The following is a 114,652-nucleotide window of genomic DNA, read 5'->3' on the forward strand; positions in this document are numbered from 1 at the left end:
GTGTTTATTTGTTTGATCCATTTGAGCGCTTCTAGAATGGCCCAGGATTCAGCTGTGTAGACAGAGCAGTTGTCAGAGATACGGGCTCCAATAACAATATTAGTTACAGGTATGACTACTGCCGCTGCTGTTTTGCTATTTTTGTTGTTGTTGTTGTTGTTGTTGTTTTGGAGCCATCTGTGTATATTTTTGTATATCCTGAGTAAAGGTCTTCTAACAATGCTAGTATCTTAGTTTGACTGTTGTGCTCTTGTTCTCGTTTAGGGCCATAAGTTATGGCTGTTACATTGATTCTGGGACTCTCGTCCAGGGTGTCGGATCAGCGTAGTTGTATTGCCCTGCTTGAATCGTTTCTAAGAGCAAATCTTTAGTTAAGGTCATGTATTATTTTTGCATCTTGTGGATATGGTACACGCCTACGACTGAATGGGGAGCTGCATTTAATAATTAGTTTTCTGGTGGGGTGGTTTACTCAGTGTGTAGACACCCGTGCGGAGTGTCTGTGTATAAATTCATTTCTTCTAAGTTGTAATGGTAGTTCTCATCTTATTACGCTAATGATGTTGAGTTTATTGCTTCAGTGCATATTATCAGGGCTTTATATTGAATGCTGTCCAGGTTTTTTAATACAGTTTTACTTGCGGAAGCATATATTTGACATGCGTATTCCATTTTAGATCTGATGAATGATTTGTATAGCGTTAATAGGGTTTCTTGATTAGCTCCCCAGGTCGTACCTTTAAGATTCCTCAATAAGTTTAAGTCAGCTGTGCATCTCCCTGTTAATTCTTTGATGTGGTATGTCCAAGATAGGTTTTCTTTAAAGTACATTCCCGAGAATTTAGTTACTTTGACTAAATGTATTAATTTATCTTGGATGTATAGCTTAGGGTATTCAGGGGCCATCCTAGGGTGCGGTGAAAACATAATGGCTTCAGTTTTATTGGAAGATATTTTAAAACCCCATTTATCGGCCCACCATCTGATTAAGATTATTCTGTAATTGCTCCTTGACTTTTTTGCAAGCAGGATTTCCTGATTTCCATACCCGCTATCGTCAGCGAATTGGGATAAGTCTACTGTATCTTTGTTGATCGCATTATCTAGATCGTTGATCATAATGTTGAATAACGTGGGGCTAAGTACGTTACCTTGAGATGATCCATTTTGAAGGTGGTACGTGTCTGAATATTGGTCCCCTATTTTAGTTATTATTTTGCTGACAGTTAAAAAATCTGATATCCAGTTATGAATGCGGCCAGTAGTCCCATATAGATTTAATTTCGCAATTAGGCCCCTTGACCAGACTAGATCGAATACTTTCTCAAGATCAAAGAATACTGCTGTGCGATGTCTATTGCGTTTAAGTTTTTCGTTAAATGCTAGATTGATGCTTGCTTCTAATCTAAATAGTTGGTCGATGGTGGACGTTTTGTTACGAATGCCGCTTTGGTTTTCTGATATGTGGTGGTTTCCTCCAAGATGGTATTTGATCCTAGTGTTAATCATGGATTCCATTATTTTGCATATATTGTCGGTTAGTGAGATAGACCTGTATGAATTGATTTCAGCTGGATCTTTATTTGGCTCAGGAATAGGTATGATAATTGCTTTTTTCCAAGTTTTTGGTAAGTGACCTTTCCGCCGGATATTGTTGAGTAAGTCAAGTACTATAGCGACAAAGTAATCCGGGATGTGTTAATATATTTCATATCCAATTTGTGTCAATTTGGGGGTAGCAATGGTGAGGTCGATAGCTGACAGTGTGCCATTATTTGGGTTCATTCCTGTGCCAGCTCCATTGTTAAGTATAATTAGGTTAAAATCGGCTGCACATTTTTCGATTAATTGACCTCTTTGATTGTTTACTAGACCTCCCCATTGTGTGTTATGGGCATTAAAGTCACGCATATAATAAGGTTGTCAGTTTGTTTTGGGATCAGTTTCCTATACGTTTCGACAAAAGCGTGGTTTATTTTTGTAGTCCTCTAACTTGTAGTGTGTTCCTTGGGGTCCAAGTCTTACTAGAGGTTTAGGTGGGGTATTAAATTCCAGGACGGCAACTATTGTTTCTAGTTTTCGAGAATTCTTGAGTTTGTACACCCTGTTGATGTCAGATCCATAAGATCTGAATTCCTTTTCTAGTCGGTTGTTAGTTTTGTGTTGTTGGTTTGTGGGTAGTTTAAGAATTGTTTTGTACACCGTTACTGCAATGTTGGTGTTTGTTATGTTCGATTTGTTAGTGGTCATTTGTTTGATTTCTTCACTTTTGGTAGTCATGGTGATAGTGAAGGACTTTGGTTTCCTATTCCCTATGTTGCTTTTTTATGCAATGTGCCTTGACACCGTGACCTTGGCCGTGGCTATTTGTTCCAATTCCATGTATCTTGCATCTTGTTGGATGGTGTTGCACCGGATGATAATGTAATTTGTGTTGGATCGAATAATTGTTAATCCCACCCCCCATGTGCTTGGGTGAGGTTTCTAGCAATGCTCCTTTGGCTGAGGTTGAGAAATTTAGAACTGTTACTTTTAGTTAAGATTGAGAGGTCAACTGGGTGGACGTTTGAGTTATGTAGTGGGTTTTGGGGATTTTTGGTTTCAGACTTTCTGGTTGGTGTGACACCCTGTGGGGCAGAGTGCACATTTTGTGTTTGCTTTGTTTGGTTTGCGTGGTTTGCGTGTTCGGTCTGTTTATTTGAGTCATGGTCAGTGTTACAATTTGGAGTTGTGGTGGTTGGTTTTTGCTTACTTGCTGGTTATTGTTATTTTCATGGGTTGCTTCCCTTTTTCGTGGTTGGAGGGTTCTTCCCCTTGGTCAGTGTATTTGTTTTGAGTTTGGTTCCATAATGGGTAGTCCCTACTGTCCTTGAGCTCTGCTATAGTTAGTTCATCAAGTTCTGATGCTTAATGTCTTTAGAGGGGCATGGAGTTTGGCTATTGTGTAAGGTTTCTTTTCTAGCCTTCTTTGATTTGTGCCTTGAGCTTTTAGGTTCAATTTGGTTTCTTTTGGTTTGCTCAGATTTGTAAGTTTCCTTTGCAAGTTGAATATGTCCATATTGTATGTTTGCTTGTTGGTTTTGAATGACTTTTGTGTTTTGATTGTTCATAGGTCCTGAGTTGGTCTTCGAGGTGGGGGTCTGAGAGTACTTGGTTCATTCGATCGATCCTTGACTAGTTATTTTAAATGGGATTGTGTTTTGCTTAGGTTGATTTTTGTTTTCCTTAGTAGGTGTTAATCCAAGCGAATTTCGAATTTCCTCTTTGATTGTAAAGGTTGTGCTCTTAGCTGTACTTGACATTGTCTATTCATTAGGCATTATGGGGATTGTGTCAAGTGAAGGGAGAAGGAGATGGGTGAGAGAGTTTCCGTTTGTGCATTGATTGATGGCTCTATCCTCTTTTCAGTTATGTTTGTTTTGGGTGTTGAAATGGGTGGGGAGAAAATTGGGGATGGCAGTGTTACATGCAATAGGGAGCGTGGAGAGCTCGCAATGGGAGGGGTTGTGGGTAATATTGCTTGAAAGTTTAGCTGTTTTTCAATGATTACTGTATCTCTTAGGCTTGGATTTGTGTCAAAGTGACCAATTGCTGTTTTCATTTGGGTACTGGGAGAGTTTGCTTGGTTGTTGCCTATGGTGCTGTTGAGGGTCCTATTTGGAGTTTTGATAAGGTTATTGGTTCTCCTTCTTTTGTATCGCATAGCCTGCATTGGATTTTTTTCATAATCTGTCTAGTGACATTTCTTGGGATTTGGTAATCTTGTTTTGGTTAGTTTGAATTGAAATTTATTTGAATTAATAATTTATGTATAGTTGTTTTGATGACAATTGGATGTTGCAGCTGGCTTAGTGACACAATAACAATGAAGAAAAATCATACAGAGGTCAACAAAAAGCTTAATTGACGTGAAGGGATTCCTCCCAGGATAGTGCTAGTGTGATTCCTAGCGCCTGAAGTGCCTTTTAGTGTCAACTATTCCCACTGCTTAATTCAATCGACTAATCTTACAATTGGATGTTAGTTCGATAGCCTGGATTTTATGAATAAAGAAAGAGTGCCGATTGGAGTGTATTAATTTAATTAGTTTTTCCTCAGGTAGTAATAATCCGTAAAATTAAATGAAGAGCAACCGAATATAACCCGCTCAGAATCACTGACGCAAAAATGGCGCGAATGGTGTTAGTTAGTTAGTTAATTGGATTTTTGTGGTTTTCGTACTGTTGTACATGTACCACGGGTTTATGGCTGCACAGCAGCCTGATAATTAATCCTGGGGGAAGGAATTAGAGCCGCATCCTCCAGGCATTTGTGTGCATAAAGTGCACTGTTAATTAGCCTCAGCCGTGATTCCAAATTGGACCCTAACGGTCTGAATGGAGGGCTTACATGAGTGGGCCTGGACCGACACAATCATGTTTGTAAAGAAATTCTAGTTTACTAATCAGTGGAGTGTCAACCAATGTAGTATGTAACGCCAGTCGCGATTGGTCGGCGACCGACTATGACGTCACATCGGGACACCTATTTGTTAGCGGGTGAAAATCGTTTCACATTTCCGCTCTTGTGTACGAATGTCCGGTATTGGAAGGGAGGAAAGTGGTCCGGCAAGAAGGCTATCCGCAAGAACATCTCTGTAAACCATCCCGTACTTAATAAAATTTTAGTCCAGTTATTTTCTCTTTATGGACCCTAACATAACCAATAATGTGTAAGCCACCTGTGCAATTGAGTCAAATCCAGACAAGTCTTGTAATTTTCCTATCTCCTAACAATTCCAATAATAGCAGTATAAAGTGTACATAATAATTGCCCTAACAATTTCGATTGCTAAATGTCTAAGCGACATATAAAAAGTTGAGTCAATATTAGGTAAAAAGGTTTAAATTTTGAAGCAGGCGATGGAAAGGATCAAGTCAGTACATTGGTTTTGTCGAATTGGGAGACCAAGCCAAAATGATTCCCTTAAATAAGAGCCAATTTTGGTAGCCCTTAGAACGGCTGTTATTTTCCAGCAGGTTTAAATGTTTGCCGGCTGGTTTCCTCATCGCATAACTTTTCAGCCGTCCGGTGTTCCTTATACCGCCGAATTGGGGGTGCCTCTATCCCGTGATGTTGAGCAAGAAACTCTGCGGTGTCTAGCAGGGCCGACATCGGGTGTTGTGTGTAAGCCTAGTTGTAGTGGTGGTAGAGAGTACGCCTACGGTGGTGCCGATTTTGTGGTCGGGGTTTCCTAATTCTGAGAGATCTCCACACCACGGTTGAGACAGCCTATATAAATCCTTCTGCTTGATGTTGGTCTAAAGCGGCTTCGTGCAAACCCAGTGTATGTAGTCTTATGATGACAGGATCACTATCTTCCTCAAACTGGGTTGTTTTCCCTTTTGTTCCCCTAGTTTTTCTTCAACGGTTTCCTTTGCTGGTGTTTCTGCTTCTGAATTACGTGATGTTTGCGTTGTATTTAATGGCAACTGAATATCACTAAATGCTTGTTCAGTGCTGACCTACCGGAACCTTATGGGTGTAGTATGAGTAGATGCTGAGATCTCGGAGGAGTCCTACGTTTTGGAGGGCTAGCAACAACGCTGGCGAAGGTTGCGTTTTGTTGCTGCTGTTGTTGTTGTGTTGTTTCCGGATCGTGGTCTGGTCTCACCTAGGCAGTCGTAATCTTGAGTCAGGCCCCTGTTGTAGATGTAGATGTATCTACAGCTGTTATCACTGGCTCAAACGGCTGCTCTTATTTGGTCACTTTATGGGTCGTGTTGGATGTCCGATGAGACTGCGTCGGCATGTTATCCTTCCCTTGTTTCCTCGTATTTCCTCCTTGACTCCTGGGCCTGTTTTGTATTACTTCTTCTTTTTCCTCCCATATTAAGAGCAAAGTACTCTTTTTTTCCTGAGTTCTTAAGCTCCAGCCGGTTGCGACTGAGAAGCCGAGACCTTTCAGTGCATTTAACGCCTGGGTGGGTATTATATCCGTCGCTAGCTCCATAATGCGTCTATCTTGCTACTATGCTCGTTGCGGACTTGGAGCGAATGATGAAAGCTCGACATTATACGTGTCAAGCACGGACGTGAATGAAAACATTCCTTACACTAACTACACATATTATCTACTATCCACACAGAAGGGAAGAAAAAAAAACCTATTATATAATATCACTAATCCCAAAATATACTATTCACATTGGGGAAGGAGAAAAAATAAACCACAAATATACTATCCACATACGGGAAGAGGAAACAACAAACCCCAAGTCTATTATCCACACAGGGGCAGGAGAAAGAACAAACCCCAAATCTACTATCCACACAGGAGAAGGAGAAAAAACCCAGATATACTATCCACACACGGGAAGAGAGAAGAAACACATATACTATCCAATCCACACATGGGAAGAGGAAACATCAAACCCCAAATATACTATTCACACACGGGAAGAGGAAAAAACAAACGCAAAATATACTATCCACACAACGTACGCGCACTCGTACAAACACACATACACACAAACGTACGCGAACTCATACAAACACACAAACACACACATATATCAGAAAAGGAGTGAGTGTTTATAATCATACTACTCCACATACACACGAACTGGCAACTTGAATAGTCTCTTTTCTAGAGATCTGGTTAGCCCTGAAAAGGGCTGTTTTTATTTTCAACTTCAGATGCACCAGCTTAACGCTGGCACCTCCCAGGTCGAGCAACACAGATACATCTTCTAATCCAGTCTTGCTCCCACTTTAGTCTTGCTCTTGGGAGTGTGGGGGGGGGGGGGTTGAGTTGCTTCAGGACCCTAATCTTCCGTTTCTGGGACTGTGAAGACTTCCCTTCGTATCATATGCCACACCCATGGATGATGAGGTTGTGATGCACGTAGTGGTTATGGTGCTGGTCAATTCTCGTGCTGGTTGTGGAGGTGCCCTCACCTCAGGCTTGACCTAACACAGAGGTCTCAGTATGAGGTGAGGCAGGATCCTCTTTTGTTTTCCTCCTCTTCTTTCTTTTTCTTGTCCTCCCTTCCTTCAATTCTAGCTTATTCGGATATGGCATCCATGGCCAGTTTGTGAGGTAGGAGCCTGGCATACTCCATGCTCATCTGAAGTTCCAAATAGCAATTCTGTTACCCATTCTTTGTAGTTTACGAATCAACGACGGTTACCCAGACTGACGAACGCTTTCGCATTACAAGTGTGAAACACGGACGTGAAGTAAAACATCCCCTGTCACCAAAACCTACAAGAGCCACATTACTATCCAGCACATGGAACGTGCGGACCTAAAAGAAACACTCACTTTTTACCTAGAACAACTAACTACAAACAAAAAAAAAAACAGACTATTTGACAAGTTACGGAAACTAAGAGCACATATACACACTTCTATTTTTTGGACATAAAACAAAGAAACGAAGTAATTATAGACATACTTCTATTATTTTAACGTACAGGCAAACAGAAATACACAAATTTTGGTAATTGGACTAGTATATCTTTTCTAGAGTATTGGGGTAGCCCTGAAAATGGCTGTTTTTGTGGACGCGGAGTTACGTGTCTACATGGCAGTCTACAAAACCTCTGTCTGGTTCCTGCTGTTGTTGCTGCTGCTCTCTCGGCTCTCTTTGCTTCTGAAGTCTGTACTTCTCCGTCCAGTCTTCTTTCTCCTTCTTGATTTCCTCTCTGAAGACCTATTCTCTCAGGTCTTCGGCCGCTTTCAGCATCTTAACATTCTCTATCATTTCTGGCTCGGGTATCAGGCTTTGCCTGACACGATGCAAATGCACGTAGGCTTCGTTTAGTTTAGCTACATTAGAAGGCATCTTCATAGGTTGAGAAGTCAACAATGGATCGTCAGACTGGAGACTTCTTCGCTTTATATGGTTCAAGGCGGACGCGATAGAACACATCCCTATGATAGTCGGAATACTATAGAGTTTATCTTAGGGTGAGGGATAGAGAGAAGTCAAAAAGCATGTTTTGTCACAAATGTTTTGAAAACAAACGACATACACTGTAACAAGATAACCGGGTGGGATATCTCGGATTAACAACAGAACACGTTTTGACGACTCAGATATATGGTTTAATGTGGCGATTTATATGAGTAGTGGATTATGAAGATGTGTGCGTATTTATAATCCAAATATTGGATCTATTTAACAAAAAACGCACAGTTTCAAAGATGGAAAAAATATACAAATAAATTTAGTTCAGTAACCCTAAAATACAAGATAAATGATTTCACAAATGATTCAATAATGGAAAGATGAATATAGTTCACTCAAATAGTAAACGATGCAAGTCTTTACACATAGTAAAAAAAAATGTATTCGCTCAGGTAGCGAAATTATGTCACTAACAAGAACGGATATACAATCTATCCTTCCAGTCCTGAATAATACACTGGGTCTTACTAACCCAAAATTAGCATACAGCTAAAAATACATGTGTGGAGATGCACTCCGTCACCCGTGCACCTTATCCGCTCCACAGCTCCTCCGAATCAATTTCACAACCAATATAGACTCCGGACCCTCGGAATACTATGATCACTTGAAATATTAGACCCTCCGGACACTTGAAATATTAGACCCTCCGGACCCCCTGGTCCTTTGACGGCTCTACAGCTGGGTCACCTTAGTAACTCTTGACATTCCGGACGCTAGACATTAGACACTCCGGCACCTTAAACGCTCCGGACACACGGACGTTTCTACACTCTGACAACACCGGACACCCCGGATATTCCTACCATCAAAAACTCAGCCCTACAGCTGGAGTTGTGCGAATCCTTTTAGCAGGCCGCTTGCTGACAAAACCATTAGTATTGTAAAGGTCCTTTACATGTAGTAACGTATTTATACATTTAGAATTTTTCGTTATTCCTTATCGAAGGCACCTTGCACGTGTGGCATAGGACGAATCGTACTCACGATTTCGAAATACAATAGACCCTGATATAATCACCCTCGGGCATCGCTGTACAGCGAAAAGAAACGAAACCCGAGTACATGTATTTAATTAACAACCTTTACACCATTCCGTGACATACACATTTTTTATTCAAACAACTAACAACCAACAATTAACAATAAAACAAACTATTTTTGACAAGGTTGACAACGTTGTCAAGTGAAGTTAGTTTTCCACTGATGGAAGTCATTGGGATACTGATGTAAACTACGTTTCCTAGCTCAAGACAGAATATATCCATAATGGTCACAAACCATCGATCTACTTTGTCATCGTTTCTAAAGAGTTACGATCAAAATAAGTCATTAAATGTTCTAAAGAATATCCAATACTGCGTTGATGAAGAAAATACACACAATATTGCCCACACATCATAGAATATGTGCATTGTAATTTCACATTATTGAATCGTGTCGTCAGGGCATTTCTTCTCATAAAGTCGATGATATTATCTTATAAAGGTGGTAATCCATACGAATCAAAATACTCCACACAACCGTCTTTAGGGAAGTAGACGGCTACCCAGTGTGTTCTTGGGAGATGACTGTCGTCCGTGTTGATCACATAAGCTTGATGGTCGTGAGGTTTGCGATAAGGCAGTTTATCCTTAGCAAGCACACACGACATGATTCCATGAAGCAGTGTACGAACTGATGTTCAAAAGGTAATAACGTTCCCAGGTATCCATTTTTGGGGTTTATTATTTTTTTCTTGTTTTTTCACAGGTAATGATAAGTCATCAATTTAATCCTGATTTTTTGTTTGAAAATTTCTGACAAGTAACCGTTTCTTGGCTTCGTCTCCCCACTTTGAGCCAAGAGAGTTTCGATGTGATGGATCTCTAGAGCAAACAATGTAGGAGAAGAATTGTCACGCAAGTCTTTATACTACTGATACAACACTGCTTCTTTCGAGATGAGACCACAAGCGTCCTCCAGATACTCGTCCAATTTTTCTTCTTGACTCATCATCAGACATTTATCATGTTGAATTTGACTAAGATGATTGTTTTGACATCCATGGCAATCTTGTTTGATCAATTCCGTATTTTTTTGGTTCTGCCAGGTGTCTGGCAAAACAGGAGACTAAATGTTGTTTTTGTTCTGGCCATCTATACCTCATCACTATGTCCCCCACGGCTCCTTTGTCTTCCACGACTTTCACGATATCCTCCCACTCCATTTTCAAAGAGTCTCCTTCATTCAAAGAAGGATACGTGTCTTCCATATCTTCTAATAGTCTATAATGACTTCTCTTAGACTGTTGATTTCTATCGTATTGTCGAATTTGGCATACAAGATGACGTTCACCGTATGGGGTAGAACTTCTGCAAACTGAAGTTCCACACGCAGTTGGCCAGATTTTATAGGGTGAAAATGTCCCTCGTCGCTGTCTTGGTCTGGATTTAAATCAAAGGCCCAAAAAGTGTAACCTCCTGCATAATCTTTGTGCGAAATGCCGTGACTGGTGTTGGTCCCTAACTGTCTCGTGGCTTCGTACAGGGGCAAGTACCTCAAGTAATTCTTCATGGCAAAGATAGGTTCGAAAGGTCTGGTACACAAGGTCTTGCCATCGCGACTGACTTCGATTTTGGATACTCTATAGTCCTTAAACTGGAAAGAATTTTGAACTTGGGTTCCGTTGTGGGCTGCATTGCTAACGATGCCAACGATTAAACGTTTGGGTAACTGTCCTAGGAACAGATGATCTTCGATCTTGAATCGGAGTCCAGAGACAACGCTGAAAGTTTTCACATCCAAAGCTTCTTTGGGATTTTGTTTGTCGATGATGACATTTTGGAGAAATTCTTTGCCTTGCGTCAACGCGGCATCTTTCAAAGCGTGCAATCCTCGTGTCACCATCAGTTTCAACATGGGGGCCACCGAGCGAAAGGCCGATTTCAACATATCTCCTAAACCATGTCCTCGGTGCAGAGCGACTTCTTGGTACAAAGGATACATGGCTTATGAGTCGTTAGAGAATCGTTTTCTAAAATGGAGTTTTGTCCCAGATCTCCTTTTATAGCAATATTGACAGTGTCAAAATACGACTTACTGACGGGAAAATAATGAGGATGTACAAATTCGCGGTGAACACGATAGGTGTTTCCACCTTCCTCGTCAGTGGTCGTGCTCGAATCCACTTTGAAAGCAATGACACGCAGTAACGGTACGTAGGTGTGTCCCACCACGTTTTACTCCACCATATCAGAGTACACAAAAATCAAACTGAGTCCTTGTTTCAGTTCTAAAGGCGATCTAAAATACTTTTCAAAATCCAAGTTGTTGGTCATGAATGGTATGGGGTTATCTGGTTTAATCATCTAGACATTCCCACCCAAAATGTCAAATAATTCGGGACAAAACTGAATGGTCAACGTTTTGTTATCCGGAAATTTCATCAGTAGGCCACGAGCTACTTCATGGTACTCCAGGGTGACACTTTTTTGTTTTCCTCTCCATGGCTTTGCCAAACAGTAAATTGAATCTGTCAGCAATCGTGTCCACCAAATGTTCGCCACTAAAATAATAGCCTGCCGAAATTTTCACAGTATAGATGTACCGTGGAGTAGTGGGGCTACTTGTCGTTTCTTAGAGTCCTCTACAGTTGGGTTTTTATCCAAGTACTCTTGCACTTGGGCGTCTAGAACTTTGACATCAAAAGTATTTTGCTTTTCAGTGATGTTTTGGGTTTGTGTAGGGTGAATTATTTCCACCAAAGCCACTTCCCAATGGGCTTCGTGATCTAATTGGATGGCCTGAGGTAATTTGGCCGTGAAACAGCACAAGGTATTGTGGGAAAACACCTCCATGGAACTGTCACTGGGTAACGTTAAGAAAATTGGTTATTGTTGTTCATAATTCCAGAGTTCTGCTGTCCGAGGGGTCACTCGAAGTGAGAGGAGTGTCTAAAAGAGGATTGCTATTGTTGGAGTGGTGACTGCTGGAGAAATGTCTGGCGTTGGACGCAATGCTTCCGTTGTTCTCGTTAGAAGAGTATTTCAGGGAAGGATTGGGAAGAAGGTAATCGATGCAACTGCTCAGTAAAATGGTCTACAATTGCTTGTCTCATTGTTGCAAACTCAAATTGGCAATGGCATCACCGATGACAATACACCACAAAGATTTTGCAGAAAAAGACGATTTGTATTTTAGGCACATGTTCTCCACAACACATCCACAAAGATTGCTTTTTTAGATCTTGCAGAGAAAAACTGGGTGAAGGAGTGGTCACGGCTGTAGTGGCAGCTGAGGCTGTGTTGAATGGCATGATGGTCACTTCTTTTTATAGTCTATGACTTACGAAGCGTCTATTCAAGAATCAAAACTGGGAGGATATCTTTTTTAACGTATTTTGACTTCTTTGACACGACCTTTTCCCACTTTTCGGGTTCTTCGTTCGAGAATGCTTTCGATATTTTACTCTTCGTTTTTTTAGTCACGCGTTGTAACATGGGTAAGTGAAACATTCCTTTTAACACTTCCCCTTTCATGTCTTCCAATTTATAGACGGCAGGATGAGGCCACGCACTCGTCCAGTGACACGAAACAATTAAGTGGTCCAGTTGGTTAAGTAACCTTTGTCGAAAGTGCGTTTGGTTTTGGCAATGCGCACTCAATCTCCTGATGCCAACACTCCACCTTTCTTGGGGACAGCCACCTTCGGTGATGTACCAAACAGGTACTCAAAAACAGTTACTTCGTTGTCGGTAGTCACTTCTTGAGGGGCACATCCGATGATTCGCTAGTAAGATTGGTTATACGCTTGGACCAGGTGCGGTAAGATGTCGATGTACTTGAGAGTGTGTTGATGCGTAAAATATTTCCACATGCGTTTTTCCGAATTGTGTTAAAAACTTTCCACGCTGCTGGCTTTGGTTTCGGGATTCTCGGTGGTGAAAAAATGAATGTCAGGTTTCTTCAATTCTTTTAGAAATGCTTGGATCAGATATTCGGTGCCTTTGTCTGTTTGCCATCGAAAAGGGTGACGACTTTATTTCAACACCAGTTTGAGGGCTCACACTAACTCACAGCTCGATTTGGATGTCAATGCACGACCCAGGCAAACTTAGAAAAGACGTCGATGACACAAAACAATTGGCTAAGCATTTTTTTTTATGTGGAGACAAAAGTATCGTGCCTTCCAAGACATTCAGACAACATTCGCTCACGGTATCAATCAGGCCTTTGGAGGCTGCTTGAATGTGTCTTTTTCGCAAGGGTGGAGAATCTTTCGACAGGACGGACAACATGTCCCCATGTTTGACTAAACGAGGAGGAAGTCCTTTCCTTTTCTTTCCTTTGTGGAGTGAAGAAGGATGTTTTCTGGGGGGAAACATCTTTGTTTGTTGGATCCGGGGCACACAACAAAAATACACTGACGTCGATGACTTGGGACAGGCCCTTTTATCATTTTTTGGACTATTACTTCGTCAAAAAGATGACGATGGTTTTTTTTCCAAAATCGCCAAAGAATCCTCCCTTTTGGTTGCTCCTCTTTTTCTTTATAAGACTTTGTATTGTCTGGGGGTGACGTCGATGCTTGGCTAAGCGGATTGTTTGGATGACAAGACTGTCCTTTTCTTTTTCCTTTTCTTTTTTGGACAGGAGAACGACGATGGTGACGGTGTGCAGTTCTTTGAGGGGACATCTTTGGGCATTCAGTAGCACAAAAACACTGATTCTCATTATTTTCCTCATGTCATTTTTATACTGGAATGCGTCGCCACTGATTGTCTTTACGTCGTATCAACTTGATGACAGGCATCACAAGTCGTGAAGGGGTTCGGAAAGGACTAAATCGGGACAATTCTTGCTTGGAAAAATCCAATACTTTCTGTAACATCCCCGATCTCTCTTGGACTTTGATTTTGGGGGCAGGTACTTTGTGAACAGCTTCCACTGCAGGTAAAGACGAAGCTGGTGTCACCGCTGGAGGAGAAGTTCTTGTAGATGCTGGTTTCCATTGTTTCATCAAATGAAGAAGAACGACTGTTAAATTGGGTTTGGCAGGCATCATCAGCAACGTAGACGTGGAAGAACCTGAGGATATTGGAGACGCGGTTACCGTCGCTGCAGGTCGTAGTTTACGAATGTAAGGTTGCTTCCTGGCCAAAGTGCCTCTCTTGCGGGTCGAAGCTGTTTTTTGTTTTGTCTGTATTTTTCTGTTTCTGAGGCTGTGACCTGGTCTTGATACCGTCGCTCTTTTTCTTTTTCTGGGTACGTCGTGAGGTGGGATTTTTTTCCTTGGGGAGGACTTTTGGGGCATCCGGATCTCTCTTCACAACATGTTTTTGGTAACAAAGGGTGTCCTGGGGACAGTGTGTAATGTTCTTACAGTCTCTCCATTGGGTACAGTCACATAGGTGTCCTCCCGGAACAGCCTTTCCGAGAATGTCCATGACAGTCCTGTCCTGAAGGGAGTGGTTTTCTCCGGTGATGGGTTCTTCTTCTGCCAATGCAGTTAACACAGGTTTAAAAGTTACTTTTTTCACTGGACGTTTGAATTTATGATCACAACTCATGGGCATAATTGACCACTTCTTTGGTCCAAGCCTCGAAACCCCAACTTTTCCAGTCGCGTACATATGTCCATTGAGGGTGTAAGTCACAAGCTACACGCACATCGTCGTACACATCTTCAGTACCTAAAATCTGACGAATCTTTTTTCCCGTGGAGGTCGAGAAGTATCCAGATGAAAGCGCAAGGCTTTAACAGAATGAGTCTTTCGTGGATATTTAAAGGTACCACTTTCTTGTTGTTGTTTTTTTTGGCGGTACCTCACTGTACAGATCGTACAAAACCCACAAGGATTCGGCTGGTAAACGAGATCCCAGAAAGCAAGTCACTAAGACACCCACTACACGACGACCCAAATTCATGGGATACAGTGATCGTAATAAGTATTGGCAATCCTCCACTGCCTGAATATTGTCATTGATTTCCTTCCACAGCTATCGTTGTATCACGATTGATAAAGGCCGTGGCATGGTAGTCCGTTTTCATACCTCTTTAGGTCGGAGGTAATAAGTGTACTTTTTGCACAAAACTGATCGTGCTCCGTCGTCGTATCCAAATCGTTTAGTCACTAGTTCACGCGTCAAACACCTCACCGAGTTTTCCTCTACAGACAAAATTTAATAGCGTAAAAGATTTTGGTAATCCTTTAATTCTTCCTTTGGAATTCGATGTAGTATGGCCACCATGTAAGTAGTAGGATGAGTATCCACCAAAGTCTTCTGGTCCTCGTCCAGTTCAACAATGTCTGACCGATGGAAAGTTTTCAAATGAATCATTTCTCTTATACCATTCAGGTACCAGTGATTCCAACATTGGTGACGTAACGGATGCAATTGTTCTTTGTGTTGAACTTGTATTTTGACCAACTCTGGGTAAATACGTTCTCTCAAATCCACAGGTAAACCAGGAATGTTCTCTTGTAAAGTATCCATGACAATGTCAGCCAGTTTTTATACCCACGTTGATGGTCACTTCTGAATGCCCCTTAGTTTTATTCAGGTTTCCTTTTCTTTACTGGATGGATTTGACAAACAAGGGGGTATAGTTTCTTCTGAGGCACTTTCACACTATAGTCTATCCTTACACAAACAGTATTTGTTGATACATCTAACATACGTTCACAAAAGGTTTCTCGTAAATGTGTGATGTCCACTGGTTGATCCCACACATACCATGGTAAATTTAAACAGTCTTTGTAATTTTGTTTCAGACCTTTGTCGTCTGGAATTTCACAATTTATTTGAATCTTGAAATACGTTTATCGATATCCATTAGGTAGTTGTTAAAGGTCCGACAATTTTAACATTTTCAAATGAATTAAATCTCTTATGGCATTCAGATACCATGGATAAGTTAATGATTGTTAGGATTCAATTGTTTCTTACGTTTCACGTGCATCTTGACCAACTCTCGGTAAATTCCTTCTTTCACCTCTACAGGCAAACCACGAATATTCTCCTTTAAAGTATCCATCCAGAGATTACTAAGGTCGTGCAACTGAATGTAGGAAATGACAATCCGGAGACCATCGAGCATGTTCATAGCAAACCGAAATTTTCTGCTCCCACTCGTGAAGTAACACATCGCAACTGAAACACTTGACTTCGTCCTCTTCGCCCAAGTAAATGAATACGGCTCGGGCTAATTCTTCGGTGGAAGGCCCTCCCAGAAATTTGGGCCATTTTCCTCGGAACGTTTGGAATCGACTTTCAAAGTTGCAGTATTCAGGCAAACGCACAGGGAACGAATATTCGTCTTTCACAGGCTCATTTCGATGAGGGTAAAGTGAAATCAGCAGGAATTTACTTGGGGGTTGGGGTTGGATGACATCCGTAGGGTGGTAGCTGCATGGTTTCACGTGGAGGTTGACATCCACCATGAAAATCAGTAAAGAGTCCACGATAACGAGTGGCATCGCTTTCGAATCCGTCAGGTTTTGGCACGCTCAGCATCACTTTCCATGGTAGATATGGTAGTAGTAGTCATAGCAAAGTTCCCATGATGTCCTGCTAAAGTAGTCATAGAAAAGTTCCCATGATGTACTGAATCACTGAGGTCACAGCGTACGGCATCCCTGCAATCGCAAGGCACAGCGTCGCACTCGAGTTTTCTCTCGCTTGATACCTGCTGTTTAAAAGGATTCGTCTTTCTCGCTTGGCAATGGTATATACAATGAACTATCGGTCTGAACATTTTCCCTTTTTATATGCTGACCAATATCGGCATGTCCGTACGGCAAAGTGAAGTGATTGGGAAGCCACACTCGCTTGTGGTATACGATTTGATACACTTTTTCCAAAGGTCGAGTGACTATTTGGTGTGCGGCTAAACGTACAATCTTGTGAGGTTGGTAGGTGGTGACTTTAAAATCATGATCATCTCCACGTTGCAAGGCTTCTTTCAACACCCCAAAGATCACCACTTGACTGGTGCGTTAATTGAGAGTCAACCCTTTGAATGTTCACTCCGTGTGCACGTCTCCTTGGGGTTACGGTATTCATAGCCGTAATTTTTGGAACCGCCATATCAAAAGTAAGAATCTTGTCGTTGGGGTGCTCATCCGTCCAGGCTCCTAAACGGTCTCCTTCGATGAGAGGGTGACGTTGACCTAGGCGATCGATGTAGATGCTACTGTCCGTGTCAAAATACATCACACGATCTCCTAATTGGTGCAACACTTCGTACTGTTTAAAATGAGCATGGGCTGTCACTCAGGCCGCAATGATGACATTCATAAATTCGTCAGCTTCTACAAAGTCCAGTTCTTCTTCGTAATTGACTAAGATCAAATCATCACGAAGGACGTCCACGAGTTTCATGTATTCGTTTTCGTTGTGAATCATCTGAAAGTAATAGAAAGGTCCTGTCAAATGCTCCGTCTCTGGTAAACACGGTCGTTGTGCCATTTTTCCCCCACAAGCAATTTAATATCACTTCGGCAAACGATCGCCTTCCTTCATATTTCTCCACGTGGTCTAAAGTGATGCCTTCCTATTCCCAGTATTTCGCTTTGAACTTATTTTGGTCTTCGGGAGTGTGGCACCAGGAAGGATAACCGCTGGCTTCTTGTTTCAGTTTCAAAAAGGCATCCACGTAGTCTGGAAAATGCCTTTGTGAGTCTCGTCACCCTTGTGGTATTGTTCTGTTTTGGGAAAGTGGTAAATTTCGTACACTTCTAACAATTGGTATTCCAGGTCCAGAGCCTAAAATAATTCGACACTGACACACGTTCCCGTCAAGGAGCGTTCTTTCTGGGTGTGTTGACAAGGAGGGTCTTGGTTACACGTTTCGGTACAAGTACGGCACAAAGGAAACATCAGTTTGCCTTGGCAATGGTGAGGTAAAACGGGATGGTATAAGTCCGTGGGAGGCAAGACTTTACATTTAATCGATCCTTCATATTGTCGAATGTTGTTCAGATCGATGTGTTTCGTCAGCAATTGTGGGTGCCCTGTGGGAAAGTGACAATATTTGCACACGTAATAATACAGCGAACACACGAACAAGTATTTTATTTCTTCTCCTTTCTCCTCGTCCGCTTGGTACAGCAAACAGGTGGCATTCGTCCGTCCTCCGTACAACTGTGCCGCGGGTTCAATGGGTACACCAACTTGTAACTTTCCACGATGCGTTTAAACTCGGAATCGGTTTTCAAACGGTGATCGTACTCGTTCTCCCATATTTCCATCACTTGGTATCCTTGTTGTTCTAACTTCAAGCGTTGCTGACAAGTGGCCTGGTACAAGTCTTCCATGATACGTTGTAGAAACTGATTTTTAGTGCCACGTTGAGCGTAACAGATGTGACATCCATGACGATCTTGGGGTTTTCTAAGTCTCAGCCATCTACCGAATATGTTCCGATGTTCTTTAACATTAACCCCAACCGGTCGCTAAACCGTCCCCATCCACTACTAGCAGATACAAGGAGATATTTCAGGAGTACAGTGGAAACATTTTATGTTATCACTCGTGACTTCGCTTGTAAAGTCTTTCCTTTATATATATATAAAGGGCAACACACAAAAAATCGGTTTTGATTGATTTACTTCTCCGCTGTGTCAATGCGATTAATGGCTCCATTTTTCTACATCGATCAAAAGAAGTTCCGAAATTTTACAATATTTTAGGACAGCAACTTTTCACAAACTTGTTTTTTTCCATATAATGCTCATAATTGTGTCTTTTGTCAAATTAATTAATATTTGCATTCGAAAATGAAGTGATTTTAAATTTGTTTACTCATTTATTGAGCGGGTTGGTGCACAGGTACTCGACGTGAGTTTGATGTTCCAACAAAAAAAAAAAAAAAACACACACACACAAGTAAATGTGAAGGGAAAAAAAATCATAACGAGTAACCCACATGACCCGTTCTGACGCAGGACCCTGTATAGCACCCCTCTCCCACATACACAAACTAAATGGTCGGTCATTTTTTAACAAAATGGATGACTTAAATGATACAAGATTTCATATATTCAGCTTGATTTATTAGAATATAAAAAAATACATCTATCTGGCTAATTGATAGTCTGTTCTCTGAGTAAATATATAGCTCGACTTTGATAATAAATAAAGTGACTTTTATTCATTCTGTGCGTATCATAATTCACACATGGTTTAGCGTTGACCAGACATGTAAGGTTGGTAGAGTTGACTTGTTTTTGTGGAGGCTTTTTTAACATAGTAAATGGATATTTATGAGTCATATAAAAACAGCATAGCCTCGCTATTATAATTGCCTTAACAGAAATAACTCATTGTATTTGGCTGTTGCTTATTATTATTATTATTATTATTATTAAAATTCGATTCGTGTATTCTTAACAATATAAAAACATGAGATAACCGTTTCCGTGTCTCTGTTATCGATTCTGTCTTTCGTTTTCATTGCCTCTCCTGATTTCCTGTACGCCATATTGATAGTGAGTTTACGAGGCGTTTAAAAACTTTGATTATAAAGAAAATAAAAAGAAACAAAGAAAATGCCTGCAATCGAAGTTACCCAGGCGAATATAGCGGAAGAACCAATACCAGAGGAGTCATTAAATTCAAAGCCAGTTATTGGTATTATCTACCCACCCCCTGAAGTAAGAAGTATCCTTTGACATGATTTTAAGTTCCGATAGTCCTACAATGAAATACATAGCACATGTTGTTTTTGTTTTAGTGCTATGTCTTACTATCCAGATAACGGCCTGGTATAGCGTATTTTGATGTAGTTCACATCGGAATGAGTAATCAAAGGTTCAAGAACATCTCACATACTTGGCAGCCTATATTGACACTCTTCCACTAATTTATGTGTAATTAATATATTTACTGTGCTGTCTTTATCCTGGCAGAATGAAAATATGATACTAGCAAATGGACGTGTTTTAATGTTCCGTTGACATACATTTGAATTTGTTGCAATGTGGCAGTAGTCGAGGTATGCCGAAGTAAGTTCAAGTAGGTACATGTTGGGAATATGTTTCTTGAATGAAACGAACTGTTGCTTACAGTTCCAATAGGCATAATATATTTTTATTCATTTCGTTAAAGAATAATATTTCAGCTTAACGCGATTTCTGCATTCCCGGCTTTCATCGCTTTCCATCCAACTGAAATGTAGGCCAATGAAACTTGAAAACAGGTCCATTTCTTTTGTGAGAATTTGAATTTATTAGAGAAAATACATCAGGGTCAGTAAATCTGACTAAAACATTATGACTTTACCGTGTAGAAAAGCGTTATTTTAGTTGTCAGTTGTGTGAAATGTTTCTGAAAATTTGACGTTCGTAACAATATTAGTTGACATCAAAACATGTTTCACAAATTAAGTTATGTTTTCAAGTTCTGTTGACTTACATTTTGGTGGGTTGGAATTCAGTGGAAGCCAGGAATGCTTTGGTTAAAAGGGCAATAAGTATATTGAACAAAATGAAGTTATCTAAACACTTTCTTCAGTATTAGTATGTTTTTATTTATTTTGTCCAATTCGAACAAACTGAAATGTATGTTGTCAGAACATGAAAATGCATCTATTTTTGCTAGTGTCACAAATTTTCCTTCAAGATAAATGCAGCAAGTAAGTATATCAATTAGACTTAAATTTTTGGAAAAGTGTTAATATGGGCTTCCAGATGTTTCTGAAAATTTGACCTTGTTTTATTGTCAGCCATCTTGGGAACATGCTACGCAAGGCCATTATTTAGGCAGTAAGACATTGATCACTAACAACATCTGGTTAATAATGTCATTAGTTGGATGTGATCCTTATGCTTGGGTCAGCACAGATTTATGATTACATTAAATCCTGGCTGAGTTGTACCAAAGTCATAAAAATAGTACTAACAGCTGCCATGCTAGGGCCTCAGCTCAGCATTAAGAGGTTAGTTGCAGGATTGGTCAGCCTGGTGTCAGGATAATGTGACTAGGTGGGACATCATGCTATATATCGATGTCATGATGCACCAGTGCTAGATGTCATTCAAAATGCCACACTACAGACATCATGGCAATATGACTGAAAAATTGTTGAAGGTATGTTAACAAACCCAAATTGCACACATACACACAATCACACACACAAACCTTTATTAATACTAGGGTATTATTGATAATCAAAGAATGATACAGAATATGTTGAGACAAAATGGTCAATATTTACAATTAAATTTTGATATCTACCAGTATTTCAGTCACTTGAACATGGGAAAATAAGTCATGGTACTACTTTGTAGATCAAAAGATTGGTTGCTGTTTTCTCAAGTGTTTTTTTGTTACATTCTTGTTCCAGTTGTAGATTTCATCAATTTTGAATAAATTCAAACCTTGCCAATAACTTTTGTCATTATTCTTGAATACATTTCCTGAACATGACTAAAGACATTGTTGATAAGACAGCCAGTTTTGTTGCCAGAAATGGACCTGAATTTGAGACCCGTATTCGCCAGAATGAGTTGAACAATCCCAAATTCAACTTTCTGAACCCATCAGATCCCTATCATGCCTACTATCAACACAAAGTCAAGGAGTTCAAAGAGGGGAAAGGTAAATTTCTTGGAATATATCTCTCAGTTGCACACATTACCTCTTTATCTTTTAAGTTTACTTTTCATATTTCATGCACTCTGGATAAATGCTGTAATTAAAGTGTTCAGGCTTGTTCTACACATTGCATTTAGATATTATTTCTCTACAGTTCAATTCTTGTCTGACAAAAGGTCTACATCATTTGCCTCCTGGAAATGGTTACTGCACATTTTTTAATTGTTCTAAATTCTATGCATCATGCTCTTTTTGCTCGATGCAGATACAAATTTTACCATGTATTGTGTCAATGTTTCCCTCTGCTAATAGAAAATGAAAACTGCACATAACCAGAAATAAGTAATGATTCTTTGGTAATTGATTCCATGTGGTAACTGATGCAGAACAACTGTACACTAGACCTTGTTTAAGCTTATTTCACAAGTTTACTCATCAAACTAGAAGATTGAATCAGTACATATTAAAATGTTTACAGTGGTACCTGTCTTATATGCCCACTCCTTCAGCACAGAGAAAGTGAATGTATAAGATGGGTAGCCTTTTCCAGAGGGGGACTATTTATGTATGTACACCTTTCCCTTGATAACTCATGCACAGTGGGGTCCACAGACATAGATTGGAATTAAAAATGAATCATCCTTGAGGATTTCTCTGAAACTCGCTTGTCCACAATGGTCCGTATCTGTGAAATTAAGCTCTTTATTTTATGAAGTATTCATTTTGTTTGGCTGCTTTGTTATGTTTGATCACAGTTATGAAAGAGTCAGTTAATTTAAGGTAGTTTATGTTACATACACAATAACATTTATAAGTGTTCGATTGATCAAATGAAGTGAGTTCACCCGACATACAACTGGTGCAGCTAGATTTTAAGTTAGTTGGATTTTCATGCCTTTTAACTTTTCTTGTATTCCACCTTCTTTATTTGATTCAAAAGACATAATCAACATGATAATACAAAGTAGGCCAGCTTTTAATTCAGTGCAACAATACAACAAATACTTCTGAAGTCAGTTATCAAAACGCAGTCAGCACTTAATTGGGTTCTCAGAGAAACACTTGCGGACATAGCTGTTACGGTAGATTGGCACGTTTTACATATAAGTACAAGAGGACACATTGTATTTATGAGGATTACACTTAAAAGGAACTAAAAGATAGAACTTGAACACAAATTTCAATTGATAATTTTTTTTATTTAATCTGTATTTATTTATTAAAGTACTGCCTCCACTCGGCTTGACATTCTCATTGATTGAAATTTCCTTATTGCAGTGTACTAGAAATGTCGTTTGGAAAGAAAATGTAAAAAATTGTATGACCTGTTTTTAAATTTGATATTTCATTGCGTTGATTAAAATTTCCAAGTTTTCGACGAGCGATACATCAAAGTTTCTTTTACCAATTTTGATCACAATATTCTTCAAATTCAACAAATAGGGATACATTTTTCAGGTATTTTCTGGTTTAAAAATGGGATCCATGCTGGACCCTGCGTTATTAGCGGTTTCGTGAGTTATCGAGGGAGTGGTTTAGTAAGAAACCTACATGTAACTCAAAATCATTTATTATCTTCATTTGGTGTCTTTGGAAATCTCATTAATTATGTACATTTTGGGTTTACATCTCTAACACACGCATGCAAGATTCCTCCTACTATTTATTCAGCTTGTTTTAGAAATATTAAAACTTGGCAATGCAGATATTGGATGCATATGACACTTTTTTTAATACAGAAATAGACTATTCTCGAAAACAGAAATGGGCAGAAAGCAGTCTGGTTCTTTTCATCTGGAGCTTTCATTTGCTTTGAAATGCCAATAATTTGACAATGTTAGGGACCTTGGTGATAATCAGGTTAGAAACTAAATCAGTGAATGAAATTTTGTATTGTGCTTTTTCTATTTTTTATGCATTTCATTTTTTAAAATGGGGGGACAAACAAACAGGAGGGGATTCAAATACAATAGTTGGGTCATAACGTGAATACTTCTTGAGTATATTTCACTTTTAAAAAATTGTGGATGAATTTGGCTATGAGCAAGAGACAACATTTTAATTATATGCCTTTATCTTTGAAAATTGGTTTTAACAGACTGTATATTACAATAGGTAAAATGAACATATAAAGTTTGGAAGATAGTTTATATAGGATTAGTTCTTATATTACATAGGATTGCTTAGTGAAGTGTTCTACTGTTACATTATAAAGGCCAGGTAAGCAATATCATGTCCACAATGGCCTCTTGATCTACATTATATGTACTTTTTATTTTATAATCTATCAAGAAAAACATAATTGTAAACAAAGTTGCAAGTATTTTCTCTCTTTTTTTCAGGGCAGGAACCTGTGGCTCCAAAGGTAACAAATTTTATTGTTTAATATAATAGTAATTGTTTATTTTTGTAGTTTGTGGTCATATTTTAGCTGCACTGGTAGCCATATGTGGTGCTACTTCGGTTTTGGGATCTTTAGCTGAGAAAGTGCAGTCTGCTCATTCTGAGTTACATCCAGATTATTTTAAGTTCATGGTCATATGTTTAATATTATTTGTATGCAGTATTATATTTATTATTATGCTTATGTTTGTGTCTTGTGTCATTTCTCTTACATTCATATTTTCACAAAGTCCTTGTATATCTGAAATTTTGTATACACACCACTTTGTTTGTAACAACATTGGATAGGAAGTGTTACCTTTTCATCAGTGGGTGGAAAGTCACCATGATTGATGTATTAGTTGTTCAGATTTTCATGGACAGTTAATTATTTTGCAAGCTGCAGAATTGGCCTTTGTGTGATGCAATCCCCTGAAAACTCCTGCATATGCCAGACATATTGATGGTAACAGTGTTTTGACTGTAAAATAGTCCTGTTGTGCTTGTGTTTTTACAAATTAAAATCTTATTTTTTCATATGTTTAACTTCACAACTGTACAATAAATCATTTTCAGTATTGAAAACCCTGCATGGCATGGAAGATCTTAGTATGATAGACACAAGATTGCCTTGAGTATTGGTCATTATTGTTCTCAAAGCTCGACTATGCATGTCCACTATGAGATCGTATTAAGGCATTGTCATGTTGTTCTTGCTGAATATTATCCAAATTTTTCTAAGTGGATGATCAGGAGTAAATGCATTGTCACATATTCCATTTATACGGTTAGACCACATACAAATTTCTCGTTTCCAGTGTGCAGATAGTGATTTTCAGATGGACACTAAAAAATTTAAAGATAAAGCTGTTATGTGAAATGATACCAAATTATCATGCTGTTGTTGGTTTGGGGTTTAATGCCATTTCTCAGCATAAGATAGATTGTACATGGTGGCCAGTATAATTGGTGGAGGAAAAACCTAGGAAAACCCAAGTAAGAATCACTGACCCATGGGAAGCTACTGGTGGCTTTCTCCCACATTAGGCAAGCCCAAGGCTCAAACTCATGCTGGAGACACATGATGGCAATGATTGGTAAAGACAAACACTTTAGACCTAACAGCCACCCAGGCCCCCCCCCCCACTTAATTGCCATATTTTTTCTTTGTTTTTGATTGTTTGATGCATTTTTCTTTGGCTAACAGTGTAAGTGTCGGAAAGTTTTTGTTTTAATCATTTATTACAAGGGTGATGTTGGGTTCAGGTTTATGTGCTTTTCAATAATATCATGTATTTACTATATATATTCTGTGTTAATGATGGCTTTAGTTATAATCTTGACTCTTTTGTCCCTCCCATTTGCATTTACTGCCCTGAATTTGCAGAGGTGAAAGTATTTTTGCAGTTTTGGACAACTGGTGGGGTGGGGGGGGGGGTGTGACAGGGCTACACTGTACTCTAACTTCCAAAACCTGGAAGGTAGAATTTGTTTTTCTTGCTTCACCTCCTAAGTTGTCCAGAATCAAGTGATTTACCACAATTCTATTAGGGACCAACAATTTGATGTTCTGGGACAGGGACCTAACACTTTTTTTTATATTTCTGTCAGTCACTGAAAACCATGTTCTGAGATAAAACATCTTTGCTCAGAAGAAAATAAAAATGTAATGATTATTACCTTATAGTACATAATTTCCTATGTGTATGTTAATTGTTGTATATCTTATAATAAAAATAAAAACATAATTAGAGTGGGATGATTAAGCTTACACTATAGCTGATCCCCTGTGAAATAAACTTTGCTGCCATTGTTCAGAAGAACAGAAATCAAGACACTGAAGCTGACAAGTTACAGGCTATGCCATTGATGTAATAGGTAGAGAAACTTTGAGGGGTGCCAACACCTGGGCAAGATATTTATCAGAGGGCCAGTAAACTTAAAACACACCTACTAAACAAATGAGAAAATATTTAGTGGACTTCAGAATTTACATAAAATTCAAATAGAAAACAACCGCACTGTGATTCACGGTCTTACAAAGGAATACATATACTTAACACATTAACATATGCTAGCAAATAACTAAAACTATGGCTTTTTTAATCTGAAATTTTTCGGCTGGATATCTTTCACAACATTCCACTTAGTCCCCATGTTAATATATGTGACGTGAAGCATGTGATTAAAGGCTCATAAATATAATTTGAACGTCCGCCTCGGATGCGGGAGGTTGTGGGTTCAAACCCCGGCTAAGTCATACCAAAGACTTATAAAAATGGTACTAACAGGTGCCTTGCTTGGCACTCAGCATTAAGAAGTTGGCGTTAGGATTGGTCGGCCTGGTGTCAGGATAATGTGACTGGGTGGGACATCATGCTAGATATCTGAGGCATGATGCCCCAGTACTAGACATCACTATAAACTGTCACACTGCAGACATCGTAGTGATATGACTGAATTTTTGTTAAAGCTACGTTAAAAATCTAAATCACACACACACAATTATAATTATAATTGTAGTTTTCACATTTCATTGTGACAAATTGAACTGTTTTGTTTAAAAAAAAATTAAATTATTTTGTCATGAAAAATGAAAACTTTCAGTTAATATTAAATTTGTGACAAGATTACTTGGAATTTCCATACATTAATTTCTGATGGAAGTGAAATTGTACCATGGTACATACCACCCAAAAAAATACTGTGGCAGACTACCAGGTTTTATTGACCTGACAGCAAAATCACCAACCATGAGATAGTAGATTAGCATTCATTTTGAGCCCTGTCCTACTTCCTCAAGCATTTGTGCCCTTGGGTCATACCTGTTGTCGTGGCTGGGGTTAGGGGTATGCCCTTTGATGTATAGACAGCTCATCTTGGGGCACATCATGTTGTATGTTTTTTTAAATTGAAACACTACATAACACAAGAAAAAGCAAATGTTTGTTATTTAGTGTGTGCATAGCTTGCATGAATCAAATTTGGCAGGTTTATCTGGTTTTTCTCAAGAGATAGTGCAATTATTCAATATTCCACTGATCATTTACGTTTTGAAGGAGACTTCACATATATAGGTAGAAAGATTTGACATTCTAGCCTGGCACTGACAATGAGGGGAAAATGGACTAAAACTTCAAATCTATTGAAATTTTCTTTATGACAAATAGAGTAACATGCACAAAATTTTACTTTCCTAATAGGCTATTTAGGTTAGGGAATTATCATCCCCTGAATATTTTAGTTTGTAAGATAACTGTTTAGAAATTTCATATCATATGATATGGGGATTTGCCATGGCAAGACAATGACTTTAAAATAGCTCTAGTTTATACTGTATTTAATTGAATTCAAATAATTTCACTGTACATTTATGTCTTTGGAAGATCTTTTAGAGAGAAATCTGTTTTTTATGCTAAATTTCTAATATGAAAACCAAAGATCTGTTAATTGTTCAGGTTGATAGCATTTTCTCCAAAAATAAATAAAACTTTAAGAAATATATGTAGGCATGAATATATTTGTACATGCTATTATAGTCATTTAATTTTTGATTTAAAAATGTGAATTTCCTATTTGCTTCTTTGTAGCTAACCCAGTTAGGGTACAGTAAACCATCAGAACAGCAAGCAAAGATTGTGCAGGAGCCAGTTGTTCCCAAGGAACCACCTCCAGAGTTTGAATTTGTAGCTGATCCACCCTCTATCTCTGCATTTGATCTGTAAGTCAACAAGACACAGCAGAAATGTCCATTTGCTATCACAATAAAATATGTATGGGCAGAGATTAAATCTTGTATACACGTGATTATCATCTTTTCTTGCCTCTTAGTTTCACAATGCCCCTGGCATACATAGCTAGCTCAAACTGTTCTGAAGAAGCACTGTCTTGTGGATGAAGAATTTGTGCCTATAGCAGTCTGAAACAGACCAGTGAGAGAGTTCATTGCACATTACTGCCTGTAGCAATTTAAAGCAGACCAATGAGAGAGCTCATCACACATTACTGCCTGTAGCAATCTAAAACAGACCAATAAGAGAGCTCATCACACATTACTGCCTGAAGCAGTCTAAAGCAGACCAATGAGAGAGCTCATCACACATTTAGGGTTTTCAGTAGGATAATTCATGATGTCCACATGCCATGGCTAAAAGACAAATGTATGTACATATGGTTAATGTAACAATCTTTTAGTCTTATGTCCTCATTTCCTAGTAAAGTCACACAAATTCACGTTCCCTCATGAGGTGTTGTGATGGAGAGAAGAACAAAAATTTCCTCAAGTAACCGAAGGTTGTTACACTGTGGAAGCTTGTCATGCTTGAGGTATGTTTTGAAATACATTAAACATTTCATATCTTGATATTACTATATTTAGTTACCTTGATGCATACTCTGTTAAATATTACTGTATCTCTTTCATGTATTTTACTTATTTTGACTTAGTTTTCTTTTGGTCAAGTGCTAGGCTGGGACGAAGCTTTTTTTTTCTCTATGAAAATATTGACCTTTTGTGGATCAAGAAAACATTACATTGAGCAAGTTCATCATACATTTAGGGTATTCACCAGGATAATTCATGACATACACATGCCATGGCTAAAAGAAAAATGCACATACATATAGTTAACATATCTGGTGGTGTACGCCAAGGGTCTTTAATAAGGTTGATCTGAGTGGAATGACAATTCTTGGCTGGTAGTATATGTTAAGGAACTTTGGTAAAAAACCTATTGGATACTACATTCATTGGTGTGAATGACTATTATGTCAGATCACATGGTTGCTGTTTAAGATTTGGTCGTAATCTGCCATTTAAAGTAATGGGGTCGAATTCTCCACTCTCCAAAATGGAGGCCACATATTTCATTCGTTACTTGAGTTTTCACGATTAGAATCACAATAAAAAATAATTATGAAACTATAATGATCTGATTGTACTCTTAAATCTTTCTATACATAATAGATGTGTTTACAAATTGATGTTAACCATAACATATACTTCACTGCTATAACAGTCAACATTCAGGCCTATGTGTATGGAATCAAATTGGTAAGAGGTGTTCTATTTATAGTGCACTGCACTATGTAATTTTAGTACATGTATATCAACTGTCTAGAAAACCCATACACTCTATGAAGTAAAGGATTAACTCATTTTCTGCTAGAGATTTGTTTCTTTTTTTCTAAAATGGGTGTTGGAAACTCACTTGTTGCATCTAAACATCTGTTTCCAGGAGATTTTTGTTTTTCTGGATACTTAGGTGCATAAAAGTGAAACTTAATGCATATTATGGTCACCTTCAAAAGACATCCATGCTGGCAAATCATTATACACACTACATTATACACACTATTTTCTGTTTTCAGAAGGGATGTGTGCTTTTTAGCTCTGCTGGCCATAAACCAGAAGAGCTTATCAGGGTTCATGAAAATATTTTTTACAAGCTCTCATCCTAGGGATGAGAGTGTTGCAATAGTTGCTTATCCCTGTCCTTATTAAACTCCACAGTCTCCACTACAGTGCCAATGCTTGTATTAATTAATGATCCATAGGTACAGGATGCTTGCTGAATACTCTATGGGTCAAAACCATGAAAACTCTATTATGCTCCTAATTCATGGCCCCTTATATAAATATGTAGTCAGTGACAATGTAACTTGAGAAGTTGCAGTTGCACACATGTCCCTTGATTTCTTAGTGGTATTTGGATTAACAGTGATACATTTCAGTAATCTAAAAGACATTTTAATGTTTCGTAAATGTATCTTTAAGCAGGCTACCAAGTAGACATGGGAGAAGTGAGGAAACAAAAAGTGTCAGTGCAGATATTGTGGTTCCTTCAGATCACCAGTGTTTTAAGGATTGTACAGATTCTTTAGCACATTGTCTCAGCAAAAAAAGCAAAGATGCTAGGATATAATTAATTACGCAAAAAAATGTAACTTGCATTTGAAAGAATTCCAACCATCTCCAATTTCATTGACATTCATACTAAATTATCCATGTTGATCAAACATACATTCTAGAGAGCTACTTATCGGTGCCATTAAAGGGAAGATTGCTATTCAGCCAGATGAATTTGAACATTTTTAAGTCATGACCCATTAAAATTTCTACTACTCAGCTGTTTTGATGTGCATTATAAATATATTACAAAATTATGTATCATGTAAAAGTTGGTGGGAAGATACATCTGATGTGTTTACAAGTTGCTGGAAAAAATGCTACTGATGTAAGCTGGCATCATTTTTCCTGTGTAAAGTAATTACATACTTATAAAATAAACTATATGCTGGCATCTTCACTTTGGCAGTTTCAAAGTTTCAGTCTTGAAAATACTGGTGACCTAGGCAAGGGTAAAATTTCCTGATCAGATAAAAACATGACATTTTTACATTTTCTCTCTCATATGTTCTTAGATGTCTGATTGATAAAGATGTATGATAGATCATTAAAAGGGGAGCTTTCTAAACATCAAAATGCAGTCTATATTGCTGAAAATGGGAATACCAGTAAGAAATCATGGGTATGGGGTGATACTGCAACATATTTTCATGACATTTACCCAGTTGCATAACAAACTTACACTGGATACCGGTGTAAAAACAAAGTTAGCTTTCATTGCAACAATTTCTAGACTGACATCTAGTAGGCAAATTAGGCAAATGTTATTAATAATTATGCACACTAAATGTTTAGTGATGTTGAACTTTTGTGCCTGTTAAGTGCAAAATAATTCAGATTTATTCTCATTATGCGAATCTGCATCTACACAGCCCAGCCAATTTTTACCAGGTCCTGGCAAGAGGATGAGTAGTTTTGCTAAGCCCAGGCTTATGGGATGATTTATTGTCCCAGGCTTATGGGATGATTTATTGTCCACCATCTGATGTCTATCTGTCCATTAGCACAAGTTTGTTATCGCTTCTTCACTTAGACCACTTGTAGGATAGACATGAAAATTTACATACATTCATCCTATAGTCTAGCTGGCCCTAGATGAAAATTTACACACATTCATCCTATGATCTAGCTGGCCCTAGATGAAAGTGGCGCTGCTTGCATGTCCATTATGGGCATCAGAACAGTCAGCCTTGAAAATCTTATAACTACTCTTCTGGATAGAATCATCATAAGAACTTGGGGCAAAAGATATCTTATGATGTCTAGTTGGTCGGAAATGAAAATGGTACTGATCTTATATATCCAGTATGGCTGCCACAGGGCCTGATTTTAAACTCTTATCATTTAGGATTATCAAAGACAGTTTCATTTCAGCATTCATCAATTAAAAAGAAAAAATTATAGTCTTGTCTTTAATTCCTGGAAAAATTTTTCGGAGAGGAGACTCTCATGCCTTATTATAGATTCATCTCCATCATGAAATAGGGGTTGATTGCATGAAGGGCAGTGGTATTAAGAAGTGAACAAAATAGCTCATCATTTGTTTAGTTTATATTTTATCTTTCTTTTTTACAGGGATGTTGTGAAACTAACAGCCCAGTTTGTTGCCAGGAATGGCCGTCAGTTCTTGACAAACTTGATGAATCGAGAGCAGAAAAACTACCAATTTGACTTCCTCAGACCTCAACACAGTCTTTTCAACTACTTCACAAAACTGGTGGAACAGTACACAAAGGTAATTAACAATACAGCCATGGACAATGCTGGACTGAAAAAATTTAGGAAATTTTCTTCTTTTCTGGACCTAAGATCTTTAGAACATTGAACAAAAGAATCCTATTTTTCTTTATACATTATATTACTGTATATACTTGCGTATAAGCCAAATAATTTAGGAAAAAATAAAGCCCCGGCAGAAGGGGGGGTGGCTTATCTGCAGACCCATGCCTAAACTTGACAGTTATTAAGTCTTTTTGTTGACTACTGTAATGGCTGTAAATCTTGAAACACGAAAAAATAATTTTTTTCTGTGTCCTAAAGCATATTCATGTAGAAAAAAAATCATTTTCGGTGTCCCGACACTTATTTAACTTTTATAAAGTGTTATGATTGATTTTGTTATTATTTTGCATGTGCGTGTTTTCTGATTTCTCTACCGTGATATTAAAGGTAAATGTAGACTTCATTTGCAGGCCAGTTGAGTTTACTTGGGAGACCAGGCTGAACTATAATCTACAGTACTTGCACTGATTTTGTTATATTCATTGTTTTGAACAAATCACATTCTTCCAGAACACATTTCAGCTAGTCCGTAACAGCTGTTTCATTTACGTTGAATCACATGCTCACACGTTACTCATTTTCAGTGATATGAACGATCCTACAAACTGAGGTAATATTTATGAAACGGTATGCACATTTAATTGTACAAGGCACATAGCCAGCATAACTTACATGTTCACGAAGAGTGGTAATAATAAGGGCTAAAATTCTCATTATAATCAACTAAGATCATTATCAATCTACTTTAGTTTTGTGTTTTGGCTGAACAACATCATAGCTTTCCACATAATGGAAAACTTGATGTTTTGGCATCGCCATTGTTGATAGTTGGGCTGATTTGTCTTTCGTTTTCCGACAGCAATACAGGCCAGTTAATCATTAGAACCCTGAAACTGGCTTGTGTTAAGAGGGAATTTTGACCAGCAACTATACCAGTACATTAATGTGTAATTGCCATTCATTCCATAATATTAGCATGATTACCGTAGTTTTGTAAAACGGTATGTAAGGCATACCTCTAAACATTTCAAAATTTAAGTTAGAATTTTGAAAGCCTTGGTTTCACTAAATATTGACAGATCTTCCGGTTCAAATCCCTTATTCTCCCCCAGGGCATGCCCTATTTTCATATTCTGGTTAGCTGTGGCCAAACTGCATAATAGCTAAAGGTTAGTCTTAAATAAACAAGCAAGAACACCAGCGTGACTAATTAGAAGTTAATCTTTATCCATGCAACTATTTTGTGAAAATGACTGGCCCTTCATCATAACTCAAAGAAACCATGTTCCACACTGCTGTGTGTTATGCAAGCACAAGCAATTGATTGGCAAATAAAAGATTCCCAATTTTGTTGAACTAAAGGTACCTAAATAGGTAGCCTTACAGTACCATACATGTGGCAACTGTGTTCCTCTCGTATATCTAACCTTATTTCCTTATTGTCATCTTGTAAGGCATTTAGTACTGTTTACTATAAAACATATGCATTCTGAATTAGATTTTTGAGGACACATGCTGTGTGTTATGTATTTTCATTCATTCCTTTTAATTTATCCATGGTAATTAACGTTTGTGTATATATACAGTATAAAAATGTCAGGTGTTCACTCATGAAAATTTCTTTGGTGGGAATGGCATTATAGCATATGGAGTTTCAGCATTCATAGTGATCTTCATAGTGATCATTCTTGGGGTTGAAATTAATTGTCAACAATTTTATTGTTGTGGTTTATTTTTTGTTCTGGATTTTTTTTTGTATTCTTGTAGAGGTAAAAAATATAATTAACATTTGATTTATTGAAGAAGCAGATTCTTTCAAGGAATGCAATTATTTTGTCACCATAATATTTACAGGTGATACAAGAGAAAATGGCTTCCATGGATTTCATACAATATATCTATTTATATAGGACTTTTCTTTTTAAGGATAAATGAAATTCAAAGACATATAGTAATAATCAGGAGTTTTATGCAAAAATTGGTAGATATTATGAAATCGGGTGGTTGGCGTGAAACAGCCCTAAGAATCAGGATTTTTTTTTCCCTCCCTGTTTGAAAGTTGACAGGTATGGTGTGAGGTCGCTTACATCAAAGCAAAGAACAGCACAGCTTTTATGGCATTAGCATAATTTTTTAAGCATTATTTCTGAAAATTCGTTATTGTATTTTGGAGATAACATTCAAGTTTAGTGCAGTGGTGCCCATGATTTGACTCCAATGGATGTACTTCATTTATATTAAATGTACTTCATTCAGCATGTTTAAAACTACAATGTACATGCGGTGGCACCATTATATAAATACATTCATTAGCCTAATTGGGATGACATTTCAATGAGTTAGGTATTTACAATTTCAAGTGGGAAAAAAATTAATTACTGGTGCACTGATATAAAATGTCCAAGGCAATAATGCATGAACAAACAATAATTGAGTCAAAAGGGAGAGGTAGCGTTACAGCAACTCGCTAATGCTCAATTCTTGTCATTGTTTGATCAAGTTATACACAAATCTAAATTAGACAGAAACAATAAGAAAACAGAAAATTAAATAAATTACTTTTCAAACAAGTTTATACCATTTTTAATAAAATAATCATAGGTACCAACCCGAGAGAAGTATACGTGTAATTTATGTTAATATAAGTTTGCCTAATAAGTGCATTTAGAACTTACATCATGCCCGAAGTTGTGGTTTGGTTTATACACGGGGCGTACACTTTTTAGTGTTTATACTTACTCAGTTTGGGGGAACGGCTTATATGCGAATGGTCTTATACGTGAGTATATATGGTACATGAAAGTTATTTGTTGATCTCCGTGTTTACTGTCACTACATCAGTCTTGAGTCATACTTATGGACTTTTTCATTGTATGTTTTCCAGCTTGACAATAGCAGTAAAATTATATTTTGTTACAGCTTACTGAAAACTGGTAAAACTTAACGGGGAAAATTTTTTTACAGCCTTGCTGAGGTCTTGTTAAGGTTGGCAGGTCTTCCTTTTCTTAAAATGTTCTCACACTACTATTAGTTAGCACTTCAATCTTGCAATAATAACTTGATTAAATGAAAACTACATTACAGAGTAATAGCCATGTATTCTGTATGATAAAATGTGAGGGAAACAACATCTGCATATCAGACTTTGTTAAATTTAAATGTATGTAAAAAAGTATAATTCTGTATTCTTATTTTGTCTTGATTATTGTTTACAATCTTACAGAACAGCTGGGTTGTTTTTGTTTAAACATGTATATATTGATGTATAGGATTGTCTGATGTCCATCCATTAGTTCAAGTTTGTCCTATATAACTGGGAGGATTGTCAGGAAACTTTCAGTCTTACCATGGTTTACTTGGTGCTAATTGAAAATAGCGCCACTTGAACATCCAATATGGCCACCAGTTTCATTCTTGAAAGTCATATCAACCGAGTGTTTTCACTAGAAAACTTTTTATGATATTTAGTTGGCCCTAATGAAAATAATGCCAATTTTGACCCCAATGAGGTCGTCATCTATGAAATCTTACTGCTACTCCTTCTGAACAGATTGTCACAACAACAATGTGTTTTCACCAGAATTCTTATGGTGTCTAGTTGGACTTAACTGAAACTCATGCCAGCCTTATTATCACTTCTATCTCTGAATGGGGGCCCCGAGTGGTCTAAAGCACTCTTCGTCACGTATCACTGCCATCTCACCTCTGTCTGTGTGGCTTCAAGTCTCGGATTCGGCCAATGTGGGTATGTGAGAAAGCTTGCCAGTAGCTTCTTGAGAGTCGGTGGTTCTTTCCGGGGATTTCTTGGGTTCTTCCTCCACTATTAATACTGGCCGCCATGTATAGCCTATCGTGTGGTGAAAAATGGCGTTAAACCCTACAACAACAACAACAACAACAGCAACAACTATCTCTGAATGAATGGTCAAATTGCCATTGGGGTTCTCAACAAAGACTTTTGATGTCTAGTTAGTCCTCATTGAAGATGGTGCCAGTCTTATATTCAATATTCACCACTGTGGTCATCTTGAAAGTCTTGTTAATGACACTCCTTCAGAATGGATGGTCATATCAACATGTTGTTTTCACAGTAGGACTTGTTATGATGTCTGGTTGGTTCAGAATGAAAATGGTTCAGATCTTACAATGAAATATGGCTTCTATAGTGGCCATCTTGAAAATGTTGTTATCACTACTCCTTAATTGTTTGGTTTGGTTTTGTGGGGTTACTGTCATTTTTTCAGTATATGATAGTTACACATGATGGCCAGTATGTTTGGTGTAAGAAGAATCATTAAAAATCTTGGGAAGAACCAACTCATGAGAAGTTACTGGCAAGCTTTCTCACATCCACTTTGGCTAATTTGAGACTTGGACCCACATAGACAGAGGTGAGATGTCAGTGATCTTGAATTATTGTACTGCATTGGGGGTTATGCTGACCTTCGGATCAAGTCAGAGGTCATTGCTTGCATTTGTGTGCTTCATTTAGCTTATGTGATGTGTCTGGCTGGCTGGCTGTGTCTCTGTCCACACACATATATGTGAAATTTAACCAGACTTTGTATTTAGTTGCATTCCATGATTAAGTTGATAGTCGGCACTCTGAAATTGATTTTAAGGTCAAAGGTCTTTAGTTTTATTGGTATTTGAGCATGATAACAAACCAGTATGAATGGATTTTTACCAAATCAGTTTGTGAATATACAGCTCCTTCATTTAAGAACTGTTGAAGTCTTTTGTCTATTAAATAAAGATATTTATAGATTGAACCAAACTTAGCACTTCAGTTATATTGACTTTGACTGAGACTGGTTGAATAATTTTCTGTTCAGGTTGAAGGTCAATAACCATGACAAAGATTTTTGTCCTGAACTTTGTAGGTATCTTGTGAACATGTTTCCTGAGGCATATGATAAAATCTTTTGCTACCAAACTTGGTATGTTGGAGTTTCTCAAGAATACGGAGATGGTTTCAGTACTCAGCTGCTTTAAAGATGAAATGTAGCTAGTTAGTCAACATACATGTTTAGAATGATAGCAGAAGGATATTTCTAAATTATTTAGTTAATTGCATTGAACCAGCAACCATTGTTTCTAAAGTACTGAAAATGAATGTTTTTACCTTGCATCTTTGTTGTGCCTTTGTTATTTAAGTAACCACTTTTGTTTGCCTGATTTCAGCAGCTCAGGTGATTAAAAAAAGTTATAATTGAGTTAAGTAGCTAAGACAGAACACAAAATAAATTATATCACTAATTAAAAATTGTAAGAAATGAGCTTTATAACAAAGCCTTTGCAATATATAGTAACTAGGAATTATGATAGGGACATTGAAATTAAATGTTTTAACAGAGAAAATGTTGTATCGAAGAACACAATAAACAATGTTTACCACAGACACACACACACACACACATATATAGAGAGAGAGAGAGGTTCCATAAATCTCCTGCACAGATGCCATTGCCTTGGTAGGTAGCACTATGTTAGTTGTACAGTTAAAAAGTTAGGTTCAAAACCCAGTCCTTAATTAGGCTGTTATTGTAACAGTAATTCAAGCTAAACTTACTTAACATGAGCTGATTATTACCAGCCTTAATATGAAGCTCTTGTTTGTATCTAAGTGGTTTGTAGTAGAGCCTAATTCTTGTACAAACAACATCATGAGACATGACATAATGGCTCTTATTTGTGTCTAAGTGGCTTGTAGTAGAGCCTAATTCTTGTACAAAAAACCTCATGAGACATGACATAATGGCACAATGTGAAGTTTTTTTTGTAAAATGAAGGAAAATATGCAAGAAAATTGCAATTTCACACTATATTACTGAAGATGGTGTGAAAGGTTTGAAAATCATGTATATGGAAAGTATTATTTGTAAGCAAGACGAGTTGTTCTGCACATACTTCATTTTTTTTACAGCGTCTGACTTAATCAGTCAATCCTTATCCGGTCTTGTTACCTGCTATTAATGTATTGCTATATCTTTTCTGGGTACTAGTACCTAGTCCAAATAGATTATACCCTCCACTTAGTAATAGGAGGTCCGGAATATAAACAACATAACCCCAATCTGACAACTTAGTCAACATTTGACAAACTGAATATGATCCATTTCTTCCTTGGACTTTGTGCAATTCAACATGTGTCTTTTGGGCATTCAGCTTTCGTCATATCAGCGGTCCTTTTCATACTGCAACCTTTTTTATTTGTGTTTGTTGTTTTTCCTTGTCTTTTCTTAACTTTTATGTATTTGTATCCCTTTTCATTGAATTTGTGGGTTTTGTGTATTTTTTCTTTTTATCCCTTTAATTGTCACCAGTGTATTAGCTACCCAATTCTTGTTTGTGTTCATTGTTTGTTTATTGTATTTCTTTTCAGCATTCAGTATGCCTCATTGTTAGCAAATATATTCATAAAAGTCATATGTGGGATACACTCCAACTTGTTTACTTGCATGTATGGACAGTTGTCCTGTTAATTTGTCATTGGCATGATGAAGTATGGCCATACAGTTTTGGTGCCTATAAGGTCTCTAGGCACTGAGCATCAATCACAGGTCACCGGTAATGTCCTGTGTGACAGTCACTGAGTGTAAACTGGATCATGAGCATTGGGTCACTGGACACTGGGTGCCAGTCACCTGTGTTTGATCTGATTGTTGGTCACCAAGCAACACCAATTGAACACTGGTGTTCAGATTGGATACCATCTTTTGACCACTGGTATAGGGAAAGGGATATGTTTGATTGGTGATTCCCCATTTGTAATGTTTCCAATCAGTCCCTATGGGAACAGGCTGAATTTTGATGACACATCTAGGGAAAGGATTGGAAGAAGAAAACCCCTGCTTTCTCAGTGTTCCAATTCAGCCTGTATAGAGATTTGGAACTCCCACCATTGTGATGAGTCAGCCATGTCTACTTTTCTGCCATGACACAGTGGATGATTTTACCATGGCTCCATTGATTGGCAAAATTGAGCATGTCATAGGTCATCTCAGTCTCCTATGGACACATTATTGAGAGGTGAGGGGGCTGCCCCTCACCCCACCTGTGTCAAGAGGAACTCTTTCAATCATCAAGTTGTCTTTTCCATGGAGGGAGATCAGATGGAAAAGTCTTCTAGCTGCCTCACTTAGTGGTTATGAAGGAGCCAGCTCAGAAGTTGTATTGAGGCCAACAGGTGGCTAGACATTAGAAGGGTTGGATCGTCCACTTTGACACTGGTTTCAGCCTCCAGCTGCAGGGTCCATTCCTGTGCTTGGGCCCTTATGCCTCCTTCTTGGACTTGGGTGCTTCCAGGGAAATTCCTGAAGTTTTTTGTTGGAAGGAGATTTTCTTGTTTGGGCTTTTTCTTTCAGTCTAGCTTTTGCTCCAAGAGCCTTCACCAGGGGTAATGGATATAAAAGTGGGTCATTTAGATTCTTTAGGGGTAACTATCATCCATTAAGGAGATAACTGGTTGATGTAGAACATACCTAAACTACCCTTCTGCAGAAACTCTTAATGGGTCATCTTATAGGCCAATCAGAAGCATCTTTGCTAGCCATGGTTCTGATACGTTAATCCTATCTACACCTTAGCAGATTGAACATATTTCTGTGCTTTGGGTCTGTAAACTTCATTTGGATTGCAGTTGCAAGCCACTGCATCCAATCAGAATTAAGTTGTTCAGATTTGAACACTGTTCCCTCATGATCAAGACAAAGAGAGCACACAACTTGAATGAATTTATAAAAAGCAATTTTCCACTGCCGGTACATGTTTGTACAAAAATACCTTTCACTAAAATAAACACATAAAGGTTTATCGCTGTTATGTAGTCATACTTGTGATGTTAAACTTACAAAGTATCTTTGTGAAGTCAATTGGCTGATGTACAGTACACCGTTGTTACATGCTATTGGTTAGTTGACATTACACACAAAGGGAGGCTACTCATGAAATCCAAAAGTTGTCGCTAGGACAAAGTACTAAAATATCTGTTTGATCCACCAAGGTGTAGATAGGGTTAACATATTGGAACCTTGGCTAGTGAAGATGAATCAGGAGAAGCTGGATCTGATCCCTGCAAAGAATTTTATTTATGTGTTTATCAACCAGTCTATCCCAACAGTATCTCATACATACTTGCTATTATGGCAAGACTGGATGAGAAGACTTCATTGTCTGCTTGCTTCTACCTCACTCTCCAGTGGTCACTGAATGAGACAGTGGACTTGGTTCCCATAGGAACACTTCATATGTGGGCTCTTCGTTCTTACTTCTTTCAAACTGGACACCTCACAATGACTCCTGTCTGCTTGACAGAACATCACTCCTTTATTTATATCAGTGCCTCAGATTCACGCTGAAGTCTTAGGATGTATCTTCACTTTCACATCAACAATCTAAAAAATGTGGGCTGTTTTTCTATCACTGAAAGGGTGCATCATACCTACAAGATGTTTCATCATTGTCACTATGGACAATATGTCAGTCATAGCATACCTCAGATGTCAAGGGAACATTCATGTCCCTTCACTCTGGTTAGAAGTTCTGATTCCTCTCATTTTGACAGCTTCAAAGATCACTGTCAGAATCTTCCAACAATCCATGCAAGAGAAATATGCTGGTGCAGGCAATTGGCAGCCTTTTAGAACTGCTGTGCCAGGTCTGCTCAGTTTTAGAGTGCTGCATTCCAAATCAGATTTGTCCATTGAATTTAATTATCATTTTTAGTACATACAATACAAAATTGCAACTCATACTGCATGAGTATCCAAAGAGTCCAGTGTGCCACCATTAGCACACGTGTCATATGTTGCTAACACCTGTTATGGTGGATAATGGTCTCTGCACCAGTCCATCACAGACACTTTTTCGTCCATGGGGAAACTCAGTTTTAAAATGTTCATAAAGAGACTGAGCAGCAAACGTCCTCTTTGTATCTCTACAGAGCCAGTTCAGATGATGTGGGTGGTGTATGCCTGCAGTCTGAAGTGGGATTGACTGTATACCCTCAGAACTTCATAATAATCCTTACAGTTTTTCACTAGATCAGGACTTCCAGGTCATGGCTTATCCAGAGAGCTCCCTAGTGGCACCAGCGATCCTAGTTTAGTGATGTTGACCTCTTGGTCAAACACCCCTGAAACTGCCACTGAAGTGGGATCTGCTGTCAAGGTGAAGCAGTGCACTCATGCTAAACACTCCTAAAATTCTCCACTTTCTTATGTCACGTGTTTAGGCTCGAATAAACAGTGACGCAAGAAAGAGTGAAAATAACAAGCTTTGAAAAAAATACAATAATTTATTTCCCTGGAAAAATTCTGTAAAAAATGAAAAAATATATGAACTTACGGGTTTATAGAATCAAATCCAAAATAATCCAAGAATAAAATTTTAGTAGTCCTAATAACAAATTGTTCTGCTGATTTCAAGTTTGAATCCCGACGAAGAATCCTAGATGGAAGACAATGATGTATGCTGCAATCTGTAATGTTGAAGTCTGCAATTCCTTGTAGAAGCAAGAATTATCACTCCGGTCTTGGAAATCAAATTAAATTTCATATAAGAACTGTCTTTGATTAAGAATCTCACATGAGCACATGTATTTTCCAGAAAAATAACAGAATTTATCCTTTAGAATCCAAGTAATTTGAAATAACTCCAAACAGCACAACATACAACTTCCAGTTTAACAGCCCAGCTTCTACTGAGAATAATTTTCCAAAATATAGGTTATATCGTATCCTAAAACATAAACAATCAGTCACATGATCATCTTCTCGAAGGTTATAGAAACTAGGTACTTGTTAAAGATCACATCTACCCAGTGTGGGCCTGACGAAAACCAATCATTTTAAAATAAAGATAAAACTTGTTTACGTGCTTGCTACAAATTTTGAAAGAAGGTCAAGATTTAGATCAACACCTGGTGTTTATAAGACAAACAGTCAGGGTCAAACTATTTTCTGAAAAAAAAGTATCATCTCTTAGAGAATAAATTTACCTTACAATATCATGTAATGAAATTGTTTTTTAAAACTGACAAACAATTAAGTTGAAATAAATATATATTAAATCAGATATAATTAAATCAAATATACATAACAACTTTCATGCCTGGTTCTTATCAAATGTTTGATCTGGCAGGCCAGTTTTGTTACTAGATGCATTGCTAAGGCTAGAAGATAGTCTGCTTCCAAGATATATGACACTAAGTAGATAATTTAATAATTCACACATTAGGAAATGCATTGTTCCTATCTGCCCCCCCCCCCCCCTCCAAATTTACTGCAGTTGCCCATTTTCGTGTCCACCATTATGGGCCATAGAGCAGCTTTATCCAGTACTCCTATGGTTTTCACTGTAGGGTTGGACCTACGTCTTTAAAAACTGATAAGGTACACGGAGCTGCAGAGGCTAAGGTGGAGCCTCATATGTGTTTGGTTATTATCTGAACCTCTTATGAAAGTTTGACTGGAGCTTCCCTTCCCCTTAAAAGTCTTTAATCTCTCCCTAGCATGGGCAAGGAGGTGTGAGATTCGTTACTTGTCGGTAGAAAAAGGGTTGTTTATAGTTTAATGGTAACTATGATTTGGTCTCTCTTTTCCAGCCTGGGTTCCTGGTCAAGAATCAGCTACCTTTCTTTCTCACATTGAGGGAGTTCTTTCTTTCATGAAAATTGAAGTCTATGAGGTCCAAGCGATTACAACATCTTTGCCCTTTTTGAATAATTTTTTTGGGATTATGCCATCAAAGCTGCTTTCAGGCAGTCTCACTCCATTTCTTATCAGTTGACCTTCGATTAGTGTCACACCAGAACGAAGACATTATGCATTAGGCCCAATCTGATTTAGCCCAACAAGTGTCAGACCGTTCTCTGTTCTGCAATAGAGCACTCTGCTGATATCATTGTTAAGTTCACTTCGACGGTTTTATGTTGGGCCATCAGCCTCCCTCCATCCTGGAATATATTCAGCAATGCAACAATAACAGGTAATGTAATAATGCTACTAAATGTGGGTTTTGTTTGGTTGGTTTCTTTTAGAGTGGGAAGGGGTGGAAATACGTAATATTTACCTGTTATTATTAAATACCCTCCTCTTTGGTCTGATTTCCTTTCCATCCTGGTCCAAGTCAGAAAGAAATGATATTCCAGTTGGCAGAAGTTGACTAAAGTATCTGTTATTTTGTTTTTCAGGATCTCCAAATATTAATTGAAGGTGGAAATAATATGATTTGATTGGGAACTAGCATCATTAAAAGATAGAATGAAATAATATTAATTATTTCATGTGATTTAAGTACTTTGGTTTAATTGTGTTTAAATGTCATTCTTATTTTTTTCTTTTCTTCCAGATTCTCATTCCACCCAAAGATCTCCTTGGAAGGCTGAGAAAAGAATGTGAGAATTACAGTGTTGTAAGTTGAATTTGTCTAATACGTATTTCTCATTATAATACTGTACAAAAAACAAAAAGTGACCCTGAGTGGCAGAGTGGTCTAAGGCACTCACCATTACAGCTCACTGACACCTCACCTCTGTCCATGTAGATAAGAGTCTCAGGCTCAGCAAACATGGGTATGTGAGAAAGCTTGTCATTAGCTTTCCAGGGGTCAGTGGTTATTTTGGGGGATTTCATGTGTTCTTCCTCCACCAGATATACTGTCTGCCATGTATTGTCTATTGTGTGCTGAAAAATGGTGTTGATCCTGCAACAACAACAAAACCAAGAAATAATAACACAACAACAAGAAAAGGAAGAAAATTTGACCCATTATCTCCCCTTAACATTACTGAGTGACTACTGATAAACCATTTGTGTACCAGTTTAAGTTATCACTTTGGTAAGATGATAATCTTATAAGAACATCTTTCATCAGCATATCCATCATAATTTTAAAATATCATGTACTATGGTTTCTGCAGAGGTCTGATAGCTAATTTTGTGGATAGTTTGCAATATTTTTCAAATTCTGTGGACTTCATTTATCAAACCTGGTAAGCCTTGAACAGTATCATACTTACATACAGGCTGTAATTCTGTACTGTCAACATATGTTGAATTTTCTCATTTGTGTTACTGCAGGTTCTGTTTTATTGCAATACAGTGTATCCATTGCTGCAACACCAGCATCATCATCAGTCAGGACCATGTATCACTGGGGTGTTATGCCCCTTATCCTGGAATACCGTCCTGATGGCAGGGCAGCAGTGTTGGTGGTAAGCAGCCAGCTCATCTTCATGCTTTGACCATAAGGAGCTGGACAGCCTTTCAGCAGTTGAGCCCAGTGGTTGAACTGCCACTTTGCAGTTTTTCCAGGTTATCCATTGAGCACTGAACATCTTCCAGACTGATTGAGCAGGACACCTCTACTTCCCACCTATGCTGCAAACAGTCAGATACTCTATCCTCTGCTCATACTTGTCTCACTTAGGTTGGCATACTCAACTTTCTTTCTTTCATGAGCCTCATCACACCTCACCTCCCAACTCTATAGCCACCAGCTTCTACATAGCTTTTGACCAAATTATTTACATCTGAATGTAAATGCATCCAAACAATTTCTGGGAAAATCAATTTCTTCCAAAGATTTGCATGCATGTCCCAAGTCCTGATTCATTGGTGATTCCCTTTCTCTTTGTTGTAGTGTTATTGGTTTCTCACTCTTAGACTATATTGATAAATTTTTACTTGGTCTTTTCTTCTTTCACCTCCTGTCCAAGACCTCTGCTAGCTTTCGGAGGACCTAGTCATGCATCTACCTGTAGTGGTGTTGTATTGGTGCAGTCTGTCTGTCATGCTGACTGAATGTGCTCTTGGCTGCCACTTTTACCACAGAGAGGACATAGATTCTCAATGAAGACCCACATATGCAAGTTTGTGAGAGTTGGTAGAAGATGATACACTGATCTCTTCAGAATTTACAACCTGGAGAGGCTTGTAAGTCCTGATATTGGGTCTTGTTAGTTTCTTGTGAAGTTGAGACCACCTAGTCCATACTCCTTGCTTTTCCAGGACAATCACTGATTGTCAACTCTGCTCCACTTCAATAGCTTGTCCTGGATTATTTGCCATTCTTGTAACTGGGTCAGCTTCCTTCTAGTTCTGGGTGTGACCTATTTCCAAGTCTTGTCTTCCTGAGTAGGTTGTTCAGACTATGTCTTTGTTCAGGAGACCACTGGATCAATGGCATGGAAAATGACCACTTTCTACTACTCCTGACTTACATGCCTGCATCAGGAATCATCTTGTCCAGTGAGTGTTTGTGTGTCATAAGTACCCTTAATTTGACCACCTTGAACTCTTTCACCACTGATATGAATGGTAGCTGGAGCATTCCAAAACCTGGTGTAGAGCCGAGTTCCTGCGAACGATAGTGGGACTCCAAGTAATCTGAGCAGGTACTTGCCAATTGTTCTTTATAAGCTTTCTACAGTTGTCATACAGCATCAATTGCCAGACACTCTAATCAGTAGTCTATCGATGCCTTAAATTTCCCAGGAAGTCACAACATGTCAGTCTTCAAGGTCTGTTCTACCAGGTTCTTTTGCTGTTTGATGCTGTTTGAATATTTCAGCATTGCATCAGACCACTTGTCATGGCACTTGGAAGGATTAACCAGATTTGATGGGATCTCCTCATCATGGAACATAATCACAAATTGGGAGGTGACCTGAACATGTCTTGTCACCTAGCTCCTGTACTTTCTTGACTTAAACTTCATGTAAGCCCATGATACAGTCTCTTCCAGTGCCCATTAATTGTCACCATGTATTAGCTACCCAATTCTTGTTTGTGTTAATTGTTTGTTTATTGTATTTCTTTCAGCATTCAGTGTTAGCAAATGCATTCGTGCTGTGAACTCCCATCTTGGCCTGGGTCAGTGGTTATCATTAGGTCCTCCATGAATACCTGTTGGATAGAAAGCATATCCCTGATAATGTTTTGGCCTTGTTGTCTCCAGTTCTTTTGCTTTGATTATGAGGCCATTATAAATAGTATAAAATATAGTATAGCCTGTGATAATCCCTTTTTCCAGTACAGTCCATGAAGTGGTGAACTCTGCCACAAATCAAAGGTGTAATACCTCCTATTAACTGTTGTACATCCTCAGGCATATGGTAATGATCAAGACTCAATTCAGTCAGCTTCTGTGGTTTTTAACAATATGCACTGGCAAGATCAAAACATGCTATTGTCATATTGCCATCTTGAATCCTGGCTTCTGTAATGAGTTGACATATGGAACTTGTGTGTTCAATATACCCAAAATATCCTGGGACTCCACCTATCTGCACTGATATATTGATATACCAGTTGCTGATTATGTAGTTGGTTATTTTTTTTGCAAACAGAGAAGAATATCTTTCCTTATTTGCTTAAAAGCAATATTGTCTGGAACTGACATATCTTTGGAATCCTTCTCCTTTGGTACATCAAGCTGGGATCACCCCTTTCCTTTCTTCTATATGATCCCCTTCAGTTCCCACAGACATAAGTAACTTTTGGCACATCTTGCACAACTTCTAGCGGTAGATGGAGTTTGCAAACTGAATTTGTATGGGTTTGATTGAAGGTGTTTGCTGATGCCAAGAGCCAGCAGGAAACAAAGACAATGAGCTCAGTTGATACTTGTCAGCAATTTAGTGCCTTTTAAGCCTTCCATCAGGAGCGACAATTTTGTGATCACTTTTGATGCATACTGACATGTCCATATCCATCCAACTTTGTGCAAGTTTTCTCTGATTTGCCTTCCAAGAAAGAATTTACCAATTTCATACTGTGGCTTAAATAAGTCTATGGGCATTTACAAATGCAGTCAACTGTCATCACTTTGTTTAGGACCTCAGCATCAGTAAGTGTGGCATATCAGGTCAACATCTTTTAAAAACACGTAAGAGTTCTGTTTCACTGCAGGAAATGAAAAGCCTTATCTCAGTTTTCATCAACCTGGGATTTCTTGTAAACTGGCAGAAGTCTGATCTTATTCCTTCTCAATACTTATGCATCTGTGAATGGAATGTCGGACCCATCACATCGCTTGCAAGTGCAATTTGCACAGCTCTCCAACAGAGTGTTCCCATAACTCATAAGTTTACTAAATGCAGCAGTGGATTTGAATTCCTGTCTTCAGTTTTATGCACCCTCTACAGATAGCATTGCTGGCACAGCGGCACACCTTTACCAGTTTCATAGATGGTTGCATTATGATCTTGACCAAGATGAAAGAGTTCCTGTATCAATACAATCAATGGTTTATAAGAGGGATTCCTGTGGAGAAGCCCAAACCGGACATTATGATTTGTAGGGGTGCTATCTCATTTGGTTGGGGATCCCATCTGTTGTCTCATTTCAACAAGGTAAGTGACAACTGGAGTTCAGAGGAAAAAGCATTAAATATAAACTATAAACCTTCTTGAATTGATGGCTGTAGTGATTACCTTCAATTGTTCAAAGTATCATCATGTTGGGAAATTGACCCTGTTAATGTTGGATAATTCTGTGGTGGTCACATACCTCAAGTAGTGGTACCAGATCACCTGACATATGCGTCCTGGGCTGAGGGTTTTCTGCACTTGTGCCCGCACTGCAAGATTTATGAGCCAGATCAGACACAATTCCAGCAGACTCAGTGTTCTGGCTGATGGTCTTTTGAGAATTGGTCAGTCTTTACACACCAATTTTCCTCTTTACCCATCAATCTTTCAGCAAATGTGTGCACTTTGGTAATGTCCAATAATAGATCTCATTGGGATGAGGAGGAAACTCCGGCTTCTTACTGTCCAGAGTCAAGGGCTTAGGCAGTGATTGCTTGGACAGTTTGTTGTGACGGACTGTGGAGTTATGCCTTCTCTCCAAATGTTCTAATCCTGAGAGTTATTTTTAAAAGAGGGCTTGACTTTGAAAGTGGTTCTGGTCCGATGTGACAAGTCTTAGGTAAACAATCTGCTCATCCTAGTGATAGGCATCTCCAGGGAAAGCTCAGCAAAGTTTACTCTGTTGAATGAACCATAAGCATGTTTCATTCCAGCCTGGACAGGTTTCTCCTTCATGTCTGGCTCTTCTCACAAAAAGTGAAGACCCTCCAGTTTGAAGATTTTTGTGGGGAATTAGCAGGTTTTCAGAAAGTGGGACAGAGACAACATAGTCCCTTTGACTGCCTTAATCTCTCTGGTGGCTAACTTTTTTCTTTGACTTAAATTGGAAAAGGTTAACCCCTATGACTGTCAGGGGATACCTTTTCTGACAATAATCAAGCAGCTTTGTACACTGAATAATAGGCTTTAACCAGGGCCTATCAGGCTTGCTGTCCAACTTTTGACTTGTATGGGACTATATCACGCCTGTTTTCCATCTGGAATTTTTCAGATTTTTACACAGAACATCGATGAAGCTATTTTTACAGACATACTTTGTGATAGCATTAGCTTCAGCCTGCAGTATAAGTGATCTGCCTGCCCTTTCAATGGATCCTAATTATCCCCAGTTCAGATCAGATGATTATGTGGTCCTAGTGATAGGTGTCATAACTTAAAACCAGTTACCATCAGCATGCAAGCAGAATATGGGCATCTGCTCTTTCTCCTCCATTAGCATGTTGAGAGTGGCAGCAATGCAAGACCCATTTTATGCTTTCAAGATCATGGGAAATACATGGAGAAGAGTCATGGGGCCCATCTTTTTATTCCATTTTGGGCCAAAAAAGGGGATATAACTCTCAGACCCTTGTGGTAATGGCTGTAGTGGTTAATATGCTTGGGATAACTTGAAACATAAAATGATTAGATATGCCTAATGAAGATTTCAGCTTAATAGATTTGAGCTATGTTGGTGAGCATCTCACGTTTAAATTCAGTGCTTGATCCAGGATACAACAATTGCTATGACTGTCATGTTCATAACTGTAAAGGATGATATCTAGTGGGTTTATTGGATGTGGCCCTTTTGATGTCAGCACAATCTCATATCATCATAAGTTTATTTCTTTTGTTGGAGTTACCTCGAATATTTGCTTGGTTAAAAAAAAGGTCACTGTTTTGTATATCATGATATGTGACTCAATTGTGCTAGCTTCATGTTATGAAAGTGGTATTTCCTTCTTATAGAATTCTTCCATTCTTCCCTTGACGAGTGCTTATAGTTGAGGTTGGATGCTTGAGCATTTCCAACTATTCTTGTGATGTTAATTTGATTCGTCAATATATTTGACAGAGAAAGTAAATTTTATAGTGAATTGCATTTCTCTCAGAATAGTTACCCAATCACATGGTTATTAAACTCGCTCACTCTTCCCTGGGTACATGTTCATATATCACTCAGTTTAAATTGATAAAGAGCTGGTTGATGGGTAGTCACGTAGTGGTGGCAGGGATGTAATTAGAAAGAGTTTCTTCCCCTGGTATGATATATAGAGGGAGCTTTTGTCTTTCTGGGACCACTGGATTCAGTAGGCTGTTGCTTTTTTTTTAGGATTAATATAAGCGGTAACATGGACAGTTATAATTTCCAACAAAATTTGCTTTATCTTAAGACTTTGCCATTTCACCAGAGTATCATATTGTCAGTTTTATTTTGATAGCATTATGTATGTTTGATGTGCCCTGAAGTAGCAGTAAAGTTTATAGACCTTGACAAGCTGCTGCCTAATAATATTCGGATGTATTTCCCAAATATTTCATGTCAGACACTATACCTTACCTTTGAAGCCTTGTGCAATCTTAAATAGATTACCAAAGATAAATATTTTCAGGGATTCGAAATCTTGCTCATATACAATAAAATGTTGCTAGTAACAACATTGTTGACTTGAGAAAAGTGTTCTTATTAATAGGGTGATCTTAATAATATTCCATTATTACTGATTGAAAGATTTGGTTCTTCGAACTTGAGTTTTAGCAGGATAGTCTTAAAACTTGGATGCTGGAATGGCAGGGTTTTGCTTTATAATGGGATCATACAATGTTGACTAAGTTCAAACATTTATTGGAGCACAAGGAACTTAAGCCTCTTGCTTCAGAGTGCTGCAGCAAATGTGTTAACTTCATGAGCTCCAAATAATTATCACTGTCATATGATCTGTTGCAATGTAAATGTTGTGAGAATTACAGGCCTCTTTAGTCATCCTAGTATTTGCATAACTTCCAATAAAATCCCTATCTTTTTACCCCAGTATTTTGCCTTTGATTGTGAATACGTTTATTTTCATGCTTGTAAGTTTTTGTAGTTTTGTAGAAAATGATATATTCTTCTGTACTTTAATTTGTGATTTGTGGAAGGAGTCCTATTATATTGTAGGGTCTTTTAATTTATAGTTTGAATGAGAAAGAAAAAAAATTCATCAGTAAAAAGGACCTTACAGTAATTGATCTGTAATCTCTATGATATATTTTGGGATAAGCATATGCCAGATTCTAGCTGGAACACTGAATTGGAAAATGTAATTCATACATTTCATTTTGGCAAGCATCCCAAAATTACACGCATCAAATCATCTGAACTAGCTTATTCGGTCAGAATAAATCATAGTTCTTGGAGGTAACTGTGTTAAGCCAACCATGCCAGGTTACTAATAAACATTTTCCTTAAATTTGAACCCTACTCCATTGAACATTTTCTTCATATTCTTCTAACTTGGAGGCAAGGCAAAATAAATGCCTGCCATCTTCATGACAGTAATGATGTCATTGGTGACATAGCACCATACAGAGTTTTTTTCCTAATCCTAGTGACCCTGTATTTTAATTTCCATGGTGTTTTGTTCAAGGTAAAATGTAATCGAGCAAGTTTGAGATATACATCTACTAGTTAAAACCCCATGGAACAAGTTGATCCTTATTGAATGGAAATCCTTGAGATAAAATGTAATTGAGCAGGTTTGAGATATACATCCACTAGTTAAAGCCCCATGGAACAAGTTGATCCTTATTGAATGGAAATCCTTGAGATAAAATGTAATTGAGCAGGTTTGAGATACACATCTGCTAGTTAAAGCCCCATGGAACAAGTTGATTCTTATTGAATGGAAATCCTTGAGATAAAATGTAATTGAGCAGGTTTGAGATACACATCCGCTAGTTAAAGCCCCATGGAACAAGTTGATCCTTATTGAATGGAAATCCTTGAGATAAACATTAATGACCTGAGGCAATGTATACATGTACTATTAAAATTGAAATGACTCTAAATATAGCCACATATGGTTGGCACTGAAAACGCTTAGAACGGCCTTGTTTGGTCAGATACATTTGCTTTTGAAAGGATTTCTCTAATTAAAATACACGGTTTATTTGTGTTTTAACAAATGAATGTTAAATAAATTTTCTGAAGTCTGTTAAAGTTGAGGTATTACATTAGAACTGTGTTCTTGACAACCAAGCTAAGCCTCCAATCATTCCTAGGTGCTGGATCAGGTGAAGTACCGGGTGGACTGGGCCAGGTATCAGGAATCACTCAAAAGAAAGGAGGAAGAAGCAGTTGAGAGGGAAAGAGGTAAGTCTCTGATCAGTTAATGTCTCAGGCTGATCTTGTTTTTACTGTACCCAGCCACTAAGGTAACGGGGACATAAAATGGCCTCATTCAATCCACCTGTCCACCTTGTAAATGCTCTACCATTCACATTTCTTATAGATTTGAATCATATTTGTTGTGATGCTGCATCTCAGTAGCAACTTGGATGAGTTCAATGATTAAAACATTTTGCAGTTTTCATTGAGTTTTGACTTTTGATCATCTTGGCATGGTGTTGCTATACACAACATTGTGAAAATGGTAATTTATTATTAGATTTGAGTTACAAATAATCATAAGTTTCATTGGAAAAAGAGCTTGGGTTCCATCATGAAGACTTACTGATCCTATATCTTTGTTATGGCCCTTTGTTATGACTCCTGTATCTTTGTTATGGCCCTTTGTTTTGGTTCCTATATCTTTGTTATGGCCCTTGATTGTCATAGCATATGTATTGGTATTGCAAAACATTGTGAACACTAGCTTCAACATTTGTAACAAGATTTTTAAAAACAGAATGTTTCAACATTTTTTTTTATTCATTAGTTAATTTTATTTGATTAAGACATTGGAGCCATTTTATTCTAATATACTGGAAAAAATTAGTATAACAAATTTGTAATTTTAGAATTTAGTAAATTGGCTTGAGAATAAATGAAACAAAATGAAAAAGAATTACTTAAATATTGTTGTCACTGCTACTGATGAATGGATGATCATTATTACATGGGGTTTCACCAAGTCCTAAATGAAATGGTGCCATTCGTACATCCATTATGGCTGCCATGACAGTTGTTTCAAAAATCTGAATGGATGATCATTATGATGTGGTTTTATCAAAAGAATTCTAATGATATCTAATTTTTCCTAAATGAAAATGGTGCCATGCTGACATTTAGTATGTGTACTACAGCAGCTAATTTGAAAATCTTGTTATCACTTAAGAATATCAGAGATAGCTACAACACTCACCAGTTAAACGGTCTTATCCTGAATCTCTGGATTTTTTTTTAGTAGTCCATTAAAGAATCAGTCCATTAAAGGGACTCTCTTTTTCCACTTTTCATTGATAAACAGTGTAACATTGGGATAAGGTCAACCTTCAGAATGTGAAACCACTTGATTACCCTAATCATCAGGTGGATTAACTGCATTGATAATGTAACATTGGGAGAAGGTCAACCATCAGAATGTGAAACCACGTGATTACCCTAATTATAAAGTGGATTAACTGCATTGATAAACAATGTAACATTGGGAGAAAGTCAGCCATCAGAATGTGAAACCACTTGATTACCCTAATCATCAGGTGGATTAACTGCATTGATAATGTAACATTGGGAGAAGGTCAACCATCAGAATGTGAAACCACTTGATTACCCTAATCATCAGGTGGATTAACTGCATTGATAATGTAACATTGGGAGAAGGTCAACCATCAGAATGTGAAACCACTTGATTACCCTAATCATCAGGTGGATTAACTGCATTGATAAACAGTGTAACATTGGGTGAAAGTCAACCATCAGAATGTGAAACCACTTGATCACCCTAATCATCAGGTGGATTAACTAAACAAAGTGAGTTGTGACCATGTTAAATATAATAATAAAAAGAAAAATTACCGGTCCACTTGTTAAGGGATAGAGACTGGTGATAGAGTGTATTATTTACTGAAATCACATGAGTTTCCTGACAATACAGCTCAGTCACATGTACATTAAGGCAGTATTTGTTTCATGATAGTAAAGCAGTACTAGTTAGTTTCAACAACAATCTGCAATGGGATTCATGTTGATGATTTGCATTTATCAGGTAGGTTTGATTTGGTTGGTTTATTTAAGATGGACAATTTAAAATTTAGATAGCTCTGAGCCCCCAGTCAGCAACGCTGACAGTCTAGGTGTATAAAAGACTCAAGGTGGAAGGTATAACAATTTAATAAATATCAACATATTCAATTATTTCATCTACAGTTTCTCAAATAATGCTTTCGACAAATACAAACAGTGGCCTATTCCATTGCCAATTACTATCCTCATATGAAATTTCAGTCTCAAGAGAGGGTGCTTCCCTTCGGTGTTGATTCTGTTACTCATCTGTCCGCCTCTCGTTTTTATTCTCTGGTACTTCCCATACCATCAATTCCGTGCTCTCCTTGCACATCCAGAACTCTCAACTGCGCTTCCTTCAAGTACTACGCCTCTCTGGTACTTCCAGTACCCTCGACTTTATGCTCTCCTTGCACTTCTGGAATTCTCATACATGCTTCCTTCCAGTACTACACCTCCAACAACTGCTTACATTACAATAAACCTTTGCCCTAAGTTTGAATATCTCGGTTCCAGTTGGCTATGGCCAGTCTCCTTGACTCCGTGCTCTGAACTTTCAGTCAGCAATGCCGAAGGTCTAGGTGTATAAAAGACTCAAGGTGGAAGGTACAATTTAATAAATATCAACAAATTCAACATTTCATCTACAGTTTCTCAAATAATGCTTTTGACAAATACAAACAGTGACCTATTGCATTGCCAATTACTATCCTCATATGAAATTTCAGTCTCAAGACAGGTTGCTTCCCTTCGGTGTTGATTCTGTTACTCATCTGTCCACCTCTTGGTTTTCTTCTCTGGTACTTTTGGTACCATCAATTCTGTGCTCTCCTTGCACTTCCAGAACTCTCAACTGCACTTCCTTTCGGTACTTTGCCTCTCTGGTACTTCCAGTACCCTCGACTCTATGCTCTCCTTGCACTTCTGGAATTCTCTTACATGCTTCCTTCCAGTACTACACCTCCAACAACTGCTTACATTACAATAGACCTCTGCCCTCAGTTTGAATATCTCGGTTCCAATTAGCTATGGCCTGGTCTCTTTGAAAATTGCCCTAGGTTAATTTCTCACTTACCTGTCACTCTGAATTCCCAGTTAGGACGTTCCTGACTGAGTGCAAAGCAAACAAAGGCATCCCGAGTCAGACATAGAATTCCTTTTGACTTTAGTTGTGAACAGGCTATTGCATAACATTTACACATACAACAGGCAGTTTCTTTGTCCAGAATCGGGTCTATAGTCAAAACCTTACATAATACATATTAACATATCCAGGTGCTCTCACTTCAAAGTAACTGTAAGAAAATATATTTACATATGAACCTGAACATCAGCAAATTTTCCCCACAATGTGACATCATGCCAAGGAAATTGGAGCTAAGGGCATTTCCCAGGGACACACAGAAGCAACCAGCCCATGCTGGCATGGGTGGGTATTGAACCTGGATTATATGTCCTGTGTTCCACCAGCTGAGCTATCACAGTTCTTTGTTAGGTTGGTGATTTAATCCATCTGCCATTATGGGAAAATATTTTTTTTTAAAAACCAACCTAAAAATAGTGTCTTTACTGGTTTCAGATACAAGGAAATTGGCCACGATTTCTCATCTTTGAATGTGGTGATGAGATTCAGAAGCTAAGAGAGACTCCTGTTTTACATGTACATGGGGGAAAATTAAATTCAAGCGTTTCACTTGCAATACACACATCAAGCTTTCCCCAGCTCCTTTATTATGATGTATATTAAATTGTTTTATGATGGCTTCCATTTTTACTGTTTTCACTCTCTCCCTTTAAAAATAAAAGCAACACATTTCTGAATGTGTACTCGTGACAAAACTAAAGAAATGTAGATAAAGTTTTGTCACGTGTATTTTGCTTCCTTTAAGATTCAGAGTCTTTGAGTAGAAGTGTGTGAACCAGATGTCATGATATGTGTGCCAACCACATGTGTTGATGTATAAAATTTGGGAGGGGCCATTTTCAGAATCGTGTTCAATTAAATGCTTTTTGTATTTCAGTTGCATATGCACAGATCGACTGGCATGATTTTGTAGTTGTGGAGACAGTTGACTTCCAGCCAAATGAACAAGGTATGTACAAAAACATTAACAGGACATTTACCAGATCAATCAGGATTGTTTCAAATTACTCTGAATATGGACAAAACTTGATGTGAATAGCATGTCATGATGACTTTATTGGTGTTTTTATATCAGTTACAAAATCAAATGCAAAGGTAGATCACTCCATTGTCCAGGACCAATCGATTGAATTCGTTTTAGCTCACCTGTATGATATTCAGGAAAGTGTTTGTTATGGTTCTGGGGTTGTCATTTTCAATAGATGCAAGCAGTATGGATGTAGTTCATCTTCCTGGAAGAAAATGGTTCTACACATTAAATGGAGTTCTCCACCATCTATAGTTACAATCTTTGTGATGGCTTGCACTTGTTGTAAGGAAGAACTGTCAGTTAGGGTTTAAAAAAATGACATGAATTACAGTAATTATTCATGGAACATTCAAAAAGGCCAAGATAATTGGTTTGTTTGTTTGGGCTTAATGCCTTTCTTTCAGTACATAGTAGGCTATACATGGCAGCCAGTATAATTGGTGGAGGAAGAACCTGGGAAAATGCAGGGAAGAATAGTTGACGTAAAGGAAGCTAATGGCAAGCTTTCTCACATACCTACATTGGCCAAGCCTGAGACTCAAACCCACATGGACAGAGGTGAGATTGCAGTTTTGGTAAAGGCAAGTGCTTTAGACCACTCAGACTCCAAGGCCCCCACCCCTCAAGTGGTTTGTGACAACTGGACAAGTAAATTAAAAAAAATTGTCATCTCCTAAATCCACTATAGGCCAGAAATGTGAATTTGAATTTGAGTATCATAACTTGAGTAGCTCAGGAAATCTTCATATTAAATTTCTTTACTGATTTTGTGGGTCTTTTTTTTTTTTACATGTATCAAGTGGTAAAATGAATAGTCACTTAACTTTCTTGGATGAAAGCCTTTATGTACAACAATTATACAGAAAACAAAATTCTCACCTGGACATAACTTACTTATTAAAAGACCTGATTGCAACTTTTATACTGTACTTGTATACAGGAGGTTTGAACAACAATTCCTTTTTAAATCTCTGTAACATGATAGTAATTGAATTTAAGAGCACATCAGTAATTGCTTATTTAATACACCTCTTGTGAAGGTTTCAATTCATAAACATACTTTGGGATCATTTATTTCACATCTGTATTAAATGGCTTAATTTGACTGATTACTTAACCATTACACTAAAATTAACATGTCAGTTATCCAGATTAATAGGCTGACAATGCTCGTTGCATGTGATTTTGACAGATATAAGGATAAACATGTCTGGTCTTTGGAGGTAGGTTTACATTAAATTTGCAAGAATGGTTGAGAATATCTTCAGTATCCATAGTTCGGAGGTTCCGGTTTGCAGAGCTTTGACTAAAAAGAAGTTACTGAAAAAAATGTTTCAGATGAAAAAGGTCAGTATATAGAGAATGCCAAATTGGAGAAAACCTAGTTTTTAGGATTTTCACTGTAGGTCTTATAAGGTTGTGTTCTTAAAGTAGTATATAGGCCTGTAAATAAGGGTCAGCTATTAAGATATAAAAGATAGGTGAGAAATACCTTTCTATTTGGGCTTTTTTCATAAAGTCTTGTGTCATATTTTAATTTTAAAAAATGTGCTACTTTTTTTAATGCAGGTAACTTCCCTCCTCCTACAACCCCTGAAGAGGTAGGGGCACGAATTTTGGCCCAGGAAAGATTTGACAAACATGGGGTAAGTATCTGTCAAGAATGGCAGTTTATATACAGACACTAAAATGGGTAATTTTACAAGTGAATGAAAATGGAATACAGAATGAACACAAATAATGATGACTGATATTTAATTAAAACAGAATACAAGTGCAACACACAGAATGATGAGTGATATATGAAAATGAAATCAAATAAATCAGTTGTCAGTTAAGTAGCTAGATCTTTACCCTGTCATTAGCCTCTACAGAAAGTTTGCTTTAGAAACATGAAACTTCCATTGGCATGTGCCATTTTTAAGGATTTCCTACCTTTATCTTTAAACTGCTCCAGTGGCCTAGTGGTTAGAGCGTCTGCCTTTGATGCGGGAGGTCATGGGTTTGTTCCCCGACCGAGTCGTACCAAAGACTTATAAAAATGATACTAACAGCTGCCTCGTTTGGAGCTCAGCATTAAGAGGTTAGTGTTAGGACTGGTCGGCCTGGTGTAAGGATAATATGACTGGGTGGGACATCATAGCATTGATATCTTTGATCATATGCTCTACATGGAGGCCATAGCCTTGATAGCTTTCCTGGTCAATGGCTTCACATGTAGACCATAACATTCATATCTTTGATCATAGGCTGTACATGGAGGCCATAGCCTTGATAGCTTTGATCAGTGGCTTCACATGTAGGCCATAGCATTCATATATTTGATAATAGGCTGTACATTTAGGCCGTAGCCTTGACAGCTTTGATCAGTGGCTTCACATATAGGCCATAGCATTGATATCTTTGATCATAGGCTCTACATTTAGGCCATAGCCTTGATATCTTTGATCAGTGGCTTCACATGTAGGCCATAGCATTCATATCTTTGATAATAGGCTTTACATTTAGGCCATAGCCTTGATAGCTTTGATCAGTGGCTTCACGTGTAGGCCATAGCATTGATATCTTTGATAATAGGCTCTACATTTAGGCCGTAGCCTTGACAGCTTTGATCAGTGGCTTCACATATAGGCCATATCATTGATATCTTTGATCATAGGCTCTACATTTAGGCCATAGCCTTGATATCTTTGATCAGTGGCTTCACATGTAGGCCATAGCATTCATATCTTTGATAATAGGCTTTACATTTAGGCCATAGCCTTGATAGCTTTGATCAGTGGCTTCACGTGTAGGCCATAGCATTGATATCTTTGATAATAGGCTCTACATTTAGGCCGTAGCCTTGATAGCTTTGATCATTGGCTTCACATGTAGGCCATAGCATTGATATCTTTGATCATAGGCTCTACATGGAGGCCATAGCCTTGATAGCTTTCCTGGTCAATGGCTTCACATATAGGCCATAGCGTTGATATCTTTGATAATAGGCTCTACATTTAGGCCATAGCCTTGATAGCTTTGATCAGTGGCTTTACATGGAGGCCATATCCTTGATAGCTGTCCTGGTCATATTGCCAAGTGAGTTTATTTTATGGCATTGTGCATCAATCTACAGTTTCTATTTTAAATTTCTTCTTTTAAAAAAAAAGTTTGTGTAAATTTGGCAAAGAGCATCCTGGTATGAAGGGCTCTCAGAATTTATACAAATGATGATAATCTGTCCACAGATATTGTCACCATTACTAAAAATAGAATACATATAAATGTCTTGTTTTCATAAACTGCTGTACAGAATTTGGGTCAAATTTGACAACAAGCATAATGGAATGAGAATGCTTAAATTTTAATCCGATGATCCTGACTCATCTTCAAACACCGCTACAATTACTGAAAATAGTAATTAATATTTTCAACAGTTTCTTAAAACACACTAGACCAAATTCAGCCAAACTTGTCACAGCACATTCTGGCATAAAGGCCTGTCAGAATTGTGCATATAATGCTGATTCATCGTTATGTATTGACATGACTAGGTATATAAAACAAATTTCAACAACTTCATTTCTAAAAACACTGAGTAGAGTTTGATGATATTTGACAATATCTTTACATTAATACCATTCAGATTAATACAAATGTTGCTGTACTATGCCCAAAATAAAACACCAGAATTAGAGACTTAAAACAACTTCTCCAAAACCACTGAATAGAACTTGATCAGCCTTCACAAAAGCAGACAAGCATGAAGACCTTTTGGGTTCATATAAATCCTGTTGATCCACCATCAGATTTGGCCACCAGTAGCAAATTTAGATAAATCTAATAAATACCTTCTTCTCCAAAACCATCTTCACATTGATGACTTTCAGATTTGTACATTTGATGCTGATCCACCGTCAGTTACGGCTGCTTAAAATCAAAACTGGAAAACCTTGAAACAGCTGTCTTCAAAAATCTGGATTCGATACAGAATAATGAATCAGTAGATCCCCACTTTCTTTGTCTATGTTTGTTTGCAGTAGAAGATACATAATTTTTACCTGAAATGACTGTACAATCAATACATCTCTACATTTACTGGTCAGTTTGTTCCAAAATGACATTACACATAACATTAAAGCAAGGGGCCCCGAGTGGCCGAGTGGTCTAAAGTGTTCTTCGTTACGGATCACTGCCATCTCACCTCTGTCTGCATGGGTTCGAGTCTAGGATTCGGCCAATGTGGGTATGTGAGAAAGCTTGCCAGTAGCTTCTCGTGGGTCGGTGGTTCTACCCGGGGTTTTCCCGGGTTCCTCCTCCACCATTAATACTGGCTGCCATGCATAGCCTATCATGTGCTGAAAAATGGCTTTAAACCCCACAACAACAACAACAACAACATTAAAACAAGCCTTAGTCAAGGGAGGCAATACAATAAGCAATTTTGGGCACTAACAAGTCATAAATTTTAATAGCATATTTTGGGAATTCTCTCAGAGTTAATTTTATCATAGAAATGAATTCTTAATCTATTCATAATGTTCCACAAAAAGAGCATACAAAATTAGTTCAGGAATAGCAACTGCAACATTCTGAAGATGGCATCCATAATGGATGTCCGAGAATCCTGACTTGGTGTAGCCATATGATTTGTATGTCCTGGCCAGTTACATGTCCACTTGAAATGTCCAACTTCCTGCCTAGTACAGACCTCTGCTGTTACCTCAGGCTGACTGTTTAGGTCATATGTCACAATTGTGACACCATGTCAGTGAACACAGCTTTTGGCAGATATACACTTTTATCATCTTTATATTTTTCTACTTTTATACAACATTTAGTAACGTAACTTGTATTTTCTGAAGCAACATGTAACTGTGACTTTCCCTAAAATCCACTGTGTGATATACCTAAAAGATAAAGTGGGCTTAACCAGATTGTTTCTTGTTTTTTTAGAAGTATGTATTATTGATTTAACCAAACTTGGCATGTAGGTATACTTGACATGGTCTGATGCAACTTCACTGGTCTTGTATCTGTGATATCAGTTCCATGGTCAAGGGTCATGACAACTAATTTTGTACAGTTATCTTGGGACACAAAAGAAAATAATTTTGTTGCCAAGTTTGGTATGTTGAGTTTCTTAAGAATATCGGAGATACTTTAGGATTCAGCAGATTACAAAGAATTTAAAGACAGAAGAGACAGACTTACCTGGATTTCTGTCAATTTCTTAATGGTCAGGGTTCTCTTTTTTCATTTTTTCATGCTTGACTACTACTGTTTATTCTACTTGTTGTTTTGATGCTGACATCTTTGGCCATTTTGAGGACTTCATGTTTATTGTTATAGCATGCATGAGATAAATTGCATCCAAATAAAATGGTACAAAATAGACATTCAGGTAAGAACACACAATCATCTACAACTGCTGTAGTCAAAGCAAATCCATTTTTCGCAATGGTTGAATAGGGCAATTACAAGTCCTGTCAGAAACATTATGTGTCAGAAATGTTGGATTTTATATTACAAAGATATTGGGTATAAGTTGCTGTAACAATATGAGACAAGGCAGGAGATTTCTTGCTTATGTTGTCCTAGTTGTAACTATATGTTTTGCCAGCTTATGTTATTTTGTATTTGTACTTTCTCAGAAGGATGACCTTGATGAGATGGAGGTAGAGTCTGGTGATTCAGATGAAGAGGAAGAGGAGGTGGAAGAGGAGCCAAAAAAAGAAGCCCCACCATCTGCTCCATTGACCAGACCATCAGACAACATTACTGTTCAGGTATTATATAAGTTTATTTTATACTGTCATCATAGATCATTATGAATGTTTCATTTGTTATGTCTTTAATCTGCTGAAAGACAAGATAAAACTATGGCATTGATGAAATCTGACCTGGTACTTGTGATTTGCATTGCTAGTCGCATCAGTACACAAATCTCACAACCCACATTTTCAAATGTTTAAGAGAAAAATATTAAAAGAATAACAAACGAAAGCCGTATACTGGTTGTAATAAAAATACAAACATGAAAGAACACAAATTCTCCATAATTATTCAGAGAACAACTTCTGGAGTTTTGTTGTGACTACCAATTTGACATGTACTATAAGCTTGATGATTCATACTGGCCAGATTGCTGTGCCAGCGACAAGCTTCTTGTCATTGTTCTCAAAATAAATATGTTGATAATTATGTTCTTTCTGGTGTTTACAAAAGGTATCTGACTTTCATTTAATATAATTGAATTTCAGTAGAACAACATTACATAGGAGTTTTTTGTTGATATCACGTGACTGTTGGACTAACAATGTCGTTGTTTGAGATTTATGCAGTCATGTGACTAGTAATGTGAATGGTCTGTACCAGGTCAGGTTTTATCTATTCCGTAGTTTTGTCTAGTCTGTAAGCAGATTAAAGACAAAACGATTATAATACTTGCCATATCTGAGAAAATAAATCATTTTCCCATCGATTTCATGCAGGTATGAGCCAATATAACATAAGTTTAAATTTGCTAGGCCCACTGGTAAGAGACTACCATATGCCTCTACCACATGGTGGTGGCAAATTCAAAGTTTTCGATATGCAATGACCCCACACCCCAACCTAAATGTCCAAATGTGAAACATGGGGTGGGAATATTCAGAGGAAACCCAGATTAGAAAATGGACTGCTATCCATTTTAAGCCAAATTTGTTGTCCAAATCGTTCAGTCTCAGAGCTAAAATGAGAAATTGTCACCCCTTGTATTATATATTGAAAAACGATATGAGCCCTTGCATCCATACAGGTTTGGGGACTGGTTTAACGAATTACAAGAGGACAAGTTGATTTGACAGAAAATTCAGTCCTTGTTTATACAACAGTATATAATTTGGAAGATCTTTTGTCAAAATTTAAATCATTCCATTGGAAAATGTTTTTTAAATTATGGATTTTTAGAGAATTGTCTTGAGGAGATTAGGTTGTTTGAAAAATCTTGTTTGTGATTTTATTGGCGCAGATAAATTCAGGGTTAAACTCTTTGTTACAAAACAAGGTTCTAATTATATGCATTTATCATTTTTTTTATATACTATATCAGGAAATGTGGACTTGTTATAAGATGCATATATATATATATATATATATATATATATATATATATATATATATATATATATATATATATATATATATATATATTGCTGTAGAATTCTAAAGAATTGAAGGTTTGAAAGGAAAATAATTTATGTGCATTATGTTGTTCCCACTTAGCATCATAATGCAGGTCAGCTAAATAAAGTTAGAATTTTTATTCTGTACAATGAAATGACTTTACATGCCAGTTTGTAGGAATATAATCAAACTTGTTTCATGTGATACATTTTGTGGTCATCTTTTCTTAGATGTTTTGGATAGTCTTGAAAGACAAACATCTTTAGATTTAGAAAATGCATGTTTCATAATCTAAAATGTTCATTGATTCCATTCAGTAATTGTCATATGTGAACCTTGAAAAAATTAATTTCATCCTGAAAAAAACCCTGGAAATGACCTGGAAATATATCTTTAGAAAAGCATGGGAATGAATGCTTAGAGTTCTCTTTCATTACATTCTGCCCATGCTTCCCCATGTCTTTTACATATCGAGTCTTGAATTTCTGGATTACCATCACCTATTTGAATCTTAAAAGACGGTACATACGGAAAGGACACATCATTGTAAGCTACTTTTCTTTATAATGAACAGATTGTATACACTTGTCATTCAGTATGAATTTGAGATCACTGTAGTTGATTAGCAATGAATTCTGTATATACTGACTTTAAATTTTTCTCCAGTTCAGTGGTTTATTTTCAGCATCACTCAACAAAATCAGTATAGTTCAGTAATAATTATGTCTGTCCATCCATCATATTTGACATTGCATCCTACACAGGAAGACATTGTTTTAAAAATTAAGAGTAAGTTGCATGGGGATAATCAGATTTGACCCATTCTGTGGTTTTAGATGACTTGGCTGTATGGTCAGGTGAGCTTTTGATACGTCCTGGTTCCTGGTGTCCCTTGTGTGTTGTTTGTTATGCCTCATCAGATAATCAACACTTGCATTCTACTCCTCTGGAATCCATATTTGTTTCATCTCATTTTTATCAACCTTGGAATATGAGTTTAGAAAATTCAGACTCTCAGATGAGTTCAATGATGAGCGAGATCCATGATTAATGTGGTGGTCTTTCAACTGGTTGGCGAACCATGTTACCGTTCTTGAGACCATATTTCAGATGTGATGTTGATGAAACTTGGAATGTGTCTGTATATCATTAAGATCTCAGATGAATTAATAATGAGTAAGATCCATGCATACTAATGAGATGATCTTGCACCTGATTGGATGAGCTTGTTACTCTTCTGGAAATCATATGTCTGATCTAATTTTGATAAATTTGAATTATTGAATTGTATTATAATAGTCTTAAATGGTTCCAGTATTGAATTAGATCTATGTATTTTAATGAGGTAATATTGCATCTGATCAGCTGACCTTGTTACTGTTCTTGAAGCCAGATTTCATGTCTGATTTGGATCAAACTTTGAATATATGCTTGTATCATTATTATCTCATATACTCAGATGAGTTGAATAATGAGTGAGATTCACATGTATGTTAATCTGTTGATTTTATATCTGACAGGCTTTGCTTGTTGCCACCCTCATAATGTAAAATATGGGCTTATATCATCAAGATCTTGGATCGGTTTGATAATGAATAAAATCCACCCATGTTAATGACATAATCTTGCATCTTTTTAACATAGTTTGTTAACACTCTGCAAGTCATATTTGTGATCTGATTTGTATCCAACTTTAAATATATGCTTATATCATCAAGGTCCTGGACTGTTTCAGTAATAATGCCTATTTATAAGGTGATCTTGCATGTGATTGGTTGAGTTTATTACCAGTCTGGAATTCATAATTCGGATCCATTTTTATTCAGATCAGAATGTGGGCTTATATCATTAAGTTCTTGAACAATTTTGAAATGTGTATCATCCACACGTGTTAATTGAGATGATTGTGCATCAGATTGGCTGACATTTTATTCCTCTTGAAGTCATACTTTTGATCATTTAGGTTTATTATTATAATTGTAGAATGATTTCAGGTATATGCAAGAGACTGTATGTTAATAAAGCCTTTATCTTGAGAAAGAAATCTTACCAGGATATAAAGAAATAGATAAAATCAATATGATATGAAGATTGGGAAATAGTTTCCATAGGATGAGCTCTTATAATACTAACAAGTGTGCTTTGGGAAATGGGCAACTGTGAAGTTATATAAGACAGGTGAGTGATATCAGTCCCCCTTGGGTCTTTTGTTTTCAATGTTGTCTGATGATGTTTTGACTTCTTTAGGATATGGAAGAAGGTTCCTCATCATCATCGGAGGATGAAGAAGAGGAGGAGGAGGAGAAAGAAGTTCAGCAATTGGTTAAACCTCCTGCACCCCCACCCCCACCTCCTCCTCCCAAGGAGATTCCACAGCCACCCCTCCCTCCACCAGACCACATGATCATCAAGAAAGACTACAATCCAAAAGGTCAGTCTATTGCCTGAACATTTGGTACTAAATGATATACTTGTCTTGCACATAAAATCACATGCAAATTCATAGATATCTACAGTATAGGAGAACAGAAAGAGTAGATTTCTGAATTTCTGAATGCAATTTTTTTACCATCAGATATAAAATCACTATAGCCATTGTAGCGGTGTTAAAGAATTTGTGTGTAAAAAAAAAATAATGGAAAACAGAACTTGCACAAAAATTCCCTCAAAATGGGTGGATGATCCAGGTCATTTTGGAGGGGCTTCTGGTTTGTTCATCCAACCTGCTCCCCTCTTCATGGAAGTCCTTGCAGATTGGGAAAAGGATGCCTTCCTTCAACAGGAGATAGGTTGCTCATCTCAAAACAGGCGGTTGAGATTGTGCAAAATGTAGGGCTGTCTCGAATAGTGATTTTAACTATTACGCCAAATGCGAATAGAGACTCATAACTGTTTGGCTGAATACAAATATGAATAGTGACTGAATCCTCCAAAATAAAATAATTTGTTCAGTAGGTCTAATGATATTTTAATTAATTATAAAGTAACTAACACCGAACATGTCAAGGTTAAAAAAACTAAGGCATTACTAAAATATCAAAGTGCTACAGTTAAACGTCATGCTCCTGGCTCTAACAGCTGGCACCCATCACTATCAAAGGCTCTATGATATCAGATACATTCCGGCATCATGGCAGATGCAACATTGGGCATGATAAAGACCTTCAGATCTTGTAACTGAATTTTATTTCAAGCGTTGAAAATCCCTCGCCTTGTTTCCAAAATGGAATTCTAGTCTCTCGTCCACACCTTGCTAAAGTTGTTATCATATGATAACCACATGCCCTTTCTGTCGACTTGAACTATCTTCATTTCAGATTGGATGTTTCGGTGGTCTTCTTGACACAACCAGGCTTTGTAGCCAAAATCAGGTTACTGTCGGTTGGTAACCAAAGAGTTTTCATTCACTCCCTGTCTTCCATAGACAGGTCGAGATCAGCAGCCATGCAAGATCCTGTTCATGTGCTCAAGTACTGCTTGAAATGCACAGAAACAGTCATAGCATGCACAAGTGCCTCTTCCTCCTAGTGAAAGCTGGGAAAGAGGATATCACTGTAACAGGATAGACCTGAATGGATGCTTGGATCAAATGACAACACAACACAGTGTGATGAAAGATGGAAGTTTATAATATGAATTAATAAAAATATATATACTACAAATACAGTGATTCTTTCACACTCTAAACATATGTCTGATTCATTTACTTTATCCAGACATTCACAAATAAGAAAACGCAACAAAAAATTATTCATATATTCAAATATATGATGGTAAGATTCACGTAATCTCACGTAATGGAAGTGAGATTCACATAATCTTGATGTAATTTCATGTAATGAAAATAAGATTCAGATATCTCATGTAATGTCATGTAGTGGAAGTGAGATTCAAATAATCTCATGGAATGTAAATAACATTCAAATAATCTCATTTAATCAATATGACCCAATTGTACTCAATTGAAACAACAATTAATTGAAACAAACATATGACTCAGTCATTTGTACAGACGTATGATTCATAAATATTTGTAAAAATTTGCAAATGTGTACACTGACAAACCACACAGTTCTCCCAAATTCTTGGGTTGGCCCGCACTTGTATCGGCTGCACACACTTCATTGATCCACAATACGCACAAGTTTACAAAATAACGTTTTGTCTTTGTGTGGCCTTGATGGTTACATCATCTTCCATATCCATATAGACACACAGACGGCCAGACAGACAGCCTGTTATACCCACACACACATATAGACAGCACACAGTTCTCCTGAATTGGGTTGGCCCACTTGTCTTGGCCACACACACCCTTCATGGATCCACCATGTGCACAGACATACGTATAAAGATATGTACAGACAGCTACAATAAAACCAAACTGGTCATAAAAACAGGTACGGAATTAAAATCTATAGATACATGCTACTAAATTAAACCCCTAATAGTAATTTGATACAATTCAAAAGTTCACGTTTCATATCTGCGTATTAGTAAAGGCATCATTTCACGATACAACTTTAAAAACTGAATATGCTTCACATATCAAATAAAATACAAATGTAACACTTACCCCTATGGCTGGAGAACAAAAAATGGAGAACGTTCACTCCTTGACAAGATCCAAAGACCATTGTGTCAGTTAGAAAACAAACTTGGCTTAAATCTACAGGAGAGTGAGTATTGGTAAGGGTGGAATACCCTTGCATACCATGGTTTTAGTGTCTCTCACCGCAGTTGCTGACCTAGAAAAACAATTATCCACCCTAGGTAACGTTGTACGCAGGTATGACGAAAATGATCAAATCATTCTACGGTGAAACCAAGTATTTCTTGCCTTATTCTGTGATAATCACCCCTCAAGCCCTTGCTTCGACTGCTTCAGTTACTTAAATGGTTATAGAGCATCCACCTCGGGTGTGGCAAGTTATGGGTTTGAACCCTGGCCAAGACATACCAAAGACTTGTACAAAAATTTCTAGCAGCTGCCTTGCTTGGCGCTCAGTATTAAGAGGTTAGTGTTAGGACTGGTCATCCTGGTGTCAGGATAATATGACTGGATGGGACATCGTGCTACATGTCTGTCTCGGTGCTAGATACTATAAACAGCCACACTGCAGACATTATAGCGATATGATTAAAAATTGTTAAAGCTATGTTAAAACTCCAAATCACACACACATTAGCCCTTGCTTCATGGCTGAAATAGGTTATACACTCAGCATACTCCAGGATCTAACAAAACCAGAACTATATCATGAAGATTACAGTTCATGAGATTTGAGACTCATGTTTGAATGGAATGTGTTGATCTGCATAAAGTAGAAGCTGTTGACAGGGATGTAGAGTAAACCTTCTCAGAGATTTAGTGTCACAGAGGCAAAACTTAGATCTGGTCAGGCTGGTGGCAGCAGCAAAGATGGCCATCAGACCCAGCTAAATAAATAAATGCAGCTTGTTAGCTTCTCTCAATTCCCCAGTGAATATAGGTATTAAAACTTCAGCATCATCTTCTTAACCGTAGATAAGAGTCACAGGTCAAGAGACCTAAGGCTGTGTTGCTTATGTTATTATGAGAGTGGGTTATCATTCACATGGGGAATCCAGTTATTCTTCTCCAGAAGGATACCCATGGTAGAGGTTGGATGCTCAGTATCCCCTCCTCCTATTGCTTAGTCTCCTAACGTAATGTAATTGGGGAACATATTCGAAGGAGAAAGCAAATTTTTAAGTAAATTATGTTTCTCCAATAATACTTACCAAATCACATTACTTAAAAAACCCTCCCAACCACCCTGCCAGGCGAGCATCCTCATTAGTGTCTTGTGCAGCTATAAACTAGCATCACCATTTGGTGCAAAGGAGAGGTAAGATGTAAGAGTTATTGTCCTTTGTCTATTTGATATTGGATAAGATGATTTTCATCTTTTTGTAGCACTGGATTTGCAAGGTAGCAGGATAATATTCCTAATGTAACATGATTGGGCAAGTATGCATGAAGAAACATAATATACTTAAAAATTTGTTTTCTCCATCATAATATGGTTTCCACACATATTTTTTAGAAAAAAAAACTAGAAATATTGCAGCCTCTTAGACTGCTTGTCTTCTGACATGAAGTTGGTTTGATTTCATCATTTGAATTGACTTTTATTGTATAATAATTGTCTAAGTGTTTGTTTCATATTTTGCAGTTTATTCATAAATAAAAAGTGTGTACCATCTGAAGTCCTTAAGATTATACGAATTGAATTTTTCTTATGTTTGTTTGTAGCACGCACAGTACCAGCAGAGGGTAACCCAGACCAGTACCTTATTTCACCCATAACAGGGGAGAAGATTCCAGCAGACAAAGTGCAGCAGCACATGAAGATTGGTAAGTTCACTGTATAAGCTGTACATACTACAGGGATTGATAAGCTCAGCATATAAACTGTTTGTTATGCTCAGTGTTTAAGCTGTATCTGCTGCAGGACATTCTCTATCTGACGATTGGTAATCTCTGCTTATAAGCTGTACAGTCTGCTGGGACTGTCTCAGCATGAAGATTGGTAAGTTCTGCGTATAAGCTGTACATACTACTGGGACTGTCTCAGCATGAAGATTGGTAAGCTCAGTGTATAACCTGTACATACTACTGGGACTGTCTCAGCATGAAGATTGGTAAGCTCAGCATATAAGCTGTACATACTACTGGGACTCTCTCAGATGAAGATTGGTAAGCTCAGTGTATAACCTGTACATGATACTTGGACTGTCTCAGCATGAAGATTGGTAAGCTCAGTGTATAACCTGTACATAATACTTGGACTGTCTCAGCATGAAGATTGGTAAGCTCAGTGTATAACCTGTACATACTACTGGGACTGTCTCAGCATGAAGATTGGTAAGTTCAGCATATAAGCTGTACATACTACTGGGACTCTCTCAGATGAAGATTGGTAAGCTCTGTATAACCTGTACATACTACTGGGACTATCTCAGCATGAAGATTGGTAAGCTCAGCGCATAAGCTGTACTTACTACAGGGACTCTCTCTTCTTGAAGATTGACCAGCTCAGTGTATAAGCTATATATATTGCAGGAACTGTCTCTACTTTCCTAATGAAAGTAACAAGTTAGGTATATGTTAAAGTATTAAAACTTGTGATTTACATAGAAAGAAAATCATGTAATGCTGAACACAATTTATCTGTCATGTTGTCAGCATATATGTGAATAAAAATAGACATTTTACACATTGTGAGTTTGTAAGCTGTCTGTGTAAAAGGAATTGAGTCTTTACTTCATTGTACCACTGAATCTCCTGTTCAGGAAGAAAGCACCAATAGTAATATTTTAGTGTACATGCAACATGGATTCGCAAAGATAATATAATCGATCCAATTCTAGTATGTGACTGCCCAATTATGTTTCTAAACCCAAGACAGTTGAAAGCAAAATATCGACAAAAGATCTTAATGATTATGCTTGTCTCACTAATTTGTACCATTATATCTGAATTTTTCATAGTTCTGGGACCTTTGTGAACTTGTGCAAGGTAACCTTTTGTCCATCTGATTGGAACAAATACAAGAATAGGTTTCTTTTGTCAGCTTGTTAATAGTTAAATAGATCAACTTGTGCGCTATAAGTCATGAAATAAATACTTGTCAGAAGTTGGTTTCACAGGCTTCTCTGATACAACAAAAAAAAAAAGAGTGCTGCCATAAGGGCAGATAAATCATGTTTCCATATTCAAATATACTGCTGGGACTGTCTCAGCATGAAGATTGGTGAGATCAAAGTAAAAGGTATATATATATATATATACTGCAGGGACTCTCTTTACATAAAGATTGGTAAGCTCAGCATATAAACTGTATATACTACAAGGACTTAGTAATCTCAGCATATAAGCTTTATAAACTGCAACGATGGTCTCTGATTGAAGGCTGGTAAGCTGTATTAACTGCAGGAACTATCTCTACTTGAAAATTGGCAAGCTTAGCATATAAGCTGTATATACTGCAGAGACTTGGTAATCTCAGTGTATAAGCTGTATATACTGCAGAGACTTGGCAAGCTTAGCATATAAGCTGTATATACTGCAGAGACTTGGTAATCTCAGTGTATAAGCTGTATATACTGCAGAGACTTGGTAATCTCAGTGTATAAGCTGTATATACTGCAGAGACTTGGTAATCTCAGTGTATAAGCTGTATATACTGCAGAGACTTGGTAATCTCAGTGTATAAGCTGTACATACTGCAGAGACTTGGTAATCTCAGTGTATAAGCTGTATATACTGCAGAGACTTGGTAATCTCAGTGTATAAGCTGTATATACTGCAGAGACTTGGTAATCTCAGTGTATAAGCTGTATATACTGCAGAGACTTGGTAATCTCAGTGTATAAGCTGTATATACTGCAGAGACTTGGTAATCTCAGTGTATAAGCTGTATATACTACAGTGATGGTCTCTAATTGAAGAGTGGTTATTTCACTGTACAAGCTGTACTTGCTGTTGGAACTGTTTCTTCTTGAAGATTGGTACACTCAGTATATAACTGTTTATTCTTGAAGAATGATAAGGTCGTTGTATACGCTATATACAATGGAGAACCAAAAAACATCTAATGATGTATATTTGTCCTAAATGAAAATGTTGCCACGCTGACATCCAGTATGTGTACCACAGCAGCTTATTTGAAAATCTCATTATTACTGAAAAGAACATTGGCAGTGGTTCCAACACAAGATAGGTAAAAGGAAGATTTATTACTTTCTTTGATAAACATATTTCAGCAACAGCATTCAGCATTATATGATGGATAGGTTTGTATGCTGGTTGATTTAGCTAATATTGATAGGCTATTGTTTGCCTTGGATTGAATAAATATTGTATGTATTATACTAATAACTTGTACAATGAAGAATTTTAGCTATATTGTGTATATATAAAAGATATTTGTTTAACAATACAAATTGATCAGTGTTTTTTAGGAGCTGACATCTTTAGAAAATAACCAGCTATCAACAAAACCATCAATAGACCTGTTTGAACATTTGCAAATAGACGCTGTTATATCTATTAGTTTAAAGTGTTATGTATATTTGATTTAATTATATCTGATTTAGTTTATATTTATTTCAGTTTAATTGTCAGTTTTAAACTTTTTGTTTTTCATTACATGATCCTGTAATGTAAATTTATTCACTAGAGATGATACTTTTTTAGAAAATAGTTTTATCTTGACTGTTTGTTTATAAACACCAGGTGTTGATCTAGATCCTGGCCTTGTTTCAGAATTTGTAGCAACCTTTGTAAACAAGTTCTATTTTATTTTAAAATGATTCGTTGTTTCCAAGGTCATGATTGGACTTTGTCTTTAAAATAAACAATTTTTTAAATTTTTTTTTATTTCTTAGAGTAAAAATGATTGGTTTTTGTCAGGGTCACACTGGGTAAACGTGATCTGTAACAAGTATTTGCTTCTATAAACTTCCAGAAGATGATCATGTGACCCTTGTTTATGTTTTAGAAAGCCCATATAACCCATGTTTTGGAGAATTAATCTCAGTAGAAGCTTGGCTGTTAAACTGTTGTATGTTGTGCTACTTGGAGTTATTTCAAATTACTTGGTTTGGAATTATTTCAAATTACTTGGATTCAGAAGGATTAATTCCATTATTTTTCTGGAAAATACGTGTGCTCATGTAATATTGTGTAACAAGGACAGTTTTGTTATAAAATTTATTCAGCTATCAGAAACTGGAGTGATAATTCTTATTTCTACAAGGAACTGTAGACTTTAACACTACAGATTGTAGCATACATCATCATCCTCCATCTTGGATTCTTCATCGAGATTCAAACGTGAAATCAGTAGAACATTTTGTTATTAGGACTACTAAAATTTTATTCTCAGATTATATTTGGATCATTTTTGGATTTGATTCTATAAAACTAAGTTCATGTTTTTTGTTTTTTTTCTTCATTTTTACAGAATTTTTCCAGGGAAATAAATTAATGTATTTTTAAAAGCTTGTTGTTTTCACTCTATCTTGTGTTACTGTTTATTCCAGCCTAAACAAGTTACATAAGAAAAGAAGGACAGAGTGCTTAGACAAAATTTTTTTGTCAGGCATACAATACATCTCACCAGATTAACAAATCAACAGGAAAAATTGGTGTCAAGGTTGTAAAATTTGGGAGCCTTGCCATGATTGTGTTGTGTTATATTCAAATATGCTTTATAACAAAGTGTGTTGTAATGGAGTTTCCCTGTGCTTGTATATATTGTCATAAATTCATTCTCCTTTGTCTTAAATATTGAGTATTTAGAGTTTATTTTATTGCATCACTTAAGAAATAAAAAGTACATATGGTCTATTTTCTTTTTTGGGACTTCTTTACTCTGCTTAATTTTTCTTGCTAATTCATGTTCTTTTCCTTCTTTCATATCTTAAGTTAGGCAATCCTGCATATAAAGGTCTAAATTTGACCACTATACAAACACAGTTTTGGCTGTAGTTGAAGATTTCTCAATAAGTGAATTTTGAAGCCACTGATTGCAAGGGTCGTGAATATAGCAAAACATTGTAGCATCAGTAACTATGTACATGTTCTAGGAATTAGGGTAATGAAGAAATACAAGACTACGAGGTAAAATCACTACTAAATGTTAACTATCTTGTTATATACTAAGAACAAGTATGAAGTAACCTTAACAACTTTAAAAAACTGAGATGCATGATCACAAAAATGTTATTCATTTATTGTTTTTCAGGATTGCTGGATCCCAAATGGATTGAGGAAAGGAATCGTGCTATCATGGAAAAGCGTGAGCAAGAGGAGGTTTATGCTCCAGGCTCAGCCATTGAGAGCAGTCTGAAACAACTGGCAGAAAGGAGAACAGATATATTTGGTATTGGGACAGAAGAAACCCAGATTGGTAAAAAGGTAGGTGTTGTAATTGGCATGATTGGCAAAAAGATAGGTGTTGTAATTGGCGTGTCTTGCAATTGGAGGGATTATAAAGTACTCAGAATTAATATTATTACAGTCATGTTTATTACCATGCATACACTAGTGTGTGCAATTATTGTGGATGCACTTAACAAAACTAAAGTTTTTTTTAAATATTTAGAAGATGATTGGGGTTTTGTTAGTATATATATATATATGTGTGTGTGTGTGTGTGTATAGAGAGAGAGAGAGATACAAAATAAACAATGTGTACAAGTCAGACAAATTTGATCTATCCGAGGGGTCTCAAACTCAAACCATCCTGATGGCCCAAGGGGTGCAAAACCTTTGTTATCTCTCATGAGGCCAATCATTTTGCAGGCCACAGGATGCAGCTTGGCATGGCCTCGTGTTTGAGGCTCCTGATTTATTCCATGGGCATGGACGTCTGTCGAATTTGAATTCTTTGGTCTGGCAGGGGGTGGGACTTTGCTGAAAATGACAGTACATAATGGGGTGAGGAGGGCCCTCTCTTCCTCATCATCTTCATTGGATGACCCCCCTGCATTCCTATGGAGGGTCATGATCTCATCCCATGTTGGAGATGACTACTACCCATCTAGGGCATAAGTGTTCCATGACCTTCATGGTTTGGAGATCACCTAAAGGACAAGGATCCCTAATGCTCCTTACAGTGCCATCATTGCCAGTGAGGGATCTCTCCACGACCATGACTATTCCCAAGGGCAGAAGAACACCTGGTGAGTAATGCCTCAAACTTGGGGATGAGCAGCACCTTCTCAAGTTAATGTCCTGGTGAATGAGATTGGCAAATTGTGCCTTCCTGAGAGCATCAATCACATTCAGATAAATAAGACTTGGGCTTGTCCACCAATGTATCTTATTTGGGATGAGGTGTTAAGCTCTTTCATGTTGCATACCAGTCTGGAGGCTTTTTTGATGGATTGACTTGAAGGAAATAATTCTCCACCATCCAGCAGGGGTTATGCAGTCCTCATTGAATGGTCTCTTCACCAGTCAGTAACTTGTGGTTCTTGTGACATTGGATAATGTAATTAAATCAGAAATGAACCATTTATTCAGATTGATAAATTAATATAGGCATCTGAACAATACAGATTACAACTGCTCTGGAACCTTCCTCACTCACTGTCTCCAAAACAAAACAAGGAGAGGAGAGGGCATTGGTGACTGCAGTTTCCCATTTAATCTGGAATAGCTTACAGTACATAATACCATTAATGCTTATGAAACTGGAAGTTATTTGTGAAACAGACGAAGCCAAGGCTTCATTTTAATCTCCACATTTACTTATATATGAATGAAAAATATATGAATGAAAAATACAAAATTAGCAAATTCAACTTGTACTCCACATCAGCTTATAGGCCCAAAAATATGGCACACACATGCATGTGTGCATACAGGTTACCACACAAAAAAACAAGTAATTTTATAAAATCTGCTTTTAGTTGCACTTCATTTCCATTTAAAATGCATTTGGAATTCATTCTGTTTATATTCCATTCATGTTTGCATTTCATCTATCATTTTATTGTTTTTGTGATATTCAGAAGTGCATTCAGATTGTGCATTTATCAGATTCATCATTTCCTTTCAACTTCATTTTCATGAAATTGAAATCCATTTACCAGAGTTAGGTTTTCTGTTTTCAACAGTGTAGAGGAGAGGGAGTTATTGCTTTTGGATTTTATTACAACCATGCTTTAATAAAAAAAGAAAATGTATGAAGTGCAAAAGGCAGCATTGACTTTACTACTGCAGTAAGTGCTGAGATTTCATCAACAAATTTATTTTATTTCGTTTAAATAAAGATTTACAATCATACTTATCTATGGTGATATCATCACATCTGAGGCATCATTGTTTTTGTCTTCTGTACTTCACTCAGTTATGATTCTGGGTTTTGTCCTTGAGACTGGTGGTTTCTTTTGTTGAGATGGGAACTGATCTGATAAATAACTACTTGGAGATGGTTCATAACAAACAAACACACACACAAAACAGTGTCAAAATCTTTAATACTTTTTGTTGGGAACAAACAATTTTTTTTCTTTTTCATAAGTTTTATTCTTGAATATTTTAATACACCAACTATAAGTGCTGACAGCATCAGTTTTATTGTCTGATGCAGTGTATATTTGGATAATCTGGCAGTAGTACAGATATGAATTAAGTATATAATATCAGAAAATATTGCAATACAGATAAGTGTAAATGAATTGTTATGCCTCAGATATATATATATATTACACAAAAGATGAAATTGTGTAAATATTCACTCATCGTACTGGTCATACCTACACATCCCAGTAAAGTGACATTGATTTCATCTTGCAGACCCTTGCCTGTTTAAGTTTTTCTGTTGTTTTAATTCCTATATTCCTTGGTGGATTCAGTTCCTACTTGTACATTTAAGCTCAGGCAGCTTTTTTGGAAACTTCCCCTCTTAACCACTTTGACACTCGGATCAACATTATAGTCATAGAAGATTTTTATTTGAGTTTTGGTAAAAGTACAAGTCATACAGGTCATGTAGGTGTTCTGTTCTCTTTCAGTAATGTGTCATTTTTCAGCATTTGATACAGTTAAATGAGAGTTATTCACTTTATTTGGATCATCATATATCCATATACCATTGGAAGGTCATTATATACATGCGGTGAGAAACGTATACAGCAACAATCAATGTGAAAATACATTGACTTTTTTGAATGAGGTCAGCCTAAAGGTGTGATCCAGTACAAACTGGACTGAATGTCACTTGGATGTTAATATCAGAAAGAAAACTACATGTGTTAAAAAAAATTGTACTCTCCAGTTATTTGTTATGATAGACCAGACATCCTCATTTCTTGACCCAGATCAGTACCTGACCACCATTGTCCAAGTCCATAGTGATCAGAAATTTTTGTCTGGATATTTTCTGATGATATCTAAGGTACAGAACATTTAACAGTCCGGACTGAATAGACTTTATTTGAACTATATTAGTATTAAATTTTAGAACAATGAATATTTAACTAGGTAAATGTGCATACATGACTATGTTGACGTACACTTTAGAGTTTATCATTCAGTTATGTTTGTCAGACCCCTTGATGAATTGTTGGTATATAGAGGTCTTATTTTGAAGCAATGTACCTGCTGACCCATTTGACCTTTGGATAAAGTTACAAGGCTTTGCATGCTGACTGAACATTAGGCCATGACCTTATTATGCAGTTAGATAATTTTGTTCCTAATTCTGTTGTCTCAGTCTCATATTTGATGTTTTGTGAATTGCCTAGATTGGAGAGGAGGATGAAAGGAAGAAAGAAAAGGTGGTTTGGGATGGGCACACAGCCTCCATGGAGAAAGTTACTCAGAAGGCTAGAGAGAACATCTCCATTGAGGAGCAGATTGCTGTCATTCACAAGGCTAAGGGACTTTTGTAAGTACATCCATCCATAATCAGGGACCACAATATTTAGGTAGTGTCAGAGTTTTAAGTCACCCTTGCTTATAAAAATTGTAAAATGAAAGCTTGAAATATTGGTTGTTTTGTCATCAAATATAATGGTGAAATTTGTAATATAAAAAATAGGCAGCTATTAATAAGAATTTGTGTATTTTGTTTTCTCAATAATACCATATTTGATGAAACATCAATCAGTAAAATGTTGGTCAATGACTAATTGCAGCAACACTGTTAAGAGATTAATTCCAACTCAGCAAAGTATTTTCAAGTTTTAACTTCATCTTTTAATTGTGCTTCATTGTAATCATCATAGTCGTAATATGCCCCCTTCTATTTAGAGATAAAAAGAGTTAATAGACTGTTAATGCAGTGCCATTAGCACTTAATTGAGAACCTAATCAAGTGCCTAATCCAAAGTTCCAATGTCCTTCAGCACAAAGACCTCGTGGGTCGGTGGTTCTTTCCGGGGTTTTCCGGGTTCTTCCTCCACCATTAATACTGGCCGCCATGTATAGCCCTATCGTGCTGAAAAATGGCGTTAAACCCCACAACAACAACAACAACAACAGCACAAAGACATGAACATAACATATTGTCTATATCTTATTACAATATTTGCCAGCATCATAGTAATGTCCATGTGTAGGTTAGCCTTATTTCTTATTAAAACTAAACAAATCCTGAGTTTATGTTCTTGGCTGATCTATTGTTCTTCAGATTTTAAAGCAATCCATGTGAAAATTGCTTGCAGTTTCATTTTTATTTTAACTAGTCATAGACCTGAAAAGAGTTTGATAGGGCCTGTTGTCCATTGCCTGTTGTCATATGTCTGTCAGTCCATTAGTACAAGTTTGTTATCCATGCTAATCTTAATTGCCTGTTGTCCATTGCATACTGTCATATGTCTGTCAGTCCATTAGTACAAGTTTGTTATCCATGCTAATCTTAAACTAATTGGAGCATTATCATGAAACTTTCTGCTTTCATTTCAAAGTCTGATTGAATGGTTCTAAATGAAAATTGTGCCACTCATACATCCAATATGTGTCGAAAAAACCATATTTAAAATTTTGTTCTCCTGAATTTATAATCATGTCAGTATTATGCTTTTTTCACAAAAGACTTGTAATGTGTGGTTGATTCGAAATGAAATTGGTATCAATCTGACACCCAGTATGGCCACCAATGCAGCCATCTTGAAAATCTTCCTGAAGATCAGAGGTGAAGGTTACTATGAAATAAGCATTCTGGTTTGTACACACTAACTTTAGTTTTTCATCACAGACCAGGACCAAGCTTTGTGGAGTAATTCTACTAATGGTAAGGAAGAAGCCTATCAGTTCTGAGGGAAAGCGGTAAAGGTCACTGTGACTGAAAGAAGAATAAAACTTTGAAAATATAATGATCATTTAGGGATGTGCACATCAACAAATCATTATGCTCCAGTTTTGTTCGAGTTATTGGCCTTTGGTTCATGCATCCTGATGTAGTGTATCGCAGAATCTTGCAGACTGATCTAAGTCTCACCGTTTTCATTGGATCACCATGAAACTTTGCATCATCTGAAGATGTGCATTTTGAAAAATCTGTTTGCTTATAATTTTGTTTTTAGAGTAATTGCCCTCTATGTCCTGCTACTGAATGCACAACAGAATCTTCTGAATGCAACTTGCACTGACTTGGCACATATTCTAATCATCATGTCTAGATGGATAAAAATCATTGTGTTTCTGAGATTTTTTGTAAGAGTTATTGCCCTTTTTTACTCACAGCTGGATACATTGTATGTCAGAATTTTGTGAATGCAACTGCTCTTTCAGTTTGTAGTGTATTCCTTGGAAACTTGATATGTATTATTTTCATCATTAGAAGATACATATGTTGACCATTCATTTTACCTCCATTGCTTTCAGAAGAGTTTTGCATGTTTTTTACTATGAATTCATTTCCATCTTGTCGTAGGGGTGAGATGCGTCAGAGGTGATGGTGTAGTTATGTTAGCAAAGTGCTCACCATTCCTCTTGTTCTGATCATGCTAGAATCATCAGACTACATGATTGTATGTGTCTCTGATTGGTACTACACACACAAAACAAAACAAAGTCACAGACCTACATTTAATATTTTACTGGCTTTGGTTAAGTCGTTGTGTTTAGCTGATGACAAAATATATGTAGGTTGTTCAAGTTTGCTGGGCCTGCTAGTAAGCGGCTAACCCATGCCAACACCAAATGGTGTTGGTGAATTCCAACGTTTCGATAGGGAATGGACTCTGACCCTACACTCCAACATAAATGTCCAAATATCAAAAATAGGGTCGCAAGGGTCAGATGAAAATTTGGACTACCATTTTTCATGCTTCACCAACTTATGTACAGTCTCCAGCACTGTTCATACCAGAATCATTAGACTAGATGACTGTATGCATCTGTGTTAGTACCACAGCCTTAAAAGCAATGGAATTTCAGGGTAACTGTGATCTACATTTTGACATTTTCCTTGCTTATGTTAAGCTTTTGTGTTCACCACATAGGTTTATTGTGTTCTGTGCAAATATTCTATACCTGAATTGTTATTAAAAAATCGATAATATAAATCTCAAGTAATAAAACCTATGTGAAAGTTTACTGTGACCAGTATTTTACATTTTAGTGGCTTAAGTTTTTCATTTAGGTCACAGTCATCTAGTGCTTTCTTTTTTTATGTACATGTGTCCTGTCTAGAATTTTGAAACTAGCCGAGGGTTTGCAGCTTAATGAATAATACCCGTTTCAGTAGTAGGTTGTTATGATCAGTATTTTATGCTTCACTGACTTAGCTTATACTTTCTCCGATGCTCTTCAAGCTAGAGTCATTGAAATTGATGACAATATTGATTTTTATTGATACGACAAACTTGTAATAAAAGATCTTTGCAACCTATATTTTGTCTTTTACTGGCTTTTTGGTCAAATGTATGCATTTAGCTCTTGACTATAAGAGTGTTGGACATGCTATGTGGATATTGTCCTTCCTAGAATCATGACCATTGGAGAGAAGATGCATGTTGATAAGTTGTACATATTATTGGGTCACTGTGACCTGTATTTCATAATTCAGTGACTTTGAAATTTAATGTTTACAGTTCATTCATTGGGTTCTGTTCATGTTCTGTCATGAAACTTGATAATCTGATGCATCCCTGTTAGTACTATGCAATTACAGTCAGAGGCCACTATGGCTTACCATTTATGCTTTACTAACATAGGTATTTTTGTTTTGCATATGACCACACTCTTCCATACTATATACACCCTAGCCTATACAGAAAGCCCATTCTTTCCATTGCAGTTGGAAGAAGGAATAAATTTTTATTCATTTTTAGACTTTCCTTATTATTATATTATATATTGTCAAAGGTTACCTTCACCAGGTTAACTGTTTCTCACCAATGCAACAGAGAAATCTAGCTTATTTGCTAACTTTACTTCTCTTATCTCAGTCCAGTTGTCTCAGCCCAGTTGTCTCAGCCCAGTTGTCTCAGTCCATTTGTCTAACCCCAGTTGTTTCAGTCATGGCATCCACACATTAGGAACTACTTTTAAAAAGAAACCTTTATCTTCTATGCCTGGCAGAGTTGTTATGAAATCAAGCATCAACAACAACAGATGTAAAACAAAAAGAGCTTAAAGCAACTTAACTTCTCTCCAAGTTTGATAACACTTCATACAAAATATTTTGAGAGAAACAGACTCGTGTATGCACACAAGTCAAACTATTTGGTAGAGCTCATAAACTGTATTATTAAACACTTTATGGTTTAAAAGGGGTGGGTTGAAGAACACAGAAAAATTAAGTGGGGTGATATCTCTTTAAAGCATGATTGTGAACTAAATTTAGAATATTCAGATTTTTAATGAGCCTGTTTGTGATTCTGATTTTTTAGCTTTAACAATTTTGCAGTCATATCACTACAATGTCTGCAGTGTGGCATTTTATAGTGATGTCTAGCAGTGGGGCATCATGCCACAGACATATAGCATGATGTCCCACCCATTCACCTTATCCTGACATCAGGCCAACCAGTCCTAACACTGACTTCTTAATGCTGAGCACCTAGTGAGGCAACTGTTAGTACCATTTTTATAAGTCTTTTGTATGACTCGGTGGGGGTTTGAACCCGCAACCTCCTGCATATAAGGAAGATGCTCAAACCACTAGGCCACTAGAGCAGTCAGAGTTTAATGAGAGATTGATGAAGATAAGGACATGGGAGGACATAAGAAACATGAGCAATGAAAAACCAAGAATGTGTGCTAACCCCATATTTCCAGAAATATGTCCTGTATCTGCAAATGTTATAAGTACAACATCCCAGTGAATTTTGTGACCTGACCATACAGTCTACCTTCCCCATGCACCTATGCAAAATGTGCAATGGACTGTTATGGGTGCATTTTGGGGCAAGAAAGCTAATACCTTAATGGGAAAAAAAGGCTGTGAAAACAAATTTGCTCAATTTGACTTCTAAACACATCACATACAATCTAACATTAGAAAATATTTAAGATAGAAAATAACAGAAAACACTGTTCCAGACACACAGGCTGTGCACATCAATGGCTACAAAGATCCACAATGTCCCAGAACCAGCAACATTCGGAAATATGTTATTTCAGACCTGCATTCTTCAAACTTAATCAAACACCCCCATTCTGCCCCAGTTGAATAAAACATTATAATACATTTGCAAATGAAAACTCTTGTGCCTACCAGTCATAGTGGTTCTTTCATCAGTCCACATGCATATCCACAAGATTTCTTTGTCTATTCTATGTAGAGTATCATTGCACTAGTAATAGTAACATTTGCCTTATTTCCATGACAGAAAATATAATTTTCCAAGAAAATTATTAATTAGAAATCTCATTCATTAAACACTTCGTCAGAGCTGTCTACCCAGTATTGTATTGTACCATTGGCTGCCTGCCATATAACTTATTCCAACTTAGGACTGATGAAAGTTACAAGTTATATTTTTAATGATTATGGTTACTTATTGTTATTTTCATATGATATCCATCAATTAAATCTGATAATTCAGCAATAATATAAAATGTATTTATGTTTCTGTTTTCTTATGCATAGAACTTCATACTTAAGGCTGACAGGTCACCCCACTGCCCTCATGTACATATTTGTATTCATGTACTGTGTTTACTGACCATAACACATGGCTCAAGATACTCATGGTGCAGTACTTTCAACACACAACACTTCTAACTTTTTTTCTTGTTTTTGTTTTACTTTTCTAAGAGTGGCATGTATAACTAGATTCTACTTTATAGATAATTACTCACATTTTCGTAATAGAGCATAAGACTTGATGACGTTTATATATAATGAGAACCATTAATAGTACCTGATGAATACTGTATATGTTGAGTCTGCTAACTGTATTGCAATAAAGCAGGGTTATTTTCATCGATTGGAAAAATTTGGGTGTAAAAATAATCTCCCAGTTGTGAAGTTACATTTTTTGACTCCCCATGAGACAGAGCCTTGTGGGAAGACCAATAATCTAACCCCATGAGTGGAATTTCTTTGTCTCAGTGCAAACCCTACCATAGATCCTAGTAGTATTGTACATGTGAATAACTATAGGAATTAGATGAATGGACTGTTCAAAGCCAGTGACTTTCATCCAGTAAAATCTGGCTTTTAGGGTTGGACAATGATAATAGGTTTGAAAGCAGGATTTAAGAACAGTGGGTTTTTCTTGTAAAAAAGAAAAGATGTGGGTTTTTAAATCATTATGGAGCATAGACTTTGAGATCATAGGAAGTAATACTCATTATTATTTTTTTTTCTTATACTTCGTGTGACAGTATGTATGTATGTCTGCATGTATGTAGCTGTTCTAACATTATGTATGTGCAAATACTAGCTGTATAGTGTCAATTAAACATTAAGTTCTAAAACTCTAAAGATAAAAATTATGAAAAAAGTTTACTTAGAAAGAGAATACATTTTACTGTCAAGATCACTTTCTTCTAAATTCATTTTCTTCATCGTAACTGATGTTTACAATGGTGGTGGGAGACTACTAAGACTGTCTAGTTGTAATATGCAATTGTTGATTACACTCAGGTTGTTCTCTTTTCAGACCTGATGAAGAGAAGGAGAAGATTGGTCCTACTATGCCTAAAACAACACCTGCTCCTCCTCCCAAACCTCCAGTGATTACTACCCCTATCTCTGTTCCTCCTCCACCCCCACCCAGTCCTCAGCCTCCTAAACAGCCCCCGCCTCCAGTATCTCAAATGATACAACCCACCCCTTTGCCACCAGTGGAACCACCCAGACCACCCATGAACATGCAGCCAGGCATCATGGTGATGCCACCAAGGCCTCCTATGCCTATGATGGGTCAGTTTAGTAAGAAATTCAAGTATATATTTTATTTTTATTTTATTTATTTATTTTTACATTAGTTGTTCAACAGATTCTAACATCAACATTTTAATACATTGTGGTCACTTTGAATGTTATCTAGAGTTCTTTATTAATTGATCAGTGTCTTGTAAATAGTTGTTAGATTTCAGTTACAGAATTACATGTGTTGACAGTCTCATTTATATTGTGCTTTGCTTGCATTCTTTATATAACACCATATATACAAGTTTATTTACTTACAAACCCCACAATGTCCAGTGATTCCATAAGGGGACTTTTGTAGATAATGTGAATTTGAGAGAATTACTTTAGTTGCTATTATATCAGCACATAGAAAACATTTCATCTGTACTTATTTTTTAATATAAATTACAAGAGTCATCTATAGATGATTGCTAAATTTCAGGCATCAAAATTTGTCTGCTTTTTTGGGGAAAGTCTTATATTTGCACGACAAAATAAAAGTACAACTTTTTTTAAGGTCAATCACTGAAGTAAAATTTATGTCTATTTGCAATTTTTTAACAGGTCTTCCACCACAGCCCCCACAGATGATGCCTATGCATCCTCCTGGCCCCCCAGGGTTCCCTTCCATGATGCATCCCCCTCCTGGCCCCCCAGGACCACCCCAACCCAGACATCCCCCACCCCCCAGTATGCTTGAGGATGAACCTCCAAGCAAGAAGCAGAAGACTGAAGATCAGCTTATCCCAGAGGATGTCTTCCTGCGCAATCACAAGGTAAGAACCAACTGCAAATGGAAAAACTACCATTCATGAACTTTTGGTACGAGATTTATTTATGATTTTAATTGTGTTTACTTTTTAATGAATTTTTCTGCCTTAGAAAAGGGAAATAGTTTTGCATGGAAATACATTTTTATAAAAGAAAATACATATATATTTTTTTGAAGTCTTAAATATACACTTTACCATGTATCAAATTCAGTTGTAAAGATAGCTGTGATAATCAAGTCTTGTGGAATTCTTTACTTTAATACAGCCCAACCTGGAGATATAAGTTAACATCATTTGTCTGTCCAGCAGTGTATACATACAACTTCTGCAACTTGTGTAATTTCAGTTTATTTGCTCATGTTCCAAAATTAAAAGCACCATAATAAAACCATGCCTATTAAGGTCAAACTCACAGAATCACCCATATGTTACAATAAAGAAATGTGGATTAGTGGTTAAGGCATTGAACTTGTAACCAGAAGTGTTCAGGTTTGATCCCACCATTTGATAGGCTACCGTGGTCACTTTACTGGCCTTGCAATATAACTTTCAGAGTGTTGCAGTGCTGTAAAATACCAAAACCAAGTCAAAACCATATTTCAGAATAACCTGTTACAAGGTAAATCAAGCCACTATAAATCCAGACAGACAAAAAGTATTTTTTATTTTTTGTAACCACAACTGTGTCAAAACTATTTTTATTATTTATTGTAATTCCTAGTAGGGGTTAAAATTTGCATTTTTTTAAATATAGTTGTTGGTAATGTGTTTATTGGCTGATTACAGTATTTACTTAATGTGTTTACTGAAAGGAATCAATAAAGATGTCATGGAAACAAGTCATTAATCACATAGGAGGAGAAACACTAATACTCTGGCAATGACCATTTTTATGAGGCATACAATTTACTGATGCTCTTGGAATACCCAAAGTATAATCTTAATCATACAGATGCTTTTGGAATACTCAAAATATAATCTTATTCAGGGGGTGCTCACCAGTTATTTTGTACTTTTGAGAGACTGAGGTAGGTAAGGTGAAGTTGTTTGCATTTGTAACATGCACAATAGAGATAATGTTGGCATACCTCTATGCTACTTTTATGTAATGTGGCTGACATTTCTTTGGATACTGTACTTGTGGAAATTGTACATGATCTAAGCACATGGTACAACAAAATGGATGCTCCCATGTGCTTGACAAAGTGACCAGAATTAATCAAAAGTACACTAGCTTTAGCAGTTATTAAAATATGGAAAACAAATTTTGCTGAAGTAGACAGTAGCAGCTACTGAAAGTGCAATGAACCAATTACAAAATATCTGAAAAGTAAAAAAAGTTATCGGCTCATTTTTTCTACAATTTACCTCTGAAGTCCAGGAAGTGAAAATGACCATGCAAGAGCTAGCAGTTTTTTATATGAGCACATCTTAAGTGAGCCCAAACTGTATACTCTTCAACCTAAATTACACCCATCAATCATATATCAAAATAAAGGTAATTAAAAGTTCTTTTAACAACACCTAAGATATACAAAGTCTTTATTATATAGCCAGTATAACCAGTGAAGAAATCCTGGGAAATTCTTTTTCCTTAAAATTCTAACCCTGTGCAAAATACGAAACTGTAGAGCACCACCTCATGTAGATGCTTTTGGAATACTCAAGATGTAATCTTATTCATGTAAATGCTTTGGAATATCAAGGTATGATTTTATTCATATAGGTGCTTTTGGAATACCCAGGGTGTAATCTTATTCGTATAAATTCTTTTAGAATACCCAAGATATGTTTTTGTTTATATAAATGCCATCAGAATAGGTATAATCTTATTAATGTTGTTATTATTAAATGTAGTCTGTTTTGTGAGTGTCATTTATTTGTAGCTCATTATTATAGTAGACTTGATATTTTTTATCATTTCTCAGGGTCCTGTGAAGTTCCGTGTGTTGATACCCAAAATGGATGATAAACCTGAATGGAAACTTCATGGACAGACTCTGACCTTCACCCTGCCTCTCACGGATACAGTATGTTTTCACCTTTAAAACTTAACAATCAGTTTAAACATTTAATGTTTGTTTGGGTATTTTGGTAGGTTTCGTACCATTTTTCAGCACATGATAGGCTGTACAGTATATTTGTTGGAGGAAGAACCCAGTAAGAACCACAGACCCATGGGACACTACTGGCAAGCTTTTTCACTTACTCATATTGGCTGAGTCTAGACTCAAACCCATGCAGACAGAAATGAGGCATGAGTGTTCTGCAAAGGTGAGCACCTTAGATCACTTGGCTGCCTGGAGCCCATCAAACATTTAAAGTATATTGACAATGTGTGTGTAGCTGTAATAAAAGACAAACTTGCAGAAGTTTTTTTTTTATAAAAGCCTTTTGGGTTATGTTTCTTAAGAATTATGCCAACAGTTTCTAGCAACAAGACTCGGATACTACCTGTGATAATTATTAATTTTCATTCATTGTTTTAGTGTGGATTGGGTTTTTTATCCATGACTGACAAAATATTTTGAATTTACATTTTTTTAATAGAATATGGTGTACTGTTTAAAGTAGCTCACACCTCTCCAGTGGCCTAGTGATTAGAGCATCTGCCTCTGATGCAGGAGGTCACAAGTTTGAACCCTGGCTGAGGCATACCAAAGACTTATAAAAATGGTACTAACAGAAGCCTCACTTGGCGCTCAGTAATGAGGTTAGTGTTAGGACTGGTTGGCCTGGTGTCAGGATAACATGACTGGGTGGGACATCATGCTGCATGTCTGTGGCAGGAGCCCCCACTATAAACTGCTGAACTGTAGACATCATGGCCATATTTCTGAAAAATTGCTACATTGAGAATCCAAATCACATGCACAAAATTGCTCACTGACACACAAATTAAAGAACTATTTTTTCCCTATTAATCTGAATCATTATTATTAATAATGTAGCTCATCTTTCCACAAATTCCGAGTTTCCTCTGACCTTTCATACCCTGTTACAGATTTTTTGACATTTATGTTGGAGTGCATATTGAAAAGTTGGAGTTTGATGAAACCGCATGGTGTTGATATAGGGTGGCTGTTTACTACCAGGTCTAGCCAACTTGTACAATCTGACATTGAGCCCATTCAGCATGAAATTGAAAGGAAGGTGATTTATCTTCTCAGGAATTGTGATAATAACATTCACCATGTCTTTAATTTGTTTATAGTTGAGACAAAATAACATTGTTTATGAAATTTGACCTGCTGTTCTCCATTTCGCATTGCTAGTCACATGACCTCAAAGGAACAATTGTCCCATGAAAACAATAAAAGAACCCTTTCCAATGTTGTCACATAAAAACACTAGAAAATATTAAATGATAATCACATAATGTAATAAAAATAAAAGGATACTTTTTATTTATTGCAAGAACAACAACCAGAAACCTGTTGCTTAATGGCAACCTGGAAGAGGCCAGGTCATTGCTTGCAATAAATGTGGTGGTCATCTTTAAAATCTTGTGAACACTACTCTTAGATGGAAAGTAGTATCAACATAGCATTTTCAGCAAAATACTTCCTATATCTAGTTGGCCCTAAATGAAAATGGTGCCAAAAATACATCCAATATGGCTGCAGTGGCAGCCATCTTTGAAATCTTGTTATCTTTACTGCTAAATGAAAAGTCATATCAACTTGGGGTTTTCACGTAAAGACGTCTTATGGTGTCACATTTGCTTTAAATGAAAATGATGTAGATCTGATTTCCATTTGAAAATCATGTTGTTACCACTGTCGCCTCTGAATGGATGGCCATATCAGTATGGGGTTTCTACCAAAAGACTCGTGTCATATCTACTTGGTACTGAATGAAAAAAGTGCCAGTCTTCTACTTATTTTTCAGGTGTGGTGTGTCGGGTTCAATCCTTCTATGTAGTGGTCTAGTTATTATTGTCTTACAGTGATTTTGTACAAACATTATGCTAATATCAACAAGTTTACAGAGAACTATATACATTAGGGTTTTGGTCTTCACTTCACACACAGACATTCATGCTTTAAAATTACTTTTGCTCTGTGTAAAGTTTAATTGATAATGACAGTTATTGACCAAGTTACAGCAATGTTTACAGACTGGGGATGAGTTAGGTATGGGTAAAACAACTATAGGAGAGATTTGTGTGTATGAAAACTCATTCAAAGAAAGACAGTTATAATTTGTCATGTTTTAGTTAACTATGGTGAGGGTCCATTTTTGTTCATTTTTTAAAATTATGAACACATTTTTGTATACTTTAGAAATACTTTAATATTATCATTGGTGGAATAATTTTTCAGTCTTTTCATTTCTCCTTCTGTGTTCTCCAGTCAGTCACATCCACATTAGAAATATCAGTTTCACTATCTTTCAATTTCAGCAATTCCAGAAAAATGAACATTTTGTTTTTCTTGTCTATATACCATATAGTCAAAGGGAAGAAACTCTTATTCATTACCTCCATTTTGCCCCCACTAGGTGGCACCATTTAAGCTTTCACTGTGGTACAAGTAACATCGTCCTGCATTGCCTTATGGACTCTAAAAATCTTTGTGATTTCAAATCATCCATCCGTAAGTGTGTGGACATTTTATATCTTCAAGTATCTGCATTGGTTGTTTGTGATTTTTTTGTGTGTATTGTATTTCATATATTAATTTGTACATGAACAAAATATACTTTTTCAAATTATGAAAACAAAATTTGCAAAGAATAATGGTCATTTTTTGGGAAGAGACCATTCATGAAGAGATAAAGACCCTGACACTGAGGAAACCAAAGTATCTGCATACATGCCAACCATTACGCTCTTGGCGTAATCATTATGCTTTTTTCCCCACTAAATTATGCCTTACGTGTAAACGTATTTGAATTACACGTTTTCGGTATGTCCCACTTACAAAAGAATTAATAATTTCTTTTCTTATTTTTATTACATTCCCATTAATCTTTCAGACCATATTCTAGAAAAGACGGCTGCTATGTAACTACGACATAAGAGTATGCTTGTCAGTAGCCTTGCATGCACTTTCCAAACATTATGTTCTATTTATAGCAGCTGCCCTATTTCCGAGAAACATGCTGGTTTTACTTTCAAACTTTTGACCTTGGTTTCTATTTATAGCAGCTGTATGGCTTAGTTAGGAGAGAACAGACTGGTTTTCTAATTTTTAATCTTCACTTGCAGATTCTTTGTTCAAATTCATATCTGATACAGAACCAGTCATTGACATTAAAAGTCAAGTCCGATTTATTCTAGTAGATGCCAGTGTTAGAGCAAAAATGTTTTTCAGATAATTTCACAGATGGATTAGGAAAAGAAGAAAAACCGATTTAAAGATGAATACATGAATTACACAATACAGCGTTCTATTATAGGGCAGCTTCAGACCCACTGCAGGCTGTGTGGAAAGGATTTTTAGTATTGGTCATGATGGTAAAACAAAGAAACCTTGAATTAGCTTGTTTTACTAACTCTAATACTAAGGTAACTTGTAACTTCTTTTTTAAAGCAGAACTAATAAGTGCAGAGGCATTATTTACAGAGTTCTTAATAGAACATGGATTACCCCTAGTAGTAGATGACTACTTTGGTCTTTTGTTAAAATGGATGTTTCCTGATTCCAAAATTGCTGAAAATATGCATCTGCAAGAACAAAATCATCTAATATTATTAGGTGTTTAGCAGAAGATAATTCGCTTAAAATTGCAGAAGCCATGAAAATTGGGCCATTTAGTATTGCAACAGACAGGTGCAGTGATTATGATGACAAAAAGTTGTCTGTGTAAGATACTTTGACAGCACAAAGGGCAAAGTCAGAGTGCTCTTCTTTCATTACCAGAATTAACAGTAGATTCCATTGGAGAAAACATTTTTTATTTGCTTGATAATGCTTTGAATAAACATAAGTTGGCAGAACTGTATGCGGTTTTCAGCTAATAATGCATCAGTGATGACTGGAATTCATAAAGGAGTTGAATTCTATGTATCTACATGATTGTCAGTATTACATTTATGTACATCAGATGTCATTGTGCTAAAGCATATATAAGTACACTTATATATATATATATATATATATATATATGTTTCTTCTTCGAATGCATATATATATATATGTTTCTTCGAATGCATTACCCAATCATAATACCATAGGAGAATAGGTAAGAGGTGGAGGGAGGCACATCTCCTTACCCTGGAGATATCATCTCCGGTCCCCTAAGGTATTGATACAGCTTCTAGGTTACCCAACTTAAGGGGACTCCATCTGTTGGGGTGTGGATTCAGAAAGGGAAAACCCCACCCACCCCCCATCCCTGCAAATCCAGCGGAAGTCATGAAGCCATGCCTTTAAGAAGCTGTCAGTTGACCTGGAAGTGTGACCTGTTGAGCTGTTCAGATAGGTCCCACCAGATGGAATTGGGACCTTTGATTTTGTCAGATGAATTATTGGTGCCTTCTCAGATATCATGTGTATCTAAAAAATAATTTGTTTGGTTGCTGGGAGTGTGTTCTTCCAATGTTTGGCAAGCCTTTTGTAATGGCTTGGAACTTATGGGAGAGTGTCCTTCTTTAGTTAATGCAGCCCTGTGGGAATAAGTCTCCCCATATGTCCAAGCATGGCCTTTGGACCTGTAAGACAGGATGCATGGGATTTGATTCTAATTTGGATGATGTGTGTTTCCAGTCATTATCACTGGACATTGCCATGCCAGTTGCTAACCATCTTTCCATGCATTCCTCCCAGCCTTGCAATAAGAAATCAGTTTTCTTGCTGGAATGTGCCTTATACTGGTCATCAGTACCATTAAGGAACTTTATGAGGATTGGATAACTGGTTAGCCAGTTTCAGTCATTTCACCACCAACTGGTCTTCTAGTGACTCCTTCAAATGCTCATTACAACCTTCCAGACTCCTAGGTGGAACATGCAGTCCTGGTTACCCTACTTCCAGCACAGCGAGGGGTACAACATTATTGGCTTATGCAATATGGAAATACCATCCAACTGTTAAGGATTATACTCTGACTACATCCTTGCTCTTTGTTAAGTTGTATGTTGTGTGCTGATATTTAAGCATTGTCAGTTGAGGACATGCCCCATCCCTACCCCATGATGGCAGGGAAAACCCTGATCTGATAATATAGCTCCTTCAGTGGTAAGGATGGAATTTAGTTCTTGGACTGCAGTATAAGAAATATGTAGAATCTCAACCCCATCAGAATGCCACTGACTCCATCTGCAAGTTACAGCTACAAAGTTCATTTTTCAATAGATGTTGAAGATGAGGAAGAAAGTCAAACATTTCCTCTTCCTCTGTAGTGAGCGATTATTGATGGAATTTCCAGCCATCTTTTTTGACACATTTATGATCCAGGGAATTTACAAGCCTTCTTTTTAGAGAATCTGTTTCCAGTGTCACATAACACATCCTGGTACTGCACACACTTGGACACATACAGCATTGACATTCCATGTGTTGATAAGAACACTGCAGCCAGTACATATTTAATCTTAGCCAGTACATATTTAATCTTAGCCAGTACATATTTAATCTTAGCCAGTACATATTTAATCTTAGCCAGTACATTTTTAATCTGCTGTTCTATAAAATCAGCAGCAAAGTATTTAAGACAACATGCTGTTGGTACAGAATATGGTGGCGATTCAATCAATGCTTGATTTGGCATATTTCACAATTTTTTATTAAGTCAGAAAGCAGGAACTGAATGGGAGTAGAAAACCTACATACCCATGGCAAACACCCTTGTGGCTTTATCAAATCCTGCTGTGTCACATTTCTCTGTCTGCTGTTGCTTAAGCCACATCACTCCTTAGGCTTTGTGATCATTGCTGTTTAGGTCAATGTTCTTGCTTGTGGGTCACATAGAAGATATTCAAAAGCAAACAGTGCAAGAGTTGCCTCTTCAGCTTTCCCTGCCAGCTTCACTTTTCATCCTGAATGGTCTGTGCAACAAAAAGCTGAAATGTTGAAGGCATAGATGATAGTATCTCTTCCAGCATCACTATCATGACAACAACAAGGCTTAAGATGCGTATGTTTCATTCTAGGAGGCAGTTCAATAAGGAAGAAAAGAAACATTCACCATTGAATTATAAGCCTCACCAATCCTGAAGACTCTCCCTATCAGTTACTGATTGCTCCTATTTGGTCATACCTGAATAGTCCTTTTTAACAAACAATGAATGGGTGATCCAGGTAGTACTGGAGTGGCTTTGGATTACTTTTCCCAAGCCCCCATCTTTTGGTCCCTGCCTATGATGAAGATTCCAGTAGATCCCATGAAAGAGTTTTTAACAAAGGAAATCACATTGTTACACTCTATACAGGCAGTGGAGAGGGTTTGCAAACTGAACTTTACAGATTTTCGTTCAAGGCTTTTTCTGGTATCAAAAGCCAATAGCAAACTCGGGCCAATTATAAATATCAACCACTAAAACAAATTGATATTAGTACCAGAATTCAAGATGGAGAAATAATGATGGTTACTCAGTTCCTTCAAAAGTAACAAGCTCACAGTCAGCCTCAGTCTGACTGATGGATACTTGCCTGTGCTGATCCATTCAATCTCCATGCAAGTTCCTTCAGTTTACTTTGAAAGGAACAATATATCAATTTTGTACTCAAACTTCTGGGCAAAATTATAAAAATAGTTAACTGCATCATCTCCTTCTTCAGGAGCTCATCAGCTTCAACTTCAGTGTATCTAGACAACATCCTTCAGAAAAAGATGGCTAGTACTGTTTTGCTACAAGAATGAACAGCCTTTACTCGCTTTTCATCCACTTGGGCATTCTTGTGAATGGGGAAATGCCAAATCTTGGTTGAGATCACAATGTACTGATCAAGATAACTGGCAAATGGATGCCAGTAGTAGAGATTGGATGCTCATGCACTTCATCCTCATCTTACCTATTGCCTAACATTAACTTGATCAGGGAATGTACTTCATGAAGAATACATTATTTTACACTGCCCAAGCAAATGCAAGCATCCCTGTTGATATAGTACTCAGTTTAAACTAGTGCAACTGAATTGGGGGTGGGGGGGGTCCTGAGGAAGAGTTTCTTCCCTTTGTATATATGACAGAAAATTTGTCTTTTTGGAATTGCTGAATTCGAAATGTAGTGAAGGTTGTATTCCTAAGAATTATGTGATCAGATAAGTATTCTTGGAGAAACATAATTTATGAAAAGAATTGCTTTTTCTTATAAATTGTCAGTGTTCCAATTTTTAACTAAAATTTTCCTTACTCAGAATATTATTCCTAGCTATTATATCTCAGCCATGAATAAGAACAATATATTTTTATGCATTTTGCACTGTTCCCACTAGTTGTGACTTTGTTGTGGAATGATACATATATCTTTCCTGAACTTAAATGTATTATATCCTCTTTTGTGAAATTCTCAAAAGAAACATAATTTGATGGTGCTTACTTTTTCTTCATGATTTCATCAATAAGCAAAAGACTGTTTATGATTTTTTTTTTAAATGAATCTCATTGGTAGATCTAACTTTACCTTCCATCCACATCTACTGTTGTTTTTGAACTTTTTATGCATATATATGTATGTAATTTCTTGGATGTGCTTCCATCATATTAATTTTGTAATCTGTCTGTACAGGTGTCTGTCATTAAAGCTAAACTGAATGAAGCAATTGGAATGCCAGCAGGAAAACAGAAGTTGCAGTATGATGTAAGTATATGATACTTGCATAGAATGCGCATAATTTGTATGTAAATCTTAAGATATTAAAATGTTTGCCCAGTTTATAGAGACTGCCAGTCAGTGAAGATTTCACCATAATCAGTAGAGTTGACTCTTTGTCAGTACTATTTCTAATGTATATATTTTTGGTTTTATTATGAGAAATTTTACAGGCATTAGATAGACGGACCAAATGCTAACTGATGGAACTTTATTCCTTGCTGGGGCTTTGACAGACTTTCATTTCATAATTGCAGCTGTTAGCTGGTAATTCTTGAATCGTCAGACTTGTTGATTGTATACATCTCAATAAGACCACACCCATGTTGTGAAAGAATGACCCACATTTTACTGGCTTTTTTTGCACTCTATACATACTGTGTTTTACATGAAATCATGAAATTTTGTGGGGTGATGCAGTTGTCAGGTACAACACCATCATCACAGATCAGGTCTTTATGACCCATATTTGACAGAGTGGGGTTAATATTTATGTTTAAGTTTATTTATGAATATTTTTTTTACTGGATTAGGTGTTTATGTTTAGCTCATGGCCATGTGGGTTTTTTAAACATGCTATTTACATATATACATACTATCCCACCTAAAGTTTTTAAACTTAGTGAGGGGATGCTTTTTATGAGCTTTACAACCTTATTGTAAAAGTAGGTTACTGGTGCATATTTGGTTCAGTGACTTTCTTTAAATTTCATGCTTGAAGGTTAAGCTCTCTGTTGCTGCTCATGCTAAAACCATGCCACTTGATGACATGCTTCTCAGTTGGTACCACATCATTGTAATAAAAGGTCCATGTGACCTACATTTTGCATTTAACTTGCCTGAGTTACATTTTCAAATTTAGTACATGACCAGTAAATTCTTGGATAGAGACATTCACTGGAATTTTAGTGATTTAACAAAAGACAGTAGGCGCATCAACACCCTAGGAGCTACCTCGTACACATCTTCAGTTTTGGATTTAATTTTGGACTTCTACTGAACTTTATTCAGGACATTGAATTATTAGGACATGTGTCTGTAATTCTTGGATTATTTTGGGATTTAATTCACAATACTGTAAGTTCTTTTTTTCTCATTTTCACTCTTTTCTGTTGCATATTTTAAGAGCATAGACTCATAACAACATAATATTCTACCAGGTATCATGAAACTAGGTGAGGGGATGAATCTTGATAAGTACTTCACCTTGATTATGAAAAGAGGTCCGTTTGACCTGTATATCAAGGTTAAATGACTTTTGTTGCAATTTTGTTTAAAGTTGATTCCCTGGGAACTATTGATTTAGTCATGAAATTGAGAATTGGATGCATCTCTGTTAATACTACACAATTACAACCAAAGATGATCAGTGTGACCTAAATTTATACTTTCATAGTTTAAGTATTTATGTTAATATAGGATCATGATCTTTGTATGTTTTAATGCATGCTAACCTACACTTAAGGCCCTCTCTCAAACCAATGCAATTTAAAGTAGGAATAAATATCTTTACTTTGTGATAAATTTCTGTGTTAATGACTTGATATTGTGCAAGGTTATGTTCATAGTTTAACTGTGTATTGTGCATGTGAATGATTAGGTGTTAGATGAGTGGAGTCCATGCATTTTATGTAAGGCCTCAGCTGGTTTTATTTAACTATTAGGAGTGTGTCCCTTGTCTCTTCAACATCTGACTCTCTTAGTGTCATTAACAACTGAGTCTTTGCATTTTCAAACTCTTAGCATTTTATGTAAGGCCTCAGCTGGTTTTATTTAACTACTAGGAGTGTGTGCCTTGTCTCTTCAACATCTGACTCTCTTAGTGTCATTAACAACTGAGTCTTTGCATTTTCAAACTCTTAGCAACAGTTGAAAAGTTTGCCTCCTTGCTCTGAATAATTCATGATCATTATTATATTTTATCGAACACATTGTACCACCATCTCTCTACCCCATTGCTGAAAACATCCTGAAGCTATATGGGTTACCCAAATTGCACAAAAAGGATGGCCCCACTCTGACCCATAGTATCAAGTTCAGGCAGTGTACTGATTGCTTTGGCCAGATATCTAACTTCTGTCATAGGGCTCCTAGTGGGCAAAATGGAACACCTTATATCCAACAGCATACACTTTGTCCAAACGATAAGGGACCTTGAGGTACCTCCAAGTAGAAAACTGGTCTCTTATGATGAATCAGTATATTTCACCAGTATTCCAGTGGATAAAGCTACAAGTGTGATCAGAGAGAAATTTGAGGCAGACAATACTTTGAAATCCAGATTTGACCTCCCTACTGAACATATCTGTACCTAATTGAAACTGTGTTTGGACAGCACATATTTTATCTATAGTGGGCAGTTTTACCAACAGAAATAGGGAGCAGCAATGGGATTCCAAATGTTACCAATAGTTGCCAATTTATTAAATAAAAATTATAGAAAAAGGCATTGGAATAGGCCAAGAACCCACCATCATTGTGGTTCTGATATGTGGATGATACCTTGACTGAACTATCATGTTCAGGATTTCTCGGATCAAATCAATCCCATTGACCAACATTTTCAGTTCAGTTCAGAACAAGAAGTAAATGGCAAACTACCATTCCTGGACACATGTATACATGTAAATGATGATGGATCAACCATTGTCACTGTGTATAGAAAACCAACCCACACTGACCAGTACCTCAACTGTTTTTCCAATCACCATCTGGAACACAAGAGGTCAGTATTGAGATAAAGATGTGTATCTTTTGACTGATGAGTCAGACTGAATTGTAGAAGTAGAGCATGGGAAAGCTTCATTAAGAGTAAATGGCTATCTAGAGTGGATTTTCAGACTTCCAGAAAAGAGGATGAAAACACCAAACAAACTAGTAGTGGTCCAAATAGAACCAATATCGGTATGCCACATGCACAGTACATCAGAAGTCCTGCCTAGAGTATGCCACATGCACAGTACATCAGAAGTCCTGCCTAGAGTATGCCATATGCACAGTACATCAGAAGTCCTGCCTAGAGTATGCCACATGCACAGTACATCAGAAGTCCTACCAAGGGTATGCCACATGCACAGTACATCAGAAGTCCTACCAAGAGTATGCCACATGCACAGTACATCAGAAGTCCTACCTAGAGTATGCCACATGCACAGTACATCAGAAGTCCTGCCTAGAGTATGCCACATGCACAGTACATCAGAAGTCCTACCTAGAGTATACAGACAACATGGAATTAACATATATCACAAACCACACAACTCTTTAAGAGAACAACTTTCACATGTGAAAGACAAAACAGAAACTTAAAAAAAAATATAGTGGTTTATCGTATCAAATTTAGTGATTTTGAGAATGTCTACATTGGTGAAACAAGCAGAGTATGAAACAAGTATTAAGGAACGCATCATTAGAGAGTCATCTGTCTTGCATGAACATTGTAGCAATACAAGACATTCTATTGTTCCCAATCAGACCAAGGTTGACACATCTGAGGACAACACATCAAAAAGGAAGGTAAAGGAGGCGATTGAAATACTACAGCAAAGCCCAACATGAATAGGGTTGAGGGGCTTGAATTACCACCCATCTACACCAGTATCATATCACTTGACCATTATAAGTCACATGATCAACATTAGTCACTGATGAAGGTAATGTGATACTGCAAAACTTAAGAATTCTTTATGATATTTATGCCCTCAGTATGGAAAATTACTAATGATCTTTACCAACAGCTTTTATCGGAAGACTTAATTTAACACTTCTGTATAAGGCGAGAATATGGATACCTTGGAGAACTCCAAACCACTTTCAAATGACTATATTGATGCTTCTCGCTATCTGCTTATATAAGGTAGCTCCCACATCAGGCTGGGCAGCAGCTTCAGGTCCACATCCATACAATCAATGCTCTGCAATTAAACTATCACTGCTCTATACATTTTCTGGGTTTGGTGGATGTGTAGTCTCTTGCAGACCTGACACATTATCACTTGTAGCATGTAAATGACATCCACTTAAGATGTTGTAACAATATTATTAGTTTATCAAATATTTTGACTGCAGACAAATGTGTCCTATTATTAGGTCACATATTAGTACAAAATAGCAACAGACCCATTTCTACCCTTATAAATCTTACCTCATTGCATGGGTGGTATTTGTAACAGACTCATTTCTACCCTTATAAATCTTACCTCATTGCATGGGTGATATTTACAAATATTATGATTTATAAAAATTTGTCCTAATGGGCTAGTAAGGATATCTGCAATCTAGATCTTGTTAGGCAGCATCTACAAAAATCTTGTCAAACTGGATGGTAAATTCAGTTCACAACTTTTCCATGGATGGGTTATGTTGGTGGATTCATGTCAGGTTTAAAACATTCATACACAAGGTGAAGGACTCGCTTAGCTTTTATGTATTTCATGATCCTTTCTTTACTAGTTGTTTCAGCTGCATGCAATGCATTTTGTTGACAGCATCAGCATCATCCACACTCAAAATGGCAGCAACTGCATGCACATCTTTTAGTGCAAAATGAAACATAAGCAGGGAATATGTTAGGGAACACATTTTCTGTTCACTGCACTTTGCAAAATCTAAAAGATCAGAACAAAATATAATAAAAGTGTTGGGGAAAAAAGGGAGTAATGATTGTTGTTGTAGGGTATAACACCATTTTCAACACAAGATAGGCTATACATGGTGGCCAGTATAATTGGTGGATGATGAACCCGGTATACCCCCTGGAAAGAACCACCTACTCACAAAAAGTTACTGGCAAGCTTACTCACGTACCCACATTGGCCGAGCCTGAGACTCCAACCGACGTAGACAGGTGAGTTGTCAGTGATCTGTAACGGTAAGCACTTTAGACCACTTGGCCAATCAGGGCCCCAAAGGGAGGTATAAAACTATGAGGCAGAAGGAAACAAACAGGAGCACAATAAAGAGAATGAGTAGCTTTCAGAAATAATGGTGGGGCATTGCATCCCTGCAAGTATATGTGCAGCTAGCAGGAACATTGTTGTTTGACATCAACAAACCTTTTAGGTATTTTCCTTACTGATATAAATATGGTCTGCATTTCTGTTGCCATTATTATTTCACTCCCACATGCATATTGTTAAACTTTTATGCTGTGGGTGTCATCAGGTGGGCATGAGTGGGTATTGTGATTCACCAATAAAATTACTATCATTTTCTTTTTACTGCTTTCTTTTCCAGGGCCTATTTATCAAAGATTCCAATAGTCTGGCCTTCTACAATTTTGTAAACGGAACGGCAGTCAGTCTACAACTAAAAGAGAGAGGAGGAAGGAAAAAATAAGGAGCCAGATGAAGAAAACTTAAAACTTGGCATACATGAATTTTGTGACGAGGATGATAAGATTTTCCATTTGATTTTTACTGTAAATAGCAGGAATCACTTTTATAATATACTTTTTAATGATCAGTAATTGTACAAATGTTTTGTGTAAGCTCAGTTTGCTGGCTAAAATTGTTAAGATACTGCAGTTTAAGACATTAAGGGATTTGTTCACATAGCAACCAAATTGACTTCAGTAACAGATCTTTAAGATAACCTGTCCTTTGCTTAACCATGAACTGGCTAATTGGGGAGAAAAAACATGAAGAAAAAAAAAACATATTTTCGTTGAAATGCTTTGGACTGTCGAGGGAGGGTTGTTTTATTGGTACATTTAAGACATTATTGGCTATATCTTGCTGAGGAAATGGGAGCTGAATGCTTTTTCCATTAAGACACTTAGTGCAGCTGAACTGGAATGGCCTGGGTGGGTATTGAACTCATCAACCTTTTATTACCAGCAAGATAAATAAATTGTTAAAAATGGTCCTCCAGCTTGACATGTTATTGAAAGATGTCATGTTTAGATACACTCTCTATTTGAAATCTGTCTTCCAAGTGCAGAGCAACGTTAGTATTAATAGCCTCTTGGTAAGTCCGATAATGAGCTTTTCTTTTTACTGTACTTGTTAAAAAAGCATTTAAATTGCTCATGAAGCAGTCCCTTGTAGAACATTGAGTTTCATTTGCATATAAAACATGTCACTCATATTTTGTTTCAGTGTAAAAATTTAATTTGTGATACACGTTTGTAAAATCACCAGTACAGCCTATTTGCATTAAGTGTTGTAATTGTTCATTGACAGGTATTGATCACATGATCAACATTAAAGTATATTTCAGATTTTGTTTGAGTATAATCATGTTTTCTTAACCGCCTTCCATTTATTGAAGTCAAAAGATGTTTATTATAATTTCAGTAATATCATAACTTTTCATTGTAGATTAGGTTACACATATTTAATTAAAGAGGTCATGATGCAAATTGCTACAAATTAAAGACGTTTATTGAAAGTGCCAGAATGCCCATCTGTTTATAATTCAGTCCTGTCCCTATTTCTTTCCATTTGCCCAAGAGAATCTTGTTTAGCAAGAAGTTTATATTACATATGTAATTTGGTAAGTCTGTTTGTATCCATATTCAGATGATGACCTGATTAGAATTTCATACCATTATTGATATTTTGAAATTATATTTAAACTATTTTTTTAATACAATTCGTTGTTAGCGTGATGAAGCAAAAAAAACCACTTAAGTTTGGTAAATGAAGGTTTGTTTATTTCTGTATAAATGTAGATGACAAAATTGAATATTCAGCCCATTAGAGCAATTTTTTCACATTTTTGCACCCTTTTTTAATGGAACCTTTTTTTCTAACTAAAACCTTTTTGGCATGATTAAGTAAAAGCATCTAGAGTTTGACAAATGAAATGTGATCTATTAAAACTTGTCTGGGGAGACCACCTGTTTTTCCAACAAAAACAGATCATGCAAGACAGGTCAATTTCAGCTGGGTTTAAGAAGGAAAAATGGGAATAATTATTGTGCACATATTTTGCTCTTTCTTTACAGATCTTGTTAAAATTTTGATTACAGTCATAACATTTTCTTTATAGCACTAAAAGTATATGTCAGAAATATAATTTTTGTTTTAAGTTCATGCATAGTCTTTGGTCATTATGGCTTATGAATTGCACAGTTGACTATAAAGTAACACATATGTACCTTGTCTGTAAATTGTAAAGTTAGCTATGATAACACTTATTTGGTAACCAACACCTGAGTCAGCCAAATTATAAATAATATATTGGATCAACTTGGTAAACATAAGTATGTAGCAGATGCTGTAAGGTGATGAAATCTCTGCCATGTAAAGCCTTACAAATGTTTCAGACTTTTGCAAAAACATTTCCTAATCATTCTTGATCGATGCAGTTGAAAAATGCAGAACTTACAAAAATAAGTGGTAAGCAATGCAATTATAAATGATGAGCTGGTTGATTGAAATGCAAACACATTTTAAAAATGTGACTATGTAAATGTTTTAAGGTATGTAACTTTGACCTTGATTTTTAGCTCAACTGATTTATGACTTATAGACCATTTGGGTTTGAAGCTGTCATGCATTAGCAGTTGTTTTCACTGCTTTTTCCTGACCTACCTGGAAGAAGGTCATGGAACTTAGCATCAGTTGTCATGCATTGACAGTTTCACTACTTTTTCCTGACCTACCTGGAAGAAGGTCATGAAATTTAGCATCAGTTATCATGCATTGGCAATTGTTTTCACTACTTTTTCCTGACCTACCTTAAAGAAGGTCATGAAACAGCATCAGTTGTCATGCACTGACAGTTGTTTTCACTACTTTTTCCTGACCTACCTGGAAGAAGGTCATGAAATTTAGCATCAGTTGTCATGCATTGACAGTTGTTTTCACTACTCTTTCCTGACCTACCTGGAAGAAGGTCATGAAATTTAGCATCAGTTGTCATGCATTGACAGTTGTTTTCACTACTTTTTCCTGACCTACCTGGAAGAAGGTCATGAAATTTAGCATCAGTTGTCATGCATTGACAGTTGTTTTCACTACTTTTTCCTGACCTACCTGGAAGAAGGTCATGAAATTTTAGCATCAGTTGTCATGCATTGGCAGTTGTTTTCAGTACTTTTTCCTGACCTACCTTAAAGAAGGTCATGAAACTTAGCATCAGTTGTCCATTAGCAATTATTGCTTTTCCTGAACTACGGAGGAAAGTCATGAAATTTCGGATCTGTCATCCATTAGCAGTTGTTTGTTTTCACTGCTTTTCCTGAACTACCTGGAAGTTAGTCATAAAACTTTGTCTGTCGTGTTGTCACTGGTCAATGGATATTCGTATCAAAACGTGGTTTTCACTGAAAGAATTTTCATGAGGTCTAGTTGGTCATAAATGAAGATGGTACCAGTCTGACATGCAGTATGGCCACCATGGTGACCAACTTGAAAGTCATGTTTTTTTTACTTCTGCATGAATGGTCATATCAACATGGGGTCATCACTAAAAAGCTTCTGATATGTAGTTTGTCTAAAATGAAGATGGTGCCAATTTGAAAAGATAGGTTGCGTCAAATTGGAGGTTTCCCCAAAATACCTATTAAGGTAGCTCATATATAGATGCGGTTCAGACCAGATATCCAACATTTCTGCCATGGTGGCCATCCTGAAAATGTTATTGCTTCTCCTGAATAGTTGGTTGTATCTAGAATGACTTTTTATTGTATCTGGTTGGTCCTAAATTAGACTGGTGCAGATCAGACTTCCAACATGGACACCATGGCAGCCATCTTGAAAATCTTGTATGGCTGCCCCTTCCTAAAAGACAGTTTATTAAGATGGGGTTTTCACTAAAAGACTTGTGATATTTGGTTGATCCTGAATGAAAATTGTTCCTATCACTGGACGAATATGCCAAAATTGGTGAATTTGAAAAGAAAGTTACAAGACTGAAGTCATTTTTTTAATAGTGAATTATAGTGGTAAAATTAAGTTGTAGATAAATATTTCACTCATAAAATTTGGTAGCAGTTATTATAATGTATTAGTTTATGAATCATTCTTTTTAGTATTGATTCTTATTGATTAGATTGATAAATGTTTTTGACACTCAAATTGTGGTTGATATTTCCATATAAGGAAACCATGTACATTTTTAATACCATAGCCAGGAGAGTTCTCCAGGATCTAAATATTAAAATTAAATTGGTTTGTGGTACAGGGCTGGAATCATAAAAAGTTGATTACACTCTTTTTTATATTGCGTGTATAATTATTATGATTGAAGGGACAGACTTGAGATCAGTGAAAGAAAATGAAAATGGACCTTACCAAAAAGCCAAAAGAAAGAAAAAAAAGTTTAATTGGAAAAAACATCACTTCAGTGCTTGTGAAAATTTTACTCATTTGCAGTCCTGGTAATGTAGTAGTAAAATTCGAGAAACAATGAGTTTATTCATGAACATCATACTTAATTAGTTTTATTTTTTTTAATTTACTATTTGTATCAGTTGAAAGGTCATTTAAAGTCAAGTGAGTGCAAATTTTAGCTCCTAATTTATGATGCAGATTATGCATGAATTTTTATGATGCTATTACTGACAAGCCTTATTAAATTAACAGACTGGTTGATTAATCTATTTTCTTTGCTGTAACATTTCTTGCTAATTCTTAATTTTTTTGAAATAAAATGGAGATAAACATTGATTTTACTCTTGTTTTTAGATCCCAAATAGTTAATAAAAGCAAAGAAAAGAAGCAGGACCTTTGACCCTATCATCATTAACTGCCAAATAAAAACACTCTCATAGTAATCATACACTGATGTCATTTTAATTTACTTTTTGAAACTGCAAAACACATCCTAAGTAAGACTGCATGCCAGTCCCACCCACCCCCATTTCTATTAGTCGTCCTAAAGGATGCACAGAATTTGTATAGAGGTATAACCAAAGAAAACTCACAGTACCACTTACTTTGAAAGGTAATGGCCTGTATGGCTAACTAAAGTAAAATGATTTCTGTGCTATAGAGGCATTAGCTTACCAGTCAGTATTACTCGTCAGATTCTGATCAAACTTGGAATGGTGGTCTTGGATGAGTTTGATAATCATTGAACTCCATGTATATTCAAGAGGTTATCATCTGTAATGCCACACCTGGGCTTTAAGATTTTAGGGTATTCCTGTATTGCTTCTGGTTAGAAAGAATAATGCACGACTGTATGAATAAACATTGAAAGTATTTATTTGTAAATTACCATAAGTACAAGAACAGATGAACATGAGATTACTGAATGACAATAAAGTTACATAGACATAAACTTTTAAGATTTAACACTGGACTTGTGTAAACCAGACAATAACAGGAGACAAAGGTGACATACTCCTGTGAGGGAAGGTTTAGTGGAGCTTCGAAGATAATTACACCTCCATCTCTCTCTGAGTGGTTTAAAGAATTTATTTGAAATGATTTATATCATTTAGAATTTAAATTATGAAGTATATGATGTGCGCAAAGTCGGAGTGTATTGGGTCAAGGTGAAGTGTTAACCTTCAGGTGCTGAAGGTGATGGATATTATAAGGCTTAGGTGCAACACGAGTCTGCCTTCTAATGAAGGTGAAGAGAGATGGTAAAGTAACAACTTAATGATACTGAAGTAATATACTTGTATATATATTCCTGAGGGAACAATTTGTTTGTTACCCAGAATTATCTAAGCCGTCATGATCTCTCTCTTTCACTTAGGTTAACCACAGCGATAATTCACCACAGGTGAAATCATGTCAGCCAATACAGTAGCAGATGTTGCCTTATAAATAATAAATAATTTCTGTAATTTATTGTAATGTCAAGCATTCATGTCAAATTTCCTCAGGAACTAACCAGTGCAAATTGAGTATGTTGATATAACACGGCTTGAGACATTATCAATGAGTACGATGTCACCCAAAGCTGTACTTCCGTCTGCTCCAAATACTGACAAGATAATATTGTAGCTTGTCATAACATCTGCATGCTGTTATTTAAAGGAAAAGATCATGTGACCAATAGTCAATCAGACTGCATAACATGCATTGACCAAATGGCAGATTAATTTGTATTGGCAGTGATTGCATGAGAAAACATTGAATTATGGAATAAATTTACAATGTCCTGGCTAAATTATAGATATAATTACACATAATACAATGTCCTAGCTAAATTATTGATATAATTATGCTTAATACAATGTCCTGGCTAAATTATAGATATAATTATACATAATACAAGGTAATTTCAGTATACTGTACTTGCATGACAAACAATATAAATTATGCACAAAATAATCTCACAAGGTTGCAATAAATACCGAATCTGTTGATACCATGGGGTTCAAAGTCATAAAGACACCATGTTCTAATATACAATGCAAGTAAAAAAAAAAATAACTTGCTAAAACACTGAAAAATATGTCCTATATAAGTACATTATAATACTGTATTACTATATATAAAGCAGGAAACATTGCATATTACTACTGTCATGGAATTGTATAAATCCTTTTATTTATTAAGTACATCTACTCCGGTTTCGTTTTTTGTGTACAACGTTACCCGAGGATGATTTATGGATATTGTACAATATTTTGAAATAGTTTAGTTCATCCCATGCTGCACGTGTGAAGTGCTTTGAATGTGAATAACTGAATGTTTCCAGCGCACAGACAATGTATGACGACTTCGTCTGTGTATAAATGCCTCACCATAAGATTAAATCTTCACATTACGGAATGTCTTGTCAGTGAGCGGTCTACTTTAAGGACTTGCATATCTTCAGCTGTAGAGCTGACCCGAGTGATCACAGAATGATCGCAGTAACCGGACAGTCCAAGTTATTGGAGTGATCGGAGTCTACATCATGCCAGTTGCAGAGCTAGCCATAGAAGTTGACAATAGCAGCCATAGAGCTGAATAAACGGTGTTGCTGGTCGAGTAGAAGGTGATCAGGCATTGCTGACCGAGATTGATGGGTGCTGATTGCTAGTTGTGCTCTTGAACACTCTAGAGGCCATATATCTACTCTGATTTAATCTAAATGGACAATAAGCTTATGCTATTTAAATCTCTGATGAATTTTATTTTATGAATGAGAGCCATGCATATTACTGAGGTGATCTTCCATCAGGTTGACTGAACTTGTTACCACTACAGAGGCGATATTTCCAATCCAATTATGATCAGTCTTGGAATATGGACTTACCTGCACAATCTTCACGATCTCAAATGAGTCCGGTAATGAGCATGAACCATGCATAATATTGAGGTGATCTTGCATCTAATTGGCTAAACATATTACAGATATAGAGGCCATATTTTGTCCTTTGGAAAAGCACTTTGCTTCTATTTCCTTGAGCTGATATAACCATTAACGTCTTTAAGATCCACAACAACCAGCCAGCCATAATTCTCATCCAATTTTTAATAACATTTGGAATATGGGATTACATTATTATGTATGATATCTGTCAGGTTTTATAATAAGCATGTGATTGAACTTCTTATACTCTGGAGACAAAAGTTATATTCGATTTTGCACAAATGTTGCAAATAAGTTTGTCGTCATGTTAAGAAGATAGGTTCAGTAATACATTATATCAATATAATGAGGCAATCTTGTATCAGACTGGTTAAACTTGTTTTTGATGGATTGCTTTGATAGTTTGTACATTTTATGGTCGTCATCTTAAGATGCACATGTCAACAAATCACTGTGCTCCTTTGATATTTGTTAGAGTTATTGCCCTTTGTGACTTGGAGCCTAATGTAGTGTATGTCAGAGTCGTGAACATGACTGGTCTTACTTACAGCATTCAGTGAAACTTGGTTAAACTTTATTCATTTTGGTCCCATTACTTTTCTAAGATGTGCATATTGAGAGGCCTTTGTGGTCCCTTTACTTTTCTAAGATGTGCATATTGAGAGGCCTTTGTGGTCCCTTTACTTTTCTAAGATTGCATATTGACACTCCTTTGTGGTTCCTTTACTTTTTTACGATGTGTATATTGATAAGCTTTTCTGGTCCCTTTACATTTCTAAGATGTGTGTATTGACAGGCCTTTTTGGTCCCTTTACTTTTCTAAGATGTGCATATTGAGAGGCCTTTGTGGTCCCTTTACTTTTCTAAGATTACATATTGACACTCCTTTGTGGTTCCTTTACTTTTTTACGATGTATATATTGATAAGCATTTCTGGTCCCTTTACATTTCTAAGATTGCATATTGACAGGCCTTTGTGGTCCCTTTACATTTCTAAGATTGCATATTGACAGACCTTTGTGGTCCCTTTACATTTCTAAGATTGCATATTGACAGGCCTTTGTGGTTCCTTTACTTTTTTACGATGTGTATTTTGATAAGCTTTTTTGGTCCTTTACATATTTAAGATGTGCATATTGACAGGCCTTTGTGGTCCCTTTACATTTCTAAGATTGCATATTGACAGGCCTTTGTGGTTCCTTTACTTTTTTACGATGTGTATTTTGATAAGCTTTTTTGGTCCTTTACATTTTTAAGATGTGCATATTGACAGGCCTTTGTGGTCCCTTTACTTTTCTAAGATGTGCCTATTTGATAGACCTTTGTGGTCCCTTTACTTTTCTAAGATGTGCCTATTTGATAGACCTTTGTGGTCCCTTTACTTTTCTAAGATGTGCCTATTTGATAGACCTTTGTGGTCCCTTTACTTTTCTAAGATGTGCCTATTTGATAGACCTTTGTGGTCCCTTTACTTTTCTAAGATGTGCCTATTTGATAGACCTTTGTGGTCCCTTTACTTTTCTTAGAGTTTTTGACAATTTAGATGGATGCATTATATGAGAGTTTTTTTTTTATACAACATCTTGCAGTTTTCAGTGGATTGCTGTCAGACTTAATATACATTACACTCATTATCAAAAAATGCAAGTGTTGACCAGTCATTACACTGAAATTCCTGTTTCCATACATTATCGAATTATATGTGGTATTGCAGTTGTTATGAGAGATAATGCACACCTCAATATCTTGATAAACTTCAGATACTGAAGCCTGCAAACCAACCTGTTTTAATGCCACTTGAGCTCTTTAGTAATGACTAATCCAACCATAATCCATTAATCCCCTTAATCCTTTCTGAATTACTTGTGATCACATTTGTATATTCCACCTCAATTACTGCTGAAATAATGAAATGTTAATTTGTTTATGCTGCTTGAGCTTATTAGTAATCCAACCATAATAGATTAACTTCTTTATCCTTTTTGAATATTACTAATCACATATGTATAATCCAAAAATTTAGTTTAGGTTATTGTCTGTCAAATAGCAATTAAAGTGTCATGATCACATAAATCAGATCGTTCATGTGATCACAGCAAGTCTTTACAAAAAATACGCTACACAATGCAAGGTGTGAAAAAAACCAGAAGAAATAGCAAAAATTATGTCTGTAATATTTTTCATTGGAGGGACAGTAGACATCCCTCATCTTAGGAAGAAAAAAAAAAAACTCCCAGCTGAGAAGTTCACGTATTAGTATCACTGACTGGACACAGTAAATTGGTTTACATGCAATAATGCAAGTTCTGCTAAGCCGCAATTAAACTTAGCAGATGCTTTGCCCTGTAATATAAAGAAACTTTATGATTTAGAGTTCAAAGGTCAAAGATCACGTTCGCCATGATCTTATCAATGGATTGTGAACAATAACTTCAGTTTTGTTAAATGTACCTTCATAACACTTTAAAGATGTTTGCCCTTAACGATACAAGATCAATGGTCAAGGTCACCAGACTGACAAAGTGAAATAAAGTTGAGCCTGATAGCAAGTTATATTGTATATACTTTAAAGTAGGATACCCTTGATTGGGCAAAGAAGCCTAATGATTTTAGGATGAAAAGGTCAAGATAAATATCACCAGGACCCTTAAAGGCTATAGGCAGAAGGCATAGTTTATATACCATTTGCTGTATTCTTCTTTGCATTTAAAATGTTAAAAACCATATTTCTGATTTCAATACATTTTCACATATTCCCAACAAATTCTTTGAGGGCCCTCCATTTTAGGATGAGTGTGTGTCTGTCTGTCTGTGTATTTTAGGTTTTTAACAGCTTTAACAATTTTTCAGTCACGTCGCTACAATGTCTGCAGTGTGACAATTTAGAATGATGCCTAGCACTGGTGCATCATGCCGTAGACATGTAGCATGATGTCCCACCCAGCCACATTATCCTGACAGCAGGCCGACCAGTCCAAACACTAACCTCTTAATGCTGCACGCCAAGCGAGGCAGCTAATAGTACCATTTTTACAAGTCTTTGATATGACTCGTCCAGGGTTCGAACACGCAACCTCCCGCACCCATGGTGGACGCTCTAACCACTAGGCCACCGAAGCAGTACCCATTTTAGGATGAGCATTCCAAATAGAGACACTGTGTCCTGCTTTCTAAGATTGTACAGTGCCTAAAAATTATGCTGAGTCCTTCTGTTTGCTCCATAACTTATACTAATACTACTTCACCACTAGATATTAAACTTTCACAGTGTGTGCAGTTTGGGACGAGCACGCCATGCATCAAAACTGGGTGACAGTGACCGTGTACAATTTAATAAAAATATAGCTAGAACTGTATCATATCTCTTCTCTTATTGTTCAGGTCGCTGTAAGACTAATTGAGCTTTGGCCAGCATCTACGTCTGTTAACATGTTTTTTTTTTTAAGTAGAAAAACAATTTTCGTTTCTCTTTAGCTACATTTAAATATTGGCATATACTTTAATGCTTAAAAAAGACAGTTCTCAGATGCAAAATAAGGTTATTAAAAAGCAAATATTATCAATACTGTGTGTGAATGTTGTTTGAACATATTACCTGAAAGGAACAGTTCCCTTGACCAAGATTCGGAAGCAGCAATTCCTGTCAAAATGAAAAAAAGTGCTTATTCTGTGAGGATTTCTTTCCATGCTGATAGGTCTGTTGTTAAACGTCGCTGCTCCATTCCTAGAATCAACTGGTGTACTTCTTTAAGGAGAAGAGCTGAGGTGAACATAAGACATTTCTGGGAGCATATCACATCTGTACCTCTCCTTACAAACGGTGAATATAACTTCATGATTGGTATGAACTCACCCCGTAATCCTAATTTCAGAGAGATGTCACACTTAAACAAAAGTTACAATCATTGATGGATCGAATAGATTTGTCAGAAATGAAAATTCGCAACAGGATGCACAGTTATGGCAACGTCTTCAACAGAATTATATAGATGAGACAGCTAAACTTACTCTGAGAAATTTAAAAAATGACATTACAGCCATATGAAAACAACAGGCAGCAACTACAAAGAAGTTTAATGCCAAAACAATCAACAACAGAAGAGAAAGAGGAGGAAGTGGAGAATGAAGTAACAAGAAAACTACAAAAGAGCCTATTAGCCCTGTTCAGGCATCGTCATCATTTATTCCTAATGCTCATGTAAAGTATAAAATGCCAAAATAATAACACGCAAAGAAAAGAGCATCGGCTGTTGATTAACTAATTAATTTACTGATCAGCAACAACATCAATACATTTTCGGCAGCACTTAATATAATCCTGGCTGGCCATGCATCTGGTAATGGAGGAATTCCAAAAATGTGTCATGCAGCCAAAACCAAACTCAGAAGAAAGAAGTACGACAGTTATTACAAGAACAATTAATAGACACAAACCCGTTCGCTAAATATTTCACAGAAGTCAACTTTGTACAAACGATGTTACAAAGATTTTAGTTTTTTAATTGACGTGTTTTCAAAGTAAGCTTGGAGGGTTTCCCTTTGATGTCTAAACAAGGTCAAAGTTAGTACACACTTTAAAAATTGTCTTGAAACAAAAGGGTTGACACCTACTGCGATGACAAACACAAAGCAAAAGAATAAAGCAACAAAATTCTTTAACCAAGCTTTTCTGAAGCAAAATATTGAAAATACAACATTATTTTTCTCACCAATGAATATCCTGAAACCAAAGCCAGCATAGTGAAACGATCTTAAAGAACCTCGAAAGAACATATGTGGAAATAGTTATACACATTTATGTACTCTCAAATACATGGATGTGTTACCATATCTGGTGAAATCTTACAATCAGTTGTATCAATGGATTATGGCATGTGCTCCAGAAAATGTGACACCTCAACATTACGCGACCATGTTGGATAAAGTGTTTGGAATGATGGAGACTAGAAGAAAAGAAATATAAAACACCAGAATTTAGGTTTATACTAGAAAAACAAATCAACTTTAGTTTAAAAGTTAAATTTTTACTTGACCGGGTTCCAATGAGTGACCAAGAATGACAACAGCATGAACGATATCGAAAGCCTTCTCAATCAAAGAACACGTAAAGTGAACAAATATCATATCCAAGACGTCCCTTGAAAAATAAATTTCTTTCAGTTTCCATTCTTGGATTGCAGGTTCGCAAGTCATTGACTATAAAAAGAAGTAGAAGTAACGAACATGCCATTAAATACTGCACCCTCTGCTCCAAGTTCATCTTTCCAAAAAATACAAAAACAACAGCTACAGTGGGTGTAGAGGGGATGAAATGTTCGTAGCAATTAAATTGTCTTTTCTATCATATTTTCGTTGTGTAACGTGTCATTGGAGCAGCGATATCATACTTGAGTTTGCAACAAAGAGATAAACAACTGTTGTTATCAGCAGTTATGTTGGCTTTCTTCTTCAGAATCAATCCTTGGTTGAAATATACCAGTTCATCAATTACACTACATCTTTTGAAAGAAGAAGTCACATGTTAAATAATTGCTTTTCATTACCTGTGTACAAAAATACCTAGGAATTTCATTATCTTGAGACTCACAGTTAGTGCCCAGCTCCCTGTCATCCAGTGTTGTGTGCTAAAGACGAACTTCCTCATCAAACAACTTAAAGACGTTCCATGATTTCTCTGGAATCGATGCAAAACATAAATGTGGTTTTGTGACCGTTATGTCTATCTCTTTTTCTCCATAACTCAAAGACGTTGCCTCCATTGATGGCAAAATAACACTATACTTGGTCATTGTCAATAAGTACCTTCATGTTTAATTTTTTTATTCTAATATATGTCAGTTATACATGAAGAGAAAGGGACTAGCCCAAACCCTCTCTCTTCATTCTTTGCTGATGTTTAAGTGTGGCTTTTTTAATAATAAACACGTGATGATTTAGAAAATATGGCATTAGCTTATATTTTACAAACTCTTTGACATATTCTCTCTCTCTCTCTCAACCTTGACCTTCATCTTTTCCTTTGAGCATATAAGGCATTGCGCTCACCTAAATTGCCATTCATCGTCGATTCATCCATGACCACAAAATGAGTTAGCAAGTAAGAATAAGCAAATTAAGTAAGGACATGTGCTTGACGAAAAGAGTGGAGCACCTCCTGGACCCGAAGGAAGAACAAAAATTCTACACTTATACCTCTGTAGTCAGCCGTTTTAGATGATGGTCAGTAGGTATGGTTGTTAGTTAGTGGGTGTAGGTGTTTATCAGTAAATATGGCGTATGTTTTTCATGTTATCTTTCTCATATTACCCCATATTCCATTGATAAACCCTAAGCATAATAATAGCACTGTAGGGTCATAATTTTAATTTCCAATTGACCCCCAAAAACTTCATCGACAATATTTAATGGGGGGGGGGGGGGGCTGGCAATGTAATTGTATATATCTTTTAATTAAGGAATTGTATTATTCACATAGTATAAATATAATCAACCAGTACTGCTCCTTTCAACACAATTGTAATGAATATAATGCATTATTATATGTTCTAACTGTGTTTCAAACGTACAATTTATTTGTAAAACAGACATTGAAATAAACACATAAATTTTCTCTCGTCTTAACTTTGTTACCGATTAACACATCAGAATCAGAAAAGGTTAATAAAATCACTAACGCATAATACAAAAAAAAAAAAAAAAAAAAAAAAAAAACAAAGAAAACATCGACACATTGTTTTTAAACGTATTGAATACATATGAAACATTTTTAGATTCTACATGCATAATATCACATCAACTAAGCAGAGTGTAATTTTGTGCGCTAAACAAAATATAAGAAATAGTCACTTTCCTACATACATCCCTCTCTATGTGTATGTTAAAACATGAATCAAATATAATAATACTTCATCGGCATTATTTAATGGGGTGGGGGTGGGGGTGGCAGTTCCCATGGAATTTTCATCTAAAAATATTCAGGGTATATCTATCGGTGATGAAATGCAAGCAATTTGTGTATTATAGTGTTCTAGAAAGATTCATCAAATTTGATAATATGATTTATACAGTCTGCAGGCTTAAGCACCACTGTAACAAAATATTGGAATGCACATATATATTCAGATGAAAAAATTTAACCCCTGGTACATGGTTTTCAGTAAGAACAGTAATACGAACAATAACACGGTAAAGAACACTGAATGCCATTACACCGGTTCGCCTAGTCCGATAAATCAACCCCACAAATCTATGTTGATACTGATGGACGATGTTGTGGGTATGATGTCACCTGTTCATTAAAATATGCAATTTTGCTGGATGCAAATCATTCCGGAACAAACCCGCATACACTTTAGACACATACTGGTAACTGTAATTGGTAACAGCCATATCAAGCGCGAAATTCAAAATGGCCACAGGACAGATGGTTGTGCTATTCCAGGTGGATTTACAGGTCACCAAACATATGATTTGCTCAGAAAATTTAATCATCATGTCACCAAAAGAACCCTTCAGCCAACGGTAGCTGCACAGCCAAAAGAAATACCGGTAAGTGTATAAAATATACATCGATGTGTGCAGACAAATTTGAATGCAGATAATTGCAGTTTTTAATGAATAGGTGATATCATCCCCTAGCCCGAAAATCAATATCATCACGGGTGAAGGGCTGATTTATCCGCCTACGGTTCGCCTTGTCCGAATGGATATTTTTAGAAAATGATATCACTGCGTGTGACATTTCACAGAGGTAAAAAGTACAAGCGCCATTGTCCCATTTCAAGATGGTGACCATAAGTTTAATTCACACCAACCCCATTTTTGACCCCATACCGCCACAGGGGCTCGTATCGTTACTTAAAACTGACGTGTCATACATGTACTATATAATAACTACAAGGGAGGACACTTCTTTCCTTTCTCGCGCGACCCAAATGAGAATAAACGCTGTTATTTCAAGCTACATTTCGCGTAGCGTAATAAATTTGGTACCGATGTTTAGCTCAGGCATTCGACTTTGTATGCATTCCGAAATTTAGCGTATTATCATGCATTTAAGGAATGCCAAATCATTTTCCCATGGTACCGCTCGACATGTACCAGATCGCATCCGCTTTATATGCAAAAACAACGCCCTGAATGGAATACTACCTTTTCATTGGCCAACTGAAAATAAGTTATAAATAAATACAGGACGTCATTTTCTTTTAACCAATAACAGGACAGTATTCCATTCAGCGCTGTTAGTTATTATATAGTACATGTATGACGGGTCAATTTTAAGCAACGATACGAGCCCATACATACCGCCATTCTAAACCACTATCCTTTATTTTTTCTTCATTTGTAACAATGTTTCTTTAAGATCTCAGTCCTACGCGCCCCACCACCAATAAACAGTATCATTCTAAAAAAAATATTATGATTGATATTTCACATATAATAAATATATTGTGGTCTAAGGTTGATATTGCCCGGGGTGGGAGTGGGAGACAAGCGCCCCAATCCTCCAAAAATGCCCCATACGGCTTGCGTCTCTGATTGCCTCTGTCAACTAAAATCCAGCTCCTAGCCTTCGCGAGCGGCTTAGATTTGAAGTCCGGCAGACCACGTTTTCCACTAACAGGAGAAGGGGTGAAGGCGGGCCATTGGCGCCTTAAAACCAGCTGCTTCGGGTAGATGGGACTCGTAAACCTTGGATGGTAGCTCATCTAGGAGAAGGAAAACACCGATTCCAAACCTCTGCTGCCTTGTGGCTATACCCACTCATGGGAAAGGCTAA

General features: G+C 36.8%; 1 protein-coding gene across 2 annotated transcripts; it reads left to right on the forward strand.

Moving 5' to 3' along the window:
* The first annotated feature begins 19,399 nt into the window (after positions 1-19,399).
* LOC149798865 (splicing factor 3A subunit 1-like) lies at positions 19,400-103,273 on the forward strand. 2 transcript variants are annotated; one of them, XM_089957777.1, is made up of 19 exons: positions 19,400-19,601; positions 21,375-21,539; positions 23,879-23,901; positions 27,509-27,639; positions 31,402-31,561; positions 42,961-43,023; positions 51,005-51,095; positions 54,968-55,039; positions 56,690-56,766; positions 60,757-60,891; positions 64,520-64,703; positions 68,550-68,651; positions 73,048-73,220; positions 76,559-76,701; positions 82,874-83,145; positions 83,692-83,903; positions 85,829-85,930; positions 93,577-93,648; positions 98,896-103,273. In XM_089957777.1, exons 1-19 carry the CDS (start codon positions 19,490-19,492, stop codon positions 98,995-98,997), a joined length of 2,391 nt encoding a protein of 796 aa, XP_089813903.1. In that variant the 5' UTR covers positions 19,400-19,489; the 3' UTR covers positions 98,998-103,273. The 2 variants fall into 2 exon arrangements, with proteins under 2 accessions (XP_089813903.1, XP_089813904.1); XM_089957778.1 differs by having other exon boundaries at positions 82,874-83,136.
* Positions 103,274-114,652: the final 11,379 nt, after the last annotated feature.

This window comes from Sinohyriopsis cumingii, chromosome 5, assembly GCF_028554795.1.
Source record: "Sinohyriopsis cumingii isolate HCF-2022 chromosome 5, ASM2855479v2, whole genome shotgun sequence".
In the NCBI taxonomy this organism is placed as follows: domain Eukaryota; kingdom Metazoa; phylum Mollusca; class Bivalvia; order Unionida; family Unionidae; genus Sinohyriopsis; species Sinohyriopsis cumingii.

Excerpts from the sequence above, each read along its gene's own strand:
- LOC149798865 (XM_089957777.1), top strand. The coding sequence starts at position 19,490 with ATGCCTGCAATCGAAGTTACCCAGGCGAATATAGCGGAAGAACCAATA. Across the intron at positions 23,902-27,508 it reads AGGAACCTGTGGCTCCAAAG|CTAACCCAGTTAGGGTACAG; the intron begins GTAACAAATTTT and ends GCTTCTTTGTAG. Across the intron at positions 83,904-85,828 it reads TCTTCCTGCGCAATCACAAG|GGTCCTGTGAAGTTCCGTGT; the intron begins GTAAGAACCAAC and ends ATCATTTCTCAG.